Source organism: Hordeum vulgare, chromosome 4H (assembly GCF_904849725.1).
Source record: "Hordeum vulgare subsp. vulgare chromosome 4H, MorexV3_pseudomolecules_assembly, whole genome shotgun sequence".
NCBI classification, from domain to species: Eukaryota; Viridiplantae; Streptophyta; class Magnoliopsida; order Poales; family Poaceae; genus Hordeum; species Hordeum vulgare.
The window spans coordinates 245,749,546-245,893,724 of record NC_058521.1 but is presented as its reverse complement, the minus strand read 5'-3'; positions in this window follow the sequence as shown (position 1 = coordinate 245,893,724).

Sequence of the window (144,179 nt, the reverse complement as noted above, 5' to 3'; positions counted from 1 at the left end):
CATGCTGCAAAAATAAAAGGTAGCTTAGCTGACGGTATAGGTGGAGCTGGGCTCCCTTGCTGACTTCCATCCTAGTGTGACACCTAACAACACATTTAATATGTTTGTCCTACATCGTCAGGGTTAGGTAGGGTTAGTTATGTTAACACTGTAGCATACGTCAAGAGTTTGACCATCGTTGAAGCCACTCTAGTGACCCCTTCCGTCTATAAATGGAGGTCCACGCAACCTTTACAAAGGTGGAATACCTGCCCATTTGCAGTAGCCTAGTAGAACCTCCGAGCACCTTGTCGGCAAGGCTGCACTCTTTTGTAAACATGGCATATACACTCATAATCCACCAAAGCAGGGTTTTACGCCTCACGGCGGCTCGAACCTCGGTAAATCCTTGTGTGTTGTGTGGTTGGTGTGGCTCTTCCTGTGCTGCAATCTTTAGCCGAATGTAAAAGGGGTCCCCAGGCCCTATAGATTATCGTACACCGACATCTTTGGCACCCAGGCAGGGGCTTCGCGCACGTGAACCTGCATCAGCTGTGTCAGCATCTTCATCATCATCAATGGAGCCTAAGAAGGCCAAGGGCATCACTGCTCCTTCCACCTCCAAGGCGCCGTACCCTGCATGCATGGACGAGGGCGGTAGAGATGGTCACGCTTCGCACACTCTAACTGGGGACGGAGGCGGTCAATTTCCTCGCCGTTTGGGTCATCACAGTCACTAGACTTAGGGCGATAAGAGTGCGACGAGCCTCAGTGGCAAGGCGCCATCGAAGGGCAGATAAACAAAAGACGCGCCTAAGTTGCCTCAAGACAGGCACAATCCTCCGCATCATGATGACGAGTGCGACCTATCACGTCACGACTCTCAAGACCCAAGACAACACGGCGAGCGTGACCCGCCATGTCGTGATCATGAAGATCTAATCCCCCACCGCGAGCGTGATCGGGAAGGGTGCTCCAAGGATGGTCATGGCAAAGTGACATGCCATGCTTCTAGTGACCCGCAGGATCTGTTGCAAGATCGAAACATAGCTCCTCTTGGTCCAGCCATGGGCAAGAGCCATCTCGAACCACCGGCGGTCACCACGTTCCTCCTCTGGCGAGGGACATATCTCCTCTTGGTTCGACCAGTACTCAAGAACCATCCCAAGCATCAACACTATTCATGGCGCATACATCAGCAGAAGCAATGGCGCAAGCCCACCTGCTGCTCAACTTTCCTCCGGTAGCTCATCAAATGGACGAGTAGCATGCCACCATATAAATCTTGATAGCGTTTGCCAAGAACGGCAATGCCCGCCAAGGGGAACCTTCACGGAGATCGCAGGCAAAACCGACAAGGGGGAGCGAACTGGAGAACCAACGCAAATGAGGACACCAATAGTGCATTCCTAGCAGCGCACTCGATGCCAAAAACATTGCAACGACGTTCGAGACGAGGTGGTCATGGCATAGTACGATCCAAGGATCCGGCAAGACCAGCGCCAAGTCTTGTAGAGCCGGTAAGGGAAATACACACACATACACATCGAACGGAACCGAGAGGATCGTTGGCAATCCGATGCTCGCGCCAGTCCGGATGTGGACATGCCTGCACTAGGGTACCCTCGGTCCCTGCCTTATGACAGAGATTGCCTAGTGTTCATCCGTAAGGTGTGGCAAGTTCGCTAGCCCTCTTCTTGTAGTTTCAAACGACCTGGAGAAGTATGACAGTAAGGTCAACCCGTCAAAGTTTCTCAGCGTCTACACCATCGCAGTTCAAGTTGTTGGCGGTAGAGATGAGAAGGTGCTCGCCAACTAGTTTTCGTTAGCACTCAAGACCAACGTGAGATCTTGGCTCATGAACCTGTCGGAGGGCTCAATCTCATCTTGGGCATATCTATGTCATCACTTTGTTGGCGGATTCGAGGATGTCCACAAGCCTCGTGAGAAGCCCAGCGATCTGCACGTGCTTCCACAGAAGCTCGATAAGACCCTCCGCAAATACATTCAGTGGTTCAGTCGGGTGCACCATAACATCCTTGACGTGCAACCCGCTAATGTGGTCACATCTTTCCACAACAATTGGCACAACCGCACGTAGTGCGAAAAGATGAACATGAAGCACATGAAGGACATCGTCGACGTGTACACACTTGCTGACAAATGTGCATGCACCAAGGAAGGGAGGCAGATCCCTGGGGAGGATGCCGCCATTGTTGACTCTGATGACGATGAGGTGTCCACCCCAAAGAAGAAGGGCTGAAAGCACAACCGAAAAAACAAGCACAAGGATATCATTGTGGTCGAGGGTAACATGGATAAGAAGCTCAAGCCCGACGACGCTAACAAGTATACAACCATCTGCACGTGCAACCAAGTTGTCGCTGAAGAGAAGCCTGACCAACAAGAGTGCCGCACTGCTGTCCATGACCTCCAAGAGTGCCGCACTGCTGTCCATGACCTCTAAGAGTGTTGCGAAGTAGAATTCCTGCACGTGTAACCAAGTTGCTGCTGGAGAGAAGCCTGACCTCCGAGAGTGCCACAAAGTAGAATTCCTATACGTGCAACCTAGTTGCTGCTGGAGAGAAGCCTCACCTCCAAGAGTGCCGCACTGCCATCCATGACCTCCAAGAGTGCCGCGAATTAGAATTCCTGGCCGAAAAGCAGAAACAAGAGTACAAAAAGCGCGACAAGGAGAAGGGCCAATACGATACATGTGGTTCCGGAAAGAAGAACCGTGGCGCCCAAGGGGTTGCTGTGGCAAGGCTGACAAGCAGAAAGAGAAGCACGCACCTAGCCGTGACAAGAAACGAGGTGATGAAGAAGAAGATGATGATGAAGAGAAGTGTCATAACGAGTTCTAGAATGCAGTGGATTGTTACTACATTCACGGAGGTGCATCTTTCCACTCCTATCATCGACATATCAAACACTAGGCCTGGAAGATTAATGCGGCACAACCAACGGTTGAAGCCAAGAAGACGTTGTAGTGGTATGATACACCTACCATCTTTGATGCCGAGGACCACCCAAATCACACGTATGGTGTTGGTTGCTTGCCATTGTTGGTTTCACCAACTATTCACAACATCAAGGTGACCAAGATGTTGGTGGATGGTGGTTCTTGTCTGAACTTGATCTCCCCGCTGTGATCAAGAAGATGCAAATCTCTGATGCAAACCTCCAAGAAACGGGTATGTTTCAAGGAGTGAACCCAAGAAGTACCAAGCCCAAAGGACAAATCATTCTTACAACCACATTTGGTGATTCACTGAACTATAGGACCAAGAAGATAGTCTTCGATGTCGTCAAGATGCCACTGCCCTACAATGCTATACTGGGTCACCCTGCCTTGGACAAGTTCATGGAGGCGTCTCACGACGCCTACAAGAAGGATGAAGTGATCTATGCCGACAAGATGTACTGGGAGGTAGTTGCAGCATCAATTGACAGGGCGCTTGCTCCTGCCGACAAGATTCCTTGGTGGCGGTGATAGAAGAAAACAACTAATACCGACAAGGCTTTTAGGAACTGTAATGTACAGTGCAGCACAACCGTAGAGGAAGGTGAAACCTCTACTGGCAAGAGCAAGAAGGCCGCCAAATATTGTAACGACTAAGATGCGGCCCTTTCCTTATTTGGGGGCGAGGCCTGAAAAGGGGAAAGGGGCGCATCTACGCGTTTCGCAAACGAGATAATCATCACAATACCTAATTAAAGATTAACAAGTAGGGCATACACTTGCCATCTGTTAAGAATATATCATATAGCTTACAGACACACATTATTCAGAGTAGCAGCAAGTCCAGCTATGGACTTTAAACAGAAAACAGGTGATCTAACACATCCCGTATGCTAGCCCACGATCACGATCACGACCTCAGTCTTCCGGATAGTTCACAAACAGACGGCCAGAGTTCTCATCAAACTCCCACTTCAGCTGGTTTCATCAGGATCTTCCGCGTCGGGCGTACCTGTACCTGTTGGAGTTTGTAGTAATCTGTGAGCCACGGGGACTCAACAATCTAATGAACTTGGTTCTGAATCTAGTCAAGTTACTAGGTGAGGAAGGTTTAGTGTATGGGTTTGCAGCAACCTAAGCATTTATGGTGACTAACTTATGATGATCGGAGTAATTATATGGTGGTCTACACGAGCGATCGAAGACTAGATGACCACTAAGTGGTACTGAACACCTGCTTACGTCAAACATAACCCCCCACCGTGTTCTCGATCGAAGAGCGATCTCCGAAGGAGACAGTCACGGTTACGGACACATTTGGCAGTTTTATTAGAGTTATTTCAAGTTGTCTAGAACCGGACGTTAACAAATTATCCATGTTTGCCACATAACCGTGGGCACAGCTTTCCGAAAGATTAAACCCTGCAGGGGTGCTCCAACTAGTCCATCAGAAACTGCCAAGGGCTGCAAAGTAATCCTCTAACACGAAACTCGTGATCTTGTTGGACTCCTTAGAGGAAAACCTCAACTTTGAGGAGACCCAAAGTTTCATGGAGATTCCTATGCGCAAGATATATCGCTAAGGTAAGACGAATCTAGCAGGACCTCTCGTTGTGTTGACGACCCCGATAAGAGCCGCGTATCTCAGTCTCAGGAGACGACGGATGAGTCACACTACGGGGTAAACCAAACCTTGAGTCGCCCCGTGGTGGCCCCCTAGTCTGCTCAATTTGGACCAACACTCATGCGGAGCACTGGCCCGGGTTGTTGATTAAATACTCGGGGTAGCTATTCCCTATGCAAATTATTATTGGGTGGTTAGCAGATTAAAAGCAATGTTGGGTCCTGGCGGACAAGTCTTAACACTACATGATTTATCAAGGGGGTCCCCATAACAACCCTGAACGTGTTAGGAGCGATCTGTTATGGAATCAAATACCGGTAGCCGAAACTAAGGCGACAACAACAGAACAAATCACCCGGCAAAAGGCTAGGCCTTCCGTCATTTACCAAGTATATAGGTGCATTAATTAAATAGGAGATTAAACATAATGATATCAAAGTACTCATGTTATCACATGATACAGCTGTCACCTGCAACTAGCAAAGCTACTCATTAGAGGTTTAGCAAGCCTAGTTAGCCAAACAAAATTAGCTAGGAGAGGGAGATGTTTGGGGTTCATGGCAAAGACAGGTGGCATTAATATATCAGGTGGTAGGCAGCGAGCATGTACCAAAGTGAACGTGATTCTAAGCATAACAAAGCTAGATAAGGTATCAAGGTCACGGTCATCTTGCCTGTGATGTCTTTAGCTTGGAACTGCTCTTGATCTTCCTGCACGTACTCTCCAGAATCCACGTACTCGCTCTCCGGTCCCGATAATACCCAAGATAAGATAACAACCAATGAACACCAACACAACATAATGCAACAAGCAATATGATGCATGTGTGAAGAAGGAAGCATGCATCACTATTCTAGTCACTTTCATATGCATTAGTTGAGTTAATTGAATTCTGGACAGAACCTCATATTAAGTTATCTTGAAATTCATGATGATGGCATGATCATATGCATCACGAGATAACGATGCAAAAACATATAAAGAACGTAGAGAACGGAGCTACGGATCAACCGGAAACTACAAAACAAGATATGGAGACCTACAGTTCAAATCAGCCACAAACACACTACAATGGCACTCCCTGGTGTTACCAGGTTGCCACATGATCAAGCAACCAAATATAAGTGGGGTGGTGCATGGGAACACACCACACCATCAACAATGCCCACACAAGCTTCAAATCAACAAAAACATGCAATCTGTTTTCAACAGCATCATAGCAGTTTGTCTACAATATTTCAAGTAGCTACAACCATCTAAAAGAGCCAAATAAGATTTGAGGCAGAGGCCATCCAAAATCTCTACAACCCTGAACAAGAAGTTAATACAAAGGAATCACCCATGAGCAGATCTACACGCACTAACTTGGAGAAAATATCATAGATTCTGGGACTTAGTGAAAATCATAGATTTTCACCAGCTGCTTATGCTCTGAAGCATTTTGGCAGCCTCCAAAATGATATCTACAGGAAGTGTAAAAGCATGAAATTTAAGAGGGAGCGATACAAACATAAAAGCTCAGAAACTTAGTTTGTTGCATGGGCTGATTCCCAACACACGAGCTAATTCATCCAAGACAACAGGGGAAGAAAATAACATCAGATTCCGAGACTTAGTGAAAATCACAAGGTTTCACAAATCTTTCAGTTTCAGCCAAGTGTCAACTTTGCCAAGGCACAATAGGTGCATACAAATTCTGAAGAACAAAACAAAGAACCCATGCTGTAGAGGGGTTCACCCACTACTACTACATCAAGGATTCCTCCTCAAAGGATCAATGCACCACCTAATACAAAGCACTAAACATGGCATCATGACAGAAAATAACATATTTATGAAGTTGCTCTAAAGTGAAACCTGATTGCACCAATGGATTCGTCGGATGAATCTACCCCAAAATCATATATAATACATGGGTACTTGCATGTAACATCAAGGCACAAAACTAGCTCGAAAAATACCACCTAGAGTCCAATATGCTATATATGAATAACATCACATGTAAACAAACACATATTGTAACATCTACACCTACACATGCACACACACAAGCCCTAGTCACAACAACACCATTCCATAGTGGCAAGCATGAGAGGTTAGGCCCTCATGCACAAGTGCATATGCACCCATGCACACACATACACCTACATGAGCACACACACACATACATGTGCTCACACACACTCAAGTGCATGCACTCACACAAACACTAAAAGAATAGGTGCAACATGAGAGGCTAGGCATTCTTGCACATGTGCATGTGCAACCTCATGCACACACACACACACACACTCACATGTACATACACACGCTCATGTGCACATACACACTCTCATACACATACACATGCACTCTAGGCCCTAAAAGAAATAAAACATCCCCTGGTTTTGTTAAAAGAAACAAAACATCATTACTTGCAGCAAAAGAAAAGAAAAGGGAAAAACAATACAAGGAAAGCAAAAATGGGGAGGCCCTGGGTTCGAACCCACAACCTCCTGCGACACTGCTCCACTCATGCACCACTGGTCTATCGCTGTTTAGCTGTACTATCAGAGGGGTAAACCCTCTTATGCAGTCTGTGCAAGGCATCGACAGCAAAGGGGAAAACCCCTAGATTAAAGGGGGGGGGGGGCGCTGGGTCTCGAACTCCAGACCTGCCCGATGCGCGCGTGGGAACGAAGCGAGCTGAGCGGGTGCGGTGCTACTGACCGAGAGGGGAACCCAGACCGGGTAAGCATGAAAAGGCGGGGCCTTGCTCTGCTTTCGCACAGAGGCACCGACGATGAAGTTCTCCGGTGCACAAGCGCGCCGACAGCACGCTACGTGCAGAGAGGGTAAGAGAGGGAAGCTGGGCCTCACCTAGGGTGCACAAGAGAGGGAGCTCGCGCGTGGAGTGGTGGATGAGCTCGGTGACGCGGCGCAGAAGGCGACCGCCGGAGTGGAGGAAGAAGGTGTCGTTGGTGCCGTTGATGTAGCTGCTCCCGTCGCGTGATCTCTTCGACAATGGAACTCCTGCGACCTCCGCTTGCTCCTGGTCTGGTCGGGGAAGAATACGAGGCACAGATCCGCCGGCGACGAGCTCAACAGGAGCCGGCCATGGCGGTGGAGCTGCTCGGGAGCGCCCCTGATGGTGCCAGAGAGGAGAGGAGGGGGAAAAATGGAACCCTAGGGGAAGGAGAAGACACCGACTACTATATGGCCTCGGGGGTCTGATACGTCCATTTTGCATCATGCTTTCATGTTGATATTTATCGCTTTTTGGACTGTTATTATACTTTATGGAACCATACTTATGCCTTTTCTCTCTTATTTTGCAAGGTTTATTTGAAGAGGGAGAATACCGGCATCTCGAATTCTGGACTGGAAAAGGAGCAAGTCTGAGTCCTCTATTTCGCGCAACTCCAAATGCCCTGAAAATCAACGTGGATTTTTTTGGGAATATATAAAAATACTAGGCGAAAGAAGCGTCAGAGGGGAGCAGCCAGGGGCCCACAAGCCTGGTTGTCGCGGCCTCCCCCTGGCCGCGGCAACAGGGCTTGTGGGCACCCTGGTGGCCCAGTGCCCCCCACTTTTGCTATATGAAGGGTTTCGTCCGGAAAAAAAATCAGGGTGGAGCTTTTTCGTGGATTCGCTGCCGCCACGAGGCGGAACTTGAGCAGATCCAATCTAGAGCTCTGACAGGACGATCCTGCCGGCGAAACTTCCCTCCCGGAGGGGGAAATCGTCGCCTTCGTCATCACCAACACTCCTCTCGTCGGAGGGGAGTCATCTCCATCAACATCTTCATCAGCACCATCTCCTCTCCAAACCCTAGTTCATCTCATGTAACCAATCTCCGACTTGCGACTCCGATTGGTACTTGTAAGGTTGCTAGTAGTGTTGATTACTCTTTGTAGTTGATGCTAGTTGGATTACTTGGTGGAATAGTTTATGTTCAGATCCTTGATGCTACTCATTACACCTCTGATCATGATCATGATTATGCTTTGTGAGTAGTTACTTTTGTTCCTGAGGACATGGGAAAAGTCATGCTAATAATAGTCATGTGAATTTGGTATTCGTTCGGTATTTTGATATGCTGTATGTTGTTTTTCCTCTAGTGGTGTTATGTGAACGTCGACTACATAACACTTCACCATATTTGGGCCTAGAGGAAGGCATTGGGGAGTAATAAGTAGATGATGGGTTGCTAGAGTGACAGAAGCTTAAACCCCAGTCTATGCGTTGCTTCGTAAGGGGCTGATTTGGATCCACTAGTTTAATGCTATGGTTAGACGTTGTCTAAATTCTTCTTTCGTAGTTGCGGATGCTTGTGAGAGGGGTTAATCATAAGTGGGATGTTTGTCCAAGTAAGAGCAGTACCCAAGCGCCAGTCCACCCACATATCAAACTATCAAAGTAACGAACGCGAATCACATGAACATGATGAAACTAGCATGACAGAAATTCCCGTGTGTCCTTGGGAGCGTTTTTCCTCTTATAAGACTTTGCTCAGGCCTGTCCAAAATGGATTGGGCCACTTTGCTGCGCCGTTGCTAGTACTTGTCACTTGTTACTTTTCGCTTGCTACGTTTCACCTGACTACACCATCACTTGTTACCGCTACTTTCAGTGCTTGCAGTTATTACCTTGCTGAAAACCGTTTATCATAGCCTTCTCCTCCTCGTTGGGTTCGACACTCTTACTTATCAAAAGGACTACGATTGATCCCCTATACTTGTGGGTCATCAAGACTCTTTTCTGGTGCCGTTGCCGGGGAGGGAAGCGCCTTTGGTAAGTGGAATTTGGTAAGGAAACATTTATATACTGTGCTGAAATTTATTGTCAATTGTCACTATGGAAACTGTTCCTTTGAGGAATTTGTTCGGGGTATCTTCACCACGAACGGAAGCACGAGGAGTTGTTCCTCAACCTAAGGTACCTACTGAAAATATGTTTTATGAAATTCCTTCGGGTATGCTGGAGAAACTGCTGGGTAATCCTTTTATAGGAGATGGATCTTCACATCCAGACTTGCATCTAATCTATGTAGATGAAGTTTGTGGTTTATTTAAGCTTGCAGGTTTGCCCGAGGATGAGGTAAAGAAGAAAGTCTTTCCTTTATCTTTGAAGGATAAGGCGTTGACATGGTATAGGCTATGTGATGATACTGGATCATGGGACTACAATCGGATGAAATTGGAATTTCATCAAAAGTTTTATCCTATGCATTTAGTACATAGTGATCAGATTTATATTTATAACTTTTGGCCTCGTGACAGGGAAAGCATAGCTCAAGCTTGGGGGAGGCTTAAATCAATGCTATATTCATGCCCCAATCATGAGCTCTCGAGAGAAATTATCACTCAAAACTTTTATGCTCGGCTTTCTCATGAAGATCGTACCATGCTTGACACTTCTTGTACCGGTTCTTTTATGAAGAAGGATATTGACCACAAGTGGAATTTATTGGAAAGAAAAGGGCGCTTGAAGAAGGTAAGGAGTCGGTATGAATTTCCAGTTTGATTGCGTTAAATCTTTCGTTGAAACAAACACTTCTAGAGATTTTAGCACTAAGTATGGACTTGGCTGTGAGATAGTAGCTTCTCTATGTGAATCTTTTGCTGCTCACGTTGATCTTCCCTAAGAGAAGTGGTTTAAGTATCATCCGCCTGTAGAAGTCAACATAGTTAAACCCAATCTAGTTGAAGAGAAAGTCATTGCCTTTAGTGATCCTATTGTTCCTTGTGCCTACGTTGAGAAACCACCTTACCCTGCTACGAAAAAGGATTATTCTAAAGCTCCAACTGTGATATGTAGGGGTTACATTAGACCACTTGCACACCCTGAGGAAATTAGAGTTGAACCTAATGTTGCTATTATCAAAGATCTCTTAGCCGAAGACAGAGACAGGCATGTTATCAAATTCTGTGAGGACTCCGCTAGAATTGCTAAACCTCACGCGAAAGACAAATACGGACCTGTAGCTGGCCTGCCCGTTGTTTCTGTCAAGATAGGAGATCACTGTTATCATGGTTTATGTGATATGGGTGCTAGTGTTAGCGCAATACCCCTGTCCCTATATGATGAAATCAAAGATGAGATTGCACCTGCCGAGTTAGAACCCATTGATGTTACTATTATGCTAGCTAATAGAGACACTATCTGCCCTCTGGGAATTGTGAGAGATGTAGAAGTCCTGTGTGGTAAGACGAAGTATCCTACTGATTTCCTCGTCCTTGCTACTGCACAAGATAGCTTTTGTCCCATCATATTTGGTAGACCCTTTCTCAACACTGTCAATGCTCACATTGATTGCATTAAACAGACTGTCACTGTTAGTTTCGAGGGTGTGTCTCATGAATTTAACTTCTCCAAGTTTGCAAGACAACCCCATGAAAAAGAGGCGTCTGGTAGGGATGAAATCATTGTTCTTGCCTCTATTGCCGTACCTCCTATGGATCCTTTAGAGCAATATCTGCTTGAGCATGAAAATGATATGCATATGGATGAAAGAGATGAGATAGATAAAATTGTTTTAGAAAAATATCCTATTCTCAAGAATAATCTGCCTGTTGAACTGCTTGGGGATCCACCCCCACCAAAGGGTGATCCTGTGTTCGAGCTAAAACAGTTACCAGATACTCTTAAGTATGCCTACCTTGATGAGAAGGAGATATATCCTGTTATTATTAGTGCTCACCTCTCGAATCACGAAGAGAAGAAGTTATTAAAAACTTTGAGGAAGCACCGTGCTGCTATTGGATATACTCTTGATGATCTTAAGGGTATTAGTCCCACTCTATGTCAGCATAAGATTAAAACTCTTGATGATCTTAAGGGTATTATCCTGATTCTAAGCCAGTTGCTGATCATCAACGGAGATTAAATCCGAGGATGAAAGAGGTCGTGAGAAAAGAAATATTAAAGCTTTTGGAAGCAGGAATCATTTATCCTGTTGCTCATAGTGATTGGGAAAGTCCAGTACATTGCGTGCCTAAGAAGGGAGGTATCACCGTCGTTCCTAATGATAAGAATGAATTAATCCCACAAAGGATCATTACTGGCTATAGGATGGTGATAGACTTCCGGAAACTGAACAAGGCAACCAGGAAAGACCATTATCATTTGCCGGTTATCGACCAAATGCTAGAAAGGCTATCTAAACACACACTTCTGTTTTCTAGACGGTTATTCAGGTTTCTCGCAAATACCTGTTGCACAATCTGATCAGGAGAAAACCACTTTCACCTGCCCCTTCGGTACCTTTGCTTATAGACGTATGCCTTTTGGCTTGTGCAATGCACCTTCCACCTTTCAAAGATGTATGATGGCTATATTCTCTGACTTTTGTGAAAATATTGTTGAGGTTTTCATGGATGATTTCTCCATTTTTGGTTCTTCCTTTGATGATTGCCTCAGCAACCTTGATCGAGTCTTACAGAGATGCAAAGATACCAAACTCGTCTTGAACTGGGAGAAGTGCCACTTCATGGATAATGAAGGCATCATCTTAGGACACAAAATCTTTGAGAAAGGCATTGAAGTTGATTAGGCTAAGGTAGATGCAATTGAGAAAATGCCTTGCCCCACAGATATCAGAGGTATACGAAGTTTCCTAGGTCATGCTAGTTTCTATAGAAGGTTCAGTAAAGACTTCTGTAAGATTTCTAGGCCTCTTACCAACCTCTTGCAGAAGGATGTTCCTTTTGTTTTCGATGAGGATTGTGAGGAAGCTTTCAAAATACTTAAGAAGGCCTTGATAACCGCACCTATTGTTCAACCACCTGATTAGAACTTGCCCTTTGAAATCATGTGCGATGCTAGTGATTATGCTGTTGGTGCTGTTCTAGGACAAAGAGTTGACAAGAAGTTGAATGTCATTCACTACGCTAGTAAAACTCTAGACAGTGGCCAAAGAAATTATGCCACTACGGAGAAGGAGTTTTTAGCAGTCGTGTTTGCATGTGAAAAGTTCAGATCTTATATAGTTGAATCCAAAGTCACTATTCACTCTGATCATGCTGCTATTAAGTACCTTATGGAGAAGAAGGACGCTAAGCCTAGGCTAATCAGATGGGTTCTCCTGCTACAAGAATTTAATTTGCACGTTGTTGACCGAAAGGGTGCTGATAACCCTGTAGCAGATAACTTGTCTAGGCTAGAGAATGTCCTTGATGACCCACGACCTATTGATGACAGATTTCCTGATGAGCAATTGAATGTCATCCGCGCTTCACATAGTGCACCGTGGTATGTTGATTACGCAAACTATATCGTAGCCAAATACATACCACCCAGTTTCACCTACCAGCAGAAGAAGAAATTCTTCTTTGATTTGAGACACTACTTTTGGGATGATCCTCACCTTTATAAGGAAGGAGTAGATGGTGTTATTAGACGTTATGTGCCTGAACATGAATAGGGACACATCCTGCAGAAGTGTCATTCCGAAGCCTACGGAGGACACCATGCTGGAGACATAACTGCTCATAAGGTATTGCAATCAGGATTCTATTGGCCCACTTTCTTCAAGGATGCTCGTAAGTTTGTATTGTCTTGTAACGAATGCCAAATAATAGGGAATATCAGTAAGCGTCAGGAAACGCCTATGAACTATTCACTTGTCATTGAACCATTTGATGTTTGGGGCTTTGATTATATGGGACCTTTCCCGAGTTCCAATGGGTATACTCACATCTTAGTTGCTGTGGATTATGTCACTACGTGGGTAGAAGCTATCCCCACTAGAAATGCTGATCACCACACCTCTATTAATATGCTTAAAGAAGTCATTTTCCCAAGATTTGGAGTCCCTAGATATCTGATGACTGATGGTGGTTCACACTTCATTCATGGTGTTTTCCGCAAGATGCTTGCTAAGTATGATGTCAACCATAGAGTTGCATCTCCTTATCATCCTCAGTCTAGTGGTCAAGTGGAGTTGAGTAATAGGGAGATCAAATTGATCTTACAAAAGACCGTCAATAGATCTCGAAAGAATTGGTCTAGTAAACTTGATGATGCACTATGGGCTTATAGGACTGCTTATAAGAATCCCATGGGCATGTCGCCATATAAAATGGTTTACGGTAAGGCCTGTCATTTACCTCTTGAGCTGGAACACAAAGCTTATTGGGCAATCAAAGAGCTGAACTTCGATTTCGAACTTGCCGGTGAGAAGGGGTTGTTTGATATCAGCTCATTAGATGAATGGAGGGCCCAGGCATATGAGAATGCCAAGTTGTTCAAGGAAAAGGTTAAGAGGTGACACGATAAAAGAATACAAAAACGAGAGTTCAATGTAGGTGATTATCTCCTGCTATACAATTCTCATTTAAGATTCTTCGTAGGCAAGCTTCTCTCTAAATGGGAAGGTCCCTACGTTGTCGAGGAAGTATATCGTTCTAGTGCCATCAAAATCAATAACACGGAAGGTAATTTTCCTAGAGTGGTAAATGGGCAAAGAATCAAGCATTACATCTCTGGTACTCCCATAAATGTTGAGACTAATATCATCAATATCATAACTCCAGAGGAGTACATAAGGGATGTTTACCAGCCTGTTTCAGACCCTGAAAATGAAGAGGTATGTGTTTCGGTAAGTAATTGGACTCCGAAACTTTTCCAATAGGAAATTTTCTCCGTTTTGGAATTTATGGAAAATTAGAAAAATAAAAAGCAGTCCGGAGAGCGCACGAGGCGGCCACAAGCTTGGTTGCCGCGTCCTCCCCCTGGCTGCGGCAACAGGGCTTGTGGGCACCTCGTGTGCCTCCCGGACTCCGTTTTCTTGTGGAGCACTCCTTCTGGTTCAGAAATAATCATTATATATACGCCATAGGGTTTTGATCTCCGTATCGCGCAGTTTTCCTCTGTTTTCATTTCGAGCCTATTTCTGCCGTAGATCTAGGTCAAGATGTCTTCTCAGGATTCAGAGGGGGAGAGCTATGTGGCTGACTACCTTGTGAACCCCAAGGTCTATGGGGACTTGGAAACATATGGCTGGACCACTGACGAGGAAGAGGACTATGAGCCCAAGGGAAAGGAACAAACGAGTTCCAATGAAGAGGAGGCTCCTCTACCTCACATGGACGCACTCATGTGGAGTTCAAGAAGTCAAGCCTCCCTGACCAAAGGAAGAAGCCTAAGACCTTGTTTATCCCTTCTCGTTTCTTGCAGGAGAGTAAGCAGGAACTTTGCCATGGAGTGTTGAAGCTTGAGGAGGAAAATGAAGATCTATGGGAGCAGAACTTTATGCTCAAGTGGAAATTAGACAAGCTCAAGACTGCTTCAACAACTCCACCACCATCGCCACCAAAGGAAGACAACTAAGCATTGGTATGGGCAACTCCCTTGGCTTATGCCAAGCTTGGGGGATTTGCCCTGGTATCGTATCACCTTTATATCTTTTGCTTTTACCTTTGTTTTAGTTCTTTCCTTTTCAGTTTTTATTTCTTCTCTTAGTGGAATAAGTCTTTAGTGTTTAGTTTGAGTCTTTTGCCTTGTGTCTCCCCCGATGTATTTGAGCTTGCGAGCTATATAATAAAGAGTATCTTAGTCAAGGGCTTTGCTTTGTGCCGTGATCAAAAGTATGAAGAGAACGATAGCATGAAAGATTATGAGATGATCTTATGGAAAGTGATAGCTTCACATATAACAAGTATGATGATTGAAACTTGTTGAGAGTAGACCAACATAGACCTCAGTCATTGTTGCAATTAATAAGAAGTAATAGGGAAAGATAGGTTCACATATAAATCTATCATCTTAGACACCTTCTATAATTGTGAGCACTCACCAAACTATTGCATGCCTAGAAGTAGATGTTGGACAAGGAAGACAACATAATGAATTGTGTTTGCTTGGCTCTGAACAATGTTATATGATTAGAGATCCCTTATCATGTGACGATTGCTTCCACCTCATATTAGCCAAAACTCCCGCACCAAGTAGAGATACTACTTGTGCATCCATAAACCTTCAACCCAGTTTTTCCATGAGTGTCCACCATACCTACCTATGGATTGAATAAGATCCCTCAAGTAAGTTGTCATCGGTGCAAGCAATAAAAATTGCTCTCTAATATGTATGGTCTATTAGTGTGTGGAAAATAAGCTTTATACGAACCTGTGATGAGGAAGACATAAAAGCGACAGACTGCATAATAAAGTTCTTTATCACATGAGGCAATATAAAGTGACGTTCCTCCGCACTAAGAGGACACACATCCAAACCTCAAAAGCGCATGACAACCTCTGCTTCCCTCTGCGAAGGGCCTATCTTGTACCGTTACTTTTTGCCTTTGTAAGAGTCATGGTGATCTTCACAATTCCTTCTTTAGACTTTTTCTTGGTGAACGTCATATGCTTGGGAAAGATCAATATTCATATATCAACTTGGAGCTGAGTACTTATGCTTTATTATTGTTGACTTTACCCTTGAGGTAAATGGTTGGGAGGCAAAATTATAAGCCCCTATCTTTCTCTGTGTCCAACTAAAACTTTGATATCATGAGTACCACGTGAGTTGTAACAATTGTGGAAAACAAAAGAGATGATTGAGTATGTGGATTTGCCTTACAAGCTCTTATTTGACTCTTTCTGATAATATGATAAATTGCAATTGCTTCAATGACTATGGACTGTTGTTGACTACTTCTCGGTAAGGTTTTTGTTTTATACTTTGCTTTGTGAAGGAATTGTTACTTTACCTTAAGAATCTCTATGATGTATTGTTGTTCTATGTGTGATCATGATGCCCTCATGTCCGTATTATGTTTTATCGACACCTTCATCCCTAAACATGTGGACATGTTTTGGGTCTTGGTTTTCGCTTGAGGACAAGCGAGGTCTAAGCTTGGGGGAGTTGATACGTCCATTTTGCATCATGCTTTCATGTTGATATTTATCGCTTTTTGGACTATTATTATACTTTGTGGAACCATACTTATGCCTTTTCTCTCTTATTTTGCAAGGTTTATTTGAAGAGGGAGAATACCGGCAGCTGGAATTTTGGACTGGAAAAGGAGCAAGTCTGAGTCCTCTATTCTGTGCAACTCCAAATGCCCTCAAAATCAACATGGATTTTTTGGGAATATATAAAAAATACTGGGCGAAAGAAGCGTCAGAGGGGAGCAGCCAGGGGCCCACACGCCTGGTTGCCGCGGCCTACCCCCCTGGCCGCGGCAACAGGGCTTGTGGGCACCCTAGTGGCCCACTGGCCCCCTCTTTTGCTATATGAAGGGTTTCGTCTGGAAAAAAATTAGGGTGGAGCTTTTTCGTGGATTCGCCGCCGCCACGAGGCGGAACTTGAGCAGATCCAATCTAGAGCTTCGGCAGGACGATCCTGCCGGGGAAACTTCCCTCCCGGAGGGGGAAATCGTCGCCTTCGTCATCACCAACACTCCTCTCGTCGGAGGGGAGTCATCTCCATCAACATCTTCATCAGCACCATCTCCTCTCCAAACCCTAGTTCATCTCTTGTAACCAACCTCCGTCTCGCGACTCCGATTGGTACTTGTAAGGTTGCTAGTAGTGTTGATTACTCTTTGTAGTTGATGCTAGTTGGATTACTTGGTGGAAGAGTTTATGTTCAGATCCTTGATGCTACTCATTACACCTCTGATCATGATTATGATTATGCTTTGTGAGTAGTTACTTTTGTTCCCGAGGACATGGGATAAGTCATGCTAATAATAGTCATGTGAATTTGGTATTCGTTCGGTATTTTGATATGTTGTATGTTGTTTTTCCTCTAGTGGTGTTATGTGAACGTCGACTACATAAAACTTCACCATATTTGGGCCTAGAGGAAGGCATTGGGGAGTAGTAAGTAGATGATGGGTTGCTAGAGTGACAGAAGCTTAAACCCCAGTCTATGCGTTGCTTCGTAAGGGGCTGATTTGGATCCACTAGTTTAATGCTATGGTTAGATGTTGTCTTAATTATTCTTTCGTAGTTGCGGATGCTTGCGAGAGGGGTTAATCATAAGTGGGATGCTTGTCCAAGTAAGGGAAGTACCCAAGCGCCGGTCCACCCACATATCAAACTATCAAAGTAACGAACGCGAATCACATGAACATGATGAAACTAGCATGACAGAAATTCCGGTGTGTCCTCGGGAGCGTTTTTTTACTCTTATAAGACTTTGCTCAGGCTTGGCCCTTGCTACAAAAGGGATTGGGCCACTTTGCTGCATCGTTGCTACTACTTGTCACTTGTTACTTTTCGCTTGCTTCGTATCACTTGACTACACCATCACTTGTTACCGTTACTTTCAGTGCTTGCAGTTATTACCTTGCTGAAAACCGATTATCAGAGACTTCTCCTCCTCGTTGGGTTCGACACTCTTACTTATCAAAAGGACTACGATTGATCCCCTATACTTGTGGGTCATCAGGGTCGAGTTCCAAGCTGCAAGATCGAGCGAGGAGGAGATCGGCGGCTACGCTTCGGTCGTACAGGGTGACGACAGCGAGGAGGAAGACGGTCGCGCTACGGGCCGTGTGCGAGAGTAGGGAGGAGAGGCGGCCCAGGAAAGAAAAGAGGGAGCCAGCCCACCTGGGCGCCTATTAAACAGAGAAGAAAATAAAAAGGGTTTTCTATTTTCTAATAAACCAAACAAAGCAAAAATACCCAGAGTGCCACAAGGTATTAAAAATAAAAATAGGAACACATGGGGCATGAAGGAATTATGCCCTATTTAAATAAAATACCAAACTGATTTTTGGAGCAACTAATTTATATTCAAAACAGGATTTAATATGCTGTTTTGTTAATAAAAACCCTATATGATTTAAGTTTAAAACCCCAAGACAATACCCCTACAAGCACAAGATAAAACACTAAATGATCAACATTTTTAAAACAGGTTCTAGCAAGGTTTGACACACAAGTTAACTAAATAGAAAGGGGAGAAGGTTTTGACATAGATTGAAAGCAAAGTTCTTTGAACCATAGTTTGGACACCTCCACATCATCACACACCACCACAACAAAGCTAGCAACCAACAAGAACGAAACTACTAGCATAACCAGGGAGAAGGCAAAACAAATGAAATGGATGATGGCATGATGCAAAAATGATGACATGAAATGACCTAATGAAATGATGGCTTTATAACAACCAAAACATAGTTCCACAAAAGGAAAGGATCCCAAAATTGCAAGGATTACATCTCGGGCATTACAAACTCTCCCACACTACAAGAAGATCTCAACCCGAGATCTAGGACTGAAAGAACTCTGGAAATTCGGAACGGAGGTGATGCTGGTGCTCCCAAGTGGCCTCTCTATCGGAATGATGTGACAATTGCACCTTGAGAAACTTGATTGACTTATTGCGGGTCTTGCACTCAACCGTCTCAAGAACCGCAACTGGATGCTCACGGTAGGATAGGTCAGGTTGAAGGTCGATATCCTGAAGATGAACTGTGCGCTCGGGAGTCTTGAAGCATCTCCGAAGCTGAGAGACATGGAACACGTCATGCACATTTGCGAAGTTTGAAGGGAGCTCTAATTGATATGCAAGGTATCCTCTCTTTCCAACAGTTCTGAAAGGCCCAAGAAAACAAGGTGCAAGTTTCCCTTTGATGCCAAAATGCTGAGTGCCCTTCATAGGAGACACTTTAAGATAGACGAAGTCATCGAGCTGATAAGCCATGTCACGATGCTTGCTATCGTAGTAGCTCTTCTGACGGGACTGAGCTGCTTTGAGATTATCCCGAATGACACGACACATTTCTTCTGCTTCTTCAATCATGTCATTCCCAAGAATACGACGCTCGCCAGTCTCTGACCAATTGAGCGGGGTACGACACTTCCTGCTGTAGAGAATCTCGAACGGAGCTTTTCCTGAACTTGCCTGATAGCTATTGTTATATGAAAACTCAGCAAAATGTAGTCAGTCTTCCCACTTCATGCCAAAGGAAATGACACAGGCTCTTAGCATATCCTCGAGGACCTGATTGACTCTCTCAACTTGCCCACTATTCTAAGGATGAAAGGCTGTGGTGAATCGAATCTTAGTACCCATCGCAGACTGAAATGAGTCCCACAACTTGGAAGTAAAGATGCTTCCGCGATCTGAAGAAATCAGCATTGGGATGCCGTGCCATGAGACTATCCTCGAAGTGTACAACTCTGCGAGCTGAGCTGCCGAGATAGACTCCTTGACTGGAAGGAAATGAGCGACTTTGCTCAACTTGTCGATGACAACGAAGATGGCATCGTTACCCTTCTTGGACTTTGGAAACCCGGTGATGAAATCCATCTCAATATGGTCGAACTTCCACTCGGGAATAGGCAATGGACGCAAAAGATCTGCTGGATGTTGATGCTCTGCTTTCACCCTTCGACATACATCACATTCATTTACGAACTGAGCAATTTCATGCTTCATGCGAGTCCACCAGAAGGTCTGTTTAAAATCCTGATACATATTGGAACTTCCTCGATGTATTGAGAGAAGAGAGTTATGAGCTTCTTCCATGATAACCTTTCTGAGATCCCCTTTCGGAACGACAAGGCGATCCTCAAAGAATAATGTATCTCTGGCATCAACACCGAAACACTTATACTTGGGAACTCCCTTTGCCAAGCCAATCTTAACTTTCTTCACCATTGCATCGAGAAGTTGAGCTTGTCGGACCTGGTCTTCCAAGGTAGGAGAAATCTGAAGATTAGCAAGAAATCCCTGAGGTACTAACTAAAGGTTGAGCTTTCTGAAATATTCACAAAGGTCAGACTGGAGAGGGTTTAAAATGAGACTGTTGCAGTAAGCCTTCCTGCTCAAGGCATCTGCGACGACATTAGCTTTGCCTGGAGTGTACTCAACGCTCGGGTTAAAATCTTGGAGCATTTCCACCCAACGAGTTTGCCGAAGATTGAGGTTAGGCTGGGTGAAAATGTACTTGAGACTCTTGTGATCGGTGAACACTTCAACCTTTCTCTCCAACAAGAGGTGTCTCCAAGTCATCAGAGCATGTACCACTGCCGCCAACTCAAGATCATGAGTGGGGTAATTCTTCTCACTTGGCTTCAACTGCCTCGAGGTGTAAGCTACCACTTTCTTGTCTTGCATCAACACTGCACCAAGAACTTGAAGAGACGCGTCATAGAACACTTGATAAGGTTTGGAGTCATCAGGAGGAACCAAGACTGGAGTAGAAGTGAGCTTCTCTTTGAGTGTGCCGAAAGCAAACTGATACTCTGGAGACCAGACATACTTCACACCTTTCTGAAGAAGACTTGAGAGAGGCTTAGCAATCTTGGAGAAATTCTGAATGAATCTTCTACAGTAGCTTGCAAGCCCGAGAAAGATTCGAAGCTGCTTCACATTTTGCGGAGGTTCCCACTCAACAATGTCCTGCACCTTCGACGGATCAACTTTGATGCCCTCGGCAGAGATGATGTGCCCAAGGTAGACAACTTCTTTCAACGAGAACTCACATTTGGAAAACTTAGCATAGAACTTATGCTCTCTTATCTTATCAAGCACAAGCCTGAGATGTTCTTCATGCTCTTCCTTAGTTTCCGAAAAGACCAGAATATCATCAAGATACAACAAGACGAATTCATTCTTGAATGGGGAGAAGATATAATTCATCATCCGACAGAAGGTCGGTGGAGCATTGGCCAGACCGAAAGACATCACCGTGTACTCATACGAGCCAAAACTTGTTCTGAAAGCAGTCTTTGGAATGTCCTCTTCGCGAATGCGAATCTGATGATAACCCATCCCGAGATCAAGCTTCGAGAAGATCTTAGCCTCTTTCAATTGCTCAAACAACTCATTGATGTTAGGAAGTGGATACTTGTTTTTGATCGTCTTCTTATCCAATGGACGGTAATCGACACACAGTCGTTCCGTACCATCCTTCTTCTTGAAGAAAAGAACTCCACAACCCCAAGGAGATGAGCTTGGTCTGATCAGACCCAGACGCTCTTCTCATCAAGTTCTTTCTTCAGCTCCTTCAGCTCTTCTGGACCCAGTTTGTACGGCCGTTTACACACACGCTCAGTACCCGGTTCAAGCTCAACTGCGAACTCAACTGCTCGGTGTGGAGGCATTCCTCGTAGTTCTTCCGGAAAAACATCTTCATATCCGCAGACCACTGGGAATTGCAAAATTGGAGAGATCTCACCCTTCTCATTCAAAGAAAATAGACGGACCGTGTCATCACGCACTGCGAAGATAATCACGTCCTCCGAAGAATGAGTTAGCTTCACTTCTTTAGATTCACAATCAATAGACGCCTTGTTCATAGCCAACCAATCCATTCCAAGGATCAAATCAATATCAGAGTTGCCAAGGACAATAGGAGAAGCCAGAAAGGCATAATTACCCATGTTGACAGAGACATCCGGAACAACCCAACGAGAACTCATAAGCATCCCCGGAGAAACAATATCTAAAGACTTAGGCAACTCTTCAAGATGCAAATCATGCTTTGCCGCAAACGGATAATATAAGAAAGAATGCGATGCACCAGAATCAAACAACACTTTAGCTGGAATATCATTAACTGAAAGATTACCCATAATCACATCTGAGGAGTTGTTTGCTTCAGCTGCATTCACCATATTGACTCTCGCAGTCCTGGGGTTGAACTTTACCATAACATTTCTTGGAGGCTTCCCTGGAGGAGGGGGCGGAAGACGCAGCTGAGAGGTGCACTTGTTGGCATAGTGACCCTTTTGCCCACACTCGTGACAAGTAACATCTGCCGGCTGACAGAACTGCACCTGAGGATTCCCTTGCTTCTGCTGCTGAAACCTCTGCTAGAAAGCTGGGTTGGGTGGGTGGGAAGAACCACGACCACCTGATTGCTTGAACTGCTGAGTCTGCCGAGGAGGAGGAGGAGACACCCAGTATTTCTGCTGCTTCGGAACCACCTGAGTTGAGGGCGACGAACTGGACTCTCTAAAACTCCTCAAATTCTCCACCCTGAGCAAAGCTGCCTCAGCCCTGAGAGCCAAGTTATAGAACTTATCAAACTCATCGGGATCGTGCAAGGCGAGGGCCAGCTGCAAGTCCTCTCTCAGACCACCTCTGAACTGATAGATCTTGCTCTTATGGTTTGGAATGTCCTGCAAGGCATATCGAGCCATCTCATGGAACTTGACGTTGTACTTGTACACACAGGAACTACCTTGCTTCAAGCATCTCTTCCACAAAGCTAGACAGGATATAGTGAGTCCTGAAATCTCTCCAGAACTCATCCCAACTGATCAATCTGCCACCCGTGGAGTCCTTCAACTGCTGCCACCAAACTGCTGCTTGCCTCTTGAGCTGAAATGTTGCAAACTTGACGAAGTCCTCTGGACAGACATTGCTACACTCAAAATGCTTGTTCTTGTCCCGAATCCAGTCCTCAGCGTCAAACGGCTGATCACACGACGTGAAGGTCTTCGGCTGGTTCGCCAGGAATTGATTCAGAGATGCAAACTGATTACCACCATGGTTGAAATTGCCCTGCTATTGATTTGTCCTCTCTTGCAATAGATGGATTAACATCTGGGTGTTAGCATTTGTTGCAGCCATCATCGCTTGCCAAGCCTCTGCAGGAGGAGGCGGCGGCGGAGGAGGCGGCGGAGGGGGTGGTGGCGGAACATCAGTACCCTCACGACCCAGATTCTGACGAGTTGGTGGAGCCATCCTAAAGACGGACAACACATTAGACCAGAGAATAACATTGAAGGTAAAGCTGAATCAAAAAGGCAGAAATATCTGAACAAGAATATTTAGCAATTGCACTCGAACAAAATAGTAAGAATGCTTCCTCAAAGTAATTGTTGGCAAAATTTGCTTAAAGACCACTTGCAAACCAAGTATGAGCTAGAACTGCTCGTAACAAACGTATGACAGAGATTCTATCCGATATCTTCGTGGATATGATCGCACGGGCTCGAATTTACAGTAGCCATCCTGTGCAAGGCAGTGCACACGACTTACGAAACATCCCTGAGTCGTAGCAAGCTACAAGGATTCTTTCAGACACAACGAGAACCGTTGTAAGACGACCGTGAACAAACGTACCCACTCAATGTCGAATCCCAACCTCACATCATGCATCTGTAGGAAGATTGTCCTATAAGTCACTACTTGATATCCCACCTATGAATTCCCGAAATATCTGGTCATGCAATCTGGTACACGGATACAAGGAGTAATATGTCACACAACTCCTATACTAACCCGTCCAGTGTATCACATCCGTCAACACATAACCAGAATCTCGGACCTTCATCTACTTCAGACCCTCGTAATCACAACGATACAAAGTGTGGCGGTACATCCGGAACTCTGTGCACCAGTACTGGGGAAGCCGGACTCCTCTCGTCACAACTAGTATTGAATCAATTACGAACATCCTCCATCCTGAGATACTAAGAAATCTGAATAATGGCGATGTGCACGAGAATCCCCTGGAGCTCAACTCCCCGAAAGAAATTAAGTCAGATAGGAGGCACCAAGACAGAACTCTGTCACATCGATATCATATATATTTCAAAATACCCGCGTGATCCTAATTTTTTTTAGCGAGAAGAGGAGTAGAATTAAGATTTCCTAAGTCGATAACCTCACCAGAGCATAGAAGAGGAGAAAAACGAAACCTACTCTCTGATATAACTAAGACTCAAAACATTTTACTAGACTCGACTCGGCCAAGTTTGATCACACAAAGGTTCCTATGGTCGTAAGGCTCTGATTACCAACTTGTAACGACTAAGATGCGGCCCTTTCCTTATTTGGGGGCGAGGCCTCAAAAGGGGAAAGGGGCGCATCTACGCGTTTCGCAAACGGGATAATCATCACAATACCTAATTAAAGATTAACAAGTAGGGCATACAGTGGCCATCTGTTAAGAATATATCGTATAGCTTACAGACACACATTATTCAGAGTAGCAACAAGTCCAGCTACAGACTTTAAACAGAAAACAAGTGATCTAACACATCCCGTATGCTAGCCCACGATCACGACCACGGCCTCAGTCTTCCGGATAGTTCACATACAGATGACCAGAGTCCTCATAGAACTCCCACTTCAGCTGGTTGTCATCAGGATCTCCCGCGTCGGGCGTACCTGTACCTGTTGGGGTTTGTAGTAATCTGTGTGCCATGGGGACTCAACAATCTAATGACCTTGGTAGTGAATCTAGTCAAGTTATTAGGTGTGGAAGGTTTAGTGTATGGGTTTGCAACAACCTAAGCATATATGGTGGCTAACTTACGATGATCAGAGTAATTATATGGTGGTCTACGCAAGAGATCGAAGACTAGATGACCACTAAGTGGTCCTGAACACCTACTTACGTCAAACATATCCCCACCGTGCTCTCGATCGAAGAGCAATCTCCAAAGGAGACAATCACGATTACGCACACAGTTGGCAGTTTTATTAGAGTTACTTCAAGTTGTCTAGAACCGAATGTTAACAAATTATCCATGTTTGCCACATAACCGCGGGCACGGCTTTCCGAAAGATTAAACCCTGCAGGGGTGCTCCAACTAGTCCATCACAAACTGCCACGGGCCGCAAAGTAATCCTCTATCACAAAACTCGTGATCTCGTCGGATTCCTTAGAGGAAAATCTCAACTTTGAGGTGACCCAAAGTTTCACCGGGATTCCTATATGCAAGATATATCGCTAAGGTAAGACGAATCTAGCAGGACCTCCCATCGTGTCGACGACCCCGATAAGAGCCACGTATCTCAGTCTCAGGACACGACGGATGAGTCACACTACGAGTTAAACCAAACCTTGAGTCGCCCCGTGGTGGCCCCCTAGTTTGCTCAATTTGGACCAACACTCATGAGGAGCACTGGCCTGGGTTGTTGATTAAATCCTTTGGGTAGCTATTCCCTATGCAAATTATTATTAGGTGGTTAGAATATTAAAACCAATGTTGGGTCCTACCGGACAAGCCTTAACACTACACGATTTATCAAGGGGGTCCCCATAACAACCCCAAACATGTTAGGAGCGATCAGTTACGGAATCAAACACCGGTAGCCGAAACTAAGGCGACAACAACGGAACAAATCACCCGGCAAAAGGCTAGGCCTTCCATCATTTACCAAGTATATAGGTGCATTAATTAAATAGAAGATTAAACATAATGATATAAAAGTACTCATGTTATCACATGAGACAGCTGGCACCTGCAACTAGCAAAGCTACTCATTAGAGGTTTAGCAAGCCTACTTAGCCAAACAACATTAGCTAGGAGAGGGAGATGTTTGGGGTTCATGGAAAAGACAGGTGGCATTAATATATCAGGTGGTAGGCAGTGATCATGTATCGAAGGGAACGTGATTCTAAGCATAACAAAGCTAGATACGGTATCAAGGTCACGGTCATCTTGCCTGGGATGTCTTCAGCTTGGAACTGCTCTTGATCTTCCTGCACGTACTCCCCAGAATCCACGTACTCGCTCTCCGATCCCGATGCTACCCAAGATAAGATAACAGCCAATGAACACCAACACAACATAATGCAACAAGAAATATGATGCATGTGTGAAGAAGGAAGCATGTATCACTATTCTAGTCACTTTCATATGCATTAGTTGAGTTAATTGAATTCTGGACAGAACCTCATATTAAGTTATCTTGACATGCATGATGATGGCACGATCATGTGAATCATGAGAAAATGATTTAAAAACATATAAAGAACGTAGAGAACGGAGCTACGGATCAACCGGAAACTACAAAACAAGATATGGAGACCTACGGTTCAAATCAGCCACAAACACACTCCAATTGCACTCCCTTGTGTTACCAGGTTGCCACATGATCAAGCAACCAAATATAAGTGGGGTGGTGCATGGGAGCACACCACACCATCAACAATGCCCACACAAGCTTCAAATCAACAAAAACATGCAATCTGTTTTCAACAACATCATAGCAGTTTGTCTACAATATTTAAAGTAGCTACAACCATCTAAACGAGCCAAATAAGATATGAGGTAGAATCCATCCAAAAGATCTACAACCCTAAACAAAAAGTTAATACAAAGGAATCACCCATGAGCAGATCTACAAGCACTAACTTGGACAAAATATCACAGATTCTGGGACTTAGTGAAAATCACAGATTTTCACTAGCTGCTTATGCTCTGAAGCATTTTGGCAGCCTCCAAAATGATATCTACACGAAGTGTAAAAGCATGAAATTTAATAGGGAGCTAGACAAACATAAAATCTCACAAACCTTAGTTTGTTGCATGGGAGATTCCCAACACAAGAGCTAATTCATCCAAGACAACTGGGGAAGAAAATAACATTAGATTCCCAGACTTGGTGAAAATCACAAGGTTTCACAAATCTGTTACTTTCAGCCAAGTGTCAACTTTGCCAAGGCACAATAGGTGCATACAAATTCCTAAGAACAAAACAAAGACCCCACGTTGTAGAGGGGTTCACCCACTACCACTACATCAAGGGTTCATCCTCAAAGGATCAAGGCACCATCTAATACAAAGCACTAAACATGGCATCATGACAGAAAATAACAGTTTTATGAAGTTGCTCTAAAGTGAAATCTGATTGCACCAATGGATTCCTGGGATGAATCTACCCCAAAATCATATATAATACATGGGTACTTGCATGTAACATCAAGGCACAAAACTAGCTCGAAAAATACCACCTAGAATCCAATATGCTATATATGAATAACATCACATGTAAACTAACACATATTGTAACATCTACACCTACACATGCACACACACAAGACCTAGTCACAACACCACCACTCCATAGTGGCAAGCATGAGAGGTTAGGCCCTCATGCAGAAGTGCATATGCACCCATGCACACACATACACCTACATGAGCACACACACACATACATGTGCTCACACACACTCAAGTGCATACACTCACACAAGTACTACAAGAATAAGTGCAACATGAGAGGCTAGGCCCTCTTGCACATGTGCATGTGCAACCTCATGCACACACACACACTCACATGTACATACACACACTCATGTGCACATACACACTCTCATACACATACACATGCACTCTAGGCCCTAAAAGAAATAAAACATCCCCTGGTTTTGTTATAAGAAACAAAACAACATTACTTGCAGCAAACGAAAAGAAAAAGGAAAAAACAATACAAGGAAAGCAAAAATGGGGAGGCCCTGGGTTCGAACCCACAACCTCCCGCGACACTGCTCCACTCATGCACCACTGGGCTATCGCGGTTTAGCTGCACTATCAGAGGGGTAAACCCTCTTATGCAGTCTCTGCCAGGCATCGACAGCAAAGGGGAAAAACCCCAGATTAAAAGGGGGGGGCGCTGGGTCTCGAACCCGAGACCTGCCCGATGCGCGCGTGGGAACGAAGCCAGCTGAGCTGGTGCGGTTCTACTGGCACAGAGGGGAACCCACACCAGGTAAGCACGAAAAGGCGGGGCCTTGCTCTGCTTTGCAGAGAGGCGCCGGTGATGAAGTTCTCTGGTGCACAAGCACGCCGACAGAATGCTACACGCAGAGAGGGGAAGAGAGGGGAAGCTGCGCCTCACCTAGGGTGCAGAGGAGAGGGAGCTCACGCGTGGAGTGGTATATGAGTTCGGTGACGGGGCGCAGAAGGTGACCGCCATAGTGGAGGAAGAAGGTGTCATCAGTGCCGTTGATGTATCTGCTCCCGTCGCATGATCTCTTCGGGAATGGAACTCCCGCGACCTCCACATGCTCCTGGTCCGGTCGGTGAAGAAGACGAGGCGCAGATCCGCCGGCGACGAGCTCAACAGGAGCTAACCATGGCGGTGGAGCTGCTCGGGAGCGCCCCCGACGGCGCCAGAGAGGAGAGGAGGGGGGAAAATGGAACCCTAGGGGAAGGAGAAGACGCCGGCTGCTATATATGGCCTCGGGGGTCGAGCTCCAAGCCGCAAGATTGAGGGAGGAGGAGATCGGCGGCTATGCTTCGGTCGTACAGGGTGACGACAGCGAGGAGGTAGACGGTCGTGCTACGGGCCGCGTGCGAAAGGAGGGAGGAGAGGCGGCCCAGGAAAGAAAAGAGGGAGCCAGCCCACCTGGGCGCCTGTTAAATAGAGAAGAAAAATAAAAAGGGTTTTCTATTTTCCAATAAACCAAACAAAGCAAAAATACCCAGAGTATCACAGGGTATTAAAAATAAAAATAGGAACACTTGGGGCATGAGGGAATTATGCCCTATTTAAATAAAATACCAAACTGATTTTTGGAGCAACTAAATTATATTCAAAACAAGATTTAATATGCTGTTTTGTTAATAAAAACCCTATATGACTTAAGTTTAAAACCCCAAGACAATACCCCTACAAGCACAAGATAAAACACTAAATGATCAACATTTTTAAAACATGTTCTAGCAAGGTTTGATACACAAGTTAACTAAATACAAAGGGGGAGAAGGTTTTGACATAGATTGGAAGCAAAGTTCTGTGACGCATAGTTTGGACACCTCCACATCATCACACACCACCACAAGCAAGCTAGCAACCAACAAGAATGAAACTACTAGCATAACCAGTGAGAATGCAAAACAAATGAACTGGATGATGGCATGATGCAAAGATGATGACATGAAATGACCACATGAAATGATGACTTTATAACAACCACAACATAGTTCCACAAAAGGAAAGGATCCCAAAATGGAAAGGATTACATCTGGGGCATTACAAATATGCACCTACAACCAAGAAGATTCCTACGAAGGAGGATGGGACCGACACTTTCACCATAAGTGTCTCCCTTTTGAGCAAATAGGAAAGCGCGCTCATCACTATCCTACGGGAGAATGTTGATGTATTTGCGTGGTGTCCATTTTACATCCCTGGTGTTCCCATGGAAGTGATTGAGCACCACCTTGTCGTCTGCACAAATGCAAAACCCGTCAAGCAGAAGGTCAGGAAAGAATCTTTGAAGCGCCAAGAGTTCATAGCCCAAGAAATCCAAAAATTAGAAGCTACAAGATTTGTTAGAGGAGTACTGCACCCCACAAGGTTTGCTAATATACTGGTGGTTCGTAAGGCTAATGGGAACGGAGGCTATGCATTGATTCCACAAACATCAATAAAGCTTTCCCAAAAGATCCTTTTCCATTACTACGAATCACCAGATTGTACTCCACTGTTGGCTGCGACCTCCTCTCTTTCCTTGATGCCTACTCTAGTTACCACCAGATCTTTATGGCTCGGGATGGCGAGGAGAAAACCGCATTTATCACTCCATGTGGTACATATTGCTTTGTGTGTATGCCTTTTGGAGTGGAAAGTGTTGGAGCCACATTTCAGAGAGCGGTACAAGCTGGTTTTGGATCACAAATGCATCAGTTTACAAGGATGACATTGTGCTCAAACCAAGTTCTGAATCTCATTCAAGATTTATAAGAAACATTTGCAAACTTGTGTAGAATCAACTTATATCTCAAACCTGACAAGTGTGTGTTTGGTGTTGCATCCGACAAGCTTCTCGACTTCTTTATATCTCAATGCGGGATTGAAGAAAATTCCCATAAGATCAATGCATTGCGCAAATAGAAGCATCGAAGCACATGAAGGACATATAACATCTTGCCGGCTGTGTTGCTACCCTGAACCAATCGATTTCGAAGTCAACTAAGCGCGCTTTATCATTTTTCAAAATTTTGAAAAAGCCTGGTCCTATGAAATGGACCCTAGAAGCAAAGGTCGCACTCAAAGACTTGAAGAAGTACCTCTCTTATCCATCTGTGCTAGTTGCGCCTAAACCAGAAGAGTGGTTGTTGGTTTACTTAGCAGCGACGAATCAAGTGGCAAGTGTTGCACTAGTTGCCGAAAGGGAAGTTGAGGAGGAAATGTGAGAAGTAATATAGCTAGGCATCGACAAGCTGGAATCTTCTCTAGCAGCAACGGGTGCCGAGCAGCCTGAATGAATACAAGAAAATGAAACAATGCAACAACAAGATGTGCCCAAGATGAAGATGGTGCATCACACAATTTACTTTGTCATCTCTCTATTACATGGAGCCAGGCCAAGATACTCTAGGGTATAGAAATTCCTTTTCGGCCTACTCATTGCCTCACGGAAGTTGTGCCACTACTTTAAAGCACATCCAACCACCATTGTCACTTCCTTTGCACTCCACCTCATCTTGATAAATCCAGAAGCCACCGACAGGATAGTGGAGTGGGTGTTGGAGCTGTCAAGTTTTGATTTAAATTTTGAAAGCACTTGAACAATTCAAAGTAGATCCTTGGCAAAGTTAACTATAGAATGGACACCAACACACGATGAAGAAGTACATGAAACGTCTCTCCCCGACAAGGAAGATACTAGCGACTGGGTTATGTACTTCGATGGTGCTTTCACACTCAAGGGTACCGGTGCCTGTGTGCTGCTTGTCGCATCCATCAGAGAGTATTTCAAGTGTGTTATTCAGATGCATTTTACCAGGGAGAAGGCCACTAGGAACACTGCTGAGTAGAAGGACTGCTTGCCTGTGTCTGGATAGTAGTTGACCTTGGAATCAGGAAGTTGATAATTAGAGGCGAGTCACAACTTGTTGTTAGGAAGATCAACAAAAAGTACCAGAGCCCGTTGATGGAAGAATATGCTAATGAAGTGAGGAAGTTGGAGCAACACTTTGACGATCTACAAATGGAGCATGTTCCTCATGCCCAAAACAACATTGTTAACGACCCGTCGAAGTGTCCCGCTAAGAAATTACGTGTGGAACCAGGAAATTTTGTGCAACACCTTACTCAACCATTAGTCACACCATCAAAGCGGCCAACAAAGAGACGAAAAGCCAACATCAACAACTATTTTCTAGCAGAACTACTAGTAGACGTTGGGAAGCTAGAGGTCGGTGATGACTGATATTTTTGCACTCATTTCACCTATGTTTAAACCAAGGTATTTCATTTAACAAGAGATATTCACTCTGATATTGAAACTAATGACTAATGAATGCAAAAGATTCCACATAACATTTTTTGATGGGTTTCCATGGGAAATGGGCTAAAAGGGAAGAAATTGTGTGTGGAAATGGAAATGAAGAAAAATGGAGGAAGCAAGAATCAACAAGAGGCGTTTCTACAGAGATATAGCAAAAGAACGTGTTCCGTAGGGGCACACACGCCCGTAAGAGCACCTTCTTGGCATGGATTCCGTGGCAGATTATCTACCTAAACAACTTTTATAAAGGGACGCCCGTCAAAATGTCAATAGGACGACCAACATAGAAGCCAAAATCTCTTCATCATCATCTTCATCCACAAACCCTAGCCGCCGCCATTTCCATCTCCATAGACATCTCCACACCATAGTGCTCTTATATCTAGTTCATACTTGTGATCATGCATCGCAGACAACATCCATTGTAAGACATATTGCAACCAATCAATATCATGATGTGTTCACCAATGATTTCTTCTCGCGATGTGATCTCCATGTGTGAGTAGTTAGGTAAGGTATGGGTTAAGTCATGAGCCTTAGAACCCAATGTATTTGTTGAGGGGATTGTCGTGTGAATGATCCTAACAATAGTACCTAGGGGTACGAACAAAGGGACGAAGTCTAACTAGGCGCAATAGATGCACTCGGATTTACGAGTTCAGGCCCCACTCAGAAGTGGTAACAACCCTATGTCTCGAGCCCTAAGGCTGGTGTTTTCTTATGGGGGGTGTAAAAGATTACAAGTGCTTAACCCTTGAGCCGGAGCTCGAGAGTGGCTTATATAGTAGCTGCCACGACCGACCGAGCTTCATTACAAGGCAATTAATGGTAATAAAGAGGGGAGTTACTAGAAACATCAGCTTTAACCCTTTGCGTTGCTGGTAACGTGAGTCTTCACTCCACTTCGTGTGGTGGATTAAGTCCTTAGCCGTTGCTGCCTCTTTGGTGCCTTCACCGTGCCGTGGTCCGAGTGACAGGATGCGTCCGACTGACACAAGGTGGTCTGAGTGACTCCGAGTAGGCAGAGTGACGGTTGTTGATCTGAGTGAGGTCGAGGCTGCAATGATGATTTTAAGGCCACTCATGTTCGTAAGGGATCCTAGGTGGGCCTAAGGAAGCAGGTCCGTAGGCCTACCCCTAATGTACAACCCCATTAGTAGCCCCGAATCGGTGAGGTTTTGCAGACCGAGTGAATGACTTCCTTCGATATCTTAGGTGTCTTGGAAATTCTTGGGCTATAGCATGGAGCTGGGTCATTCGGGCTTTCGGCAAACCTCCACGGATTCAAGAGTAACGAATTCCGACTGTCCAGTCATACGGGTATGGGCGCAGTCGGCGGTGAAGGACTATCTTTCAAGAAGACAGATTCCTTGAATTGGGCGTACCAGAGTTCGGAACTCCGTGAGCTCAATCGGAGAGAGAGGGTGGATCTCCGCATGTATTGGGGGAAGGACGATCGAGACATCCTCACTGCTTTGCCGAGTGATCGGGGTCCCGTAGGGAACGAGCGAAAAGATCATTCGACTCACCACGTCATGCACCGTGGATACGAGATCCATTCGGGATATGAGGTGGGGCGGATTTTTTTTTTGAATCAAGGGAACGCGCGCGCAGGCGGCAGTTTTGGTGACGATGCGGGTAGTGGAAGTAGTGGGGCGACGCCCCGATTTCTGCGCGTGTAATGTCACCGTCACGCTACAGTGTGCGTGATCCCCGGGATACTGTAGATCCTCCTTGTTGTTAGGGCATATTAATGCCTAAGTAATTTGGGTGATTGATGACAGTACCTTAATGGACTAATCGTGTGCATTAAGCATTTCAGATAATACATGACAAAGGCACAAGACGATTCGGCACCCTCCATGGAATAGAAGCACGATGTCTTCTACGATTCTCTTTGGTGGTTTTCGAATCATAGGAATGCCGTACTATTAAGAGGGCATCCGCATTGGGAAGGTTTGGGTGGAATCAATCTTGCACGCACACACTTTTTCTCCATCCCCTTTCCCATGCAACTTTGGAGCTTTTCCCATCTCTCGTTTTTCTCCTCTTGCAAAAAGGTCACCTAGCGGTAGTACCGCTAGAGCTCGCGGTAGTACCGCTAGAGCGAGCTGTAGAGGTACTACTGCTAGGTGACCTTTTTGCAAGAGGATGATGAGGGAGGACCCCATGGGCAACCCGAGGCCATGGGCTTGACTTCGGTCACAAGGGACGACTTGAATGCGGCTATGGCCCACCTTAAGACGTCCTTGACGAACGAAGTCAAGACCATGCTTAAAGAGTTAATTGAGGGAATTAAAAGTTCTCCCGAACCGGCGTTGGTGGTTAAACCCGCCAACACTGATTCGGAGGCCAATTCCTCTAGGGAAGCGGCTAAAGGTATGCAACCCTCTTCGCCTCTCGAAAATAATGGGACTCGAACCTATGTCTCACTTCCACCTCCCATGGTCTATGGAGGACCAGTTCCTACACCGCGCCTTAACCCTGTTGGTCCTCCGCCTAAGCTTGTTAACGGTGATTTTGCTAACTGGTTGTTTTCTATCAAGTCTCATTTGAATCACAACTCAACGATTTTTTTGGAGAATCATCGAGCAAGGCTACTATCCTCATGACCCAAGCAACCTCACTCCAAGAGAAGAAGCGGATAATCAATATAACCACTTCGCATTGTTTATTATCTAGTCCGCAGTACCTCCTGAAGATCTTCCTCACTTGCGCCCCTTCACTCAGGCTAAGGACTGTTGGGAGCACATTATGGTGTTGTACAAGGGAAGCTCAAGAATTCAATGGTCCAACTATGAAGTGGTGCTTGATATGGCCGATGAGTTTGTGATGAAGGAAGATGAGGACCCTCGTGATCTCTATCGAAGGGTGACTGCTATTGCTGTTGCTCTCAAGGATCATGGGAGCAAGGATGTGGATGACACATGGATCAAGCGCAAGTTTCTCAAGGCCATCATGCCATTCAACAAAGCCGTGTCATCAGTCATTCGCCAACGACCAGATTTCCACTCCTTGTCTTCCAGTGAGGTGTTGGATGAATTCATTGCAATGTCAATCATGAACGAGACCGCTGACAATGCACTTGCTCGGGTTCGGTCAAAGACATCTTAACCCAACCTTGCTTTAAAGGCAAAGGCTGCTTCTGAAGAAGAACAAGAGAATGAGGAAGAGGAGAGCTGCCCTGAAGACACTAAGTATGCTTATCACGAGCACATGGCTCTTGCGTCAAGGCAATTCCGGAGCAACAAGAGGAACTCAAGACCCAACTTCTCCAAGAACAACTCAAGTGGGTTCAAATCCAAGCAACATGTGAGGACATGCTATAACCGCGGTAATGTGAGTCACTTCGTGGCAGAATGTCCCTATGAGAAGAGGGGAGACAACGGGGGCAAGCTCATTTGCAAAGACAAAACCAAGTCATTCCCAAACAAGAACAACTTTGTCAAGAAACCCCACCCAAAGGGTATGGTGGCACTTGAAGAGTACCCCTCCGATGATGATGACGAGGAAGATATGGTGGCAACTGCAACTGTCGCCATTGCCACCCCTTCTCCCAAGAATGTGTCTCTCTTCAACGCCCCCAACGATAACCACATCAACATCGCCAAGTGCGTCATGGCCAAAGGTATCGACCAGGTAACACCCATCATTAAGACCAACATCACTACTGCTCCTTCATTGTTGAATTGTGTTGATGATAGTGATGTTGTGGAACTTAATGAGCATGATCTTGACAAATTTCTGTGTACAATCAAAGGAGAACCCAAGAAGAACTTTGTTTCTCTTTTGGAACAACTGGGTGAGGCTAGTGACCTCATCGAGTCTCATGAGGAGACCATCTCCGAGCTGCAAGTACATAGTCATGACTATGCCGATGAGATTGCTGAATTATCTATTGCACTAGAAAAGGAGCGCACTCTTCGTTTGGCTCTTGAGGAGTCATACAACGATGACTGTGCTAAATTGCAAAAGGAACTAGATCATGCTATTGTTCTTACTCGTGTGCTTAAGTCTGAAAAGGATACACTTGGGGTTGGCCATGACAGACTCAAAGTGGAGTTTGACACACTTGACAAGGCTCACAAGGTCTTGAAAGGTGCTCATTTCTCCCTGAAAGAGTCTCATGATCAACTCCAAGCAAAGCTTACCAAGGAGATCTCTATTTGTCCTCCTTTCGTTATAATTGATAATGCTTGTACAACTAACCCTTGTTGTGAGCATGTACATCTTGTGGAGGAAAATGCCAAGTTGAAGGATCAACTTGAGAAGGGCCTTGTGTCATGCATCCAAGGCGAGAAGAACCTGAACGACCTCTTGAGCAATCAAAAGGGTGTTGTAGGAAAGGAGGGACTTGGACTTACATCCAAGTCGAAAAGAAAAAGGGAGAACAGAAACAAACGATCCCCTACCCTCATGGACATCTTTGTCAGAGATGGCGAAGGGACTCAGGAAGAGAACATGAACAAGGTGGAGAATGGTAGTGTCCAGAAGGGCAAAACAATTCCTACCAACACAGCCGGCAAACTCAATCCGTCCTATGTTTTATGTCGTGCTGGTGATGGGCATGTTTATGTCAGATTTGTTGGTTCTTACTATGAGACCATTGAATGAGCTATTTGGGTTCCTAAGACCCTTGTCTCTAACATTAAAGGACCCATTCAAAAATGGGTACCTAAAACCAAGCCTTGATTTATTGCAGGAGTTTGCTTCCGGTGGGGTGTCATGGTTGCTCGATAGTGGAGCAACAAATCATATGACCGGAAGCAAGGACTTAGTGGTGGATGTGCATCCTTCCCCATCTATGCCCACCCGTGTCCAATTCGCCGATGCATCATCGTCAAAGGTATTGGGATTTGGTAAGGTGGTCATCTCTCAAGAGTTATCTATTGAGAAGGTCATGCTTGTTGAGTCCCTTGCTTACAATTTACTTTCGGTTCGTCAACTTGCAATTATGGGCTTTTCCACATTCTTTAATCTTGATACCGTGGTCCTTTTGTGGAGCAAGACTCTTAAAGTAGCCTATGTTGGATATGTCGAAAATGGTCTCTATGTGGTGAACTTTTCAAAGCGACCCACTAAGACTGTGACTTGTCTAATGGCTAAAGTTGATGTGGGCTGGCTTTGGCATCGCCGACTAGCTCATGGCAATATGAGATCTTTGCAAAGTATCCTCAAAGGGGACCATATTCATGGACTAACAAATGTGATTTTTCCCAGAGATCGTGCTTGAGTGCCTGCATTGAAGGGAAGATTCATGAAACTAGTCATCGTCCAACGACTCTCATTTACACTAAGAGGCCGTTGGAGCTCCTTCATATGGATCTCTTCGGTCCTCCATCATTTGATAGTCTTGGGGGCAGAAAGTACTTCTTGGTGATTGTTGATGACAACTCAAGATACACCTGGGTATATTTCTTCAAGAGGAAGAGTGAGACTCAACAAACTGTCATCAACTTTGCTAATGAAGCTCAACGTCAACATGAAGCAAAGATTTTGATGATTAGAAGTGACAACGACACCGAGTTCAAGAACTACACCTTGGATGAGTTTCTAGGTGATGAGGGAATAAAACATCAATATTCAGCACCATACACCCCTCAACAAAATGGTGTGGCGGAAAGGAAGAACCGGACGTTGATGGACGCGGCAAGAACAATGATGGCGGAATTCAAATCTCCATATAACTTTTGGGCCGAAGCCATCAACACAACATGTCATGCATCCAATTGGCTCTATATCCGCAAAGGCTTGAACAAGACCCCATGTGAGATACTCACCGGAAACAAACCCAATCTCAAGTGCTTCCGGGTATTCGGGTGTAAGTGTTTCATTCTCAAGAAAGGTGCACGTTTAGCTGAATTTGATTCTAGAGCTCAAGATGGCATCTTTGTTGGTTATGCTACAAACTCTCATGCTTACCGTGCCCTCAACAAGTCCACCAGGATCATTGAGGAAACATGTAATGTGGAGTTTGATGAAAATAAGGGCTCCCAAGTGGAGCAAAGTTGTCTCTGTGATGTAGGTGATGAAATTCCTCCCCAAGCCATAAGAAGAATGGGGATTGGTCAAATACTCCCCATTGAGGAACCCCTTGTGGCCGAAGGAGAAGGACAATGCTCTACTCAAGTGGAGCCATCATCCTCACAAGCCCCACACGCTTCCGATGAACAAAGAGAAAACCCTCAACCAGTTGAACAAGCTCAAGGACAAGATCAATTGCTGAAATATGGTGATGTGCCCCATGATGTCCAAGTGCTCACACAAGGTTCCGAATCTTCTCAAGATCAAGTTCAAGTGCAACTACAAGATCCAGACCAAATAGAAGCACAAGATCAAGATCAAGAGCAACCACAAGATCAAGGACAAACCAGTGAGCCTGCTCAAGTCGAAAATCAAGTTGATCAGGATGCTGTCTCTCAATTCCCTTCTGCAACACCTAAGAGGGCTACTGGTGCCAAGGGAGGATCAAAACGCAAGGCCAAGCAAAGTAATCAAGTCGATGCTCCCCAGTTATCCAATGCAAAACTCTTGGGGCGTCGCGCAACCAAGATTGCAAACAAGCTGAGAGTCAAGTCACATCTTATGAAGAATGTGCTTGGTAGTTTGAAAAGGGGAGTATCCACTCGTCAACAAATTTGGAATTATTGTGAGCATCACGCGTTTGTTTCGTATTGTGAACCTCAACAGGTACAGGAAGTGCTCGATGATGAGGATTGGCTTATGGCCATGCATGAAGAACTCAACAACTTCGAGCGTAATCAAGTCTGGAATTTAGTGCCAAGACCTAAGGAGGAACATAATGTCATCGAGACCAAATGGATCTTCGAAAACAAGCAAGATGCCAATGGGATTGTGGTTCGAAACAAGGCAAGATTGGTGGCTCAAGGCTACTCCCAAGTCAAGGGTATCGACTACGGTGAAAGCTTTGCCCCTATTGCTCGTCTAGAATCTATTCACATGCTGCTTGCATTTGCTTCTCATCATAATTTCAAATTACAACAAATGGATGTGAAAAGTGCTTTTCTTAATGGTCCTTTAAATGAGTTGATCTATGTCAAACAACCCCCGGGGTTCGAACATCCCAAGCTCCCCAATCATGCGTACAAGCTTAATAAGGCACTATATGGCCTTAAACAAGCCCCACGTGCATGGTATGAGTACCTTACTGAGTTGTTACAAGATCATGGGTTTGAAATTGGGAAGATAGATCCCACTATTTTTACCAAGAAGGTCAAAGGGGATTTGTTCATATGCCAACTATATGTTGATGATATCATTTTTGGTTCCCCTAACGAATCTTTCAATGAAGAATTTGCTGCACTAATGACCGAGAAATTTGAGATGTCTATGATGGGTGAGTTGAAGTTCTTCCTCGAGTTCGAGATTAAACAAGGCTTAGAAGGGACCTTCATCAAACAAGCCAAGTACACTCAAGACATGCTTAAGAGGTTCGAGCTAGAGGATGTCAAGCCGGTCAAGTTTCCCATGCCAACAAGATGCAAGCTTGACAGTGATCCCAATGGTAAAGCAGTGGATCAAAAGGTATCACTCCATGATTGGATCCCTTCTTTACCTTTGTGCATCTAGACCGGATATGATGTTGAGTGTAGGGATCTGTGCACGGTTTCAATCTGCACCAAAAGAAAGCCATTATATGGCTATTAAGCGAATCTTTTGATATTTGGCTCATACCCCAAACTTTGGTCTATGGTATCCCAAAGTAGCAAACTTCAACCTAGTGGGCTATTTTGACTCAGATTGGGCGGGAGACTGTGTGGAGAGGAAGTCAACTTCTGGAGGATGTCAATTCCTTGGTCGTTCACCGGTAAGTTGGTCTTCAAAGAAGCAGAATTGTGTCTCACTATCTTCCACCGTAGCTGAGTATGTGGCAGCTGCAGGTTGTTCTGCACAGTTGCTATGGATGAGGCAAACTTTAAAGGATTACGGTGTCACTTGTGACAAAGTGCCTCTTCTATGTGACAATCAAAGTGCTATCAAGATTTCCTCAATCTGATGCAACATAGCAAGACCAAGCACATTGATATTCACCATCACTTCATTCGTGAACATATCAAGCGAGGTGATATTGAAGTTCACTTCATCAACACTGAAGAGCAACTTGCAGATATTTTCACTAAGCCCCTAGATGAAGCAAGGTTCTGGGATTTAAGGCATGAGCTAAATATCATTGATTCAAGTAATGTGGATTGAAACTGGGTACTTTACACCTCACTCTGCATTACATCTTGTTCTAGGTGTAGGCATGGACATAGGGGGAGTGTTGTTCTCTCAATGAACTTTCCCTCCCCCATTATGCATAAATCGATCAAGTCTTTCACTTTGGCCATTATTAAATGGCACTTGTGCTTCAAAGACGAGCGTTGGTCATGAACCCAAGGATAATTCTTCGCGGTGTCATACCTTTGTCTCAAACATAGGTGGCTTCGGCCACAGCCCCCACCTTTCTCTCGTGTTGAAGAAAGGATACAAAATGACTAGTCCGTATATCTTTCTGGTGTTACCTTTTTGTCTACACTGACTAGTCATTGCCCACATCATTTCCATGAAGTCCTATGTCTCGTTGTGCTTTTTGGAGCGGTACTACCGCCAGGGGTAGCGGTACTACCGCCAGGACCCCAGCGGTATTACCGCCAGGGGTAGAGGTACTACCGCCAGGACCCCAATGGTACTACCGCCAGGACCCCAGCCTATCGTGTCTTGACTAGGGCTTTTTAGGGCTGTCTCAAGGGGGAGCGGTAGTACCGCCAGGACGGTGGTACTACCGCTAGGACCCCAGCGGTACTACCGCCAGGGCAGCGGTACTACCACTATGACCCATCGGTACTACCGCTACGCCCATACCCCTTGGACTATATAAAGGGAGGGGGAGCAGTTTTTCTTTCCCCACTTCTTCTTCTTCGTGGCTCTCTCTCCCTCTACACCAGATCCCCCCGTTTAGATCTCTCTTTGATGAGCCCCTCCTCTCCTTTCAGTTGGAGGGTTTTCTCCCCTTCCCCTTCCTCTGTCAAGTGCTATGGACTCCGGTAAAGCTCCTCCCCTTCTTCTCTTGGTTGGTGTGTTTGTTTCTAGGGTTAGGAGCTTGTTGATTTGGATCCATGGATATGCTTTGTGCTTAGTTTTTGGAGGGAATGAGGGAGATATCGTAGGGGATTTTAGGTCTAATGTTCTTCATTGCAAATATTTTGACATGCCCTAGTTCTCCATGTTTTAGATCTAGTAGCTCTTATCATACATCTCATGGATTTGATCTAACACTAGGATCCCATTGACTAGGCTTGTCTTCATCTAGATGATCTCGAGTTCCACATATTTTAGGGCTATGGTGATTCTTGTGATGAGTTTATTTATTAGTTGTGGATCTATTGAAACAAATCTAGTATTTTTAGTTGGTTCGAATATGTCCAGATCTGAAAGTCAACCCCCTCGCGGTACTACCGCCAGGACCCCGAGCGGTACTACCGCCAGCCTGGCGGTACTACCGCCAGGACCCCGAGCGGTACTACCGCCAGGGGGAGCGGTACTACCACCAGGAGGGTATTTTTTTAATTTTATTTTGATTTCCCTTGGAAATATGTGTTTCTTCTTATGATTTTTTAACATTATCATGACTCCTTTTGTCGCTCTTTTTGGTGTGTGTGTGTCTTGTGTGTCACAGGTGGTTCTCGTCGCTCGAATCCTGCACGTAACACCCAATCAAAGCAGTACCGCAATCGAGAGGCTCGAGAAGGTTCCGCAACTTCCAGTCTGAACCATAAAAAGAAGTCCTTCAAGAAGACTGCCACCAAGTCCAAAGGGGTCAACATTCACACTATGCCCCCTAAGGAATTTCTGGCACTCCGCACCCGTGATCCCTATGGTGATGACAAGGTTCAGCTTAGGGGCGTCGATCATGTTTGGTCACGGGAACAGGCAATGATCTATCGTGACATCATCGTGCCCTTCAAGAAGATCTATGTCCCAGTGCCGTGGATCGACCTCGCTCACCTTCGACGGCATCCGGACTACTTTGGTGAGGCTCTCTCCTTGATTGACAAGCTTGGCCTTAAAGATATCATCACCTTCAGACATGACTTCGATCCATATGTTGTGGCCCATTTTGATGTCACTGTTCACTTTCAACCTGATGACGAGCGCACCATGACCTGGATGACCGGTAGTCAGAAGCAGACTGGTACCTGGACGGAGTTCATGCAGCTCCTAAACGTCGACTTCCAGGGGCAAGAAAATGTTCTTGGGATGTGTCCTCATGCTCCAGCTTCGTCTACTTCCACCCCCAAGGACAGGCTACAACAACTCTACATAAAAAAAGGTGTGCTCCCCATGCGTCTGGATATCATTTATCGGATCTTCCGCAACACCCTGTTCCCTCGTATTGGCAACAAGGACGAGGTGCATGGTCATCTGGCTGAGATGCTTTTGCTGTGGGAGGAGGCAAGGACTAAGGACAGTGCGCCTCTCGACATATCTGATGTGATGTTTCATGAGCTCTGGAATTGCATCATGAACTGTAAGGTTCCCATCTACGGGCCTTACCTGTTTGCCTATATTCAGAAGAAGTGGAAATATACCTATCTGTTAGATCCCCTCCCTATTCAAGCTGACTATTTTGTGCATGATCCTATCAAGCTGCGTGTAAAGGACAAATGGGCCAACCCCTCAACTTCTTCTCAGCCCATGGATACGGACACACAGACTGCTGCTGGAGGAGGACCTTCTTCGCATACCCGCTCTTCTGCTATGCCATCTTGGGTTGTGAAGCTGAAGGATCAGATGAAGACTCTCTTTTGTATGCAGGCCAAGGGGCAATATCAGTCTCATGTGGCCCAGAAGGAGAACCGTCAGAGGCACAAGTGTGTCTTAAGGACACTTGATGTGGCAATGTCAAGCGGCTCAGAGGACGACATCACTCCAGAGACTGACTAGATGAGGGCTCAAGGTTACCAGTGGACTGGATCTGATGCTGAGGAGGAGATTTCTGAGGAGGACATTGAGGAGGAGCAGGACGAGCAGGATCCGGATGCCACTGATGAGTCTGGGGATGAGGAGTGACCACCTGTCTCGTAGGTGTGCCCCTTTTTGGTGTCTTGGTGCCAAAGGGGGAGAGAGTCTAGGAGTTGGATTTGCTTGCTTTATCTTTATCGTGTTTGCTTTGAACTTGGTTTGTTCGTATTTGCGTGTGATATGAGACTTGTTTTTATTGTGAGACCTATTTTAATCATATGTTGTGAGTCATATGCTCTTCAATTATGTCTATTAAATTATCTTTATGTTCACATGCTTTCTACTGTGCAAATCCGGTATTGTCATCAATCCACCAAAAAGGGGGAGATTGTTAGGGCATATTTATGCCTAAGTAATTTTGGTGATTGATGACAGTACCTTAATGGACTAATCGTGTGCATTAAGCATTTCAGATAATACATGACAAAGGCACAAGACGATTCGGCACCCTTCGTGGAATAGAAGCACGGTGTCTTCTACGATTCTCTTTGGTGGTTTTTGAGTCATAGGAACGCTGTACTATTAAGAGAGGATCCACATTGGGAAGGTTTGGGTGGAATCAATCTTGCATGCACACACTTTTTCTCCATCCCCTTTCCCATGCAACTTTGGAGCTTTTCGCATCTTTGTTTTTTCTCCTCTTGCAAAAAGGTCACCTAGCTGTAGTACCGCTAGCCCAAGCGGTAGTACAGCTGGCCCTAGCGGTAGTACCGCTGGCCCTAGCAGTAGTACCGCTAGAGCTGCGGTAGTACCACTCGCCTAGCGGTAGTACCGCCCCTGGTGAGCGGTAGTACCACTCCAGGACTTTAGTACCGTCATCCTTGCGGCTGTACTTCGTCGGACTTTTTGTGAAGACTTTCTTGGTGGTGGTTTGCCCGATAGTATCTTTGCGCTACCATGGGCTCAGCGGTAGTACCGCTGCAGCCAGCGATAGTACCGCTGGAGGGTCAGCGGTAGTACCGCTGCAGCTAGCGGTAGTACCGCTGGAGTGCTAGCGGTAGTACCGCTGCAGCCAGTGGTAGTACCGCTGGGCTCGTGCTGTGAGTGGGAAAACGGTTGGATTCCCCCGCTATATAAAGGGTTCTTCTTGCTCAAGAACCCTACCTTTTACCCTCCCAAGCTCCATTGTTGCTCCTTAAGCTCAAAAGTGCCCGATCTCTCTCCCTAGCCAATCAAGCTTGTTGATTTCCTAGGGATTCGTTGAGAAGGCCTAGATCTACCCTTCCAGCAAGAGAAAATTGATTCCCCCCACTAATCCCTTGCGGATTTTGATACTCTTGGGTGTTTGAGCACCCTAGACGGTTGAGGTCACCTTGGAGCCACATTCCATTGTGGTGAAGCTCCGTGGTCTTGTTGGGAGCCTCCAAGCTTTGTGTGGAGTTTGCCCCAACCTTGTTTGTAAAGGTTCGGTCGTCGCCTTGAAGAGCACCTGTAGTGGAATCATGACACCTTGCATTGTGTGAGGGCGTGAGGAGAATACGGTGGCCCTAGTGGCTTATTGGGGAGCATTGTGCCTCCACACTGCTCCAACGGAGACGTACTTCCTATCAAAGGGAAGGAACTTCGATAACACATCCTTGTCTTCATTGGTTCCACTCGTGGTTATCTCTAATCTTTACATTGTGTATGTTTTTGTTGTAGACTATCTTTTACTTGCCTTAGTGATTATAGTTGGTAGCATCATATAGGTTCATCACCTAGTTTTCATTTTAGAGAACCTTTATGTTGCTAACCCTAACTTGTTAAGAATTAGTAAAAAGTGGTCATTGCCTATTCACCCCCCCTCTAGTCAACCATATCGATCCTTTCACTTGTACTAGAGATGTGCTCGATGGGGGTCCTGCCGTTGGGTATTTAAGGCCCAAAACGGAGGAAAGAGAGAAGGAACCGCGTCCTAAGACTAGATTCTTCGTGTCCCCGCTTCCGCCACTTGCCACCAAAGACAAGAATCGCCGACTGTCTCCGTCGATATCCAGCTCCCACTTCTCTGCCGCCAACCATGGTGAAGGGAGCGACGTCGAAGGACGAGCGGACCAAGAGGGGGTCGCGTGGATCCTCCTCGAGTGCCAAAACGCTTCCGCAGGGGTGCATCCAGGGCGACTGGATGCCATCCCGTGTCAAGGAGGCACGATTGTTGGAGTTGGAGGGCGAAGGCTTGATAGCCCAGGGGAGCTGGCGACTGCTTGAGCACGGCGAGATCGAGCCGGCATGCCACAACGACGAGAGGGTGCTCTTCGTCACTCCCATAGAGCGAGGTTTCTCTACCTCCGCATCCTTTCTTCCGAGCATTCCTTGCTTACTTCGGGGCTCACCTCCACCATTTCCCTCCCAATGTTGTTTCATATCTGGCCGCAGTTGTGTCATTGTGCGAGAACTTCCTTGGATGTTATCCGCATTGGGGCTTGTTCAAGCGCTTGTTCATGTGTCGAGTGATGACCGTGAAGAAGTGTCCTTCCTCACGGGGAAAGACCAATGCAGTACAACATTGCGGTGGCTTAGGCATTCATCTTAGGGGCAAAAGTAGCTTTCCCAAGATGAGCTTTCTGGACTCGGTGAAGAACTGGCAGGACTCTTGGTTTTACTGCCGAGATGTCTCAGTCGGCAAGGGTCAGTTGGGCCTTCCTCCCTCCATGGTTGATAGGATCCACTCGGCTCCTACTTAGTCTTTGTCCATGGGGAAGAAGACTGATGCAGAGATCTTGATGATAGCGGTGGTGTCCTTGATCCGAAAGGGTGTGAATGGGATGGACCTCTTCAAGGTCTTCTTCCAATGTAGGATTTAGCCCCTTCAGGCTAGAGCTCACCCGATGTGGCAGTATGAGGGGACGGATGATCAGACCCGAGTCCATCCCAAGGAGCTCAATGAAGAGGCGATGGAGAATAAGCTTAGCGCCATTACTGCAGTGAGGGACGACCCCAGAGGCTCCAGGTAGGTGAAACCCTTCGCGCCGGACAATAAGACGAATGAGGTGAGTCATCGAGGACCCGCACCGAGTGAACTTCTTTGCTGTTTTAACTACCAGTTATGACTTTGCTTCTTTCATTCGGCACGCTTTCACATGGTTGGTCAGATCCATACCAGCGGTTAGCCGCTCGCCTATCGACGTGGAAACCGACACAGAGAACTAGGATAGCGAGCTCCCAGAGGGCTCGGAGGACGCCGAGGACGAAGCTGGCGATGATACGTAGACTGAAGAGAGCGAGGAGGAGTGTGGGGAAGAGGCAAAATCTTTTCAGTCCGATGAAGTTCAGTTCGAGAAATAGGCCGAAACCCGTTCCAAGGCGCGCGAGGACCCTAGGGTCCATGTAGGCACCCCAAAGACTCCGTCGGCGGCAAAGCCGAGTGTCACAGCCATGCCGACTCGTAGCTCCAAACGAGGTCGGGGCGAGTCCGAGGCCCTACCAGAGCAGGCCTCCAAGCAACCCGAGATCTCAACCTCCAAGCCTTGTAAGGCTGTCGTGCCGCGCATCAAGGTCAACGTGCCTGTTGGTTCGGCGTAAGTATCTTCGCCGAGTGAATTGTCTTTGTTTGAACAATGTCTTTCGAGTGATGATCGGATTTTGTTGTTTCTGTTGTAGGCCTGACACTTTGACTGCTTCACTAGATCCCAAGACTAATGACAAGGGTAGAGCTGACGTTGATGTTGCTTCTTCGAAAGGTAATCCTTGAGCTTTTCCACCAATTTATTCAAAATTTAGGCTTTGGATATTCGAGTGATCTTTGGACTTCTTGTAGGTATGTGCACAGCCGCGAGATGTGATCGAACTCGACGTTGATATCCCTTCTACATCTGGGGAAGTGCTGAAGCAGACTCATACTCCTAGCCGAGTGAACATCAAAGCCAAGACTCGTGTGGTGCAAGAGGCCGCTTCGGCCGGAGCGTCACTCGGACAATATCCACTAACCACTTCATCGTCCGACCCCAAGGATAGCAACATCTTCCAGCTCCATCTTACCCCAGAGGATCAAGAGGAGGTGCGCAAGGAGGCCCTGGCTCAGCTGGATGTGATGGATGTGCGATTGAAGGAGGCATATGATGCGAGTGAAGCTGTGGTGAAGAACATTCAGTTAAGTTCTTCGCACATTTATTTTTTGAATTTGGTTGTTGGTAGGAGTCCTGAGTGGGCATGCCCAGGGGCACACCCATTGAGTGTTAGTGGGAGCACGCTGAGCGCACCCACTAGGTGTAGTCCCCGAGGCTACCGTCGACTGAGTCAGTCGGCGGTAGTCTATTTTTCTTTTGTATGCTTGACATAATCTAGTAGGGTACGGAGCCCTTTCCTTTCTTCCATCTTTCCAGTGGGGGCGCGTTGAGCGCACCCACTGGGTGTAGTCCCCGAGGCTGCTGTCGATTGAAGCAATCGGTAGTAGTCTCAGTTTCTTCATTTTGACTGATAGAGGCCAGTCGGGAGCAGATCCCTTGTCCTCTGTCATTCTAGTGAGGGTGCACTGAGCACACCCACTGGGTGTAGTCCCCGAGGCTACCGTCAACTGTGGCAGTCGGTGGTAGTCTTAGAGTTGCAACATAAAGTTATGCCTTTCTTGTATTTGTTGATTGCAGACTTCCTGTGGGCCTGTTAGCTGCGATGAGGCCATGGGAAAACAGTTCCTGGAACTTCAACTGAGCCTTGAGGCGGAGAAGGCAAAGGGGAAATGACTGGAGTGGGAGAAGAAAACGGCTGAAGGTATGTCCTTGTCATCTGACTGATACTCCATTACTTTGTCTCTCCTTATTTGACTGAGGGTATCTTGTCAGATCACCTTTCTGAGAGGCTGAAGAATTCAATTTCTCTAGTGACCATGAAGGAAGCCCTCGAGAATAGGGATGATGAACTTGCATCTGCTTGGAAGGAGGTCAAACAGAAAACCTTGGCGGCTGAAGCCAAACTCAAATTGGTTGGGGACCTGGAGGAGGAGAATCGGCTTTTGAAAGCCAGTGCAGAGAAAACCATGACGGAGCTAGCTGAGTTGAAGAAACATTACACCGAGTGGGAGGCCAACCTTGAGAAGGCCACTTCCCAGAAGGCTGAGCTAGAGAAGTTCGTCAAGGACATCAGTGTAGAGCTTTGTGAGAAGCTCAAAGGTACGTTGAATGTCCGAATACTTTTCCATGATCATTCTGGAATTTCTGACTGATGTTTCTCATCTCCCGTTTTTGTTGAGTGTAGCCTTTATTGCTGAAGTCGAAGAGGAAACCGCACGAATACAGAAGGAGCTCGATCCCCAGAGAGGTCTCATGAAAGATAGTGCCGCCTTGTCTCTCCTCAGGCTAGAGGATCGCGTCGATTATTTAGTGGCCAGCTTCAAGCTGCTCCAGTCGTCCATTGGAGAGATCGACCAGGAGGAGGTGCCTAAAGATACTCGTGTGAAGTATGCACAAGCCGTTGTGAACCGAGTGAAGGCCATCCCCATCGAACTTAAGTCATGGAAGACGTCATCTGCAAGGGCCGGAGCCTACATTGCCCTCTCACTTGTCCCCATCCATTGCAAGGGCGTGGATGAAGAGATGCTGAAGAATCTTTGGGTCGTCAACCACAAGAGCATTAAATTTGAAAACTTCATGGGGATGTTCATGGTGGCGGCCACATGGGTCGCAGAGGGGATTGATCTTGACACCTTCATCAAAGCAGTGGAGTCTTCTTCACTCGGAGGGAAAAACACTTAAGCTTTAATTTGCCTCGGTATGCCGAGAGATTTTATGTAATCTCAAACTTCGAGTGGGTCCTTGGCCCTCTCTTTTGTGTAGAATTAGCTGAACTCGATCTTGTTTATCTGCAGTTGGTTTTGGATCTTATTTACTTGGTCTTATTTGTTTGAGGTGGTTTATACTCGGTTGAAGTTTTATTTGCATCCGAGTCCCTGAGTGTGGAAGTTGTCCTCACTCGGGATTGTTTTTGACTTAGGCAAAAGCCGGTTCGCGGAGAAGCCCCCGAGTGTGGAGGTTGTCCTCACTCGGAATCAAATCCCCCTATGGGAAAGTGGAATCGCAGTTTGGGATGATTGTCCCGTTCATCTTGGCATTTGACTGAAAGTCTTGCTTTCATTCAGGACCGCTTTAACTTAGGCGAAAGCTGGTTCGCAGCTAAGCCCCCGAGTGTGGAAGTTTCCACGATCACTCGGGGAAGGGTCTACCTTAGGCGGAACGGGTTCGCTAGCACGAAATATTTATTTCCTTCATCTTGGCACCCGAATGATGGTCTTGCCTTCATTCAGAACCACTTTAACTTAGGCAAAAGCTGGTTCGCAGCTAAGCCCGTGAGTGTGGAGTTTCCACGATCACTCGGGGAAGGGTCTACCTTAGGCAAAACAGGTTCCCTACCGAGATGATAGTCCTTGTGGACTCATTGATGGTCCTGTCCATCAAGGTATCCGAATGACGATTTTGTTATCGTTCGGAAACGTTTTGACTTACGGGAAAGCTCGTCCGTAGCTAAGCCCCCAAGCGTGGACGTTACCCCTACTTGGGGCAGGATTTACCCTAGGAGAGAACGGATTCGTTGCTAAGGAATGGTTGTCCTGTTCATCTTGGCGTCCGAATGAAAGTCTTGCTTACATTCGGGACTACTTTAACTTAGGTGAAAGCTGGTTCGCAGCTAAGCCCCCGAGTGTGGAGGTCGTCGGCACTCGAGGCAGGGTCTACATTAGGCGAAACAGGTTCGCTACCAAGAAATGTTTGTTTGGCTCATCTTGGCACCCGAACAAGGTCTTGCCTTCATTCAGAACCACTTTAACTTAGGCGAAAGCTGGTTCGCAGCTAAGCCCCCGAGTGTGGAGTTTCCACGATCACTCGAGGAAGGGTCCACCTTAGGCGAAGCATGTTCGCTACCGAGATGATAGTCCTTGCGGACTCGTTGATGGTCATATCCATCATGGCATCCGAATGAGGATCATGTCCTCATTCGGAACCATTTTGACTTAGGTGCAAATTGGTCCGTAGCTAATTCCCCGAGTGAGGAGGTCGTCCGCACTCGAGGCAGGTTTTACCTTAAGCAAAGACGGGTTCATGATTAAGGATTTTTCACCCACTGGGGGTGTGTTTCACCGGAGTGAAGTGCTCGAAGATAGTTGAAGAAAGTACGCATTTTATTCTTCTATTCATTTGGATTCATTATAGGAATGAAGAAAGCTCTATGTGTAGAACTTGTGGAGCAGGCCCACTTTCCACGTTCTAGGTTCCTCTGCGTCGTTGTCGATGTTGTACAACTGATAAGCTCAATGGTGCAGAACTTCGGAAATGGCGAATGGCCCTTGCCACGGAGGTGCCAGCTTGTGGGGTTTCTGTTGGTCCAGTCGGAGGACCAGATCCCCCTCTTGGAACGCTCGGCCCCTGACTTGTCTGTCATGGTAGCATCGAAGGTCTTGTTGGTACGCCGTGGACCGAATGAGGGCTAATTCCCTCTCTTCCTCCAGAAGATCAAGGTTGTCTTGACGCGCTGCTTCAGCTTCGGCTTCGTTGTACTGCTCCACTCGGGGGGAGTTGTGACACAAGTCACTCGACAGGACGGCTTCCGAGCCATACATTATGCGGTTGAATGATTCAGAGTCATTCGCCCGGTTGAACAATTCAGAGTCGTTCGCTTACCCCACAAGACATATGGTAACTCCTCGACCCACGTGCCAGCGGCATATTTGAGATCTCTCATCAGCCGGGGCTTCAGTCCTTGGAGTATCATGGCATTCGCCTATTTCGCATGTCCATTCGACTGCGGGTGTGCCACGGAGGCATAGTTAACCCAAGTTCCGTGGGAGTGACAGAACTCATGGAACTCGTCCGAGTCGAAGTTGGACCCATTGTCGGTGATGATGTCGTGTGGAACTCTGAATCTGAAGCTGATGTGCTGAATGAAGCTGACGACAGTCGCCGCGTCCAAACTTTTGATGGGGTTGGCTTCAGCCCACTTGGTAAACTTATCTACCGCGACTAGCAGGTGGGTGAATCCGCTCGACCCGGTGTGCAAAGGGACGACCATGTAGAGGCCCCATAAGGTGAATGGCCGAGTGAGCGGGATCATCTTCAACGCGAATGCAGGCTTGTGCGAATGATTCTTGTAGAAATGGCATCCGACGCAAAGGTCTACGAAGTCCCTTGCCGCTTCATTGGCTTGGGGCAATAAAAACCCGCTCGAAAGGTCTTTGCCACCAAGGCTTGAGAGGACCCATGGTGTTCGGAGGTTCCCGAGTGGATCTCGTGCAGGATTTGAAGTCCTTCCTCTGGAGAGATGCACTTCTGGCTTACTCCTGTGATGCTCTTCTTGTATAGTTTGTCTTCGAATACTTCAAAAGCTTTAGACCGCCGAACGATCTGGAGGGCTTCCTCTTCGTCCTCGGGAAGCTCTTGCCAGAGAAAGTAAGCTAAATAAGGTTGTGTTCATTCGGGAGTGATGACCAGCATCTCATGGACAAGGTCAACCATGGCCGGGACGTCGATCTCACTCGGATTAGACGAACCAATAGCTTACGGGGGCTCCTTGGTGAAATCATCCTCCTTGACCGAGGGGGCGCATATGTGCTCGAGGAACACACCTTTGGAACAATCCTCTGAGTGGACCCGATCTTTGCCAAGTCGTCGGCTGCTTGGTTCTTGGCTCGGGGCAGATGATGTAGTTCCAATCCTTCAAACTTATTCTTTAGCTTCCTGACCACGTTGCAGTAGGCTGTCATTGTTGGGCTTCGAATGTCCAATTCCTTCATGACTTGGTTGACAAGGAGATCCGAGTCGCCATAAACCATCAATCGGCGGATGCTGAGTGAGATGGCCATGCAGAGCCCATACAGGAGGCCTCGTACTCGTCCCCATTGTTGGACGAATCGAAGTGAATTTGGAGCACGTAGTTCAATCGATCTCCCGTGGGGGAAACGATAACCACCCCGGCCCCCGAGCCATGGAGCATCTTGGATCCATCGAAGAACATAGTCCAATGCTCGGGGACGACTAAAGCAGGCTGCTCTTGCTCTACCCACTCGGCAAGGAAATACGCCAGGGCCTGAGACTTGATTGCTTTCTTGGCTTCGAATTTGATCTCCTGTGGTAGGAGCTCAATCGCCCATTTGGCTAATCAGCCAGTCGCGTCCCGATTGTGCAGAATTTCCGCTAAGGGAGCGCCCCTGATGATAGTGATCGAGTGATGTTGGAAATAGTGTACCACCTTCTTCACAGTCAGGTAGATCCCATAGACCAGCTTCTGATAGTGCGGATACCTGTGTTTTGAAGGGGTCAACACTTCGGAAATGTAGTAAATTGTCCTTTCTACCTTGAACACTTTGGCCGTTTCTTCCAGCTCCATGGTGAGTACGGTGTTAACCACTTGGCTAGTGGTAGCGATGTACAAGATCAAGGGCTCTTAGCTGCTCAGAGCAGCCAACACCGGCTGGGTGGAAAGTAGAGCCATGAGTTGGTTGAATGCGACCTGCGCTTCATCAGTCCACTTGAACGTGTCAGATTTCTTCATCAATTGGTAGAGAGGCACGTCCTTCTCACCAAGTCTCCAGATGAGCGACTGAGGTGTCACGCCCAAGATGCGACGCTATCCTTAATTTGGCACGGGGGCCTCGTCAGGGGTAGAAGCGCATCTCGTCATTTTGCAAGAATGGATATCATTACAAGTACATGTACTGAAAAGAAGAGATATATAGAATTGGCTTACACTCACCACAAGCTACATCAGAGTCATATCAGTACAATACAAATGAGAAAAGAAGAACGACGTCCATCCTTGCTATCCCAGGCTGCCAGCCTGGAACCCACCCTAGATCGATGAAGAAAAAGAAGAAGAAGCAACTCCAAATGAACAATCAACGCGTTCGCGTCAAGTAACCTCTACCTATACCTGCAACTGGTGTTGTAGTAATATGTGAGCCACAGGGGACTCAGCAATCTCATTTCCAAAGGTATCAAGACTAGCAAAGCTTAATGGGTGAGGTATGGTTAAGTGGTGAGGCTGCAACAAGCGGCTAAGCATATGTTTGGTGGCTAAACTTACGAGTACAAGAAATAAGAGGGGGAAGATCTACGCATAACGGACATGACTACTGATGATCAAATGAATGATCCTGAACACCTACTTACGTCAGACATAACCCCACCATGTCCTCGATCGGAGAAGGAGCTCACGAAAGAGACAGTCACAGTTACGCACTCAGTTGGCATATTTTAATTAAGTTAACTTCAAGTTATCTAGAACCAGTGTTAAACAAAGTTTCCACGTTGCCACATAACCACGGGCATGACTTTCCGAGAGATTTAACCCTGCAGGGGTGCTCCAACTAATCCATCACAAATTACCACAAGCTGCATAGAAATCCTCGATCACGAAGCTCGCGATCTTGTCGGACTCCTTAGAGGAAAACCTCAAATCCGAGATTACCCAAAGCATCACCAGAATCCCGATGCACAAGATATCTCATCAAAGGTAAAACTAATCCAGCAAGGCCGCCCAGCGTGTCGACGATCCCGATAGGAGCCGCGTATCTCGTTCTCACGACACGACGAATGAGCGACGCGTACGGTGGCCTGATAGAAATCTCCCAAGTTGCCCTGGGTTGGCCCCACACAGTGCTCTGTTTTGGACCAACACCATCAGCACTGACCCTCCCTGTATTATGTAAATTACTCCTCGGGTTCATGATGCCCTATGCTTTCAGTTTTAACAAAATTATTATGTTGGGCAAATGTAGTACCAATGTTGGGCCTTGCCAGACCAACTTTAAACTAAAACGAATTATCAAGGGGGTCCCCATAACAACCCCGATCGTGTTAGGAGTGCTCAAATATGGAACATAACACCGGTAGCCGAAAACTAAGGGGGCAAAGGTGGAACAAAACACCAAGCTAGAAAGGCCGAGCCCTCCACCTTTTACCAAGTATATAGGTGCATTAAATTAAATGGCATTTAATAGGGTGATATAACAAGGAACCCATGTTATCACATGGAAGCAACTGCACCTGCAACTAGCAACGCTAACACATGGTTAAGCCAGCGGTAACATGGCCGATCAGTGATTTGCTAGGTTGTGAATAGGTTGAAGGTTTTCATGGCATTGTTGAGAGGCTGGTATTTAACATGTGGTAGGCAACGAGACATAATCGATAGAAACGGTAAAACTAGCATGGCAATGATAGTAATGGTATCTGGGGAAATGGTCATCTTGCCTGAGATCCCGCTTGGAAGAAGAATGACTCCGTGAAGCAGACGAACCGATGTAGCCGAACGAGTCCTCACTTTCTGACACGCTTGCGGAACTCTATCGAGACGGAGGAAATCAGAAACAAGAATCAACACAGATATTCACCACCGCACATGCACGATAAAGATGCAATCCACATATGATGCATGAGCAGCTCAATATATGCACGACATGGCATGACAATTCACAACACCCAAACACTACACATTAAGTGAAGTTCAATATGCAACGAGTTGCGTATTGACGAAACTCCACGTTTAATTATTTAGTTCTATCCCGACTAGATACATGGCAATATTAAATGTGGTTAAACATGGCAAGAGGTGAAGCATAATTAAACTACCTATCTAGGCATTTTAAATGAGGTCGGAAATGACATATAGCATCTCCGAGATGACCTCATGTGTTAATATACAATTCTGTCCATATATGAACTAACACATTTAATTAGTTGTTAAACAGCAAAACAAATAGGTTCACATGATTCTACGCGTCGTTACAAGCAATTTACACATAGAGAACATCTCCAACGGAGCTATGGTTCAAAAGATACGGACACCGCAAGATATGATGGCATGAATGCAATATGCGTGCAAATGGCATCCACAACATTTCAAAACACACAACCAGCAAGATAATATGAAACTAAACGAGATTCTAAGCAAGTTTCATATAGGACACGATCAAAAAGGAGAAACGGTTCAACAACTACGAGATAAACAAGAAATCACTACAATCTGCCAAAATCAGCCACATGGCATTTTCTACACCCCACAACTACGAGCTACACAAATCCAAAATGCACAACCAAGGCATGAGACGATAGAGGGAAAGAATCACTACAACATACAACTAACAACACCTAGCATGGAAGCATGGATCACGAGGAAAAGAAGTCACAAGATGGCTTCTCACACACAGTTTCAGACTTTGTGAAAATAACAGTTTATGAAACTACAGTTTTCGATCTTAAAGCATATTGACAGCAACAAAATCACAAGCTACAGGACTCCAAATGGCATGAAAATTCACAGCATGCTAGAGAATCCCAAAGTCTACAACTAACTCCATTGCACCAACCTAAAAAGAGCTACATATCACCAGATAAAATCAAGACAAGACAACAACAAAATATAACAGATTTCAGACTTGGAAATATTTCAGCAACTCTAAAACAACACTATTTCCTAGCAAGTAAAGAACAAACAAACCACACCTAAACATGGATTTCTATTGCAACCAACATTACCAAGGGCTAGACTAAACATCCAACATCAACTCTCTAGTTGACAACTTAATCATATCGAGCACGGAATAAATCCCACAAAAAATAACAAAAGGGCAACATGCAAAATATCACGCGCACTAACTTTCTCAAAAGCTAAAACTAAATAGATAGTTAAATCCTATGGATTTTTCTACCCCGAAAACATATATAACATGAGGGGTTGCAAAATAAAAACAACTCCACACTTATATGCGGGAATATGTCCTAAACGCGGTAACATAAACTAGGTACGGAATCCTACAAGAAAAAATACCAACGACCACTCTAAAATACATGGCAAAAGGGTTCCTAGAACATGAACATTTTATCTACGGGGTTTGAGCGATCCGGACACGCGTGAAAATAAATACGGGACAACTAACATAATAGGACAGCATGCAAAACTAGGCATTAGGCACGTCAAACTACTTCAAACATTTATGCAAGTTGCAAATTCGTGATCTACTCAAAAATCTACACAAGATACATATCTAAATCATCGCGAACCGACTTCCGGATTAAAAGTTACGGGCGTTTTAATATCGTCAATTTTCTGGAATTTAAATAATTCCGAAAATCCTAATAATCTAAACGGGCCGAACTGGGGGCGCAATACAACTAAATCTCGCGTGCGCGAGGGATAGAGGAAGGGAGAGGCTGCTCACCTTGGGCCATGGGCCAGGTCGGTGGGGAGCTTGGGCCGCGGGACGATGGGCCGAAGGGAGGAGCTGGCCTGGGCTGCTGGAGGGAGGCCGGCCTCGGGCGGATCGGACGACTGGGGCGGAGTGGAGCTGGAGCTGGGCCAGGCTTCTCCCCACGTCGCTACGACGGCCGAGCAGCTCCCTCTCCCCGATCCGATCGGGATCGAGGCAGGGCAGGCACAGCGGCCACCAAGCCGGCGGGCGGAGCCACGGATTCCGACGAGGGCTTCCGAGGACGGGGCGAGGCGACCTTGCGGCAAGGGAGGCCGAGGGGCGGGGTCTTCCGACGGTCGGGAGCACCGGTGGCCGGCGGCGAGGCAGGCACAAGATGGAGGCGAGCTCCGGTGGCGAGGGCGCGGAGCGGAGGACAGCGGCGCGTCAGGTGACCGGAGGCTATCGCACGGGCTCCTGCGGCGGCCTAGGGCAGTGCAACAAGGCGAGGCGGGATAGGGCGGCAAATCCGGCGCGGCCGAGGTCGAGGAGGATGCCGGCGGGGTGCTGCCATGGAGGGGCTTGAGGGAGCTCGGGCATGGGGGATCGGGGCTTCGCACCCAGATGGGCTTCGTGCGGGCCTGACACGGGCTCGGGTGGGCCCGACGGCTGAAGGTGGGAGGAGAGAGCAGGTGAGAGGCGAATAGGGTTTCGGGACGACGCATATTTCGAGGAAGAGAGAGAGACTGCTAAAAAATGCATGGGGGTCCTATTTCTAGACAAAGGGGGGCTAGGTTTAGCGAAATTTCGTCCCGGATCAAACCGCGCAGTCGGAATCGGACAATCTCGAATGCGGGGATGGTTAAGTGGCCGTGTAGAGTAGGTTAGCCGGGGAAGAGAGGGAAACGGTGTGGCGCGACAACGTGATTTAAAACACCGAAACACGTCCGACGATAGACCGAATACGGTGCCGCTACAGTCGACCGTTCGGGTACCAGACGGACTCCGATTGGAACGTAACTTGACAGGCGGCCTAGCTTCAACTAATTACGACCGCACGCCAAGTTCCAACCCAATCTGAGAAAGTTTTACACACACTTTTAAAACAGGGTTTTGATGATGCCGCGGGTGCGTGCGTGTGTGGCGGGCTCAGAACGGACAACGACGAGAACCGGCAACTACTAACGGATGCAAGTTTTGAAAACTGTCGGCAACGGAGATGCCGATGCAATGCTGATGATGCGCATGATGCGATGATGATGCGACAAATAAAATAAATCACACGACGAAAACGGAATAGAAGGGGAATTTTCTGGAACATCGGCATCGGGCTGTCACAACTCTCCTACACTACAAGAGGATCTCGACCCGAGATCCAAGAATGAAACGGGAAGAGGATGAGAAAGCAAGAGGTAAAACTTAATCACTTCTTTGACAAACAAGTGAAACCAACGATCCTTGAAGGTTGCAAAGCGATGAGGAATGATATGAGAAACAAGCAAGAATTCACGGAAAATTTTGGTAGCACTTCGGTAGGAAAATGGGACAAAAATTCGATAAGATAGGAGAATTAGGCAAGATTCACAATAAACAACTAAATAGAACAAGGGAACATCATGATCTTGATAGAACAACATGATCTTGAAAAGACAAAATGATATATTGAAGAGAGCAACATCACAATGCCTCCGGAACAAGAGAATATAAACTAGATCTTGGAAAGAGGGAACGAAGAAGAAAAAATAAGAACTACTACCACAAGAATCTAGAAGGACACCTTGAGACAAAGAATTGAAACCTTGATGCACCACCATGATGAAGCTCTTGGGGAACACCGGAATGAAATGATGAAAGAATAAGATTAAAGGCCTTGCAATGCTTTAGATGAAGCTTCTCAAAAAGATACTTGATAGAACTTGGAACTTCGGAACAGAAAGATAAGCACTTGAGAAAAGAATTGATATCATGAGCCACTCCTGAAGAAGAATTCAGATTACTATGAACAAGAATAAGAATTATGTTATGCTTATCCTTCATCAAGTTTAATTGATGACAAGCAACGGATTTAGCATACCACTTATTCTTATATAAAGAAACTTGAAGAGAGAGAGAGAGAGATATGCACCACATGAAGCACAATTGAAGGAAGCACCGGTAAGAATTCACAATTGAATGGAAATACGAAGAGTTAATGGATATACATGAGAATGAAGAGATCATGAGCCACCTGAGAGAAAACTGAACAAGGCGCCGGAATAACCGAGAGACGAACGAAGAGGCAACAATTGAGAAGATTTTGAGAATGAAAGATGAAAGCCGAGAACAAAGAAATCTTTTGAAATGCTGGCCTTCGGAGGATCGAGAAATGAACACAACTCAGAAATGCACCGGATAGCAAGAAAGGAATTACTCATGATTAACAACAATTGAAAGGATGGCACGAAGCTGAGATGACATTCTTCAAAAGAATGGAGCAAGACTTGAGAGAAATACTCCTTTGGTCTTCCAAGCTGAAAATGATGACGAGAAACAACAACAAGAACTACTGAGACACTCCGGAATAACGAAGAATGAAAGGTTGAGCCAAAGACAAGAACAATTCAAATTGATCTTGAAGAGGGAATCTGACTGATGAAATCCATACTTACGTCATAGTTGAAAGAATTAAGGATCTCCGAGAAAGATTACAAGATCCAGATAAGATCCTGGGAAAGAGCCTGTGGGTTATGGGCCCACTCGAAGAAACCACCATTGAAAAGATTGCTTAGAAAGAGAGATGTTGCACCGGTATAAAGAAAACTTGATGAGGTTGAGCACCTCGAAATAATTGAAAGAATTGAAAACAAGAACTTCTGAGATATGTTCAGCACTCCGGATAGACTAGAGAGAAATGAATAACAATATAGGCTGATAAGAATCTCCAACATAGGAAATAATTACAAGGATGAATAGGATATAATGAACACGGACAACTAAATTGAATTCACTGGAAAAGATAGCAAGATTGAATAAAGGTGAACACGAAGCTCCTGAGAATCTTCACAATGAACCACCGGATAGGATACGGAATAAAAGATAGCGGAAGCAACAATGAAATGGAATGCACTTGGATGAAAACCAAACACTAAAGAAAAAGGGGAGGGAGGGCGGGAAAACAAAGATAACTTGGGACAGATGAGATGAACTCCGGAAAGAAATGAGAGAATGATCTTGCAAACTTGGAGAGGATAGAATTACTTCAAGAGAAACACACTGGTTTAAAAGAATTGGCAAGATGACTCCGTTTGAAAAAGAATTGATATGACAATTTGAATGAGAAAAAGAATTTGCATTCTCACATAAAAATATGAGAACGCCTCTTGGAAGGAGGTGAATTCACCACTTGACATCGAAGCAACTTGAATTACGATATTCCAACAAAAACAAAAGCTGTCGCTTATGAAACAAGCCAGAACAAATTCATGAGAGAGATTTCCGTTCGATATTTTCGTGGACAGGATCGCACGGGCTCGATCCTTACAGTAGCCATCCTGTGCAAGGCAATGCAAACGACATACGTTGCGTCCCCGAGTCGTAGGAAGCTACAAGGACTCTTTAAGACACAACGAGAACCGCTGTAAGAAAACCGTGAACAAACGAATCCACTAGATGTCGAACCCCAACCTAACATCATGCATTTGTTGGAAGATTGCCCTATAAGTAACTACTTTAATTCCCACCTAAGACCTCCCGAAATTTCTGGTCATGCAATCTGGTATACGGATACAAGGAGTAATATATCACACAACTCCTATACTAACCCGTCCAATGTATCACATCCGTCAACACATAACCAGAATCTTGGACCTTCATCTACTACAGACCCTCGTGATCACAACGATACAAAGTATGGCAGTACTCCCGAACAATCTACACCAGTACTGGGGACATCGGGGTTATCTCGCCACTACTAATATTGAAGCAATTACGAACATCCTTTGTCCTGAGATATTAAGAAATCTGAATGATAATGATGTGCTCGAGAATCCCCTGGAGCTCAACTCCCCGGAAGAAATCAAGACAGACAGGAGGCACCAAGACAGAACTCCGTCACATCGGCATCATATAGATTCCAAAAATATCCGCGTGATCCTAAAATTTTTCTGAGTGAGAAGAGGAGTATATAATGCCCGAGGGTGATGATGTTGAGTTGGTGGCCACTTATGAAGAAGTGGTGCACCGGGTATATTTTGTGTGAGTGGTTTCGGATATGGGAATAGATTTATGATGTGTCGACCGTCCCAACCTTACATGTGCGACCAAGTTACCCCTTTATGGGATGGGGCTTTGTTGACTACCTTGGTTGGTGCTAGAAAAGAGGCCACATTTCTAGTGGCGGGAGTGATATGTGGTCACTCCCATGACGGGGTCGTACTAGGTAGGTCGACTATGCCGTTTTTACGTGTTCCGAGCACACCGTTGGTCCCCGCATGGATGATACTGTCCAGAGTTGGTGCTCTTAAGACGTACATCATGTGGGCTGGGTAACAATATAGTGGAACTCTTTGTCTAGTATCTTTATTGGAAAGGCAATGATCGGGTACTAACCTCGGGTATGTTATATACCGCGAGTCGTGGATGACACGGAAGTTTCCCGGATCTCGTGGGTACATTGTTCAACCTCTGCAAAGTGTAAAACTATTCGAATAGCCATGTCCACGGTCAAGGATAGTTGGGTGGTGCTGCCTAAATTACGTCCAGTCGTTTCCGTATAAACCAAGTGTGTGCGTGTCTGTTCATGGTGTGATATGAAAATAGTTGATATGACCAAGTTTGGTGACTTGGCATATCGGGTGAACCCAAAGTGTTCAACCCTCAGCAGATATGTTGATATCCGTAACCTGTTATTCTAAAAACCATCTAGCTTATGATGCATATCCATACACGTCTATGATCATGTTTATTTACGTTCAAAGCTTGCTTTCCGCAAATGTTGCATATCACTTATTATCATATCAACTGCATAATTGATATCATGGGCTGTTTGCGAGTACATTCAAAGTACTCACTGTCTTGCCACTAGTTATGTTATTGACCAGACATGGAAGAACCGGAGTTTGGAGAAGAATTCGTCATCGGAGACGGATACGCGAACTAGGACGCTTCCTTGTTAGAATGCTTGTTGGTGAAGGCTGATGGCATGGGCTCCCGTTTATTCCCAAGATTTCCGCTAGTAGTTGTATTAGTGTGATTGGCCTTCTAGGACATATCTGTGTGAGACTTGACCATGATGGTCATTTGTTGTATCAAACGGTATGTTGGATGTAAGACTCTTAATATTCACTACTTGTGTGTTTGTTGAGCATTGATCTCTGGGACCACTGAACACGTTCATTCGGTGATCTCGACTCGTAAGTCGGGTTCCCCACACAAGTAATTATGAATGATATAACACCTTATGAGACCAAAGATATTGGTGCTACCATTAAACTTGCAAATAGAGATACTATTTCACTACTTGGGATTGTTTAAGTTCTTGAAGTATTGTGTGGAAAAATCAAATACCCTACTGATTTCTTAGGTCTTGCTTCACAACAAGATAATTTTTGTCCCATTATATGCGGTAGGCATTTCTTGAATACCGTTAATGTTGAGATTGATTTTGTTAAGGAAAATGTTAGAGTTAGTTTTGGTGATTTTTGCTGTCAAAACGAGTAGATCTCGGGTAGGGGGACTCGAGCTTTGAGATCGAAACAATATTAACAAAAGACAAAGAGCACGAGGCTTTTACCAAGGTTCGGGCCCTCTCGAGGATGGTAAAACCCTACGTCCTGCTCTTGTTGTATTAATGATGTAGCAATTATAGAGTTAATCTACCTTGAGATCATGAGTTTGTGGGCTAAACCATAGGAGTTGATGTTGTGTATCTCCCCTCTACGAGCTAAACCCCACGATTTATATACGCTAGATGCAAGTTGGTTACTATATATGGATTACATGGTGAAGAAATCCACTTTCCTTGGAGTACATGCCAAGTCTTCAGTGGAATCTAGAATGCTCACGCTTCATCGCAAGGCCTCCGAAATCATTCCCCTTAATGCCCCCCGGTCTGGCCCATGGACTATCCCACCTCAGCTGGGACCCCTTAATCCAGGACTCCTTCAGTAGCCCCCGAACTAGTCTTCGATGCCGCAGATGACAATCTTCTTCGGATAATCTTCTTAAGATGCACAATGGAATCTTCGGCTCGACAAGCGAGTTCCTGTTACAATTTGAGAGTGCCTCTGCATGTGAGAACAGAAGTTCACCTCGACGCTGGCCCCCACAGCTGCCACCTTATTAATCGCACCGCGTCACAAGTCGAGCCATCTTTATGACCAATGCTAAAGTGTCGATTTCTCCTTTTTTATTTAGCCATACCTATCACATTAGAATCATATCCACGTGCATCTTGGTCTTCTTCCTACCTCCAGCGACATCTTCTCCACAGCTCTATCATCAAAAGTCTCTCAACCATGGCCAACAACACCGGGTCCTCGAAGCGCCCCATGGCACCCTCAAGGGCGACTAGGGGAGCTGCGTTTGTCGCGTATGCAACTAGGACGCCTTGCCACCAGGGATACCTCTGAGACATGGATTTGGCCCGACTTATGCAGGTCTGGTATGTGTCGATGGGCAAATCCATGTAGATAGTCACCCGACTCCTCATGGATACGAGCGGGTATGTTTTGTCCCCTTTCTTCTTCGCGGTTTTGGTTTTCCCATGCACCCATTCCTTCGGGGACTACTTGAATACAATGGGATAGAACTCCACCATTTTACCCCCAAATCCATATTACATGTTGTGGGGTTTGTTGCCACTTCTTGATGTACCTTGGCTGTGAAGCACGCTTTGAGTTGTGGTGGAAGTATTTTTGCGTAATGCCATGTTCCCGTGATGGGAAATTACTTGAAGTGGGCGTCGTCGAGGTATGCGGAATAGTCGGGACTGACTACCTAATCAGGACTCTCGGGAAGATGGCACATGGGCATCCGAATGGTTCTATATGGATGATGTCCCTGTGCACGACCCAGTTTGTCCTGGCCTTCCGACCTTCTCCTCGGATCTTCTAAAGAAGCGTTTTAGCTGGAGACCACGGAGCACAGCCGAGAAAGATGACCCCAGCGTGTCCCACCTTGCAAACAAGGTGAAGTGCCTGATTTGCACCGACCTTCAATCACAGACGTGATGGACACACCTATTATTTGAAGAGTTCAATGACTCCGACAACGTCAACACCTCCTGTGTTCATACAACGGCTTCGACGATGCCACTCGGTCAATTCAGAAAGAGTTCAAAGATGATGCGGCTTTTGGGATTAGCCGATATATACAAAGGGGAGGCCGCAGATGTTGCAAAAGGGAGGTACATGGATGGCCTGTCTAGCAGTAATCGAGGCAATGTTGTAAGCATCTTTCCCTGATTCCTTTATCATTCAGGCAACTAATTTTACTAACTTGACGCATGATACTTGTGATCTACGTTGGGTTTTCCCCTAAGAGGAGGAGATGATGCAACATAATATAGATAAGTATTTACCTCAGTGAGTACCAAGGTTATCAAACCAATAGGAGGACCATACAATTTCCCGTCTTCAGTGCCTACATACAAAAGGGCACACACTTTCACCCAACGCAAGCAAGAGGGTTGTCAATCCCCTTGAACTCGTTACTTGCAAGTAATAAGTAGCGTAGGTGGATAGTTTGTTAATAGAAAATGGAAAATTAATAAAAAGTAAATGATGGCAACAAGGTATTTTGATTTTTGTAATTATATTTGTGAATAGACCCCGGGGCCATAGTTTTTGCTAGAGGATTCTCTCTTGTAGAAAGCATACGGTGGGTAAACAAATTACTCTTGGGCAATTAATAGAAAACACATAGTTATGTAATATTTATTCATGGCAATGATCATTGCATATAGGCATCATGTTCGTAAGCAAGTAGACGGACTCTTGACTACATCCACTACTATTACACCACCCATCGACTGCTATCCACCATGCATCTAGAGTATTAAGTGAAAACAGAGTAATGCTTGGAGAATAATGACATATGTAGACAAATCAAATCCAATTAATATGAATCAAACCCAACGTTTGATCCTTAGCGGCAGCAATACAATACATGTCATGTCCCTTTCTGTCATTGGGATTGAGCACCGCAAGGTTGAACCCACTACAACACACCTCTCGTGCTAAATATAAATCAATCTAGTTGGCCAAACCAAATCAATAGATGAGAGAGAATTACAAAGCTATCATAATCATGCTGAAAGCACAACTTCTCCCAAGGTGGTTTTCATAATTAATAAAAACATATACTTCATTGGACTAATGATTCTAACAAGTATATTTTAGGAAAAATTCAATGAATAAATTGGCAAAGGATTATGTGGAGATCCCTAGATGCAAGGAACATCTATTGGAAACAAGCTTCAAGACTCTTCATTTTGCTTTTATGTGAGAAATCACAATCGATCCCATAGGAGAGCCAATACTATGAAAAGGGGATGAGGCATCTATGATGATGTGGTTACTCAAGTGCTTAGAGTTAGCCACCAAAAACCCTCATGAATTTCTCCCACATATATTCTGTCCAAAGCCTAACACTTAAATTTGGTGCCACCAACATTTACAAAATTGGCCTTACCAAGTTTTACCCTAGACAGAAGCCAGAGCCAAGCCAACCATCTCGATTCCACCAAGTTTTATTTTGGTGCAAGCGAAAAAAGTGACCAACTCCGTGGTGTCTATTTGCTGAAAATAAGAAATTTTGATTTTTGCAAATCGATGCCACCAAGTTTGGATAACTGCCTACGTCAGCCAAATTGGACCCACCGAGATTAATATATTGTCTCACCAAAATGCCAAAAGTTGCCACATTTTGCACTAGTCGATGCAACTAAGTTTTCACTTCAGTTCCGCCGAGTTGGGCAATAATGTTGTAATAGTTGGATTTTTGGAGATGCCTATGTATACCCCTCCACCACCTCTCATTTGTAGAGGGTGCACTCAAAACGACCCAACACTTGTCATATCCATTTTTCTTTGAGAGATCCACCTACTCATGTGTTGAGATCAAGATATCCCATTCCTACCATATGAATCTTGATTTCTAGCCTCCCCAAGTTTCTTTCCACCCAATCAATCTGTTCTACCCAAGCCAAATCTATGAGAGAGTGACTGAGTGTTGAGGAGATTATCTTTGGAAGCACAAGAACAAGGCATTTATCATACTACTACATCTACTACCTTTTGAAGAGTGGTGTCTCCTAGATTGGTTAGGTGTCGCTTGGGAGCCTCCTACTTCGTGTGGTGGACTTGAACCAAGAAGTTTGTAAGGGCAAGGAGATCACCTACTTTGAGAAGAACTACCCAGAGTGAGGCTAGTACTTCGTGGATGTCAGTCGTGATGGAATAGACAAGGTTGCTTCTCCGTGGACCCTGTGTGGGTTGAGACCTACATGGACTCGCAACTGTTACCTCCGTGGGTTGAAGTCTCCATCAATGTGGACGTACTATAACACCACCTATCAGAACCATGCCAAAAAATGTTGTGTCAATCTTTGCATTTGATCTTCCTATCCCTACCCTCTATTTAAATGTGCATGTTTTTACATTCCATTGCTATACTCTTAGAATTGCATGTGTAGGGTGTGCTTCACGTGCTACAATTGCTAAAACTTGCCCACACCTAAAATTGGGAAAAGGCTAAGTTTTTATTTGGTCAAGTAGTCTAATAACCACTCTCTAGACATTCTTCGGATCCTACAAGTGGTATTAGAGCTTTGGTATCCATTGCATTGGTTTCACAACCTAGGATATGGCATCTAGTGAGGGAAATTACCAATGTAGAGGTCCATATTTTGATGATACAAAGTTTGCTAGTTGGAAGCATAAGATGAAAATGCATATTCTTGGTCATAACCCCGCTGTTTGGGCTATTGATCATCTTGGTTTGCAAGGTGAATTATTTGTTGATGAAAAGGAACCGGATCGTGAAGTGACCGCAGAAGAATTGAAGATGTTACAATACAATGCTCAAGCATGCGACATTCTATTCAACTACCTATGCCCCGAAGAGTTCAATACGATTAGCCGTCTTGAGAATGCAAAGGAAATATGGGATACTTTGGTTGATATGCACGAAGGCATCGAATCCATGCGGGAATCTAAGTTGGATGTGCTACAAAGTCAACCTGACAAGTTTAAGATTAAGGGTGGCGAAGGAGTTGCTGAAATGTACTCTAGGCTCGCTCTCATAAGAAATGAGATTGTCGGCTTAGGATGTGAAGAGATGGCCGACAAATTCATCATCAAGAAGACCCTTAGAGCCTTGGAGGAAAAGTACGACACTGTGTGCACATTGATGCAAATGATGTCAAACTACAAATATCTCAAGCCTACGGAAGCCATTAGAAGGATTGTTGCTCATGAAATGTCACTCAAAGACAAAGAAGAGCTTCATAACAGGTCAATCGGTGCATACAAAGCTTCTAATGACACTTCCGCTACCTCAAGTGACAACCTTGTTACCAATGAAGAGATAAGCCTCATGGTCAAGAAATTCAACAAATTCTACAAGAGTAGAGGCAAAGAGAGAAGCTCCAACTCAAGATATGGAGAGAAGTGTTCATCTAGTCATGACCTAAATTGTTACATTGTGGAGGCCCGGACACTACTCCAATGAGTGCATGCCCCCTCAAAAGAAGAGAAGCATCACCTAGAAGAAGGATCTCAAGATATGACTAACCTTGAAGAGAGAGAAGGAGTAGAGAAGATCGTTAGGAATGAAGACCCTCTCGGAGAAGCACGGACTCGGAAAAGAAGGAGAAGTACACAAAGAGCTACTCAAGAAGAAGACATCAAGCTCATGTTGGTGAATGTGTATCCGTATTCGAATCCGACAACCAATCCGAGAGAAGCTGCCGCTCCAACTCCGACCATAGTCAAGATGATGGTGTCGGCGGATTAGCACGTGTTTCCTCCAACTCCTATGACATCTTTGATTCACCAAATGAAGGAATTGGAAGTTGCTTCCTGGATAAAGGCCCCAAGGTATGACACCCCGAATACCTTGACTTTAATAGTGATGAGGATGACTTACTAGGAGATGATGACTTGCTCTTTGATAAAATTAATGATGTTAGACAAAACGATCTTGATAATAATCATGCTAGTCAACTAAAGAACTTAACACTCTTAAGTTAGCTCATGAATCTACCCAAGAAGATCATAGAGAGCTTCTAAGACCTCATGGGAACTTATGGTTCGAGAAGCTACATTTAGAGCAATAACATGAGTTTCTTAAAGCTATCAATGGCGATCTCCGAAGTAAGAGTTCTTCTTATGTAGCCAAATGATTACTCTTGTCTACTTTTATTGCACAAGTTAAATCTAAGCAAACTGGTAACGAAGGCAAGCAAGGTTCTTCATCTAGTAGCAACAACACAAATGCTAAATCAAATTATGTTGCTTATAGTAGTTCTATTGATTCCACTAATGATTCTCTTAGCCAAGTTAAACTTGAGAAAGATTGAAGGGAATTATAGAAAAAAGTGTCTACAAGAGTCTTGCTGAAAGTAAGCAATTTGAGGAGATTGTACGCAAGCAAGGATGGCACTAGAAGAACCAAGGCATTGGCTACTCTAACGCCAATGGATTTCAATGGGAAGAAGGTCAACACCCGAAGGCAAAGTTTGTTCCCCAAAAGGACAAGTATGATCCTACTCTCCCCAAGGGAACACACGCTCAACAAGATCTTCCACAACAAGACCACAAGCATAAGGGAAGGACAAGATTCAAGAAGACATTGACTCATTTGAATAAGAATCCCAAGCCATGGTAAAGTGGGTTCGCAAGGGCACCACTATCTCTACTTCATCACGTGCCACCTCAACTCCAAGGATCCCTGTCAAGTTCATGTGAGTCCCCAAGAAGAAGAACTAGAGTTCTTGAGGGGTAACTCCACCAATAGGATTCACTCACACTCATTCTTGTCAAGAACTAGTTGGAATCAACTTCAACCTTATGCAATAGTTCAAGGAGTCACACATTCTCTCATAGGTGAGAAGAGTACAAAACAACAAGGATTGCTCCAAACTCAAGATGATCTTCATCAACTATGAGCATCCACTACTACAACACATACCTGAAATCTTCAGCGACAAACCCAAGGTTAGTTTACCCCTTTTCGGGGGGATGCCACATCAAGGGGGAGCTTTACTCTAAGACTTTAGGAAAAGCATATCATAAGATGTGAACACATTAAAAATATTTATTTAGAAGTGGCAACCCCACTTGTGCTTAAATGATGAGTATGAAAAATGATCAAGTATTCTTACTTGGCTCCTAAGTCAATATACTCATATATAGATCACTTTGTCATCGCCAAACTGCTTGGTAGATACTAGAGTGATTTTGCATGTTTGCCATGTTTTACTTTATATCTTATTGTGTGAGCATGTTGGTATGCATATTTTTCATCATTCGAGGACATCCAATTGTTGTTGTTTAGATTTCACTTTCGTTGGCCAATTGGATGTACAAGAATGCCGAAGTACCTCCTCTAGATATCTATGCTTATTCGTCTCAAATTCTATTCATGCTTCATCACAAAATTTGAGCAAACACTTTTTGGACCCTCTATGTGCGGAGCAATCAGACTTGTATCTCGACAAGGGCTAAGTTCCAAAACCTCCCATGTGCTACTCAGTGTAACCAACTATCAAAACTCGGTTTCACTGAAGCACTATGATTGGTCTGGTTTTTAATCTCGATACTACAAACCTTATAATCTCGGCGTCACCGAGTTGCTATATCCTCAAGAAGTTGAGCATCTCGGCAGAACTGAAATTCTTGGTTCGGTGTCACCGATAGCATGTGGGTATATATACCTCCGTGGATACTTTCAAATTCATCTTCAAACAATGAACCCCACACCCCTATGCTGCTGCTGCTTGTGTCTACGGACGTCTACCTCACCTCCCATGTAACGTCACCTGATCAAATAGTTGAAGTTGGACAAGGAAGACAACGTAATGGTTATGTTTGGGTATATTTGCATAGAAGTTATATTGTTATGGATCCTCCAACATGTGATGCTTGTTTAGAACCCTTTGCTAGCCAAAACTTCGTATTAAGTAGAAATACTACTTGTGCATCCAAATACTTGAACCAAGTTTCTTCCATGACAGTCCACCATACCTACCTATATAAGGTATTTCATTGCCATTCCAATTAAATTTGCATGTGCCACTTCTAAACATTCAAATAAATATCCGTTTTGTGTGCTCGTATCGTTCATGGAGCGGCGCGGCGGTCATTATCTTCCATGCTAAGGGAGTTATTCTCAAGATGAGTGTTTATTCACTTGTCATTGCACGAGAGAGGCTAGTAAAAAGTATGTCCAGTCCTGCATAATACAAAAACAAATAAACAAGAACTCTCCCTAGAAAGTTGAATGTTTGGAGGGCACCCATGGATATGACTAGCCATGGAATGTGTTTGAATGGTGGAGGGGGAGTAAAATTTCAATTCTGTTTGGGAACCGCCAATAATGTGATTAGCATGGAAGATGCTGAAAATTCTGTTGTGGCGTTGACAAGAAAGGCACATCACCCCAAATTACATATTCATCTCTATTTTAAATACAATGAGTTTTGCCACCTCTGCAAATCCTTGCTTCCCTCTGCGAAGGGACAATCTATATACTTTCTTGTTACTTACTTTTGATGTTGAGTCAATTTCCTATTCAAACCTCAATCTATTAGATGGCAAGAACCATGTGGTGGGGAAAGATCCAAACATATATATCTGGTTAAATTAGTTTGATCATGATTTATTATTGTTGACAATTATCTTTATGATAAGTATGTTGGGAGGTGAAACTTTAAGCCGCTATCTTTCTCTATGTTCGATGGATGTTATTTGTTCTAAAAATATGTTTTGACTACCACCAATCATAGAAGACTATGTTATAATTGAGTATGTGGAGCTCTTACTTAGACTTGATGATGCATTGAAATTGTTTGATGACTAAGAACATATGTTGTTAAGTTTCAAGAGAATGCATTATTTGAGCATGACATGTGAATTAATTGCTACTCAACCATGTTGATTTTTATGAAAAAGTTGCTGGTTATGATGCTAGAAAAAGTGATTGGAATTATCATTGATCAAACTTATATACTATGCTAGCATTCACACGTCATAAATTATTTCTTTATCATTTACGAACTCGAGGATGAGTAGGAATTAAGCTTGGGGATGCTGATACGTCTCCAACATAGCGATAACTTATGAAGTATTCATGCCATGATTGTATATGTTTACAAAACTTTTATATAGTTTTGATGCACTTTATATGATTTATTTATAATTAACCTGGACTGACTTTGTTTTTAGCAGAATTACCGTGCTCTTGTTTTTTGTGCAGAAAATGAAAGTTCTCAAAATCGTCCGAAACTTGTATATATATTTTTCTGGAAGAAATAAGAAATATTGGAGCAAAGAACCACTATAGGAGAGCCACCAGTGTACCACAAGCCAACAGACCATGACCCCCCTAACCTATGGCTTTATGCCTTGTGGAGCCCATGTGGCTTCGTTTAGCATGATTCCGACACTGAAAAATCCTATATATACTAGAAACTCCAGAAATAAAGAGAGAACTTCCGCTACGCCGCTGCAGCTCGATGTACGAAGAAAACCCCATTTGGAGCCTTTCCAAAACCCTGCCGGAGAGGGGAAATCATCTCGAGTGGCCATCTTCATCCCAACGGAGGCCATGACGAGGAGGGACTAGTTAACCCTCGGGGTTGAGGTTTTGTACCAGTAGCTATGTGTTTAATCTCTCTCTTTCTCTCACATGTTCTTGAGATGTCACGATCTTGATGTATCATGGGCTTTGTTAATATAGTTGGATCATATGGCGTTTGTCCCTTGCTACTATTCACTGAATTGAATTTTTCACTTTAAGATCTCGTTATGTTGGATTGAATATTCAGGTTTGAGAACAGTTGATGTATGCCTTGCATGTGGATACCTATTGTGACATTGGGGTATTCAAGTGATTCACTTGATATATGATATGGCATCAACTTGCGGATTTCGATGACCTTGGCAATCTATGCATAGGGCTTGATTGCACGTTTTCGTACTATGTTCTCCAATAGAAATCTTTGGGTGCTCCTTGAATTTCTTTGTGTTGGATTGAATATGAAGAATCTAAAATTGTTTGATGCATGTCGTATAATTAGCCCATAGATACTTGAGGTGACGTTGGAGTATCTAGGTGACATTAGGGTTGATAGGGATGTATCATGGGTGTTATTCAAGTACGAACTCTAGGGATGTTTGTGACACTTATAGGAATATCTCAAAAGATTGATCAAAAGGAATAATTTGAGGTGGTTCTACTACCTACACCAATTTCATATTATTATTATCCGCTAGATAGGAACTTTGGAGTGATTCTTCGTTGCACATTTAGTGATGATCATATGATTCTAGTATGTTAGCATTGTTGAGAGATTGCACTAGCGAAAGTATGAACCCTAGGCCTTATTACCAAGCATTTATACAGAAGTTCACCGGTGGCCTCCTCGCGCATTATCTGTGTCCCATGCACCCGGATCCACTGCCCCGCACCTCTTGGCCTTCTTCCGCCTCCGATGGTTGTCCTGCAACGTGCCGGCACCAGAACTGCCTCCCTCAGCCATGGCCTCCTCTGCTCAGATCTGGACAACCCCATATAGTCTATCCAGGATGGCCCGATCCCCTGATTGAAACGGTCGACCGCACCCGTCCCGCTTCATCCCGAAACCACCATGTCCAGTTTCTCGCGAGGTAAAAAAATCAGTAAGTCCTTGGAGTTTTGTATGTTTTAAACATCATATAGCCATGTTAAGATGCTTGTACTTTTTGAACCGTGCAACGGATTGTAGTGAACTTTATACGAAAAATGTTCGACTCTTTGTGATCTACATGATTGTGGCATTTACATGCATGTTAGGAATCATATAGATGGTCTAATATGTATTGCAAAAGTGCATCTCGTCGTAGTTTGCAAGACTGATATTCTATTCAAACTTATGTGGATGATCACATCTAAACTGTAGCTCCTATGCATGTGGTTCCTTCATGGAATTTGGTGTATGTTATGTCTACTTTGATGCCATGCCTTTGGTTGCTATGTAAAACATCATTAACATGTAAATTTCTTGGTCTCAAGTGGTCTTCGTGTTAAAACTGTTATCCTATAACGGTAAGTTTCATTTTGCGAAGTTCATATTAAGCAAACCATGCCTCTTTTGAACTTGTGCCAATGGAGTAATTTGTAGTATGCCATGTCTACTTGCTGGTAGTATGTTTGCCATGGCATGGAATCCATGTTTAGCCATTTATTTCTTCGCATGAACATGCTTACCCATTGTCCTTGATTTGAGCTGTCAAAATAATTCCAAGTCTGAAACTGATATATTTTGTTGCTATTTTGTCATGTGAATTGCCATTGATCTACAACTCATTTGGTGTTGCCTCCATGGAGTGTTTTGTAAACATGTTATGTACTTTCATGTTGTGCCATTAGTTTCCATATATAGATTTTGCATTATAGTTATTTCTGCTGTCGAACATGCCAATCTGTTAGAAATTGCTGCTCTTGTACCATGTCATTTTCATTAAGTCTAAGAATCTGTTTTTTCTTCAGATTGCCATGTTGTGTTGATGCTAGCCATGTTTCTGTGCATAATTAGACGTTGATCATGTTGAATGAAATGAAGTGCATCATGTGCACTACCATGCTGTAAAGTGTTATGCGATGATAAGTCATGTAGCATATACTTTTCTTGTTGTCAATATGCCTTCAGGTTAAAGCTATTTGTGAAAAACAGTTATTTTCATGAAGTCGCTAAATGCTAAGTTTTACATGCATGTTGTGAGCTTCCTGCCATGTGATCCATGATTCTTTGAGTATGACTCCTTTTGATGAAATGAAGTGTATGTTACATGCTACCGCGCCAAGCTTAGTTTGTGCATTTTAGGTTCTGGTAGCTTGGTGTTTTGGTGGGTGCAAAATGCTATGTTGGTGTTTTGGGAAGATTACTATGAAACTTGTGTTGGTTGTTATTGTTAAAGCGTTGCTCGGTTGCTCCGTTTTGAAAATGACATACATGAAAATTGCCTAGAATTTCATATAGTTTCATAATATCTTGTTGCATCCATGATTGAAAATGGTTTTGGTTGTTGTTTACACGCATTTTGCATTCATGACATATTTATCTTGTGTTGGTCATATCTTTTAGACCGTAGCTCCATTTTAAATGATATATATTTGTAAATTGCCTAGAATGACGTATAGAGTCACATGGTGCATTCTGTTTCCCTGTTTAATAATTATGAAATAAGGTTAGGTCATGTCTGGACCAATTTCGAAATTAACATATGGGGTCGTTTGGGAAGTACTATGAGTTGTTTCCGACCTCATTTAAAATGCCTAAATAGATAGCTTAATTATATGTCACCTTTTGCCATGTTTTAAAACATTTATACTTGTAGTGTAATTAAATGAGAGTGAAAAAAATGATTCGAACGTGGAGTTTCATCAATATGCAACTCGTTGCATACTCAGCTTCACTTAATGTGTAGTATTTGCTTGTTGCGATTGCCATGCCTTGCATAATCGTATGGACATGCATCATATTTGTTTGCACATCATGTCATGCATATGTTGTGGTGTTTAAAATGTCATTTGTTTGTTTCTGGATTGCTTCTTTTTGATAGAGCTCTCAAACTGACCCGAAATGTGAGGATTTGTTCGACTATGTTGGTTCGTCTACTTCACGTATTCGTTCTTCTTCCAAGCGGGATTTCAGGCAAGATGAACATTTCCCTAGATACCACTTCTATCATTGCCATGGTAGTTGTCTCATTTCTATCGCTATGTCTCGCTTCCTACCACTTTTTTGTCAAGCCTCCCAAAATGCCATGATAAGCCTCTAACATTGCACATCCCAACAAACCATTGTTTTGCTATGTTACCGCTTGCCCAACCCTTCTTATAACATTGTTAGTTGTAGGTGCAGTTGTTCCATGTGATAACATGGATATCTTTGGGATGTCACAATATTCTTGCTATTTAATTTAATTCATCTATATAATTGGTAAAAGGAGGAAGGCTTGGCCTTTTGCTCGGTGATTTGTTCCACCTTTGCCGCCCTAGTTACTTGTGTACTAGTGTTATGTTCCATATTGAGCGCTCCTAAGATGCTTGGGGTTGTTATGGGCATGTCCATGATTATTCGTTTTGGGATAAAACTCTTTTGGCAAGGCCCAACTTTGGTACTACATTTTCCTAATTACTAATAAACCTGCATAGGGACTAATTAACTTGTGGATAAGTAATCAACCCCGAGGCCAGTGCTCCTCATGAGTGTTCATCCAAACTACAGTCATGTGCAGGGCCACCATGGGGAAACTCAGTGGATTTCTATCCGGCCACTGTATGGTGTGCTCATCTAGTCGTGTCCTAAGAACGATATACACGGCTCCTATCGGGTTCCTCGACACGTTGAGCGGTCTTGCTAGATTTTTTTACCTATCTCGAATAATGAAAGTGTGTTATATCGACTAGAGGAGGTGAATAGGAGATTTTTACAAATTCGTCACTAAGAAATTACTCATTGAGGAAATTGCTAAGCGGAAAAATACAAGAACCGGATTAAGTACTCAAGTGCATGCGAAACATAGCAACAACATATTCATCATGATGAAATGAAACACACACAAAGCACAGGTAGCGTGTAAACAGGATAAACACGTGAAGAACAAGGCGACTGAAGAATTCGATATGATGAATTTGAGAAAGTCTTCAGGCAAAGTCTTCAAATAGTAATGATTAATTTCATATGCAAGTACTTGAAGAAACAGATGAGTTAAGGAAATAGAACCACGAGCTCGATGAAGACAATGATTTGATGACCCAGTTCCAACTCTTGCAACAGTCGTATCTCTGGTTTGGAACAACTTGGTATTTAAACCGAAGGACACACAGTCCGAGGACACACGGTCCTTACCGTATTCTCCTTGAGCTAAGGTCACCCAAACCTTGCCCAACACTCATGGTATGTATTTAGGACAAACTTCCAAACCCTCACAAACTCGGTTACCCAGCAATCAACAATTTACTACTCAATGTTGTACACCATTGAAGCCTAACTATATGGAAGACACACAGTCTTCAAAGGTTACAAGCGTCGGTTCCACACGGGGTCAATATCTTAAGTGATGCTCAAACACTTTGTGTTTTGGTTTTGGTTTTGGTGTTTTCATTTTTCCTCACACATGATTTTCTCTCAAAGTCCACAGAGGATGGGATGATCTCAAATGACAAGTGTGAAGTTCTCTCTAAAAGCATCCAACCAGCTAGTGGTTGTAGAGGGGGGGCTATTTATAGTCTGGGAGCAATCTCGACATGATATGGCATAAATGCCCCCCTAATGATATGACTGTTATGTGGATAAGGTTTTGGGACAGCTGGCGCAAAGCACAATAACAATCAGAAATTTTGAACTATGAAAATCCTGAGATCTACAATGTTCCTCACTTGTAGGCAATTCGCACTTGCAAAATCCTAAATCCTTAGTCAAAACAATTTCCTGAGAGACCTGAAGAACTTCACCTCTCTTACTGAAGAAATTGACTAAACTGCAAGAGATGTCCAAATGGTTTCACTCGAAGGATTGGTTATGTGTAGGCTTTGAGATGAGCATCACTCTGAAATTTTTCCTTAGTATTACCTCGACCCCCTTTAACAGTATGGTGTTCCTATGACTCAAAAGAATGGAAATGAAACTAAGAAAACAAAAATCTTCACGCTACAAAGTCCTCGCATCAATACCTTCAAGGACACACGAATTCCCTCACTTTCAAAATCTTCAGGAAAGTATCGAAGTCTTCAGTTGAAGACATTCATTTTTAGGGGTCGACATTCTTCGAATATCACGAACTCCTTAGCGACTTATAGATCCTGCGTACACTCACAAACATATTAGTCCCTTAACCTATAAGTCTTCAATACACAAAAATCACCAAGGGGCACTAGATGGACTTACAATCTCCCCCTTTTTCGTGATTGATGACAAATAGGTTAAGTTTTCAATGGGGATATATATATGAAGTGTAAGTACTGAGTTTAGGGAATTTGATTGCACGATATAGAGAAACTCCCCCAAAAGATGTGTATATTTGAGGAATTTGCTTTGGACTGCAAATGCCCATTGTAGGTTTATACCATGGAGATCTCCCTCTATCTTGTAATCCATACACGCATTCAACATATATCATGAGGAAATTGAAATGCATGATGGAAAGTGGTGTCTGACGAAATTCAGCATGCATGCATTAATTATCATGAGGAATAAGCATGCGAGTAAAAGTTGTTCAAAAGTGTTAGACCACCACCGGACTTAAGTTTACAACTCATACGACCAAACACGTTAGAAGAACAAGAGTTAAAACTTAACAAAAACAGAGCCCATATAGGTAGATCCGCATGAAGTCTAACTCCAATTTCTCCCCCTTTTCATCAAGTGATGAAAAGGGACAAAATTGATACACTGAAAGCACAATTGCTCCCTAGGGTGGTTTTGATAATTGATCACAACATATGCATCATTGGACTAATGTGTTTTCCAAGTATATCTCAGAAAAGTTCAAAAGATGGTATAGCTTAAGTTTTATGTGGAGATGCCCCTAGATACAAGAAAGGAATAATATTGGCTCAATCTTCAAGCTAGAAGACTCTTCATTTTATATTTTTGAGAAATCACTTTTGAGTCCATAGTAAAGCCAATATTATTAAAAGGGGGTGAGGTAGTAAAATGAACGGATTGTTCAAATGCTCAAAGTTAGCCACCAAAACACTCAGTCATTTTTCCCACATATCCACTCTGTCGAGTTCCGCATATAAAAATTCGGTGTCACCAACATTGCCACATCGGACTCATCGAGTTTGAACCTAAGACATAACCCTAGCCATTCCCACAAAATCGGTGCAACCAAAACCGCATCGGAGCTACCGAGTTTGGGTGAACAACATTCTGTTGCCAAGATACACAAAATTGGAATTTCCGAGTTTGAGTATCAGTGCCACCAAGTTTGGCCATCTGACCATTAGCCACCTTTTCGGTGCCACCGAGTTCTATATATCAGTCTCACCGAGTTTAAAAAGTTTACAACTTTGAGCTAATCGGTACCACCGAGTTTTCCACTTCGGTGTCACCGAGTTTGCACTTTTGTGTGTAACGGTTGGATTTTGGCTGCTGCCTATTGAAAGTGCAGTCATGCCCTTAATCGTGTTTGGGTGTTGCTGACAACACACATATAGATAACTAATCACTAATCCCCTTTAAGCTATTGTGAATGATCATGTGTTGATAAGGACAAGCTCATGTGCTAACAAGGACAAGATCAAGATAAGCATTCCTGAGCACTACATGCTTGATTCTTGAGGATGTTCACATGGTGGACAAATGAAGATGAATATATAATCTAGGCTTTCCACTTTGTGTATGGGAGAGCTACTTGAAGACTTCATCATGTCTTGCTTTCGACATTGAGCCATGAAGGAACAACAACATCACGCTCAAGTGAAAGGGCTAACTCAAGGTATCAGTTCCTTTGAAGTTAGCGGTGCGGAGTGATGATCAGCGAATAAAGTATACACTCAAGTATGGATCATCGGTACCTCTTTTACAATTCTTGAGTCTTTAGGGATCCCGCACTATTAAGAGGGGATCACAGGCTTTGTGATGAACTTTCTCAAACTAGATATCCACTGTTCTGCTCATACCACATCTCCACTACTCTGCTGTTATCAGAAAACACGACCAGTGCCTCGGACATCCGGCCTCCTCCGGACGTCCGAGGGCCGGACGTCCGACCAGCTTCGGAAATCTGGAGCTTTGCACCAGAAGAACTTGAGCCATATAACTCAGACTTCTGGCTCCCTCCGGACGTCTGAGGGTCGGTTGACCGATGAGCTTCGGAAATCCGGAGCCCTGCACCAGAAGAACTTGAGCCATATAACTCGGACTTTCGGCTCCCTCCGGACGTTCGAGGGTCGGACGACCGACCAGCTTCGGAAATCCGGAGCCCTGCACCAGAAGAAGTTTGAGTGGAATAATTCGGACTTCCGGCCCTCTCCGGACGTCCGGTCCCTGTTCAACTCACACTGATTCCAGACATATCTATAGCCCTCGGACGACCGACCCCTGTCGGACGTGCGACCCCTGTCAGACGCCCGACCCCTTGTGGATGCCCGGACACCCGTGAACGGTCAGACGTCCGACCCCTGTGTGACTTAAAGTGTCCCCAATGGCTGTTTTACTCTCCCCACTATATATACCCCCCTCCCACTTCGTGAGAGGGCGCCTAACACAGCCATATCCTCATAAGAACACATTTCTACCCCACATACATTTGCTCACACCAATCTTAGATCCCAAGAGCATTTGTGAGCCCCTTTGAGAGTTGTTCCAATCAAAAGGTAGATCGTCTCCCTCTCCTTCTCTCAACCCAAGCTATTTGAGATTTGAGCAAGGTTTGAGCATTCCCCGTGATCTTGTTACTCTTGGAGGTTGGAGAATCCTAGGCGGTAGGAGTTCTTCGGAGAGGAATCAATCCGTGTGATTACCCCCGGAAAAGTTTGTGAGGGTTTGGAAGCCACTTCAAAGGCTTACCACTAGTGGTTGAGAAACGCCTTCGTGGTGTTATCTCAAAGGGAGAATAGGGTGAGCCTTCGTGGCGTTGGTGTGCCTTTGTGGTAACATCCACCTCTCTAACGGTGATTAGCTTCCCTCCGAGGAAGTGAACATCGGGATACATCTTCGTCTCAGTGACCTTGGTTATCCTTAACCCTAACTCCTTACTTGTGGTTTACTTGTGTTACTTGAGCATACATACATTGCATATTGGTTGTGCTCATTATATTGTGTTGGCCATTTCTTGTACAAGATTAATCATTCAAGGATACGCTCTATATCCACATGTTCACACTTGCAGCTTTTGATATATCGTGTGCTATAGTGTGATCTAGTATCTTGTGTCGTTCACCTACTTGTCCTGTGATATAGCTCAAGTAAGTTTGTGTAACTTACTAGTGCTTTTTAGTAACTATATTGTGTCCATCTTGGTAGATCGAGTTGTTGTTACACGTTGCAGTGCCTAGTGCATTGAGGATTTGTGCTTGACAAGTACCCTCTTAGTTTATTTCCGCATTAGGTTTAAGACAAATCCTAAGAAGTTTTAAATAGCCTATTCACGCCCCCCTCTAGGCGTCATCGAGGTCTTTTCAATTGGTATCAGAGCAAGGTCTCTCTTTAATTAGGTTTCACGACCTAGAGAGTATCGATGTCGACTATTGGATTAGTGCAAAATGACACATTTGACTTTGATGGCACAAATTATACCCTATGGAGAATTCGTATGCTTCATCACTTTCGGGCATGGGCCCAAATACTTTACGCATTGTTCTTGTAGGGATTGCCGACAAAAGGAATGATGCATCTTCATCTACTAATGAAATGTATCTTGATTGTGAGGCTTTTCTTGCCATTCATCGAACCATAAGTCCTGAAGTGTTTAAGTATATCTCGACTTGCAAGTAAGCTCATGAAGTTTGGACTACACTTGAAGATCTATATGGTGGGTCCAATCTTGATGATGACGATATTATGATGAAGGAGTTGGTGCATGAGCTCTTCACTCTTTTCGATCATAAAGAGTCCACCACTACTTCCATATCCGATTGCTTGCACACCTCAGCATCTTCAATCTCACAAGGTAACGATATGGTGAGTGAAGAAATACATGTTGATGAAAATGTCATAGCCTCCATGGACACGAGCATATCTAGCACCACACATAGTGTAAATTATTGCGCTGATAGGTCATGCATTTCACCTAAAGATCCCTCGACAAATGTCTGTGGTGATATGCCTGCTTTCCCGTGTCCTCTTGATCAAAATATCTTGTTTCTCCCTAGTTGTTCTATGACTAATCATTTAGGGGAAACCAAGAAATATGAAGTACTTTTGACTAAAGAAGAATCTGATTCACCAAAAGAATCATCATCAACTCCTCCAGTTCACATGTGCCTCGTGGCAAGAGGTAATAATGAGGTATCATCTTCCATGTGCAATAACGATGATATTTGCGATGAGGATGATGATAATGATTTGACTGAAAATATCTATGTGATTAGTAAAATTCTTCATAAAGCTAAAAATAACGCTCTTCAAAGATTCCAAGATATTCTTGCTTACTTTGAAAATTGTAATGATTCACTTAATCATGAACAAGCTAAAAGTGAACAACTTGAACATGAACTTGAGAAGAGTCATCAAGCATGTAGATACTTAAGATCTTCAAAAGGAGAGATTGAAGTTGCTCATGATAAACTTAAAAAGGATTTTGAGGTCCTTCTCCTTGAATGCAAGAATGTCAAGGGAGAGCTCATCAAAACCTCTAAGATCTATGAGGAGCTTCAATCTACTCATGAGAAGTCTCTAATCGCTACTTACTCCTCTCATATTGTTGATGATACTTGTACATCTAACCCTATCTCTTTTGAAGTATAAACATTGAAGGAGAATGTTTAAACATTGAAGGAGAATGTTGAGCTACGTGCTCAACTTGATTTACTAACTAGCAATTATGGGAAGTTGGAAGAAAACCATGTAATGCTCACAAGCTCTCATGCCGATCTTCTAACATCCCATAATGTGCAAAAGTTAGCTCATGAGGTTATCATCACCAAGGTAACTTCAAGTGAGCCTCAGGTGGACAATGGCACCACTTCTAATCAAAGTACTATATCTCCATGTGCCAGTCCTCGTAATTCGTCTACTCATAATGTTGCTACCTTGTGTGATGAATTACTTTCCTTGCCTTGTTGCTCTAACAATGAAGCTTACACTTCCTCTAGTACTTGCATTGACACTAACCATGCAGAGGAAATCGAAGAGCTCAAGGCCCAAGTCACTTCTTTAAAGAAAGACTTGGAACAGTGTCATGAAGGGATGTCCAAACTCAACAACGTCCTGTGTGAGCAAACATCTCCGAATGACAAAAATGATGTTGGAGTAAACTCAAACAAGAACAAGAGTGGCCTAGAACGAGTTAAGAATTCGGCCAAAATCATTTGCTTCAAGTGCAAAGTTAAAGGGCACCATGTTAGATCTTCCCCTCTGAAGACGAAGTCTCAAAGTCACAAGCAACAAGGGAAGCGGCCACAAACTCGATCACACATTCAGCTACAAGTTGAAGGAAGACCTCTTCCCAATAAGACCCAAGCCAACACTCCCCGAGGTGAGAAATCAACTGGGAAGAAAACAAAGGGTAGATGTTGCTACTTGTGTCGTGAGAAGGGTCACGTCGCTTCGTCTTGCACGAGAGGTAACTTATCCAACCCAATCACTATTGATGATAGCTATTCCCTTGGGAAGGATAAGGTTGGCAATGTGTTTGCCAAGTTTGTTGGAACTCAAAAGGGTGTCAAGAAAAGAACCATTTGGGTTGCCAAGCCTATTGTGACTAACCTATTAGGACCCAACGTAGTTGGGGACCAAAAAGCTCAAACTTGATCAATAGGTGACTATGGAAGACATTGGAGACTTGGATACACAATGAAGATTTGAGGACTCTTCGTCATTCGTATCATCTCAAGCCAAGTCACTTGGATTATCGAGCCCATATCCCATATCCAATGTGCCCCTTTGCGGTGACTTGTACTTAAATTGTTTACATTGAAAGTTGCCTGCCCCACTCCTCCTCATGTCTAGGTCTGGTACCTAGCATGTACTTTGGCATGTTGCGCCTACTAGTATGATTGATATATGTTTTCTATCATGTGTAGGTCGTTATATATGTCATATAGTTGTGTGTAGTCCTGATCATTACTTGCATCCTAGTTGCACCGTTGTGTGGGTCTTTTGAGACGTTAATAGCTCATCACATTAAGGGGGAGTGTTCTGCTCTACGCACACCACCAACCCAAAATGTGTATATATGTATTGGACTCCATGCAGTATTCGGTGCAAGATTATCCAATCAATTAGTTTGATGTCAAAGCCATCCGAAGTTTAAATTGGCATCGACTTATCACCTTAGTTGGATGATTGATTGCCTTGTATGATAAATACATGGATTATCACATTATGGGAGTATGATATGCTTTGTGCATGTCACATCCCCTGGTAAGATAAAACATCCGATGTATGCCACTCAGATTCTACCACATGGGGTTATCCTATAACTGTGTGGCGTGTCATGCTCCTCATATCTTAATTCGCATAATAAGCCCTGTTGGTGTCTAAATCCCATAGACGTGCGTGAGTATAATGTCCTACTACACCAATGTTCATGGCTTAGCCGCTAGATCGTATCTAAAAGAAGGGCATTGTTGATGCATGCCTTTCGAATTATTTCTCCACACTATGATCTAACTAATTGGGATGTTAACGTATGACATCTAAACATTATGCTTATGGTTGAACTCCCATATCACACTTGTGTGAGTATAAAACGATCTTTGTGCTCGTCTGGCACTTACCACCACTGATAACTCTAAATGCCATTGTGTTGTCTCACACATGGTATCTCTGGCTTGGTAGTGTTTTTCATGGTCATTTTATTTCGGCTTTATCTTCACTTGACCTACATAACGTGCCAAGAAATTCATGTGTCTCCCGGTAGAGCTTGCACTATTTATTTCATAATGTTGTGGGAGTTATAATCATATTACTTACACTTATACATCTACTGGAGTGAGACATGCATGTAAGGTTGTGCAAAATGCATGCCTTACATGGTTTGATGCCTTGACCGGTTCATGTGTTGAACTTGGGGTGCTACCATATGTTGATTTGTCACCCTGATCCATTTTGGATGACATCAATGTTCTGTAATAGAAAATTATGTGTTCATTTGTCCAAATTGTATATCCTTGGATTTTGATAGGATTGTGTAGGCATATCTACTATGTGTAGATGCACATGCCGTGTCTATCGTATTTTTGATCCAATATATGTATATGGTAAATCAGACGTATCCATTAAAAGGTTAGGGTGTGCTTGAAAGTAAAACTTATATCTATATGCACATAATTGAGTGACCTGACCATATATATATTGTAGTTGGACTAACTACTTCGGACCCAATAAGTTTGGGGACCATATTGTGCTTAATTGGTGGTTTAGGTACTTTGGAGAAGCACTGCTGTCTTGACTTATTCTCAGAAGAAGATGGTGTTGGTCACGAAGAAATTCGAGTCAAGACATGACTCGGCTACTTCTACGCCATACCAATGCTTTTCTGGTAACAAGTATTTACTTCATGCATGTACAACATTAGAGTCAATCACTGTGTAGGTTGCATCATGGCATGAACATAATACCTTTTCCACTTTGTAATTCCCTGCTTGTCCCTGTCAATCACATTGATGAAATGCTTAGTGTTGGTGTTCTCTTAGCTCTTCATGGTCATATGAACGAGACAAATTTGTGCCATGACCCTTGTGTCATGTGCCTTGCTCTTATAAGAGGATAACTTGTGCATGATTCTATGCACTCATGCGTTTGACGGTATTTTGGACCCACACTTATCGCAGTAATCGTATTAAAAGACTTACATCAGACCATGTCCAAAATATGTTAGTTGAGAGGTCTCTTTTTGGTTTCTACACATGCGAGAATACTCTCACCTCATCATCCAGTATCTGCCCCTGCCTCCTCCTCTCTCGGTCGTCCGACGTGTCTCGGATGTCCGGTGGCTAAACTGATTCTGGACGTCCGGCCAGTGTCGGTCGTCCGACGGCTAAATCCACTCCGGACGTCCGACGCCTGTCGGACGTCTGACACATCGGGGCCCTATAAATAGAAGGGCGCGGGCTGGGCTCTGCCCTAGCCCCCACGCGCCTCCTTCTCCCCCAGCAGCCGCCACCGCCAGCACCAGGAGAGCTCGCCCGCGTCGCCACCTCCAGGATCTACCTGATCTCCTCCGCGGGATCCGATCTCCTCCGCGGGATCCATCTCTTCTTGCTCTCCTCTCTCGATCTGCAGGTATCTCCTCCGTTCCCCTCGCGTTTGGATTCCTTTTCTCCCAAGTTCACGTGTTCGTTCATATGATTTGCCCGTGACCATTCCCCATTGGGTTTCCATCCGTGTAGGTTTTTGTGCATCATGCCCAAGATTAAGCACACCGCCCGGAAGGACATTGCTGGCTCATCCGCTCATGCCCCTACTGGCACGGGGTCGGACTCGGAAGGGCAACGTCGTCCCTTCAAACGGACTTCCGGGCGTCCTTCGTCTCAACAGCTCCCCTCGTCGTCTAATGGCTGTGACTTCGAGGATGAGCTTGCCGCCGAGGACCGTGCTGACCAGCCCGCCGTTCGGAGGTCCATGCCAAAGCCCGGGACTCGCAGGCCCTCTTATATGCCACCACCTCCTCCTGCACAGCCCGAAGGTGAAGCTCGTCGCATCTCACTTGAGCCTCCTGCCACTTTAGGTCGTGAAGTCACGAACTTCACCACGGTAGCTAAGTCTTCCTATTTCACTTTCCGCCGCGACTTTGATCAATTCTCTGTCGTACGTGACTCTATGGACTCACGTTTCCGCACAAACGTCCAGGCGGACATCTTTACTACGGTCATAGTTCCTAAGGGTCTCTCTGTTCATCACTTCATAGATCTTGAGCATATTAGCACGCACCCGGCGAAATACCCGGGTGCCATTGAGCTCACTGAGTCATCGGGGCTTGCTGCCCCCTTTGCTTTTTGTCGCGACTTTAACGCTGCTGCTATTCACCAGTTTTATGCCACATGCTTCTTTGGTCCAAACAACATTGTTAGCTGGATAACCTCTGACGTTCACTTCACAGCCTCTTATGATACGTTTGTTGCCGCACTTGGTTTCCCCAACTCCGGTTTCAAAATCCATAAGAATGATCCTAACCATGCACATAAGCCAATTGAGGCGTGTGGGTATCTCCTAAAACCACTCCGTGAGCTTGATGCGGATGAACGCATGAAGGATCTTAACCAGGTATCCATTTGGCGTTCTCCTTACTTTATCATCTTTCAGTGTCTTATCCGCACCATCTATCCCAAGATGGGTGATAAGGGATCTTGCAGTGGCTACTGTATTGACATCATGTCACATTTGTACGAGCACCCCAAGAGCAAAATTAATGTGCCTCACTTTCTATGGCATGAGATTCGGCTTGCTAGTTTCCAATACAAGCGAGCCTTCCCTCATGCCCCCTTCATCCAGGCTCTTATTAACCATGTTGCTGATTTCACTGTTGCTGTCACTCACACACATCACAAGTGGGTCATTCCCGCTCACATGGCGGATAACTATGCTCCCAAGAAAACCCCATCATCCACCTCCACTCGCCGCACTGCTGCCCGTTCAGCAACCCCTTCATTCAGCTCAGCTCCTCTCGGTCGCTTTGCCAAATTCATTGGCAAGGCACATTCTGCTATGATGAAGGCCGTCTCTTTCCAGTGTGGTCAAACCCATGATGTGGTTTCTCGTCTCATCTCCTCCAAGAATGCCTCAAGTCTCGTCTGAGAGACTCGGACGCTCTTAATGTGAGTGATGATGAGGCCCTTCCTGCTGCTCCTCCTTCTTACTTTGGCTTCCCATCTGGTCCTGAGTGGGCTGATTTTCTTGATGAGGCTGGTGGCAGTGGTATGCATGAGGATGAGGATGAGGATGAGGATGATGCATGATGTTGATGATATTGATGAGGGTAATATTTGAGTATGTGGTTGCATTGCCGGTTTCCCCTCCTTTTTGGTCCTTGATGCCAAAGGGGGAGAACATTATATTATCGTAGTTTCGATTTTATGTTCTCTCACAATGTATGGTATGATGTATTATGTCGAACTTAATGATGTGTCATCATGTAACGATATTTATGGATGATGTACTATGCCATCACTTATGGATGATGTATTTTTGAACTATCATGTGGTGATGAGATATCATGATATTATCGTTGTGTCATATGATGATGAGTTTTATGCTATCCTATTGATTCATATGATATGCTATGAATTATTGATTCTTATGATATGCTATGTATTGCTGAACTATTATGGTGTTATATCATGCTATTATCTTCTTGCACACATTAAGGGGGAGCTCCCGCACTTACCTATTTTACTATGCATATAATAAGGGGGAGCTTCATAAGCATCATAACAAATCTCTCCTAAGCCGCACATGTTTATTACTCCCTCCATAAACTAATATAAGAGAGTTTAGATCACTATTTTAGTGATCTAAACGCTCTTATATTAGTTTACAGAGGTAGTACTATTTTTGAGAGCTATATGTATGTTGTCATCAACTACCAAAAAGGGGGAGATTGAAAGTGCAGTCATGCCCTTAATCGTGTTTTGGTGTTGCTGATAACACACATATAGATAACTAATAACTAATCCCCTTTAAGCTATTGTGAATGATCATGTGTTGATAAGGACAAGCTCATGTGCTAACAAGGACAAGATCAAGATAAGCATTCCTGAGCACTACATGCTTGATTCTTGAGGATGTTCACATGGTGGACAAATGAAGATGAATATATAAGCTAGGCTTTCCACATTGTGTATGGGAGAGCTACTTGAAGACTTCATCATGTCTTGCTTTCGACATTGAGCCATGAAGGAACAACAACATCAAGCTCAAGTGAAAGGGCTAACTCAAGGTATCAGTTCCTTTGAAGTTAGCGGTGCGGAGTGATGATCAGCGAATAAAGTATACACTCAAGTATGGATCATCGGTACCCATTTTACAATTCTTGAGTCTTTAGGGATCCCACACTATTAAGAGGGGATCACAGGCTTTGTGATAAACTTTCTCAAACTAGATATCCACTGTTCTGCTCATACCACATCTCCACTGCTGTGCTGTTATCAGAAAACAGGACCAGTGCCTCGGACATCCGGCCTCCTCCGGACGTCCGAGGGCCGGACTTCCGACCAGCTTCAGAAATTCGGAGCTTTGCACCAGAAGAACTTGAGCCATATAACTCGGACTTCCGGCTCCCTCCGGACGTCCGAGGGCCGGTCGACCGACGAGCTTCGGAAATCCGGAGCCCTGCACCAGAAGAACTTGAGCCATATAACTCGGACTTCCGGCTACCTCCGGACGTCCGAGGGCCGGACGACCGACCAGCTTCAGAAATCCGGAGCCCTGCACCAGAAGAAGTTTGAGTCGAATAACTCGGACTTCCGGCCCTCTCCGGATGTATGGTCCCTATTCAACTCACAGTGATTCCAGACATATCTACAGCCCTCGGACGAACAACCCCTGTCGGACGTCCGACCCCTTGTGGACGCCCGGACATCCGCGAACTGTCGGACGGCCGACCCCTGTGTGACTTAAAGTGTCCCCAACGGCTGTTTTACTCTCCCCACTATATATACCCCCCTCCCACTTCGTGACAGGGCGCCTAACACAGCCATATCCTCATAAGAACACATTTCTACCCCACATACATTTGCTCACACCAAATGTTAGATCCCAAGAGCATTTGTGACCCCTTTGAGAGTTGTTCCAATCAAAAGATAGATCGTCTCCCTCTCCTCTCAACCCAAGCTATTTGAGATTTGAGCAAGTTTTGAGCATTCCCCGTGATCTTGTTACTCTTGGAGGTTGGAGACTCCTAGGCGGTAGGAGTTCTTCGGAGAGGAATCAATCCGTGCGATTATCCCCGGAAAAGTTTGTGAGGGTTTGGAAGCCACCTCAAAGGCTTACCACTAGTGGTTGAGAAACGCCTTCGTGGTGTAATCTCAAAGGGAGAATAGGGTGAGCCTTCGTGGCGTTGGTGTGCCTTCGTGGTAACATCCACCTCTCTAACGGTGATTAGCTTCCCTCCAAGGAAGTGAACATCGGGATACATCTTTGTCTCAGTGACCTTGGTTATCCTTAATCCTTACTCCTTACTTGTGATTTACTTGTGTTACTTGAGCATACATACGTTGCATATTGGTTGTGCTCATTATATTGCATTGGCCATTTCTTGTACAATATTAATCATTCAAGCATACCCTCTATATCCACACGTTCACACATGGAGCTTTTGATATATCGTGTGCTATAGTGTGATCTAGTATCTTGTGTCATTCACCTACTTGTCGTGTGATATAGCTCAAGTAAGTTTGTGTAACTTACTTGTGCTTGTTAGTAACTGTATTGTGTCCATGTTGGTAGATCGTGTTGTTGTTACACGTTGCAGTGCCTAGTGCATTGAGGATTTGTGCTTGACAAGTACCCTCTTAGTTTATTTCCGCATTAGGTTTAAGCCAAATCCGAAGAAGTTTTAAATAGCCTATTCACCCCCCTCTAGGTGTCATCGAGGTCTTTTCACCTATATATACTCCTTCACCCACCTCTCATTCGTGGGAGAAGCATTCAGAATACACACTTCATTTCGAGATCGATTTTCTGAGAGAGAACCACCTACTCATCTGTTGAGACCAAGAGATTCCAATCCAATTATTTGAAACTTGATGTCTAGCCTCCCCAAACTGCTTTCCACCAAATCAACCGCTCCTACCCATTCATATCCTGTCTAAGAGAGATTTCTGTTGAGGAGACTATCTTTAGAAGCACAAAGGCAAGGAGTTCATTGATCTACCCCATCTATTACCTTTTGGAGGGTGGTGCCTCCTAGATTGATTAGGTGTCGCTTGGGAGCCTCCTACTTCGTGTTGTGGAGTTGAACCAAGATGTTTAAAGGGCAAGGAGATCGCGTACTTCGTGAAGATCTACTGTGAGTAAGGCTATTCTTCCGTGGACGTAATCCGTGGTGTGATAGACAAGGACACTTCTTTGTTGACCCTCCGTGGGTGGACCCCTCCGTGGACTCTCGCACCCGTTACCCTCTGTGGATTGAAGTCTCCACTAACATGGATGTACGATAGCGCCACCTATCGGAACCATGCCAAAAATCGTCGTGTCAACCTCATGCGTTTGATATCCCAACCTTACTCCTCTACTTTACACTTGCATGTTTTACTTTCCGCTGCAATACTATTAGAACTACATGTGTAGGGTGTGCTTGACCTGTTATAACTGTTGTAGCTACCTCTCAAGTAAAATTGGGAAAAGGCAAAAAAATTATCTTGTCAAGTAGTCTAATCACCCTCCTCTAGACATACTTTCGATCCTACAAGTGGTATCAGAGCTTTGGTCTCTTTCATTGATTTAGCAACCTAGGAGAGTATGGTATCTAGTAAGGGAAATTATCATCGTAGAGGTCCTTACTTCGATGGCACTAATTTTGCTTGTTGGAAGCATAAAATGAAAATGCATATACTTGGCTTCAATCCTCATGTTTGGGCTGTCATTCGTGTTGGTGTGCAAGGTAACTTCCTTGGAGAAGGGCGTGAACAAGATCGTGAAGCAACAACTGATGTATTGAAGATGTTGCAACTTAATGCTCAATCCTGCGATATCATCTTCAACTGCCTTTGCCCTGAAGAATTCAACAAGATCAGTCGTCTTGAGAATGCAAAAGAGATTTGGGATACTTTGGTTGATATGCACGTAGGTACTGATTCTATCTGAGAATCTAAGTTGTATGTGCTTCAAAGTCAACTTGACAAGTTCGAGATGAAGGATGGTGAAGGAGTCGCTGAAATGTACTCTAGGCTAGCTCTCATCACCAATGAGATTGCCGGCTTAGGAAGCGAAGCGATGATCGACAAATTCATCATCAAGAATATACTCAGAGCTCTTGATGGCAAGTATGACACAGTGTGCACATTGATCCAAATGAAGCCAAATTACAAAGATCTCAAGCTAACTGAAGTCATTGGTAGGATTGTTGCTCATGAGATGTCACTCAAAGACAAAAATTGGCGGCACAACAAGTTAAGCGGTGCTTATAAAGCTTCATGCGATGATAATCTTGTCATTGATGAACAAATAAGCCTCATGGTCAGAAAATTCAACAAGTTCTACAAGAGTAAAGGCAAAGATAGAAGCTCAAATTCAAGACACGATGAGAAGCTTACGCCCAGTCGTGACCGAAACTGCTACAATTGTGGGAAGCCCGGACACTACTCAAATGAGTGCTCGGCTCCCTACAAAAGAAGAGAAGAGTCACCTCGAAGACGAAGCTCAAGAGATGAGTCACCTCGCAGAGAGAGAAGGAGTAGAGAAGATTACTATGAATGAAGGCACTCACGGAGAGGCAAGCAATCAGAGAAGGACAAATGCACCAAGAGCAGTTCAAGAAGAAGACATCAAGATCATGTTGGTGAATGGGTTCCTGGCTCCGAATCTCACCACTACTCTGAGAGAAGCTATCACTCCCACTCCGACTATAGTCAAGATGAAGGTGTTGCCATCATTACACTTGTTTCCACCAACTCCTACGACTTATTTGATTCACCAAATGAGGCAGTCGGAAACTGCTTCATGGCTAAAGGCCCCAAGGTATCACACCCTAAGTATCTTGATTTCAATAGTGACGAGGATGACTTGTTAGGAGAAGATGAATTGCTTCTAGATAAAACTAGTGAATGCACTGAAAATGAACTTGCTATTTATCATGGTAGTCAAGAGAAATCGAATGATGACGATAAGAAAGAGATTGACCGACTAACTCAAGAATTAAAAACTCTTAAGTTAGCTCATGAGACTACTCTAGAAGATTATTGAGAGCTTGCAAGAACCCGTGACAAGCTACGCTTCGAGAAGCTCAAGTTGGAGCAAGAGCATGAGTTCTTAAAAGCAATCAATGATGACCTTCGAAAGAAGAGTTCTTCTTATCTTGCCAAACAATTACTCTTGTCTAATTTTGTTCCACAAGTTAAGCTTAAGAACACTAGTAACAAAGTCAAGAAGGTTTCTTCATCTAGTAACAACAATGCTAAAGCTAAATCCAATAATGTTGTTGATAGTAACTCTATTGATTCCACTAACGATTCTCTTAGCCAAGTTACACTTGAGCAAGAAAATGATTTATTGAAAGGGATTATAGAGAGAGGTGTCTTCAAGAGTCTTTCGGGAAGTAAGCAATTCGAGGAACTTGTGCGCAAGCAAGGAGGACGCCGGAAGAAACAAGGTGTTGGCTACTTCAACGTCGACGGAGATATTTGGGAAGAAGGTCCATATCCCAATGCCAAGTTTGTTCCCCAAGAGGAGAAGTCCACTCCTTCCGAAGGAACAAGCTCAGAAGATGGCCTTCTACCACAATACCGCAAAGGCAAGGGAAAGCTTCAAGATGACATTGACCTATTTTAAGAAGAACCCCAAGCCAAGATCAAGTGGGTAACCAAGGATACTACTAACTCTACCTCAACAAGTGCTACAACAACTCCAAGGATCCCCATCAATTTGGTGTGGATTCCCAAGAGGAAGAACTAGAAATCTTGAGGGGTGACTCTCCGAATGAAGTCCACTCTTATTCATTTTGACAAGAACTATATGCAATCAACCTCAACCCTATGCATTAGTTCAAGGAGTCACACATTCCCTCAAAGGTAAGCAAGGAACTAGGTAATCAATTCATCTTTGGACATCATCCAATTTGTGCTTAACTCCATGTCCATAGATATACTTGCATGTGTTCCTTTTTTTTCTTTGGGACTAACCCATGTAGGTGACAAGAGTATGAAAACAACATGGATTGCTCCCAACTCAAGATGATCTTCATCAACATTGAGCATCCACCACTAGTTCACCTACTTGAAGTCTTCCACGACAAAACCCAAGGTTAGTTGATCCCTATTTGTGGGGATATCATATCAAGGGGGAGCTTTACTCTAAGACTTGGGTATAAGCATCTCCTAAGGATATGAACACATTAATGCTTATGTAAAAGTGGTAATCCCACTTGTGCTTAACGATGAGTATGACCTATGATCAAGTATTCTTGCTTGGCTCCTATGTCAATATACTCATATAGAGATGACTTTGTCATCGCCCAAGTGCTTGATAGCTGCTAGGATGTTTGTGCATGTTCACCATGTTTGTATCATCATTCTTATTGTGTGAGCATGTTGGTTTGCATAAATTTAATCATTCGAGGACATCCAATTGTTGTCATTTGACTTTTGTTTTATCTTTTGCCAATTGGATGGACAAGAATGCCTAGGACCCTTCTCTAGCTATCTATGCTATCTCATCTCAAGTTCTATTCATGCTTCATCACAAAACTTGAACAAGCACTTGTCGACCCCTCTATGTGAAGGTGCACTCGGAGTTCAGTATCGTCAGAGGCTGCCTACCAAAACCTCTTTGAGAAACTCGGTGTGACCAACTCCACAAACTCGGAGCCACCTATTTTACAAAGTTGATCAGGTTTTCTCATCTCGGTACCACTGGAATCGTCAACTCGGTTCCACCAAGTTTCCCTGTCTACTGACAGTCGAGGAACTCGGTGACACCAAGTTTCCCATCTCGGTGACACCGACAGCGCACGGGTATATATATCTGCGGACCGGACCTTTTTGATTTCCCATCTTCAAAACGGTTCGTCCTAACACCCTCCCTACCCCCCGAGACCCCAGGTCATCGCCTTGACTCCACGAGCGCCACCGCCACTGGGATTCTCCGCCGTCGTTGCAATCTGCCCCCCATCATCGTCGTAGCCGAACCGCCACCGAGTTAGGGTACGGTTCGATCCCCTTCGCGTTCCCTGTCTGATCCTTTCTCATCGCGACACATTTTTCTTCTTTCCACTTTGGGCAAACCTCCTATCCACCAAATAAATCTCGTAGAGTAGAAGAAGTAGGAAATTCCGGATCTGATCTGCCGCACAATGCAAGTCGGCGAGACCGAGTTTGCAAAATCAGTTCCACCGATTTATGTTTTAGAGTTCCTAAGGAGCAACTCGGTGAGACCGAGCAACTATTCTCGGTGCCTCCGAGAATGACTGTCAGGTTTCTGTTAAGCGAGTCTGTTTTCTTGGTAAGTCCGAAAATGCCAACTCGATGCCACCGATATATATCCTATAGAAGATCATATTCTGAGTTTTAGACTTCAAATTTTTAAAAAATCATCTGAATTTTGTGATGCTCATCCAATCTATCTCTCCTATATCCACTTCACAGGTTCTGCTGTTTGCTGCTATGCTTGCCAGTCAGTATGTCAGGATCAGATGACAGTCAGAATGATTTCAGAGAGGAGAGTGTTGACTTGGAAGCTAGCACTAGTCGAGAGAGGACTGCCTCAGATCCTAGTTCTCCCAGTTCCCATGGCTTGCCCAAAGCAGCCACCAGGCAAACGAGGAAGATAGTTTCGGATGAGGAATACTCAAATTTCATGCGTGAAGAAACTTCAGGACCTCCAAAGGCTCCTCCAAGGAAAGATGTCAGGAAGGTATCTGCCAGTGCTGCTGAACAGAGAGAACATGAGTATGTCAGGAAGGGCAAAGTTGTTGTCAAGGATGCACCTGCAAAGAAGGATGGTGTAAAGAGGCGGAGGAAGAGAACTATTCATCTTATTGGCAGAAAGACTTCTATGTTTGAAGACCCTAAATAAGTTGAGGAAGAAGCTGAGGAGATCCCAGTTCTTCCCAAGAAGAAGAAACTGATGGGAGATGCAATGAAGTCTGCTCCAAATCCCGCTACAAAAGCAAAGAAGGTTGTAGCTTCCAGGAAGACCACTAGAGATGTACCTACAGCTGCTAAGAGCAAAGGCCCTGCATCTAGTGTCGATGCTGTAGAAGAGGAAGAAGAAGATGAGAATGTTCCAGTTTTCAGGAAGCTCAGACCGTATGTTCCACTTCATAATGATGCTCATCCTGCAGCAGAAGACATGAAGAAGAGGAAGGATGCTGGATTAAGAAAGTGGAGAGCTGCTGATCCATATGCTGTCAGGAGAAGAACTGTTGTTGATCCAATGTTTCACACCAAGGAACAACAAGATTTTTATGAGACTGTCTTGTATGACAAGAGTCCTGCTGTCAGTGATATGAGGTATGTCGACTAGGCATACATCAAGGAGAATGAAAATTTCTTTCCACATGTTCAAGAGAATTTCAGAGCAGTTGACATAGAAGATTTTGTTGGGAAGGAAATGACCTCATGGATGACGAGATGATCATGCAATTTTATGCAACAGTTCATTTCTATGAAGACTCCCTTGTTTGGATGACAGATGGACACAGATATGATGCTACAATTGTTGAATGGGCTCCTATCATTAGTGTTCCCAAGCAGGAAGAAGAAGATGTAGATGTGTATGCAGATGTAAAGTGGAATCACAACTCTATGGCCAACATGTACAAGACCATTCCACATCAGTACTTGGCCAGTCACAAGCTTGGCTAAGTATATTTTCTCCAAGCTGGTATTCCCACGACAAACACTATACTGAGATATACTCTCATGCCTAAGTCATGAGATGAGAAGATGATCAGAGGATATTCAATCAACCTACCGCACCTACTTGATACCCATACCAGATTTAGAGTGATGGAGTTGATAGTTGAGACTATCCGAAGGACTGCTGCGGATCAAAAGAGATCCTATGGATATGCACCCTATATTCAGATGCTCATCAATTCCAAGGTAGGCAAGCATGCATATCTACTTGATCGTCCCCATCTACCTCTTCAGCCAGAATTTGAAGATAATGAGGTTGTGATGGATGACAATGATCCCAACTCAGCTGCAGCAAGAATGGCAAGATAGGCGGCAGAGGTTGAAGCTGCTAGAAATAGGCCACCTCCAGATCCACAACTCAGAACTCACGCTAAGCAAATGGCATTTCTAGTGAGCACTGTCCAAGGCATGGAGAAGAACATCGAGGAGATTATGCAAAATCAGAGGAGCTTTGAGAGAGTTGTGGAGACAAAATCCCAGAACATGGATGTGAAGGTAACTGAGTTGACCACCATTCTGAGACTGCTTCAACATGAAGTTGAATCTATGGAGATTGCACACTCAGAGGATGAAGATGAAGATGACGATGACGAGGATGAGTCTTCTCCCACTACTACACAGTACAACACCAGGCCCCGGCAGCTGTTGTTCCTGTTCAGGAGACAAGGCAGACATCTTCAGCACAAGCATCATCACCTTCAGCAACAACTCTAGCTCAAGCTCCTTCAGTATCAACTCCTCCAGCTCCAAGGACGTCAGCAGAAGCCTTCGCCGATGTTGTTTTCTCGACTCCATCATCAGCTGCCCAGAGAGATGAGTAGTTCTATACTTTTGACCTTTTTGGTAACTTGTTACCAAAGGGGGAGAAATGTGTAGATCATAGACTTAGTGTGTGAGAGAGAGCTTTTGACTTTATTTTCTCTCGTTTGGTTTTAAAAACTTTGGTTTGTTGGATGACTTTATCCTATCTGTGTGTGATCATATACTTTATCCTGTGTCATGCTACGATATTATCTTTTAGTTATCCATGTGAGGATCATTCACTTATCTTGTTGGTGTCATGTGCATTGCTATTCTTTTTGCGCACCACCAAGATGTATCTGACATGGAAGAGTAACCCATGATCCTAATCGATTGTGCATTTGCATTCAAACGCAAATTTTAAATAATGCACAAATTTAGGGGAGCTCTTGCTTTTCACATACTTCTCAAAGCGTCAATGCTAATCATTGATTATATCTTTTGTCGAAGCTTTGATCTATATGTTGTCATCATTTACCAAAAAGGGGAGATTGAAAGCACAATTGCTCCCTAGGGTGGTTTTGATAATTGATGACAACATATGCATGATTGGCCTAATGTGTTTTCCAAGTATATCTTAGGAAAGTTCAAAATATGCTATGGCTTAAGGTTTATGTGGAGATGCCCCTGGATACAAGAAAGGAATAATATTGGATCAAGCTTCAAGCTAGAAGACTCTTCATTTTATATTTGTGATAAATCACTTTTTGAGTCCATAGGAAAGCCAATACTATTAAAAGGCGGTGGGGTAGTAAAATGAACTGATTGCTCAAATGCTCAAAGTTAGCCACCGAAACACTCAGGCATTTTTCCCACATATCCACTCTGTCAAGTTCCACATTCAAAAATTCGGTGTCACCAAAATTTCTACATCGGAACCACCGAGTTTGAACATCATACAGAACCCTAGCCATTCCCACCAAATCAGTGCAACCGAAACTGCATCGATGCTACCGAGTTTGGGTGACCAACATTCTATTGCCGAGATACACAAAATCAGAATTTCCGAGTTTGAGTATTTGTGCCACTGAGTTTGGCCATCTGACCGTTAGTCACCTTTTCGGTGCCACTGAGTTCTATATATCGGTCTCACCGAGATTCAAAAGTTCACACCTTTGAGCTAATCGATACCACCGAGTTTTCCACTTCGGTGTCACCGAGTTTGCACTTTTGTGTGTAACGGTTGGATTTTGGCTGTTTCCTATATATACCCCTTCACCCACCTCTCGTTCATGGGAGAAGCACTCAGAACACACACTTCATTTCCTGATACATTTTCTGAGAGAGAACCACCTACTCATGTGTTGAGTCCAAGATATTCCAATCCAATAATTTGAAACTTGATCTCTAGCCTCCCCATACTGCTTTCCACCAAATCAACCTCTCCTACCAATTCATATCCCCTGAGAGAGAGATTTGCGTTGAGGAGACTATCTTTAGAAGCACAAGAGCAAGGTGTTCATTTATCTACCCCATCTATTACCTTTTGGAGGGTGGCGCCTCCTAGATTGGTTAGGTGTTGCTTGGGAGCCTCCTACTTCGTGTTGTGGAGTTGAACCAAGATGTTTGTAACGGCAAGGAGATTGCCTACGTCGTGAAGATATATCGTGAGTAAGGATAGTCCTCCGTGGACGTAAGCATGGTGGGATAGACAAGGACGCTTCTTTGTGGACCCTCCATGGTTGGATCCCTTCGTTGAATCTCGCAACTGTTACCCTCCGTGGGTTGAAGTCTGCACTAACATAGACGTACTATAGCGCCACCTATCAGAACCATACCAAAAATCACCGTGCCAACCTCATGTGTTTGATCTCCCAACCTCACTCCTCTACTTGACACTTGCATGTTTTACTTTCTGCTACAATACTATTAGAACTGCATGTGTAGGGTGTGCTTGACCTGTTATAACTGCCGTAGGTGCCTCTCAAGTAAAATTGGGAAAAGGCAAAAAAATTATCTTGTCAAGTAGTCTAATCACCCCCCTCTAGACATACTTTCGATCCTACACACACAGTCCAAGGACACATAGTCCTTACCATATTATCCTTGAGATAAGGTCACCCAGACCTCGCCCAACACTCATGGTATGTCTTCAGGACAAACTTCCAAACCCTCACAAACTCGGTCATTCAGCAATCCACAATTCACCCCTGGATGCTCTAGACCATTGAAGCCTAACTATATGGAAGATACACAATCTTTAAAGGTAACTAGCATCGGTTCCACACAGGAACAATATCTTCAGTGATGCTCAATCACTTTGGGTTTTGGTTTTCGTTTGGGTGTTTTGTTTTTCCTCAAAGGTGCTTTTCTCTCAAAGTCCACACAGGATGGGATGCTCTCAAATGACAAGTGTGAAGTTCTCTCTTAGAGCATCCAACCATCTAGTGGTTGTAGGGGCGGCTATTTATAGCCTGGAAGCAATATCGACATGATATGTCATAAATGCCCCCTAATGATATGACCGTTATGTGGATAAGGTTTTGGGACAGCTGGCCCAAAGCACGACAATGGTCAGAAATTTCGAACTATGAATATCCTCGGATCTATCATGTTCCTCACTTGTAGGAAATTTGCACTAGCAAAATCCTAATTCCTTATTCAAAACAATTTCCTCGGAGACCTGAAGAATTTCATCTCTCTTACTGAAGAAATTGAGTAAACTGCAAGAGATGTCCAAATGGCTTTACTCGAAGGATTGGTTATGTGTAGGCCTTGAGATGAGAACCACTTTGAAATTTTTCCTTAGTATTACCTCGAGCCCCATTAACAGTATGGTGTTCCTGTAACTCAAAAGAAAGGAAATGAAACTACAAAAACAAAACGCTTCACGCTTCAAAGTCCTCGCATCAATATTTTCAAGGACACACCAATTTCCTCACTTTCAAAATCTTTAGGAAAGTATCGAAGTCTTCAGTTGAAGACATTCATTTTTAGAGGTTGACATTCTTCGAATATCTCGAACTCCTCAGTGACTTATAGATCCTACATACACTCACAAACATATTAGTCCCTTAACCTATAAGTCTTGAATACACCAAAATCACTAAGGGGCAGTAGGTGCACTTACAATCTCCCCCTTTTTGGTGATTGATGACAAATAGGTTACGTTTTCAATGGGGATATATATATATGAAGTGTAAGTACTGAGTTTAGGGAATTTGATTGCAAGATATAGAGAAACCCCCCCTGAAGATGTGCATATTTCAGGAATTTGCTTTGGAGTGCAAATGCCCATTGTAGGTTTATACCATGGAGATCTCCCTCTATATCTTGTAATCCATACGCGCATTTAACATATATCATGAGGAAATTGAATTGAATGATGGAAAGTGGTGTCTGACGAAATTCAGCATGCATGCATTAATTATCATGAGGAATAAACATGCGAGGAAAAGCAGTTCAAAAGTGTTAGACCACCACTCGACTTAAGTTTACAACACATACGACTAAACACTTTAGAAGAACAAGATTTACAACTTAACAAAAACATAGCCCATATAGGTACATCGGCTTGAAGACAAACTCCAATTTTCCCGCTTTGTCATCAAGTGACGAAAAGGGACAAAATTGAGGACTAACACCCCTAAAGAATTTCAACTTGTTGGCGATGGAGCGGCGCCATCGTTGTCGGGGTCGTTTGTCGTTGAAGGGCGTGCAGTAGTGTCGTCAAGATCCCGAGCTAAATCCGTCAACCGCGATGAATAAAATGAGCTGGTTACCAGCAGAGGAACTTGAAATTTCTTGAATTTCTTCTTGGGCAGAAATAGTTTTTCAGGAGTCTTGAGGTGAGACAGAATGGACCATGTGCAATAGAATATTTCATGAAGATAATAGTGATTATTCCTCACACAGTTATGCATGTCAGTCAGCTCACGAAGAATTGCCCCAAACTGTCGTTTCACCCACTTGTGATTTTGACCGACCTTATGATGAAGACTTAGAAGAAACTCTTGATCACTCATCACTCGTGGGAGAGATTCTCGAGGAACTTGAGCTAAGGCTTTTGAAGTAGAATCTTGTGATGTCGTGTCATCATTTGTGGAATATGTTGTAGCTTGACGAAATTGTCCATGAAGGGGGCAATATCCTTCATCAATGAGAATTTTGCCCTTACCTTCTATTGGGGCGAAGGTTTTCTTGATGACTTCGAGCTGGGGAAAGAAACTGAAGTGATTTTGAAAATTCTCTTTATAAGGGATTTAGGATATGACCCTCATGAATTTCATGATCCACGGCGCATAAGGCTTCAGTTCAAACAGTGACAAAGCAATGTTGGCCAAAGTCCTCATGTAGAAATCGTGAAGGTTGATGGGAATCCCATGAATGATGTTGAACAACAAATTCTTCATGATTCCCACCACATCTTCTTCTTTAGAGTTATGACTAAGGGTTTTGGTCAAGATGCGGTAGACCATTCTTGACACATAGAGCTAGTCCTTGACGAGGAATGTGGTTCTGGGAGGTTTGCCTAGTGCGAAAGGCATCATGAGCACTTGCATCAGATGATTTGGTAGTTCAGGTTCATCATAGATGCATTTGGCTCCTTCTAAGGGAATATCAACTGGGACAACACAAGGCAATTCCGTTGCTGGAGCAGTGTAATGTGTGTCTTCGGTCATCTAGGCAAGTACCCATGTGTTGATATCCTGTGCTTCACCAGAGATGTCCAAAGTTGCATAAGACTGAATAATTAGTTCTTCTTTCGAGCCGCAGATATCCATCCAGAAAGGCAAGAGGACAGTATCATGAAGAACATTGAGGACTGGAGTGAAGCAAGGAATGAACTCCATATCTACACGAGGAATTTGACGGTGCTAGGAGAGTTTGTTCTTCTCAAATAGCATAATTTCATAAAAGTTGACTTGAGTTGAAGTCCAAAATCTCTTGTGCCTTATCCTCGAAGTGTCATAGTGATTTGCACCCGTGAAGAAATGACGTTCATCATATAAATTCTCCTTGAGGAATTTGGGTCGCTTTGTACCTTTGTACGGTTGAAGTGGCTTGGGTTGAATATTTGCCTTGTATCTCCCAATAAGTCCACTTGGCACACTTTCTGTTTGAGGAACTTGTGCCACAACAACCACTGACTGAGGATTTTGAATAATGGGTTCATCTGCGGTAGCCTTAATGGTTATGATGTCAACTTCTGGTTCCTCACACAAAGGAATTTGAGGTGTAGTTTCTTCAGTCACTGGTTCTTCAAACTAAGGAATATGTGGAGCAGATTCATCAACTACATTCTTGCTTGCAGCGGATAGAGCAACAGGTGCAACAATATCATCAATTAAATTTTTGTTTGGCTGAGCAGTTTGGTCAATAGATTCTTCAGATGATGCGGCTGGTATGTTCTCCGGAATAGATTGCATCGGAGTTGGACATTCTTCCGACCTTCTATGAATTTCTTCAGTTACACCTCGGGACCAAGGAATTTGATGGAGTGGAGTGGCTTGTGGCGAATTCATCAGTGAGGTTTTTTATCTCAACCGCACAGTGATTTGTTGTTCAGGAGTCAAGGAGAGAAGGTTATTCTTCAGAAATCATTCCTTCTGAGTCTACTCCTTTCTAGCCCTTTTGTCCTTTTCCACTTCCCGTTTTTCTTCAGCAATAAATGTCGTTAACACATGGCTTAGCCCAGGAGGAAGTTTTAAAATCGTCAATTGGTGTTTGAGGATTTTGATACCAAACATCAATGAAGTTTACCACAACCCTGGGGTCCAGCATCAGAGGAATGTTGGTGCCCTTGGCCTGAGCTACTCTTTCTTGTTTGCTTCTGATGATTTCTCCGAGGTCCTCATCATCAGCTTCATCATCCTCAGATCCCGAGGGAACATGGAAGACCACCTTGTGAAGACTTGGTCTTTTGCTTCGTCCATCAGTCATCTTTTTCTTCATTGTTGCACTTGAAGAGGTGAGTGCAGAGCCAAACGCTGATGGTTGAGAAGGGATTGTGGTTCCCACTGTTCGTTGACATGTTTCAAGTGTACTCGCGATGAGGACTTACCAGCAGTTGTTGAGGAAGTTACAACCATAGTTGGAGGTCGTTGAGGAATTTTCTACGAGGAATTTGAACTTGAAGACTTTGTCTTCACAATACATTTCTTTACCGTAGCTTGCTTTGGAGTTGTTGCAGTGGCACGTGATCGAGCAGTGGATGAGGTGGCAGCAGCTGCTGCAACAACACTCTCAAGGTTGAAATTCCTCAGTACATGTGCTGAAATCTTCTTCATCTTACCTTGATGCTTTGCCCACTCTTTGGAAAATTCTTCACCACCTGACAATGCTGGTGGGATCAACAACTTGACCTTCTGCCAATAGAGGTCTTGGACATGGAGGGTTGATAGTGAATTTCTTCATGTACTTAGGAGTAACATAACGGTACTCCTTCCATTCCTTCATCCATCTCCTCTCTATCTTTTGGATGCACGTTTTGCGCTTCTCCTTGGTCTCTTTGCCATAGATTTCGTCACCCAGAGTGTAGTAATCATCATAGATATCCTCATGAATATCAAATGGAGTGTTGGTCTCTACCTTCTTTCCTCCTTTCCGAGGTCTTTTCCCTTTAGCCATTCTCTTCAACTGAGGAATTTGTGCTTTTGATGATTCTGGGCAAGTGTGCAAATTTTCTTCAAGAAACATTGCAAATGAGTTAAGTTGATGGGAACCTAGAGATTCATCAACACACATTTTGTACTTATGAACACAATATAAGTGCGAAGAATTTGAAGAGGTCATATGTGTTCTCAGAAATTTTTCAAAAGAATATCAAGTTGAGGAATTTGACCATGGGATTTCTTGAAGAACTTCTCTAAGTGTTGTTGTTGTAGGTTTTGGAGTTGTGCAGATTTGAAAATTTACACAATTGAGGAATCTTTGAAGAATTTCATGACTTAGCGTAATAGTTCAAGAGAAATGAAGTTGATTCAGGAGTTTACTAGATGATTAGGAAGTAATAAAGACCTTTTGAAGAAATTGTAGAATAAAAAAAGATAAAATAGGGCAGTAAAATTAGCTTTTATTTACCCTCGTCGAAGAACACGACATACACGAGTCAGAAAATAAGAAGTTGGTCAGTTCAAATCTACTGCAGTCTAACTCAGCCGCGGAACACAACTACGGCGGCGACAAAGTGAAGATTTCCGTGGTCGGCATGAGTACGACGACGAGGAGGTTGAGGCAGCTAAGCTTGTCCTCTCCGACGATGATGTAGAACAGCGGCGGCACTGGGTCTGAGATCGAGTGAGAGTAGTGGCGTAGTAACTGAGGTAGAGGAGGGGTGAAGGGGGTATTTACAGCTGAGGTAAAATTCGCTCGCCCCGAAGATTTTGGACCGGATTGTCGTGACCATTCATATCTACATGACATGTGTCATCCACGTATATAGAGGTGGAGTTTGTGGGGATCGTGGGTTATCGAGTCGTGGGAAGTGGAGCAGTTTGAGCGACAACGACGGAAATTTTGATAACTTGTTTTAAGATTTCGTTCACAAATTCTTCTGCTGACAAGGACCCAGTGAAGAATTTGAATGGGTTTCAAATAGAACACACATGAAGAATTTGTGAATAGACTGCGTTGAGCTTAGCATAGAGGGGGAAAGGGACCGATAACATTCACTTAGAAGAAAATCAATTTGAGGAATCAGCAATAAGTGAATGCTATTGAGGACTTTAAAAACTCATATATAAGAATTAACAATAAGAATTAGCAAATAAGTATATTTGCTACAACCAGGGATAGTTACCCCAGTGTTTGCTCTCCACGTGTCCCCTCTAGCATCACACCAAAACGGGTTGGTGGATGTGCATATATCCACTACGGTGCAACAAACAAACTAGTTTAGTTAGTTATAATCTATTAGATCAATGAATTGTTTCAATGACACGCTACTTTCTTGCCGGCCACTCAAAATCATCAAGCTGAAATTGGTACGTGCTTCTCTAATAAATGTACTACCACACATACTGTCGTCAAATAAAGTGTGGGACCTATATAATTAAGTTACAAAATTAGACGGTGCAAACACCTTTTTTGGAGCGGGTGCAACTACTTTCTAGATTATTAATATATTCTAGAAAAATATAGGTGCTTAATTTTTTACCAAGTACTACAATTTTTCGGGAGTATATAGTATGTAGTATGTGATATATAGTATATTAAAAAGTAGAAAAATAAAAGCTGCAACTAATGTTATTTAAATAAATTATATGTGCCTAAGTTTGCACCATATACAAGAATTGTTTGGGAGTATATTGTGTTTTTTTAGAAAAATATATCCATCATAAAGCATAGACTATTCATTTTTTGGGAGTATGTAGTATTTCTATAAAGATATAGTATATGATACACATAGATGCTTTTTGTGTGACATATATATTACTTCGTTCTGAAAGAAGTATGGAAGTATGTGTTTGTAGTATACCTTATAAGTAACATACTACTATTTTCATCAAAGGATGGAGCATATACTATGCAAACACTATTCTAGGAATATGTACTTTGTAGAGTATGTAATATGTAGTATGGCGTATGTCTCGGGAGGTATATGAAGTTTGAAGTATGTCCAAATGACCAGTATATTGTCCAAACTAAGGAGTATCTTCCCATACAGAAAATAGATATACTCAGAGAAAAAATAAATACATCTTGATACCGATAAAATGGAACAGATTATGCATGTGTTTGTAACATTCTTTCTTCACGTACACATACATGATTGCAAAATAAAAAATCTGCAAAGATATGTTATCTTCAAGTAATTACATGTACTAGCCAGAACATGACTGAGGTAGAAACAATATGGGAATAAAACTTTAACACGTCGTGACCATGCAATGTCCCTACATGTACGCATACTGATCTATAACTTGAGAGCTAGATTGGAATTCAAAGTAGGGAATGTAGTGATAGTTTGGAAACGTTCGAGGACATGGGGACATCAGCAATGGTGAATTCTTCAACGACAGTGGGAGTGGGGCGGGCAACTCGACGGCGGCAGAGCGCGCAATTCGACGGCGGATGGTTTGGGTACAATAGTACCGCTCATCACCATTGGAGGAATCTATCAATATCAAACAGGAAAATACGGGTGTGTTATCGGCGGCGACGGCTTGTTGGTGGTGACACCATGATGCCATGCCTAAAGTCCTCGAAAAATCCGATACATGCATGGGTCTCTGCATGGTTGACATCACACATGGCTGCAATCAATGAATTCAATTAGATTAAAAAAATTGAATCAGGAAGAGTTCCAAAGAGTATGTCCGCTGGATGAATACCTTGTAGCATGCATCGATGTTCATAATCCTCTTCGGCTGAGATTGCCGAGGATGGCCGGAATAAAATTTTATTCACACGAGTACCAGATCTCTTGTCCTCATGATGGTGCACTGCATGCTGGTGGCTAGATTTGTAAGCTAGATATATCGTTGGACGTGTGGTAGTTATATCCATGCATGAAAATAGGAACTGCACCGTGGATTGCTATCTCGGGTGGAGAGAAAAACTATTTCTTGAACCAAACCCGTTAATCAAAGCGCCAATCAGAGACGAGATCCGATGACTACAAGATATAGACAAACTCCCTCTTGTATGTTTATACCATGGAGAGAAAAACTATTGCTTTATCGGATGGAATCTGATTGCAAGATATAGAGAAACTCCCCCTCAAGATGTGCATATTTGAGGAATTTGCTTTGGACTGCAAATGCCCATTGAAGGTTAATACCATGGAGATCTCGCTCTATATCTTGTAATCCATACACGCATTTAACATATATCATGAGGAAATTGAAATGAATGATGGAAAGTGGTGTCTGACGAAATTCAGCATGAATGCATTAATTATCATGAGGAATAAGCATGCGAGGAAAAGCAGTTCAAAAGTGTTAGACTACCACTCGACTTAAGTTTACAACACATACGACCAAACACTTTAGAATAACAAGAGTTACAACTTGAGAAAAACATAGCCCATATAGGTAGACCCGCTTGAAGACAAACTCCAATTTCTCCCCCTTTTTCATCAAGTGACGAAAAGGGACAAAATTGAGGACTAACACCCCTAAAGAATTTCAACTTATTGGCGATGGAGTAGCGCCATCGTTGTCGGGGTCGTTTGTCGTTGAAGGGCGTGCAGTAGTGTCGTCAAGATTCCGAGCTTCATCCGTCAACCGCGATGAAGAAAATGAGTTGGTTACCAGCAGAGGAACTTGAAATTTCTTGAATTTGTTCTTGGGCAGAAATAGTTTTTCAGGAGTCTTGAGGTGAGACAGAATGGACCAAGTGCAATATAAGATTTCATGAAGATAATAATGATTATTCCTCACACAGTTATGCATGATAGTCAGGTCACGAAGAATTGCCCCAAACTTTCGTTTCACCCACTTGTGATTTTGATCGACCCTATGATGAAGACTTAGAAGAAGCTCTTGATCACTCATCACTCGTGGGAGAGATTCTAGAGGAACTTGAGCTAAGGCTTTTGTAGTAGAATCTTGTGATGTTGTGTCATCATTTGTGGAATATGTTGTAGCTTGACGAAATTGTCCATGAAGGGGGCGAGATCCTTCATCAATGAGAGTTTTGTCCTTACCTTCTATTGGGGCGAAGGTTTTCTTGATTACTTCGAGCTGGGGAAAGAAACTGAAGTGATTTTGAAAATTCTCTTTATAAGGGATTGAGGATATGACCCTCATGAATTTCATGATCCATGATGCATAAGGGTTCAGTTCAAACGGTGACAGAGCAATGTTGGCCAAAGTCCTCATGTAGAAATCGTGAAGGTTGATGGGAATCCCATGAATGATGTTGAACAACAAATTCTTCATGATTCCCACCACATCTTCTTCTTCGGAGTTATGACTAAGGGTTTTGGTCAAGATGAGGTAGACCATTCTTGGTACATAGAGCAAGTCCATGACGAGGAATGTGGTTCTGGGAGGTTTGCCTGGTGCCAAAGGCTTCATGAGCACTTGCATCAGATGATTTGGTAGTTCAGGTTCATCATAGATGCATTTGGCTCCTTCTAAGGGAATATCAACTGGGACAACACAAATCAATTCCGTTGCCGGAGCAGTGTAATGTGTGTCTTCGGTCATCTAGTCAAGTACCCATGTGTTGATATCCTTTGCTTCAACAGAGATGTCCAAAGTTGCATAAAACTGAAGAATTAGTTCTTCTTTCTAGTCGCAAATATCCATGCAGAAAGGCAAGAGCACATTATCATGAAGAACATTGAGGACTAGAGTGAAGCAAGGAATGAACTCCATATCTGCACAAGGAATTTGACGGTACTAGGAGAGTTTTTTCTTCTTAAATAGCACAACTTCGTAAAAGTTGACTTGAGTTGAAGTCCAAAATCTCTTGTGCCTTATCGTCGAAGTGTCATAGGGATTTGCACCCGTGAAGAAATGACGTTCATCATAAAAATTCTCCTTGAGGAATTTGGATCGTTTTGTACCTTTGTATGGTTGAAGTGGCTTGGGTTGAATATTTGCCTTGTATCTCCCAATATGACCACTTGGCACACTTTCTGTTTGAGGAACTTGTGCCACAACAACCACTAACTAAGGATTTTGAACAATGGGTTCATCTAGAGTAGCCTTAATGGTTATGATGTCAACTTCTGGTTCCTCACACAGAGGAACTTGAGGTGTAGTTTCTTGAGTCACTGGTTCTTCAGACTAAGGAATCTGTGGAGCAGATTCATAAACTACATTCTTGCTTGCACTGGATTGAGAAACATGTGCAACAATATCATCAGTTAAGTTTTCGTTTGGCTGAGCAGTTTGGTCAATAAATTCTTTAGCTGATGCGGCTGGTATGTTCTCCGGAATAGATTGCATCAGAGTTGGACATTCTTTAGACCCTGTATGAATTTCTTCAGTTACACCTCGGGACCGTGGAATTTGATGGAGTGGAGTGGCTAGTGGCGAATTCGAGTGAGCTGTTTCCCAATGTACATCACTCATCACCGGGGTGGTGCAAACAATGTCCACATCTTCTTCAATTTATTCATCTCCCGCATTTTCAGCAAATAACTGAGGCGGGGGTGATGATGCTTGAGGGGTTGAAGTGCTCTCATCCACTTCAATTTCTTCATCGATCGGCTCTGTGGAAACAACAGATCGATTTTCTTGATCCCGTTCGGGAATGACATATTCTTCACCAAATGGTACCATTTTGTAAGAAGGTTCCGTAGTGATGGGAGTCACATCAACTCGATCACTTGAGGAACTTGACAAAATCCTCAAGCATTTGACTTTGGAGGATTCTGTGCTTGTTGATGCTTACCGCTTCCGAGAGGCTTTCTTTTCAGCAGCTTTTGCCTTCTTCGCTCGTGATGGAGAAGGAAGTGTAAATTTCTTCACCCTTGAAGATTTTTTCATTGGAGCCGAGGGTGAAATTGATGCAGATTCTTCAGGCACGACTATTGCAGTCGACCTGAGAGGAGCACTTTCCTGTGGCGCGGCAATTTCTTCAGCTGGCCTAGCAGGTTCCTGAGAAGCAACTGTGGACGTTGCCCTGACAGTTTCTTCAGGTGCTACTATTTCTTCAGTAGCCGTGACAATATCTTCATCCACTGGAATTTCTTCAGCAGACTTAGCAATTTTTTCAAGCTGAGTGGAGGAGCTAGCCTGAGCAATTAGTGGTTGCGATGGAGCTGCAACCCTAGTGTCGTGTTCAGTGATGGCCTTGGTTGCAAGATCGACAAACCTGACCTTGGCACCTTTCCAGCCCGCATGGTATCGGATGTATTCATCACTGAATTTTTTATCTCAACCGCGTAGTGATTTGTTGTTCAGGAGTCAAGGAGAGAAGATTATTCTTCAGAAATCATTCCTTCTGAGTCTGCTCCTTTCTAGCCCTTTTGGCCTTTTCCACTTCTCGTTTTTCTTCAGCAATAAATGTCGTTAACAGATGGTTTGGCCCAGGAGGAAGTTTTAAAATCGTCAATTGGTATTTGAGGATTTTGATACCAAACATCAATGAAGTTTAGCACAACCCTGGGGTCCAGCATCAGAGGAATGTTGGTGCCCTTGGCCCGAGCTACTCTTTCTTGTTTGCTTCTGATGATTTGTGCGAGGTCCTCATCATCAGCTTCATCATCCTCAGATCCTGAGGGAACATGGAAGACCACCTTGTGAGGACTTGGTCTTTTGCCTCGTCCAGCAGTCATCTTTTTCTTCACTTTTGCACTTGAAGAGGTGAGTGTAGAGCCAGACGCTGATGGTTGAGAAGGGATTGTGGTTCCCACTATCCGTTGACATGTTTCAAGTTGTACTCGCAATGAGGACTTAGCAGCAGTTGTTGACGAAGTTGCAACCATAGTTGCAGGTGGTTGAGGAATTTGCTATGAGGAATTTGAACTTGAAGACTTTATCTTCACAATACATTTCTTTACCATAGCTTGCTTTGGAGCTGTTGCAGTGGCACGTGCTCGAGCAGTGGATGAGGTGGCAGCAGCTGCTGCAACAACACTCTCAAGGTTGAAATTCCTCACTACATGTGCTGAAATCTTCTTCATCTTACCTTGACGCTTTGCCCACTCTTTGGAAAATTCTTCACCACCTGACAATGCTGGTGGGATCAACAACTTGAACTTCAGCCAATAGAGGTCTTGGACATGGAGGGTTGATAGTGAATTTCTTCATGTACTTAGGAGCAACATAACGGTACTCCTTCCATTCCTTCATCCATCTCCTCTCTATCTTTTGGATGCATGTTTTGCGCTTCTCCTTGGTCTCTTTCCCTTGATTTCCTCGCCCAGAGTGCAGTAATCATCATAGATATCCTCATGAATATCAAATGGAGTGTTGGTCTCTGCCTTCTTTCCTCCTTTCCGAGGTCTTTTCCCTTTAGCCATTCTCTTCAACTGAGGAATTTGTGCTTTTGATGATTCTGGGCAAGTGTGCAAATTTTCTTCAAGAAACATTGCAAATGAGTTAAGTTGATGGGAACCTAGAGATTCATCAACGCACATTTTGTACTTATGAACACAATATAATTGCGAAGAATTTGAAGAGGTCATATGTGTTCTCAGAAATTTTTCAAAAGAATATCAAGTTGAGGAATTTGACCATGGGATTTCTTGAAGAATTTACCCTGGTCGAAGAACACGACGAACACGAGTGAGAAAATAAGAAGCTGGTCAGTTCAAATCTAATGCACCCTAACTCAGCGGCAGAACACAACTACGGCGGCGACAAAGTAAAGATTTCCGCGGCCGGCATGAGTACGGCGACGAGGAGGTTGAGGCCACTAAGCTCGTCCTCTCCGACGATAATGAAGAACATCGGCGATGCTGGGTCTGAGCTCGAGTGAGAGTAGTGGTGTAGTAACTGAGGTGGAGGAGGGGTGAAGGGGGTATTTATAGCTGAGATAAAATTCGTTCGCCCCGAAGATTTTGGACCAGATTGTCGTGACCCGTCATATCTACATGACATGTGTCATCCACATATATAGAGGTGGATTTTGTGGAGATCGTGGGTTATCGAGTCATGGGAAGTGGAGCAGTTTGAGCGACAACGACCGAAATTTTGATAAGTTGTTTTAAGATTTCGTTCACAAATTCTTCTACTCACAAGGACCGAGTGAAGAATTTGAATGGGTTTCAAATAGAACACACATGAAGAATTTGTGAATAGACTGGGTTGAGCTTAGCATAGAGGGGGAAAGGGACCGATAACATTCACTTAGAAGAAAATCAATTTGAAGAATCAACAATAAATGTATGTTGTTGAGAACTTTAAAAACTCATATATAAGAATTAGACATAAGAATTAGCAAATAAGTATATTTGCTACAACCAGGGGTAGTTACCCCAGTGTTTGCTCTCCACGTGTCCCCTCTAGCATCACACCAAAACGGGTTGGTGGATGTGCATAGATCCACTACGGTGCAACAAACAAGCTAGTTTGGTTAGTTATAATCTATTAGATCAATGAATTGTTTCAATGACACGCTACTTTCTTGCCGGTCACTCAAAATCATCAAGCTGAAACTGGAACGTGCTTCTCTAATAAATGTACTACCACACATACTGTCACGAAATAAAGTGTGGGACCTATATAATTAAGTTACAAAATTAGACGGCGCAAACACCTTTTTTCGAGCGGGTGCAACTACTTTCTAGATAATTTTTTACCATGTACTACAATTTTTCGGGAGTATATAGTATGTAGTATGTGATATATAGTATATTAAAAACTAGAAAAATGAACGTTGCAACTAATGTCATTTAAATAAATTATATGTGCCTAAATTTGTACCATATACTACAACTGTTTGGGAGTATATTGTATTGTTTCAGAAAAAATATATCCATCATAAAGTATAGACTATTCATTTTTGGGGAGTATGTTGTATTTTTGTAAAGATATAGTATATGGTACGCATAGATGCTTTTTGTGTGACATATATATTATTTTGTTCTGAAAGAAGTATGGAAGTATGTGTTTGTAGTATACCTTATAAGTAACATACTACTATTTTGATCAATGGATGGAGCATATACTATGCAAACACTATTCTAGGAATATGTATTTTGTAGAGTATGTAATACGTAGTATGGTGTATGTCTCAGGAGGTATATGAAGTTTGAAGTATGTCCAAATGAGCAGTATATTGTCCAAACTAAGGAGTATCTTCCCATACAGAAAATAGATATACTCGAAGACAAAATAAATACATCTTGATACCGATAAAATGGAACAGATTATGCATGTGTTTGTAACATTCTTTTTTCACGTACAAATACATGATTGCAAAATGAAAAATATGCAAAGATATGTTATCTTCAAGTAATTACATGTGCTAGCCAGAACATGAATGAGGTAGAAACAATATGGAAATACAACTTTAACACGTCGTGACGATGCAATGTCCATGCATGTACGCATATTGATCTATAACTTGAGAGCTAGATTGGAATTCATAGTAGTGAATGTAGTGATAGTTTGGAAACGTTTGAGGACATGGGGACATCAGCAATGGTGAATTCTTCAATGACTGTGGCAGCGGGTCGTGCAACTCGACGGCAGCAGAGCGCACAATTCGATGGCGGATGGTTTGGGTACAATAGTACCGCTCATCACCATTGGAGGAATCTAACAATATCAAACAGGAAAATACGGGTGTGTTATCGACGGATTGTTGGTGATGACACCGTGATTCCATGCCTAAAGTCCTCGGAAAATTCGATACATGCAAGGTTCTCTGCATGGTTGACATCACACATGGCTGCAGATCAATGAATCAATTAGATAAAAAGTTTGAATGAGGAAGAGTTCTAAAGAGTATGCCCGCTGAGGATGGCCGGAACAAAATTTTATTCACACGAGTACCAGATCTCTTGTCCTCATAATGGTGCGCTGCATGCCGGCAGCTAGATTTGTAAGCTAGCTATATCGTTGGACGTGTGATAGTTATATCCATCCATGAAAATAGGAACTGCACCGTGGATTGCTTTATCGGGTGGAAAGAAAAACTATTTTTAGAACCAAACCCGTTAATCAAAGCGCCAATCAGAGACGAGATCCAATGACATAGGGCACGGGGTAACTACCCCTGAGGGTAGGATGTATTTTCCATACATATATATATATATATACATACATACATATATATATGTATATATATATATACATTCATACATATATATATGTATATATATATGTATACATACATACATATATATATGTATGTATATATATAGAGAGACACACACACACATATAGTCAATTAAGAACGCATGTTGAAAAAGTTTGAATAATTTGAACATGTTGAGGAATTTTCAAACTTGAAGAATTTGAAAAAAAAAATCAATTTTGAAGAATTTAAACTTTGGTTGGTGGCGTGACCCACCATATAAGAATGATGATTTCAAACACCGCGTACAATTGTCGTAGGGTATTGAGAATCAAATTCTTCATTAATTTGTTCACACTCAAAGTGTTAGTCTTCATTTATTAAAGAAAAACGTTACTTCATGAGTTGCATATCTAAGTCATCTATTTTGCAGAAGTGCTACGATGTGTGCCCTTTCACAGAACATTCAAAGATTCCAAAATATTTAGCTCACGCCGCAACTTGCAAAATCTCTTTTCATTCATGGGCTTAGTGAAGATATCAACGAGTTGTTCTTCAGTCTTCACGTGGTCGATGAAGATGTCGCCCTTGAGTACATAATCACAAAGAAAATGATGACGAATCTGGATGTGCTTGGTCTTTGAGTGTTGAACTGGGTTCTCAACAATCTTGATTGCACTCTCATTGTCACAGTAGAGTGGCACATTGATGTCTACTACACAACTTGTTCTTGTCGACTCGTGTTGGGCCTCCAAGCGCAAAGTTTTTTAGGACAGTAGAAAATTTCCTTCAAGTGAATGACCTAAGGTTTATCAATCCGTGGGAGGCGTAGGATGAAGATGGTCTCTCTCAAACAACCCAGCAACCAAATAATAAAAAGTCTCTTGTGTCCCCGACAAACCAAATACAATGGTTATTTGTATAGGTGCACTGGTTCGACGAACAGATGGTGATACAAGTGTAGTAATGATAGTATATATTGATTTTTGTAATAGGAACAATAAAAAACAACAAGGTAGCAAGTAATGTAAGTGAGCACAAACGGTATTGAAATGCTTGAAAATGAGGCCTAGGGTCCATACTTTCACTAGTGCAATCTCTCAACGATGCTAATATAATTGGATCACATAACAATCTCTCAACATGCGATGAAGAATCACTCCAATTTCCTATCTAGCGGAGAACATAAGAAGAAATTGTTTGTAGGTTAAGAAACCACCTCAAATTTATTATTTCCGATCGATCTATCCAAGAATTCTTACTCAAAAAAGACAAGTTATACTTTGCGACCCATCTATCTAAGAGTTCGTACTAACATAACACCAAAACAAATTCAGACTCATAATATTTAATCCAACAAAAAGAACCTCAAAGAGTGCCTCAATATTTCTACCGAATAAACAAAGATGAGAACGTGCATCAACCCCTATGCATAGATTACCCCAATGTTACCTTGGGAATCCGCGATTTGAGTGCCAAAACATATATCAAGTGAATCAATATGATACCCCATCGTCACTATGGGTATTTTTGCAAGACATAGATCAAGTGCTCACAAATCTATAAAAGTAATCAATCCGATAAAACGAAATCTCAAAGGGAAAACTCAATTCATCACAACAAGATAGAGAGGGAGAAACACCATATGATCCAACTATATTAACAAAGCCCGTGATACATCAATATCGTGCCATCTCAAGAACACGAGAGAGAGAGAGAGAGAGAGATTAAACACATAGATACGGTTACAAACCCTCAGCCCCGAGGGTGGACTACTCCCTCCTCGTCATGGCCTCCGTCGGGATGATGAAGATGGCCACTGGAGAAGATTTCCCCATCCAAGAGGGTGCCGGAGCGGGATCCCGATTGTGTTTTCATGGCTACATAGGCTTGCGGCAGCAGAACTTCCTATCTAGGGTTATTTCTGGAGGTTTCTCTATTTATAGGAATTTTCGGCGTTGGAATCACGCCAAGATGGGCCACGAGGTGCCCACTAGGTACGAGGCGAGCCACAGGGGCAGGCGTGCCCTGCTGCCTAGTGGGCAGCCTCGACCTCCTTTGGTTGGCTTCCTTGGTCATTTGGATGTGTTCTAGGCAGAAAACAATCTCCAAAAAGTTTCATGACATTTGGACTCCGTTTGATATTGATTTTCTGCGAAGTAAAAAACAAGCAAAAAATAGCGGCTGGCACTGGGCACTATGTCGATAGGTTAGTCCCAATAAATGATATAAAGTTGCTATAAATTGATTGCAAAACACCCAAGAATGATAATATAACAGTATGGAACAATAAAAAATTATAGACACATTGGATACGTATCAGCATCCCCAAGTTTATTTGCTGCTCGTCCACGAGTAGGTAAATGATAAAAACAGAATTTTTGATGTGGAATGCTGCATAACATGTTCATCGTATTATTTTCTTTATAGCATGGACATATGGACATGATTCAAACAATAGTCTATAATTTGACATGAAAACTTCAATACTCGAGCATATATACAAGCAACCAAGTCTTTCAAAATATCAACGCTAAAGAACGCTATCCCTAGCCCATCATGCTCCATCATTGACCCATTCATGCAACACACCCATATATTAGCTACATCCAGTGCTCCAATATGATAACAATGTTCCTTATGGGTGCTTTATAAGAGAAGATGGAGACTCAAATTCAAAATAAATATTGCATAAAGTAAATAGATAGGCCATTCGCACAGGGAAGCAGAGATTTGTAGAGGCGCCAGAGCTCATAGTGAAAAAATTAGAGATAAAATATTTTGGGTGGCATGCTTTTCCTGTCAACGAAAATGACTAAGAGTATCCAATTTCTCCCATGCTAAACAAATGATAGGTGGTTCCCAAACTGACAATAAAGTTTATTTCCTTTTCCACCATTCTTTCACATTCCATGGCTAGCCGCATATACTGGTACCGTCCATACCAGCACTTTCGAAGAAATTTATTATTTAAAAACATAATTTTTATTTTTTTGCATTTTGGGACTGGGCATCCCTATTATCACCATACTCTTGTCCAATGACAAGTGAATAAACACCCATCTTGACAATAACCTATTTAACATGGAAGATACCAGCCCCCTTCATGAGCGGTACGGGCACACAAAACAGAAATTTATTTTGAATATTAGAATTGGCACATACAAACTTACTTAGAACGACAATGAAATACCACATATAGGTAGGTATTTTTGACTCATTTGGCACAACTTTGGGATTAGGATTTGGATGCACAAACAACATTCCGGCTTAGTACAAGTGAAGGCTAGCAAATAGATTGCGAAGCACCCAGCCAAGGAACGGAAACCATCATAAGCGAACATTAAACATAACTAACACCGAATAATGCAATACAAGTAGGATGTAATTCCATAGCATAGTTATTGACTTCACGTGCATGCATAGGGAATCACAAACCTTAACACCAATATTCTTACTAAAGCATAATTACTCATCAACACAACTCACATATCACTATCTTCATATGCAAAACTATTGCAAAGAATCAAGTTTAACATCCAATGATCTTCAAGATTTTTTTATTATATCTCCCAAGGATATCTATCACTTTGGGACCAATTTCATTTAAAGCAAATTCTGATTACTAATAACAAGCTCTCAAGCAAATATAAGTTAAGAACGAGAGCACAAGTTTCTTCAAAATTTTCAACTCTCAAAATAATATAGGTGAAGCAAGAGAGGATTTCTTCAAAATAACGGCACCACCGTGCTCAAAAAGATATAAGATAAGTACTAGAGAAATTCAATCAAACTACTCTCAAAAGATATAAGTGAAGATCAATGAGCAGTCAAACAATTAAGTAGCTAAGTGAGGACTCTCTCTCAATAAAGAGTTTCAAATCTGATATTTTATTTCAAACAGCAAATAAAACAAAAGTCACTCCAAGAATAGCACATATCATATGGACAAATAAAAATTTAGGATCAACATAGGCCCACCGATAGTTGTTGATGAAGAAAGGTGGGATGTGTAGCATCCCCAAGCTTAGATGCTTGAGACTTCTTTACATATTTACTTGGGGTGCCTCGGGCATATCCATGCTTGAGATTTTTTATCTCGTTCAATCCTCTCATATCCCAGTTTCACGTAAGTCTGAGAGACTTCATCCACACAAATATGAAAAGAACTCGTGAGATAGGTTAGTACACATAAAAGTAAATCAACACTTCATGTAGCGCAAATACTAATTTCATAACAATTTTCAAACATTAGGCACTGTATACTATCATTTCCACAATTTATATCTAGCAATATAAGTTATGAAAACTATAGGATAAGTAGATAACAAAACTATGACAACAATCTGTCTAAACAGGACAGTCTATAGAAATCTATTTAAAACTTGTACTTATGTATCTCAAAAAATTCTGAAAATTTAGGAAATGTAAATAATTGTATGATAGTACTGTGTAAAAATTGCAGAAACTTTCCACGTTCGAGTAAAATATGATAATTCAAATACTACATTATAAGTTTCTATTTTTGTACAGCACACGTCACACATGTAATTCAAGCATTCTAAAGGCCATTCTTGAATATTTTTTATTGAAAAACAATATTATAAATAACATATAAAATATAAAACAAAATAAAGTGATCCCCAATGAAAACACATATCATGTGATGAATAAAAATATAGCTCCAAGTAAGATATACCGATAATGTTGGAGATGAAAGAGGGGATGCCTTCCGGGCCAGCCCCAAGCTTACACACTTGAGTATTCCTTGGATATAACCAAGCTTAGGTTCTTGCTGCTCCTTATTCTCCTCATATTGGTACCTTACCCAAAACATGAAAACTTCAATCACACAAAACTTAACGGAATTTCGTGAGATGGGTTAGTATGATAAATATAGATCATTCACTTAGGTAATGCCAAGACAAGATTCATAATTTTTATCACATTATGCCTACTGTATTATATCATTACCATAATTTATATCACCCAATATAAGCTATGGAAACACTAAAACAAGCAAACTATGCATTTAAAATAGAATCTGTCAAAAACAGAACAATTTGTGAAGATCTGAATGGAAACCATACTTCCCTGTCTAAAAATTCTGAAAAATTAGGAAAACACACACCATTTGCATACCAAAACTTTGTAAAAAGTTCGGAGTTTTTTGATGCTCCAGTAAAATCAGAGAAATTCTGAACTCGACGTAAAAGTTTCTGTTTTTGCACACAACCAAACAAGCAAGTATCCAGACTATCCCAAAGGCTTTACTTGGCACTTTATTGAAAAAAACAATGAAACATGATTAATACAGTGGCTTAATCATGTTAACACTCAAAAACAATAAGGATAATTATTGGGTTGTCTCCAAACAAGCGCTTTTCTTTAATACCTTTTAGATAGGCATGTTGATTTCAATGATGCTCGCATAAAAAGTAGTAATTGAAACATGCAAGAGAGCATCATGAAGAACATGACAATCACATTTAAGTCTAGCCCACTTCTTATGCATAGGTATTTTGCAATCAAACAATTTATTGTAGCAATAATCAACTTGCATAGGAAGGCAAAACAAGCATGACTTCAAAAGTTTGAACACATAGGGAGGAAACTTGATATTTTTGCAATTCCTACAAGCATGTGTTCCTCCCTCATAATAATTTCCAGTAGCATCATGAAGGAATTCAACAATATAACTATCACATAAAGCATTGTTTTCATGATTCACAAGCATAGAATTTTTAGTACTACTCACACAAGCAAAATTCTTCTCATTCATAATAGTGGGAGCAAACTCAACAAAATAACTATCATGTGATTCTTGAGTGGCATAATCCAAATCAAAATTAAAACCACGATGGGAAGTTTCATGTTTATTACTACTCTTTATAGCAAACATGTCATCACAATAATCATCATAGATAACAACTTTATTGTCTTAGTCAATTGAAGCCTCTTTCAAAATAGTGGACTCATCACTAAATAAAATCATGACCTCTCCAAATCCACTTTTATCATTATGAAAAGATTGAACAGCCTGTGAAATAGTGGCATCATTAGTACCTAGAGTTGACACTCTTCTAAACTACTTTCATCACTATAATCATCATAAATAGGAGGCATGCTTTCATCATAATAAACTAGCGGTGTAACTCGCACATTTGCGCGACTAGGCTCAATAAATACTATTTTGTCTTCGGGATCTCACAAAAGTCGGTACTTACTGTTTTTCTTGTAACTATATTCTCTTCAAGATATGTTGTTCGTGCGATGAATTATTATTTAAAAATGTATCCATAATATGTGTCTTGCTGAAACATGACTTCATTTTTATATAAATCTTGCGATGGTTGTATTGAGTTTTTGGCAATACCTATGATAAAAATTGATGTTACTCAAGTTTGTGACCTACCCTATGCAAGCATGTACTTTCAGATTGATCTCTAACTTCCCATCTCGATAAATGTCTATGTCTTTAACAATATATATTATGTATGAATCATTTAATAAGGAATTAAATCCAAATACTAACAGTCGTACATGATCCTAGTAATCTATTCATCCACTCGCCCCTTGACATGATGGTAGAAAAGACATTACAAACTACCATTGGTCAAGCATTTGATTTACTTCTATTGGTTGGTGCATAAAATTTGAACTCATTTGGTACATAATTTTCATCTTTTGAAAAACACATGTGCTAATTAAATTGATATGTGAATTTGAATTATAGATTTTTGCCTTCGTGAACAGCTGAAACCTTATCGAGAGAAAGAGAGAGAAAGTATATGGGTTTGAAGGCCAGCTATATGCCTATAAAGGTTGCCCATAATTTTTAAAAGTAAGAAAAAGGCATATTTATAGGTTCCAGAAAAATTTGAGATAGTGGAATGAGAAAAAACAAATATACACTAGTAGGGACAGGGCCTATAGTCCCGGCCAGTAAGGGGCTTTAGTCCCGGTTCACCAACCGGGACCAAAGGGGCGGGACTAAAGGCCTAACCTTTAGTCCCGACCCTGTTCCAAGCCGGGACCAAAGGTGCTCCACGTGGGCGCCTCAGAGCGTCCTCAGGGGCAGGCCCTTTAGTCCCGGGTCTTAACACGGACCGGGACTAAAGAGTTTCTGCAGATTTTGTTTACTTTAGGATTTTAGGGTTTTAGGGTTTAGTTGTTCGGGAGATTAACGTGATGCCTCGTTTGGTGTTCGGGAATTAGTTTTCATATAATTCTAAATATACATGTTTATGCATATATATATATATATAAGATTAACTTATCTTACAAGCAAGCATATATATACAATTATATGGAGATCTGAATTATCGGGACTAGAGCCCGTCTATTCGATTACATGGACCAACATCAGTAATGGCCCCTAGCTACACTAAATCGTCCTTTGTCATCTATAGCTTCCGTCCTCAGAAAGGTCGCAAGCTCCTCTGCAACAGCAATCGCGCGTTGCTCTAGTAGGACCTTCTCCCTCATTGCCGTGTACTATATAAGAAGAGGAGATGAATATGAATATCAATCATGATAACAAAGAATGACAGGTAAAAATAGAGGTGTGAATGTTCATTGCTTACGTCGTATCTGTGATCCTTGTGCTCAGAGGTAAACGTGCGAATGGTCTCGCAAACATAGTATCCGCATAGATGCGTCCCCCATGGCTGTTGGTCGCACTTTACGAGAATAGAATATATATAATCAAAATAATAATCTAGCATCATAAATGTATTGAAAATAGAAGTATATCATACTACTACTTACCTGAGCCGCTCTAAAGGTCATCTTCTCATGCTCGATACCGAGAGTCACGCACTTGAACCGCTTCCAAACCCTGCCCGACAAGGAAAATGATTTGCTAAGTTTTTCATTAATTGATATATCAGAAAATCATCGAAAGAGACCGATAGAGCGCAAGAATGATCGAAATTACCCTTGGAGCATGTCTCGCAGGCTTTGGAACTGTTCCAAGGGTCTCGATAATGGGTCGAAGGCATCAACTCTTCCCTTATCAATTTGAATGTCCAACAGAAACCAATGGAAGCTGCACATGTATATATATATATATGTGTGTCAGTAACTTATCAATTACACTTATAAGTGAATGGACACAACAGAGTAAAGACCCTCACCTGAAGTTGTATGGAAACAGTATGTGGTCACAGAAATTTTGATCTGTTAGAAACCTTAGAAGGTTTTCCTCCGTCTCCTTGGGTTTATCAGTTAGCGTCGCTATATGTATTTTATCTGGGTCAATAAACCCAATATTTACGATGTTCGTACTTTTACATTCCAGAATCTTCATTCTGCATAATAGAGTACAAGTTATATGTAGACAATGAATTGAAATAACTAAACAAGTTATATGTAGACAACGAATTGAAAAACTTACAGACAATAGCAACTCATAAGCGATTTGTCGAGGGCGTCGGCATTGTACATCTGGAAGAGTTCATCAAACTCGGTATGGATTTCTTCGGGGCGGCCATAGTACTCCCGTGGGACACTCGCCACGATCATCGTTCTCCCATTCTTTGATTCACTTAAGTACCATGTATGCAAGTAACACATATTTGTTGGGAGATCATCTTTGCTGACCAAAGGCGCTCCCATGACAAACTGTGGCTTAGGGGCTACCACAGCCTTGGGTAACCTGTCGTCTTGGGAATCTAGAACGTATTCAACCAAGATACCCCATTCATCCGCCCACTTCTTTGCTAATTCCAAATCTTGCCCCTGCACCAGAGGGGGAACATTCCCGGGTCGTGGCTCCACCCGGGACTAAAGCCCCTCCGCTGGCTGCACGATAAGTTTAGTCCCACCTCGCCCAGCCAGGGGCACTGACACTAGTTTATAAGCCCCGTCGCAGCATCTCCATCGAGCTCCTCTCTAAAGCAGGCTTACGGGCCTAAACAGAGTGTAAATTTAAAAATTGAAACTATATTCGAAATTATGGAGAAAATTCAACCTGAATTCAAAGTGAGGTCACTTTGAATTTAGATTGAATTTTCTCTATAAATTCTCATATAGTTTCAATTTTTTTCTATTTTCAAAATTAATTATTTTGACTATCCAAACTATTAACTATTTTGTTATTTTCAATTAAAAACTATGTTTATTAAAAATTATTTTTGCATATTTGAGAATTTGACAAAACTATGAAAATGAAAAGTGTTTGAAATTGAATAAATAATTCAAAACTATTTTCTATTTTCAATATTAATTATTTGACTATCCAAACTATTAACTATTTTGTTATTTTCAATTAAAAACTATGTTTATTAAAATTCTTTTTGCATATTTGAGAATTTGACAAAACTATGAAAATGAAAAGTGTTTGAAATTGAATAAATAATTCAAAACTATTTTCTATTTTCAAAATTAATTATTTTGACTATCCAAACTATTAACTATTTTGTTATTTTCAATTAAAAACTATGTTTATTAAAATTCTTTTTGCATATTTGAGAATTTGACAAAACTATGATAATGAAAAGTGTTTGAAATTGAATAAATAATTCAAAACTATTTTCTATTTTCAAAATTAATTATTTTGACTCTCCAAACTATTAACTATTTTGTTATTTTCAATTAAAAACTATGCTTATTAAAAATTCTTTTTGCATATTTGAGAATTTGACAAAACTATGAAAATGAAAAGTGTTTGAAATTGAATAAATAATTTAAAACTATTTTCTATTTTCAAAATTAATTATTTTGACTATCCAAACTATTAACTATTTTGTTATTTTTAATTAAAAACTACGTTTATTAAAATTCTTTTTGCATATTTGAGAATTTGACAAAACTATGATAATGAAAAGTGTTTGAAATTGAATAAATAATTCCAAACTATTTTCTGTTTTCAAAATTAATTATTTTGACTATCCAAACTATTAACTATTTTGTTATTTTCAATTATTTTTTATGTGTTCATAATGCACCATTCAAAGGCACGTCACAAAATTTCAATAATTTCTGACTTCATTTGGTATTTTTCGTGCATTTACTTATTATTTTTTGAGCTAGTTGACCCTAAAATTGAAAAGCACTACAAATGAACTCTAAAAATGTTGAAAGTTGGCATGCTATCATCATTTCACCCACATAGCATGTGTTAAAAAGTTGAGAGGGCTACGACAAAAACTGGATGCCCTTCGTGTACAAAACGGACAATCTCTCTCGAAGTATCAGCGTTTCGAACGAGAACTCATCTCTTACAAAGGGATTTCATTTTTTTGAACTTATTTGAACTCCAAATTTTTTGTGTGTTCAGAATGCACCATTCAAAGGCACATCACAAAATTTCAACAATTTCTGACTTCATTTGGTATTTTTCGTGCATTTACTTATTTTTTTTGAGCTAGTTGACCCTAAAATTGAAAAGCACTACAAATGAACTCTGAAAATGTTGAAAGTTGGCATGCTATCATCATTTCACCCACATAGCATGTGTTAAAAAGTTGAGAGGGCTAGGACAAAAACTGGATGCACTTCGTGCACAAAACGGACAATCTCTCTCAAAGTATGAGCGTTTCGAACGAGAACTCGTCTCTTACAAAGGGATTTCTTTTTTTTGAACTTATTTGAACTCCATACTTTTTGTGTGTTCAAAATGCACCATTCAAAGGCACATCACAAAGTTTCAACAAATTCTGACTTCATTTGGTATTTTTCGTGCATTTACTTTTTTTTGAGCTAGTTGACCCTAAAATTGAAAAGCACTACAAATGAACTCTGAAAATGTTGAAAGTTGGCATGATATCATCATTTCACCCACATAGCATGTGTTAAAAAGTTGAGAGGGCTACAACAAAAACTGGATGCACTTCGTGTACAAAACGGACAATCTCTCTCGAAGTATCAGCGTTTTGAACGAGAACTCATCTCTTACAAAGGGATTTCATTTTTTCGAACTTATTTGAACTCCATACTTTTTGTGTGTTCAGAATGCACCATTCAAAGTCACATCACAAAATTTCAAGAATTTCTGACTTCATTTGGTATTTTTCGTGCATTTACTTTTTTTTTGAGCTAGTTGACCCTAAAATTGAAAAGCACTACAAATGAACTCTGAAAATGTTGAAAGTTGGCATGCTATCATCATTTCACCCACATAGCATGTGTTAAAAAGTTGAGAGGGCTATGACAAAACTGGATGCACTTCGTGTACAAAACGGACAATCTCTCTCGAAGTATCAGCATTTCGAACGAGAACTCATCTCTTACAAAGGGATTTCATTTTTTTAAACTTAGTTGAACTCCATACTTTTTGTGTGCTCAAAATGCACCATTCAAAGGCACATCACAAAATTTCAACAATTTATGACTTCATTTGGTATTTTTCGTGCATTTACTTATTTGTTTTGAGCTAGTTGACCCTAAAATTGAAAAGCACTACAAATGAACTCTGAAAATGTTGAAAGTTGGCATGCTATCATCATTCCACCCACATGGCATGTGTTAAAAAGTTGAGAGGGCTACGACAAAACGGACAATCTCTCTCGAAGTATCAACGTTTCGAACGAGAACTCATCTCTTACAAAGGTTTATTAAAATTCTTTTTGCATATTTGAGAATTTGACAAAACTATGAAAATGAAAAGTGTTTGAAATTGAATAAATAATTCAAAACTAAAAGGTTTAGTACATTCCATACATGCATTACATAAAAGGTTTAATACATTAATACATTATTGCACCAATATTCCTATCTATTATTTCTGTTTTCTTCTGGGTCGTAGCCATGGAGAATCTTCATCATTCAGTAGGATGCTTGGGTCAGTTTTCACTTTGAAGGGCGGAATTTCATGAAACTTATTATAATCTACTGACATGTCTGTCTTGTCATCTACTCCCACGATGTTTCTTTTCCCTGAAAGAACTATGTGGCGTTTTGGCTCATCGGACGATATCTTCTTTTGCTGATTTCTTTTTCTCGTTTTTGTAGGCATGTCCGTCACATAGAAAACCTGAGCGACATCATTGGCTAGGACAAATGGTTCGTCCATGTACGCAAGATTGTTGAGATCCACTGTTGTCATGCCGTACTTTTGGTCTACAACTACCCCGCCTCCTGTCAGCTTCACCCATTTGCACCGAAACAAAGGGATCTTAAAAGTAGGTCCATAGTCAAGTTCCCATATCTCCTCTATGTACCCGTAATATGTTTCCAAACAGTGCCCATTCTTGTCTGTTGCATCAAAGCGGACACCACTATTTTGGTTGGTGCTCGTTTTATCTTGGGCAACCGTGTAAAATGTATTCCCATTTATCTCATACCCTTGGAAAGTACATATAGTCGAAGATGGTGGCCTGGCCAAACAGTACAGCTGATCTCCAACGGTGTCGTCATTCATGAGATGTGTCTGCAACCAACTGCCGAAAGTCTTCTTGTGTTCCCCTTTAATCCAAGAGTCAGCCTTCCCCGGGTTTTCGGAGCGTAGAATATTCTTGTGTCTCACGATATACGGAGCCACCACGGTGGAATTGTGTAGAACTGTGTAGTGTGCTTGAGAGAAAGAATGCCCGTCCATACATACTTTTGCTTTCCTTCCTAGTGTGCCTTTTCCTGTCAGCCTACCCTCATACCGAGATTCAGGAACACCAATCGGCTTAAGGTCAGGAAGAAAGTCCACACAAAACTCAACGACCTCCTTTGTTCCATAGCCCTTGGAGATGCTTCCTTCTGGCCTAGCACGGTTACGAACATATTTCTTTAAGACTCCCATGAACCTCTCGAAGGGGAACATATTGTGTAGAAACACAGGACCGAGAATTCTAATCTCTTCGACTAGGTAAACTAGGAGGTGTGTCATTATATTGAAGAAGGATGGCGGGAACAACAACTCAAAGTTGACCAGACATTGGACCACATCAATCTGTAACCCTAATAGACTTTCTCGATTGATTACCTTCTGAGAAATTGCATTGAGGAATGCACATACCTTCACAATTGCCAGCCGAACATTTTCCGGTACAATTCCCCTCAATGCAACCGGAAGCAATTGCGTCATAAGCACGTGGCAGTCATGAGACTTTAGGTTTTGGAATTTTTTGTCTTTCATATTTACGATTCCCTTTATATTCGACGAGAAGCCAGTCGGGACCTTGATACTGAAAAGGACTTCAAAGAAGATTTCCTTCTCTTCCTTAGTAAGAGCGTAGCTGGCACGCCCTTGAAACTGCCCTGGATGCATGCCATCTCTTCCTTTATGACGTTCCTGGTCCTCCCGTGCTTCCGGTGTATCTTTTGAATTCCCATACAAGCCCAGGAAGCCTAGAATATTCACGCAGAGATTCTTCGTCAGGTGCATCCCGTCGATTGCCGAGCGGACCTCATGGACTTCCCAGTAGGGTAGCTCCCAAAATATAGATTTCTTCTTCCACATGGGTACACGCTTATCAGGGCCGTTAGGAATAGGTTGGGTGCCAGGACCCTTTCCAAAGATTACTTTTAAATCTTTGACCATATCAAATACTTCAACACCAGTACGGATGACAGGCTTACCCCGGGGTTCTGCCTTGCCATTGAAATGCTTGCCTTTTTTCTTTAAGGGATGCTTGGGCGGAAGAAAACGACGATTGTACGGGTACACATTCTTCCTACATTTGTCCAGATATATACTTTCTGTCTGATCCAAACAGTGCGTGCATGCATTGTATCCCTTGTTTGACTGTCCTGAAATGTTACTAAGAGCAGGCCAATCATTGATGGTTACGAAAAGCAACGCTCGAAGGTCAAATTCCTCTTGTTTGTGCTCGTCCCACACACGTACACCTGGTTCGGCCCACAGCTGTAAAAGTTCATCAACTAATGGCCTTAGGTACACATCAATATCGTTGCCGGGTTGCTTTGGACCTTGGATAAGCACTGGCATCATAATGAACTTCCGCTTCATGCACAACCAAGGAGGAAGGTTGTAGATACATAGAGTAACGGTCGAGGTGCTGTGACTGCAACTCTGCTCCCCAAAAGGATTCATGCCATCTGTACTCAGACCAAACCATAAGTTCCTTGCGTCAGCTGCAAATCTCGGGAACTCTCTCTCGATTTTTCTCCACTACCGACCATCAGCGGTGTGCCTCAACTTATCGTCTTTCATATGATCTTCCATGTGCCATCGCAACAACTTCGCATGATCTTTATTTCTGAACAGACGTTTCAACCGTGGTATTATAGGAGCATACCACATCACCTTGGCAGGAACCCTCTTCCTGGGTGGCTCGCCCTCAATATCACCAGGGTCATCTTTTCTGATCTTATACCGCAATGCAGTGCATACCGGGCATTTATCCATATTCTCGTACTTCTCACCGTGGTAGAGGATGCAGTCATTAGGGCATGCATGTATCTTCTGCACGTCTAATCCTAGAGGGCAGACAAGCTTCTTTGCTTCGTACGTGCTGGCGGGCAATTCGTTCTTTCTTGGAAGCATCTTCTTCATCAGTACCAGCAACTTTTCGAATGACGAGTCAGTCACACCGGTCTCTGCCTTCCACTTCAGCAATTCCAGTGTGCTACCCAGCTTCTTCTGGCCATCTTCACAAGTTGGGTACAACAATTTGTTGTGGTCCTGTAACATCTGCTCGAACTGCAACCTCTCATTTTTTGTGTCGCAACCTCGCCGTGCATCAGAAATGACCCGGCCAAGATCATCAGCGGGCTCATCTGGTTCCCGTTCTTCATCCTGATCTTCTTCTTCATTGTCTTCCATTGCGGTATCAGCATACTCAGGGAACATAGATCGGTAGTTGTCATCATCGTTCTGTTCTTCTTCATCGTCGTCTTCCATCATAACCCCTCTTTCTCCGTGCTTGGTCCAAACATTATAGCCCGACATAAAACCGGACCGAAGCAGGTGGCTCTGAATGACTGTTGAGGAAGTGTAATCCTTCTTATTCCGACATTCAACACATGGACAAAACATATAGCCAACACCATGCTTGTTCGCATCGGCTGCATCTCGAAAAGAATGCACGCCTTCTCTGTAAGCGGATGTGCGTCGATCACCGTACATCCATGGATGGCTCATCTGCGTTATACGACAGTATATCAAATACAATCACGATCCTAAAAATTAGTACCGCACGGTCTAAACGAGGAAATATAGTTGCTAACCTTTTAGAATAAGTAGAAATAAAGAGGAAGAGGTTTAAGCGTGGCTCGGGCATCTCATATCGTAGTTGTGTTCGGTGAACTGAAGCGGCATCGCTCTAACACACATTTCAACAAACACCTCTAGTGCATCCAAGAAAAATGGAGAGCTAGCACACACCCACACTCTTCCATCCAAGAAAAATGCAAGGAAGAGGGGAGAGGGGGGCTGTGGCCAATATATATAGGCACAGGACTTTAGTCCCGGTTTGAGACACAAACCGGGACTAAAGGTGGCGCACATGCGGGCTGCACACCGCGTAGCCCTTTAGTCCCGGTTTGTGTCTGCTCCTTACGGGCCGGGACCAAAGCCTCGTGGGCGGCATTGTGATTTGGGGCGACGTGGCCGGGCCTTTAGTCCCGGCCCAAAGGGAGGCCGGGACTAAAGGGTCCAGGCGAAAGGTCTGTTTTCACTAGTGATAGAGTTAGATTCCCTTTATACACTCATATAGTGGGACTTATTAAAAAAATAAAGAGACTCATAGATATTTGTAAATTTCAGAATCTTGAAAATAAATATCATACGTACTTGTAGATGTTCTCTACACACATGAGTAATTAGATAATTTTTAACTATATTTATTTGTACACTATAAAAATGAAAAATGTGTATCCGTAACAATAAATAGTACGGGCATTCACAATTTTACCTTTTTAGCTTACAGAGTGGTAAACATGTTTATTTATGAAATTCTACCTATGTGTAATGAGCTGCTCCCCGCAAAAGAATGAGCAACTATATGTGCATAACGTAAAACTGTTCGGATTTTTTACCTATAAACTGTGCTTTCCGTCCTTTTAAGTGGGTTCATGAAGCTGTCTGAACATTAGTTAATTAATACACATGCATCTGCTAGCTTCTCATTAGTACTACACGCTAGCATGCACCGACTATGTTTATTTTATTTTACGACATTTGGTTAATCGCGTGCATAACGAAAAGTCCGAGCATTACGCCCTTTTTTTACCCGGCGTCAAAGATATTTTTTCTTAAAATAAGCGTTTTTAAGCATGTATATTTGGAATCCGCACGATAGAAACTATGAAAGTCCAATATGTTCGTACATACTCTCTCCATCTAATATAAGTCTTTTTAAAGATTTTATTAGAAGAGTATATATGTATGTGTATAGATATATTTTACAGTGTAGATTTATTAATTTTATTATGTATTTAGTCCTTTAATAAATTTTCTAAAAAGACTTATATTTAGAAATTGAGGAAGTACATGTTAATATGTTACGTATTTTTTTAAATCTCATCCATTTTTTTGATTGGACGATGCAAATGATATTAACATACGTGGATAACCGTGATTTGCTATTCTTTTATCGGACTATACAAATAATATTAACATATGCGAATGACTGTGATGACTTGTTGGTCTCTTATCTCAATAATGTAATACTCCCTCCGTTCCTAAATATAAGACTTTTTAGATATTGCATTATGAACTACATACGGATGTACATAGACATATTTTAAAATGTAGATTCGCTCATTTTGCTTCGTATGTAGTCTCGTAGTGTAATCTCTAAAAAGTCTTATATTTTAAAACGGAGGGAGTAGATACGTATCATATAATTATTGTTATGTTTTGTATCCACCAAATAAATGCTTTGTATACGTTGCAGTTCTTAGAAAATAAATATACACTACATTTTTCTAAATAATAGAATTATAGTACCTATCTAATTGTTGATGTTAATAACTCTTTTATATGAAAAAAAAACCTTTTGCCTGTACAATTTTTGTGGCCATTTTTTGTAGGGAAATAAGACTACGCTGCCTATTTTGTTGTATAACTTCCATCCGTGTGGACTCTGAATGGTTGAATTCATCAGTCGTAATTTGTTTTTCTTTTGTACAGGTGTCAATCATGATATTTGCATGCAATATATAGTTTAGCTTTCCTGGAGTTCTTTATCAGTTTGATGTTCTCCGACCGAGCTTCACATTGCATGTAATCCACGCTCATGTACGTAAGAGGTACATTATGCCTTGACTTCTGCATGCAAAAGAACTCATGCAAATTAAAGACTTGGAGATATCACCGATTACCATGACACAGCCGTGAATTAATTGGACTTCAAGTGAAATACGTTTGTGTCTGCATGGAATAGGTTAGAGCAACTCTAGCAGACCCCCCATAATAACGGTCCGCAAAGCGCGTTTGTAGTTCGCGCAAAATCTCTTTTACGGGCCGGCGCGGACTTGCATGGATGCAGACCCCCAAACGGATCCGCATAAAAGTATATATTCGTCGAATATGCTTTTATACGGGTCGGCTTTTGCGGGGTCTATTTGGACACGGCCGCATCGTCCCGAAAACAGAAAACGCTCAATTCTTGCATTTGACATAAGTTCTCACAAATAAGTTCAAGTTCAAACAAACATAACACAGTTTTACGCGTAAATAAAAGCCAAGTTCAGTACGACAAACGCAAAAGAGGGTCTTGCATCATCTTGGTCGATCTTCACTCCACGCAATCAAGTCCATCTTGAAGTTCATCGACATTGCCACCACATGGAGCAAAGAAGACCATTCTCCTCTTCAAGATCTCTCTCCTTGTCATATCATGCCATGTTTTGGTGAGGTCGTCCATGTCATCGCGGTTCATTGACATGATCTTGTTCTCTTCGGCGAGCAACAAAGATTCTTTGTCGATCAAGTTCCACTTCTCACACTTTTGGAGCAACTCCCAACAATGCTCTAGTTTGAAGAATTTGCCTTCCGAAGCTTCCATGTCTTTGTATCTATGTTGGGCAATCTTTTCCTACACAATGTGAACAAAGTGATGTAATCAATTCTCATGATGCAAATATGATTACACACAACTTGAACTAAGGCAAAACAAACTCACATAGTCGGATTCAACGGTCCCACTTGAAAGTGCATTGCGTACTTGCTCCAAGCAATCTGCCCAATGGCTGCACATAGGCTTGATATTCTCCCAACGCCCTTCAAGCGACCAAAATGTGCGTGGAGTCCTATTGGGATACTTTGCCATAATGCGGAAGTATTGATCTCGATCCTTTGCCAATATCTCTTGGCAGTTTGAGAAGTACCCGTACATACATCAAGCGACACCGCACTCCATGCTTGGATCAAAGCTTGATCTTCCAAGATCATGTAGTTCTTTGATCTTTGGCTATATTGAACGATTGACGAGTCACGAGGTATCGCAACAAATGACGAAAACGAAAGGAAATGACCATGACCGAAGATGCATACCTTCCGGCCATTTCGTCGAACACCTAGCTTGCGGGGGGAGCGACACTGTTGAACGGCATCATTGGGGCATCTCTTTCCGGGATGGAGTGAGAGGATGAGGGAGGAGCCTGAATCCTCTTCCTCTCGACACCCGTGGCCTTCGTGACCTTCTCCCTCGTCGACCGAGATCGCACAACAGCGTTAGCGCCCGGAGCGCGAGCCTTCGCGGCGGGGGTTGTCGGATTTCCGCCCGGCACGACCACGTTCCCCTTCCGCTTGCGGACAGGCGCATCGCTAGCTTGAGCGACGGTGGTGCCAACATGGCCGGCGACGAGATCCGCCCGAGGGGAAGGAGCATGCGCGACCTCGACGGTGACAGGAGGGCAGCAAGGAGGCGTCCATGGCGGCGAGGGACGGCCGCGGAGGATGCACCGGAGCGTGCGGTGGCGAGGCAATGGTGGCGGCGGGTGGGGGGAGCAGGAAAGGCCGCGCGGAAATGTACCTCCCGCCAAATCTTGCTGCAGATAGAGGCTGAGCTCGGGTCAGCCTCCCGACCCGTAAAACTAGAGGTTGAGGGAAAGTTTTGCCGCGCCCCGCAAAAATATTTGCGGGCCGGAGCGGGATGCGGGGTCTGATCGGGCAGGTTTTTCCACCCGGACCCGCACTTTGGCGATTATTTTGCGGGTCGGGGCGGGATGCGGGGTCTGCTAGAGTTGCTCTTAGTGTATGGAATCCTCTTACCTATAGCCGATGGTTTTTTTTGAAACGAAGATAGCCGATGGAATAGTTTCTCATACATACTTTGTTTTCCTCAGTAGCCTTTCAAAGTTCAGATCACTCAATCATTGCCGTTGATTGATCGTAACTCTATGATGTTTAATCTCTACCGTATGTTTTCTATCGTTTTAATAATATAATAGATAGACTAGGAAAAATGCCCGTGCGTTGCTTTGGGTGTAGGGACAATGGTTGAAACGAGGGATGCGACTTCCGTTCAGTCCATTTTTTTCCAACTTTGAAGCACATTGTTCAAGGGTTCAGCTACTAATTCAATTCTTTTTGAAGTAATAGCACACATGATGTTTTTTGTCTGAATTCAATACGACATTGTAGATTATATGGTCAATATACAGTGTCAACACATATCTCACTTGCAACTGAACATCGCACTGATATAAAAAACATATAAGCAACACTTACTTTGAATTACTGATATCACTCTCTATCTCTTTTCTTACTTTATTTCTTGGCATCTACGACTCGAGAGAGCCATCCAAATTGCTTGCCTCCATGAGAGGTTTGTATACTATATATAGTATTTGCATCACTTTGAAAATTATTTTACTTGGATGCAATTGTTCTTGTTTCTCCATAGAATTAATGTTTGGGTCAAAAGGATATATAGGTGATTGCCTTGTTTCTCCATACCACCTTCACCATGACCATCTTCAGGGACGTCATGCATGCCATCTTCTTCCTGATTCAGAACAATAACATTTTTGAGAAATATTAAAGACTATGTGGCCAGGCCATGTAAATGACTGGACTATATTTTGACACCGATGGTTTAGTATGCACTCGTATAAACCGGAATCAACAGTGCCTGGAAATAATTTATGTATTTATTTCATTCATCTTCTAGGTATATATTGTTCCGCCGTGTGTGCGCGCGTCACAATGGGCACAAAGGATTTAAATATTTTCTCAAAAAATAAAAAAAAATAAAAAAATGTAGAACAAAATCCATCAATCCTCTGCATGTATCCAACTAACCGTCAATCGTGTGCAATTGTGACTAATCCCTTCCGAGTTAACTTTTTTCTTTGTTTTAATCTACTTGTTTGCATGATGAGAATGAAGTGTTCGGTGTCCTTCTACAGCCCGCTCAGCAGTCTCCCTTTCTCCTTTCTCCTTCACCGCTAATTTCCTCTGAACCTTATCTTCTTGTCTCTTCCCCACACCCACAGCGTGCATTCCCCACCACACCTCTCCTTCTCCCTTTCTCCTTTCTTGACCAGCACATGAGGAAGACCGCGACCAAGAACCAGCGCATGAGCGCTCGAATGCCTCCTTCTCCAAATGGGCCCCGAGCGCTCCTGTTGTGTTGCCAACTCCCTGCACAACGCCCCTTCAATGGGCCGACCCCGTGATGGCGCATCCGCTTGGCCCCAAGATTTTGGCTAGGCGTTCAGTGAGAAGCAGGTGATGGAATCTCTGGAGATTAAACCATTTTTCTCCTCCCACAGTTCCTAGTCCCTAGTAGCCATGGCCATGCCACCTCAACTGAGTTTGTCCGCCCCACATGACGTCTGTCCGACACCCTCTCATTCGATAGGACCTTCCTAATTCTCTTCTCATGTTATTATCTCTCTTTCTGAAGTCTCGAGGCTGCTTGTTGACTCCTACAACTCGTTTGTATATAAATTGGCGAGAATTAATGCAAAGCAGCAGGGTGGGGCTAATTAATTGGAAGGGAATAAACCTTGGCTTTGTTCTGTGCACGGTGAAAAGAGAGATTTGATGTTTGACTCCGCGAGGAGCAAGAATTCAGTTATTTATGGACCGCGAGTTTACTAATAAAAAAATTAGGGACATTTTTGCTAAAATAACATGACGGACCAAGAATACCCATTTCTTTTAATAATATAATAGATAATAGATAGATTTGCTCATCAAAACATGGGGGGAACAAAAATAACATCTTCGTCAAACATAGAATCCCAAGCTTGTGGCTTTGTATGTCATTAGCATCATGGATATTCATAGAATTCATACCAACAACATTGCAATCATGCTCATCATTTAAGGATTTTATGCCAAATATTTTATTGAATTCTTCTTCTGTCAATTGAGCACATTTATCGTTTCCATCTTTTTCAAAAAGACATGATAGAGATGAACAATATGAGACCAATTCAATTCCATTTTTTGTAATTTTCTTTTTATAAACCAAACTGGTGATAAAATAAGAAACTAAAAGATTCAATTGCAAGATCTAAAGATATACCTTCAAGCACTCACCTCCCCGACAATGGTGTCAGAAAAGAGCTTGATGTCTACTACACAACTTGTTCTTGTAGACTCGTGTTGAGCCTCCAAGCGTAGAGTTCTGTAGGGACAGTAGAAAATTTACCTTTAGTGGATGACCTAAGCTTTATCAATCCATGGGACGCATATGATGAAGATAGTCTCTCTCAAACAACCCTGCAACCAAATAATAAAAAGTCTCTTCTGTCCCCTACACACCAAATACGATGGTAATTTGTATACGTGCACTAGTTCCGCGAAGAGATGGTGATACAAGTGTAGTAATGATAGTATATATTGATTTTTGTAATAGGAACAATAAAAACAACAAGGTTGCAAGTAACAACAGTGAGCACAAATGGTATTACAATGCTTGAAAATGAGGCCTAGGGTCCTTACTTTCACTAATGCAATCTCTCAATAGTGCTAATATAACTGGATCACATAAGAATCCCTCAACGCGCGATGAAGAATCACTCCAAAATTCCTATCCAGCGCAGAACATAACAAGAAATTGTTTGTAGGCTATGAAACCACCTCAAGGTTATCCCTTCCGATTGATCTATCCAATAGTCCGTACTAAAATAACATAGGTTATCCTCTCCGATCATCTATCTAAGAGTTCATACTAAAATAACACCAAAACAAATTCAGATTCATAATACTTAATCCAACAGAAAGAACCTCAAAGAGTGCCCCAAGATTTCTACCGGAGAAACAAAGACGACAACGTGCATCAACCCCTATGCATAGGTTAACCCAATGTAACCTCGAGAATCAAAGAGTTGAGTCCCAAAACATATATCAAGTGAATCAATATGATAACCCATTGTCACCACGAGTATTCATAACAAGACGTAAATCAAGTGCTCTCAAATCTATAAAAGCATACAGTCCGATAAAACGAAATCTCAAAGGGAAAACTCAATTCATCACAACAAGATAGAGAGGGAGAAAGACCATATGATCCAACTATATTAACAAAGCCCATGATACATCAAGACGGTGCTATCTCAAGAACACGAGAGAGAGAGAGAGAGAGAGAGAGAGATTAAACACATAGCTACTGGTACAAACCTACAACCCCGAGGGTGGAGTACTCCCTCCTCGTCATGGCCTGCGCCGGGATAATGAAGATGGCCAACGAATATGATTCCCCCCCGGCAGGGTGCCGGAATGGGCTCACGATTTGTTTTTCGTGGCTACATAGGCTTGCAGCGGCGGAACTTCTGATCTAGGGTTATTTCTGGATGTTTCTCTATTTATAGAAATTTTTGGCATTGGAATCACGCCAAGATGGGCCACGGGGTGCCCACTAGGTACCAGGCCGCGCCACCAGGGGCAGGCGCCCCCTGGTGCCTGGTGGGCAGCCTCGACCTCCTGTGGTTGGCTTCCTTGGTCCTGTGGATGTCTTGTGGGCAGAAAAAATGTCCAGAAAATTTCGTGACATTTCTGTTGGGGAACGTTGCATGGGAAACAAAAAATTCCTATGCACACGCAAGACCTATCCACGGTGATGATCATCTATGGGAGGGGAGATCGGATCCACATACCCTTGTAGATCGCTAAGCAGAAGCGTTAAAGAATGCGGTTGATGTACTGGTACATCTTTGCGGTCCAATCACGATCCTTCCCATGCGCCGAACGGACGACACCTCTGCGTTCAGCACACGTACATCTCGATGACGTCTCCGCCTCCTCGATCTAGGTAGTGAGTTCTCCGACAACATGATGGCGTGGTGGCGGTTGTGGTGGTGCTATCCCGGTAGGGCTACGCCTAGCGCTACGGAAACCAAAAACGGAGGAGAAAACGATCTAGCGAGAGAGAGGGGCTCCAAGGGCTTCGTGTGTGCTCTTAGGTCGCCCCCTCCTCTCTATATATAAGTGGAGGGGCGTGGGGAACATCCCCTCCAAGCCCTAGGGCGCAGCCAAGGGGAGAGGAGGTGGAATCTTATTCCCCTTCCTTCCGTTCTGACTTTCCACCTTTCCCAACTGCATGGGCCTTGAGGGACTTGTGCGCTTGGCCCAATAAGGCCACAATGTCCCCCCTGATCCCATGCACACCCTTGGGACATGGTAGAACCCTTGGTAGAGTTCTGGACTCTTCCGGAAGTTTCGGGGACATTCTAGAAGCTTCCCGGTACAATACAGGAAAAACCCAAAACTTTTTCGGTAGCCAAAATATGACTTCACATATATAAATGTTTACCTCTGGACCATTCCGGAGTTCCTCGTGACGTCCGAGATCTCATCCAGGACTCCAAACAACTATCTGTTACTACCACATTTAACTCCTTAATACCAAATCGTCACCAAACCTTAAGTGCATGTACCCTGCGGGTTCCAGAACTATGCAGACATGACCGAGACACTCTCCGGCCAATAAACAATAGCGGGACCTGGATGTCCATATTGGCTCCTACATATTCTACAAAGATATTTATTGGTTGACCAACGATGTCAAGGATTCAATCAATCCCGTATACTATCCCCTTTGTCTATCGTTATGTTACTTGCCCGACATTCGCTTGTCGGTATCTCTATACCTAGTTCAATCTCGTTACCAACAAGTCTATTTACTTGTTCCGTAATACAAGATCTCATGACTAAATCCTTATTCACATTGCTTGCAATCTTCTTGTGATGTTGTATTATCGAGTGGGCCCTAGAGATACCTCTCCGTCACACGGACTGACAAATCCTAGTCTTAATCCGTGCCAACCCAACAGGCACCTTCGCAGATACATGTAGAGCACCTTTATAGTCACCCAGTTACGTTGCGACATTTGATACACACAAGGTATTCCTCCGGTGTCCGGGAGTTGCATGATTTCATGGTCATAGGAACAGATACATTGACATGCAGAAAACAGTAGCAATAAACTGACATGATCATATGCTACGTTTATAGTTTGGGTCTTGATGGGGTTATAGTCCTAGGGTAGGGTCATAGGCCTTCCCTGTAAGTCCTACCCAAGGACTACCCCTCATAAGGGACAAGGCCTTAGTCAGTTCCGACTGAATTAAGGAGTCCCCATCGTCCAGTCGGCAACAGGTCTTCGACCATCCAGTCGAAGACTAGCATTCAGAGAACATCCAACTAACCGACTGGCTGCCACTCGGAACATCGTAACCCCCCCTGGAGGGAAACGGTCGTACGTTTCCCTGTGCATTTATTAGCATTTAGGACGTACGTTACCGGTAATGTACGCATTCAATCGCCACTACTCCACCCCTGTACCGGAACCGTTGTGGAGGGCAGCGCACTCTATATAAGCCACCCTCCCCCTCTGGTGCAGGGGTTAGAAAATCATTGCATTCCATATTCCACTCGACAACAAGCTCCCAGAGCACTGAGATGTAGGGCTATTACCTCCACCGTAGAGGGGCCTGAACTCATACAACCTCGCCGTAGCTGGGACTCTGCCCATCCTTTTCGTACCCTACACATCTACTGTCAGGCTTATACCCACGAAAGTTGGTGCCCACCGTGGGGCAGGCGTCTAAGCGACTTCTGGCGAGTTTGCGACTACTTCCTTTCGTCATGTCGTCCGGTGGAGATTCAAGCATGGGTCGCCAGATCTTCTTCGACGCTCTCTCCTTCATCGTCGACGATTCGGCGTGGCTTCAGGATGCGCCTCTCGACGTCGAGGCGCTTCCCCGTCGTGGGGCTACGCACTTCCGTGCTGGCGCCCGCGGCATTCTTCTTCTCCAGCAGTCGGCTCCGGTGTCGACCTACACCGCCGTCACACGCCGCAGCAAGCGGTCCCGCCGTCCGTGACTTCAACGTTGGGTGCAATACGCCCGGGCGCGCCAGAACGCGTCTTCGCAAGTGGCGATTCTAGAGTCTGTTGTGGTTGCCCCGCTGTCCCAGCACTCGGGCTAAGTTCCGACTGAGTTTCCTTCCGAGTACGCGGGTCGCGGGCCTGCAGCAGAAGTACACATGGCCAACTCCCATGAAGATCCCCGTCAGGCTGGCCGAAACGAGCACGAGATCGGCGAAACGTCCGGCGCACGTCGTCCGCCTCGCCGTTCTGCCAGTCGACACACTCGGTGGAGCAACGTGGAGTTGTTCCGCACACCCCTCCTCAACTTGGCTGCAGCTGCCAAGATAGCCGATTCCCTCCAGCCGACTGATTCAGAGGCTGGTAGGGGAATCGAGCAGATCCGAGCCCTGTTGCACACGGCGCAGCAGCAGAATTCGGCAGTCTCCCAGTCGCATAACAGGATCCATAATAGTTCTGTTCATGTGAATACGCATCGGTCGGTTCACAGCCCAGGTTCCCATCAGCGGCACAGAGGAGGCAGCCGTTCCATAAATCACGAAGATCGCCGCCGTTCACGCACCCCTCCGCGGGGTGGGCCCTACGGGCCCCGTCATCGTGATGATCGGCGTTCAGTCGGTGACACTTACGACCCAAGGCCCGACGCAAGAGGGCATATCGCCCAGCGGAGGGTCGACAGGGGCCGGGCCCACCGCGATGGTCACGATATTGACCATCCGAGTGGAAGCAGGGCCATCGTTTCTGGTCCCGAGTGTTTCAGTCGAGCCATCCGTTCGGCTGACATCCCTCCCAACTTCCGATTGGCGACGGGAATTAGCAAGTTTACAGGGGAGTCCAAGCCAGAAACGTGGTTGGATGATTACCGAGGAGCAGTTCAGATCGGAGGAGGAGACGACCATGTCGCCATGAAGCACCTCCCTCTGATGCTCGACGGCTTGGCGCGAGCGTGGCTGAACCAGTTGGCCCCCTCAAGCATCTACAGCTGGGCAGATCAGGCCCGAGTGTTCATCAGGACCTTCGAAGGGACGTGCAAGCGCCCTGCTGGCCTCGTGGAGCGCCAGCACTGCGTCCAGAAGCAGAATGAGCCCCTGCGAGATTTCATTCAGCGTTGGACAACTCTCTACCACATGGTGGAGAACGTCACCGAGCATCAAGCAGTCTGCGCCTTCAAGGCAGGCGTCCGGTACAGAGATCTGTACCTGAAGTTCGGCCTAACAGGCGACATCTCCATGAGAAGGATGATGGAAATAGCGACGCGCTATGCTAATGGCGAAGAAGAAGACCGCATCCGAAGCGGCAAGCACAAAACAGTCGCTGATGGAGATGGGGCAACACTCGGAAGCAGAAGCAGAAAGCTCCGACTGCTCTGCAAGCAGAAGCTGCAGCAGTAACCAATGCCAAGTTCAAGTGCAAAGGGAAGGCTCAGTTCACTCCCAAGAAGAAGCAGTTCAATAACCCCATCCTGGACCAGCCATGTCCGGTTCATACGAAGATGGATGAAGAGGGCAACCCCATATATGCGAAGCATACCACTCGACAGTGTCGCCTCCTGGTCCAGGGGTTCGGCGAAGGGCAACCGAGTGGAAAGGACAACGAACAGGATGAGGAGGATAAGGAGGATCTGTTCCCCCAAGTCCATGCAACTCTCATGATTTTTGCTGACGTTGAGAGCAAGAGTCGACTGAAGCTGGTGAACACAGAGGTGAACATGGCCACCCCCACCAACCCCAAGTTCCTCAAATGGTCCCAGGCTGCGATCACCTTCGACCAGTCGGACCATCCGGCACATGTACCCACCCCGGGGAGACAGGCTCTGGTCGTCGACCCGGTGGTGGAAGGAGTCCGACTGCGCAAAGTCCTCATGGACGGCGGCAGCGGCTTGAACATCATGTACGCCGACACACTCAAGGGGATGGGCATTCCAATGTCCAAACTCCGCGAGAGCAGCATGCAATTCCATGGAGTCGTCCCTGGACGGAAGGCCAAGTCACTCGGCCAGATCGAGTTGGACGTCGTTTTCGGTTTCGACAAGAACTTCCGCAAGGAGAAGCTGACGTTCGAAGTGGTGGACTTCCAGAGCGCTTACCATGCAATTTTGGGCCGCCCAGCGTATGCGCGTTTCATGGCCCGGCCGTGTTACGTATACTTGAAGCTGAAGATGCCAGGCCCGAAAGGCGTGATCACCATCACGGGCAATCGTTAGCGAGCAGAAGAGTGTCTGCAGCAGGGATCAAGAATCGCCGACCAGCAGAAGGCCGTCCTCGAGCTCGACGAGTACAAGAAAATAGTCGACCCCGCCGACCTGATGCGCTCGAAGAAACCAGCTTCAGAGTCTGCATTCCAGTCGGCGGGAGAGACGAAAAAGGTCAGCATCCACCCGACGGACGACACTGCTGCCCCTACGAACATCTCCACCACCCTCGATCCTAAATAGGAAGCCCCTACGAACATCTTCGCATGGAAACCTTCTCACATGCCAGGTGTACCCAGGGAGTTGGCTGAGCACCGATTGCATGTGGATCCCGTCGCTCGGCCCGTCCAAGAGCGCCTGCGCCGGTCCGGCACGCACAAGAGGAAGGCAATCGGGGAAGAGGTGGCCAAGTTACTGGGAGCCAACTTCATTCGCGAGGTTCACCACTCCGAGTGGCTCGCCAATGTTGTAATGGTGCCCAAGAAGGATAAGTCGCTCCGAATGTGCATCGACTTCAAGCATCTCAATAAGGTCTGCCCGAAAGACCATTTTCCGCTCCCCCGCATAGATCAAATTGTCGATTCGACTGCGGGTTGCGAGCGTCTGTCATTTCTTGATGCCTATTCGGGCTATCATCAGATCCGTCTGTATGGTCCCGATGACTTAAAAACAGCCTTCATCACCCCATTCGGGTGCTTCTGCTACACCACTATGCCATTCGGTTTGAAGAATGCAGGAGCTACCTTTATGCACATGATCCAAAAATGTCTCCTCGACCAGATCGGTCGGAATGTGGAGGCGTATATGGATGATATCGTAGTCAAGTCACGCAAAGGTTCCGACCTGCTGACTGACTTGGCAGAAACATTCGCCAACCTTCGTAGGTACGATATCAAGCTCAACCGCGCCAAATGTTCATTCGCTGTTCCCAGCGGAAAGTTACTCGGTTTCTTCGTTTCCGAACGAGGGATCGATGTCAACCCCGAAAAGATCGGGACCATCGTCCGAATGGAGAGGCCGGTCAGAATACACGATGTTCAACGGCTCACAAGTTGCCTAGCGGCTTTGAGCAGGTTCATCAGTCGACTCGGCGAGAAAGCACTTCCTCTGTACCGACTCATGAAGAAATCAGATACTTTCGAGTGGACAGACGAAGCCCAAGTCGCATTCGACGACCTCAAAGTCCTACTTTCCACCCAGCCGGTTCTTACTGCTCCGCTCAGTAAAGAGCCCCTTCTTCTGTATATCGCGGCTACAAATCAAGTCGTCAGTACTGTTCTTACAGTGGAACGAGAAGAAGGCAAAGCATACAAAGTTCAGCGGCCAGTGTACTATGTCTCTGAAGTCCTGACTCCTTCCAAGCAGAGGTATCCCCACTATCAAAAACTTATCTACGGGATCTACATGACTCCGAAGAAGGTGGCCCATTATTTCCAAGACCACTCGGTGTCTCTCGTTTATGATGCTCCGTTGTCGGAAATTATCCACAATCGAGACGCGTCAGGCCGAGTGGCGAAGTGGGCGATGGAGATGCTGTACTGCGATATCAAGTTTGAGGCCAAGAAAGCTATTAAGTCTCAAGCTCTGGCTGACTTCATAGCAGAATGGGTAGAACAACAGCAACCGACCCACATCTACTCGGCCCATTGGACAATGTTCTTCGATGGGTCCAAGATGTTGAATGGCTCCGGCGCTGGCGTTGTGATCATATCGCCAAATGGCGACAAACTCAAGTAAGTGCTATAGATACACTTCAATTCCTCCAACAACGAGGCAGAGTATGAAGCTCTCCTCTACGGATTGCGCATGGCCGTCTCACTCGGCGTCCGTCGCTTGATGGTCTACGGCGATTCGGATTTGGTGGTCAATCAAGTGATGAAAGAGTGGGACGTCAAGAACCCCACCATGACCACATACTGCAATGCAGTGAGGAAGCTTGAGAAGAAGTTTGAAGGTCTAGAACTTCACCATGTTCCGAGACTGAAGAACCAAGCAACTAATGAGTTGGCAAAACTCGGATCCACTCGGAGACCAGTCCCGAGTGACGTCTGCCTCGAGCACCTTCACCTTCCCTCAGTCAAAGAAGATCCTTTTACAGACGAACCAGTACAACCAAAGAGTTCAACAGATCCGACTGAAGTCGATGTACCTGCTGTGGTTGATTTGATCATGGAGATTCTTGCTGTCATCCCCGATTGGACTGTGCCGATCATTGCATATATCCTGAGGCAGGAATTACCAGAAGACGAAGTCCAGGCCAGGCAGATAATCCGAAGGTCGAAGTCATTCACTGTCATTGATGGCCTATTGTACAAGGAAAGAGTTTCAGGCGTTCTTCAACGATGTATCTCTCCAGAGGAAGGGCAGCTGATCCTGGAGGATATTCACTCGGGAACCTGCGGTCATCATGCCTCTTCGAGAGCAATCGTCACCAAGGCATTCAGGCCTGGTTTCTTTTGGCTGCAGGCGAACGAGATGGCTAAAGATATGGTTGACCGATGTGAGGGCTGTCAGTTCTACTCCAACAAGTCCCACAAGCCGACGTCTGCGTTGAAGACAATCCCTCTTGTGTGGCCGTTTGCAGTGTGGGGATTAGATACAGTCGGTCCATTCAGGACAGGCCAAGGTGGATACACACATCTGTTGGTGGCAGTCGACAAGTTCACGAAATGGATCGAAGCCAAGCCCATCAAGAAGCTCGACGCCTCAACAGCCGTCAAATTTGTCAGGGACATCATCTCCAGATTTGGTGTACCTCACAGCATAATCACGGACAACGGGACAAACTTTGACTCGGACAGATTCAAAGGTTTCTGTACAAGCCAAGGTATCCGAGTGGACTTTGCTTCCGTGGCGCACCCGCAATCCAATGGACAAGCAGAGCAGGCGAACGGACTTATTCTGCAAGGTTTGAAGCCCCGACTCCTGCGAGAGGTAGGACACGCCGCTGGCGCTTGGGTCATCGAGCTACCTTCAGTGCTTTGGGGTCTTCACACAACCCCGAACAGATCTACAGGGCGATCACCGTTCTTCCTGGTCTACGGAGCAGAAGCAGTCCTTCCGAGTGACTTACTTCACAACGCTCCACGAGTCGAACTCTTCTCCGAAGCTGAAGCAGAACAAGCAAGGCAAGACAGAGTGGACCTTCTAGAGGAGGAGCGCGAGATGGTACTAACTTGCTCAACCATTTATCAACAAGATCTGCGGCGTTTTCACGCGCGACACGTCAGGAGTCGTACGTTCCAAGCACGCGACCTGGTGCTCCGAGTGGATCAGCAAAGACCTCACAAATTGGCTCCTGCCTGGGAAGGACCCTTCATCATCTCAAAGGTGCTGAACAATGGAGCATACAGACTCTACAACGTCGACAGGGAGATAGACGAGCCGCGAGCATGGAACGGAGACCTCCTGAAGCGCTTCTACACGTGACCGTCGACTGAAGCAATGTAAAGAACAAGTATTGGTGAAATAATATAAAGCAGATTGAGTTTTTTGCAGGTTCAAAGTTCTTCCACGGTCACAGACTCCGGTCTCAAAATAAAAAACTTAGCTGCGATCCAGAATCGCCTAAGTATTAACCCTCTCCGAGTGTGCACTTAACGTCACACTCGGGGACTTAGCTGCGATCCAGAATCGCCTAAGTATGAACTTTCTCCGAGTGTGCACTTAACGTCACACTCGGAGACTTAGCTGCGATCCAGAATCGCCTAAGTATGAACTTTCTCCGAGTGTGCACTTAACGTCACACTCGGAGACTTAGCTACGATCCATAATCGCCTAAGTATGAACTTTTTCCGAGTGTGCACTTAACGTCACACTCGAGGACTTAGCTGCGATCACGAATTGCCTAAGTATTAACTTTCTTCGAGTGTGCACTTAACACCACACTCGGGGACTTAGATGCAATGCAGAATCGCCTAAGCACCCACATGCCTTCGACTGTATCCTACAGGTACACTCGGGTAATCAACTGACAACTACATGAGTTGCCGAACCTCATTGAGGCTCATGTGGGTGTCAAAACAACTATCAACTACATGAGTTGCAGACCCTCATTGAGGCTCATGTGGAGGTCAAAACAACTGACATCTACATGAGTTGCAGACCCTCATTGAAGCTCATGTGGATGTCAAAACAACTCACAACTACATGAGTTGTAGACCCTCATTGAGGCTCATCTGGAGGTCAAAACAACTGACATCTACATGAGTTGCAGACCCTCATTGAGGCTCATATGGATGTCAAAACAACTGACATCTACATGAGTTGCAGACCCTCATTGAGGCTCATATGGATGTCAAAACAACTGACAACTACATGAGTTGCAGACCCTCATTGAGGCTCATGTGGAGGTCAAAACAACTGACAACTACATCAGTACCAACTCGCCCCGAGTGCGACCTGATAGTCGCACTCGACAACCTAGCGGCGATCCTACCGATCCACTCGGTGACAATACAGATCCAATCGGAAATACCACGGACCCTCAATGAGGCTCATGCAGATGTCAAGACAACTGACATGTTCCGAATGTTTGCCTTTGGCTTCACCAAGAAACGCCAAACAAAAACTCGAGTCAAAATTGCAACAGAAGAGCAAAAGATTCGATTCAAAGTTCAACCAAAGATAGTGCTTCGGTGTGGATCAAGCTTACCCACACCGAAACAAGAATGTGACGGCCAACAGCAGTGGCCAAAGTTTCTTACAAATCAACACTCGGCATACCGAGTATCAAGTTTTCTTACGCGTCGTCTGGAGTAGCGCCAGGACTGGAGGGCTCCACGAAGGTGTCCAGGTCGATTCCGTCGACGATGCGGGTGGCACTTTCAAGGAAGGTTTCCATAAAGTCTTCGAATCGAAGTTTCTTCGTGTTGGCGACCTTCAATGCTTTCAGCTTCTCCTCGCGCACCTCCTTACAATGCACTCGGACCAAGGACAGAGCAACATCTGCACCACAGCGAGCCGCCGATTTCTTCCATGACTGCACTCGGCTGGGGACCTCCTCCAGTCGACTCATCAAGTTCTCCATCTCCTGCCGCGACTCATCTTCCGGCCAAAGCTCCTTGTCGATCCGGCCGATGACTTCTCTCAGTCGACCGATGAAAGGACCAACTTTGCCCACGCGAATGTGTGCTGCGAGCAGATATCGATTGGCGTCCTCGCCAAGTGGAACGTTCTCACTAATCGACCGCTCCACATCAGCTGCTTCAGCTTCAGCGTCAATGCAAAAATCTGCAACAACAGGACAAGCAAACAATAAACGCCGAGTGTGACGCACATACCACAACCACTCGGAAAAAGCAGGACTTACCAGCCAGACGCGTCATCATCTGCCGAGCCCAGTCACTGACGTATTTCTCCTGCGCTCTGTGCCGTTT